This window comes from Acanthochromis polyacanthus, chromosome 19 (genome assembly GCF_021347895.1).
Source record: "Acanthochromis polyacanthus isolate Apoly-LR-REF ecotype Palm Island chromosome 19, KAUST_Apoly_ChrSc, whole genome shotgun sequence".
Taxonomy (NCBI): domain Eukaryota; kingdom Metazoa; phylum Chordata; class Actinopteri; family Pomacentridae; genus Acanthochromis; species Acanthochromis polyacanthus.
The window spans coordinates 11095147-11202380 of record NC_067131.1 but is presented as its reverse complement, the minus strand read 5'-3'; the positions used below and the strand labels follow the sequence as shown (position 1 = coordinate 11202380).

General features: G+C 39.6%; 1 protein-coding gene across 2 annotated transcripts; it reads right to left on the bottom strand.

Annotated features, from left to right (window-relative positions):
• Window positions 1-17045: 17045 nt before the first annotated feature.
• Window positions 17046-92847, bottom strand: atrnl1b (attractin-like 1b). 2 transcript variants are annotated; one of them, XM_022196031.2, is made up of 29 exons: window positions 91657-92847; window positions 88250-88333; window positions 87517-87630; window positions 86808-86936; window positions 86223-86431; window positions 85210-85384; window positions 84176-84263; window positions 83397-83658; window positions 82532-82715; window positions 82259-82413; window positions 81201-81285; window positions 80503-80717; window positions 80228-80346; window positions 79819-79951; window positions 78579-78772; window positions 77002-77215; window positions 76715-76906; window positions 70552-70785; window positions 69453-69590; window positions 67335-67428; window positions 59225-59277; window positions 56810-56904; window positions 56415-56493; window positions 54179-54336; window positions 50508-50569; window positions 46305-46383; window positions 34079-34186; window positions 21654-21768; window positions 17046-19193 (listed from the first exon to the last, which is right to left on the bottom strand). In XM_022196031.2, the coding sequence occupies exons 1-29, from the start codon at window positions 91905-91907 to the stop codon at window positions 19069-19071; spliced, it is 4143 nt and encodes a 1380-aa protein (XP_022051723.1). In that variant the 5' UTR covers window positions 91908-92847; the 3' UTR covers window positions 17046-19068. The 2 variants fall into 2 exon arrangements, with proteins under 2 accessions (XP_022051723.1, XP_022051724.1); XM_022196032.2 differs by having other exon boundaries at window positions 78585-78772.
• Between the last annotated feature and the right edge of the window lie 14387 nt (window positions 92848-107234).

Below are 107234 nucleotides of genomic sequence, written 5' to 3'. Positions count from 1 at the left end.
GAATGACATGCTGCAAATGGTCCCTTGCAGAAAATCAGAGTAGGAACTGGCTGCTCAGGGTGTTTGCATCAATAGAACATATGCTCTAACAATTCTGCTATCCAAGGATCACCAACTCAACTGACATCCTCTTCATTCACACATCAGTGGCATTAAATCAAAGTCCAGGCAACAACAACAGACAAAACAATAATATTTAACTGTATTCATACACCACTTTTCAAACCAAACTTGCAAAGTACTTTACATGGTTGAACCAGAATTTTATTTTTATTTTTTTAAATAATGATTGAGAGAAATAAAATCAAGCACAAGAAAACAAAAGAATTAAAAGTAAGTGAAAATAAGGCAGGTTAAATCTAATGCATCATGTCACAACTTTTTTAGCCACTTGAGATGAAGACTTCATGGATACAAATTAATTATTTTTTACTTTAAAAAAGAGAGCTTGTTGACATGTAGGCTTCACATGTGCACAGTAAAATAAACACTAAGCAAGACAAACACTGAAAAGAATAAAAAGAAATACAATATCAGTTATATGGAAAAAAAAATTTCAACTACAGAAAGGATAATGTGGACCAAAAAACAGGTACTCTTTCAGCAGTATCTTGCAATTGTTGCCACTACAAGAGACAACACATTTAATTTGTTTGAGCATTTAAATTGCCTCCACTAAGCTCTGTATGATGACTGCTGAACCATCTCTGAATGCCATCCACATCAACAAACTATTTTGGAATCCTTTGTCAGCAGGGAGAAATTACCGCTGGGATAACTTTGCAAAACACATGATACCAATTAACGCAGTTACCAAAGAAGGTTTTAAAAACATTATAATCTTGCTCGAAACCACTGTAGCATTACACACAATTTTTTTTGTCAAGTTTCCATCCCAGAGCTGTATGAAAAATGCAAGGCACAAGTTGGCACAAGCTGTCACAAGTGGAATGCTATACAGCTGCAACAGACTTGTGGTCCAGCCAGACAGTGGAGCCCCGCATAAGTCTTACTGTCCACTTTAATAATGAGGACCGACACTGAAAAGTCCCTCTTTGCAAACAGCATTTTTCACGGATGAGCATACGAGTGAGAACATCGCAACTGGGATGAGAGAAGCGTTTGCTGCTCGGGGCCTCGATGAGAGACGTCTCGTCTGCACAACATCAGAAAATGTGGTGAATATGATGAAGGTTTCTGGTCTGAACAAGTTATACCTCTGCTATATTTACTAAGCTGTTTATTCATGTGATAATATATATTATAGGAATGCAAAATGACAGTTATTTCCAATACTGTGCAGCCCAAAAAAAAATTTAAAATCAATACAGAAAAACAAATCCTAAAATCAAAAAAAGATGCATGCTAGACTAGATGCTATCACTTGAAATCTTTCCAGAGGTCAGTGGCCCCAAAGACTAAATGATGATTAGTTCTACTTCATCGTCGGCTTTCAATTTCTGGCTAGGAAAATGAGGTGCATTGTTGCCTTTCCACCAGTTAAAACCAGCAACATAATTGATCTTTGCAAACAAAGTATTTGTAAACACAGTAGCAAAGTGAGATCAACTAAAGAATGGGATTTTGCATTCTAATGCAAGGTGTTTTTGACGTACTTTAAGCTGTCAACTTGTGATCGTGAACAGGCCTGCAGGTAAACATTAGTTTATTATGAGTCAGTCCCACATACACCATCCTGCTGCTCTAAATACTCACTAGTGTACCAAATGTGTAATAAATGTCGGCTGAAAACGGTCTCTAAATGTTATATTTACACCTGTTTGAGTAACACCGAAACAAATCTATATTAATTTTTAAAATGAGGTTTGAGGTTCAGAGCCAAAGATTCGCAGAGTATTATCCTTTGAAGAAACTGTTTTGCAATGTGGAAAAAAAAAGAAGTACCAGAGATTTTCATCTTTAATTTTCAGTGTCCTTGTTCTGGTTCGTTTAAGCCGGTGTTTTTCCTTGTCTCAGTTTCTTAATAGTTGGAGATTCTTTAAGGAAATAACCTCTCCTCAAACACCACTTCTATGCTACATGTCCAAACTGTTGTGTCTCCTCATAGGATTTGACTATTGCATTCAGAGGTATGATTAACACTATAGTCTAACTGCTTTAGTTTAAAGAACACAACACACACAGCAAATGACTGAAGCCTCGAGACATATAGCTGTCATTAAACCTATGATAAATATTATTGCTCTCCAGGTTTACTGTTGTCTTGCCATAAAGCCCTGAGGACTCAGAGACAGTGTTTCGAGACCTCCTCCTCCCACAACTATAAAACCACTGCAGGTCTGTTCAATTCGAATGTGCGCCTTGGCATAGATTAAAGCGGATACTGATAAAACAGTTCAATCATAGCAGCACTGCCTGGTGGGATCACATCTAATTACTGCAACTTTGACCTCTCCAGCACTGTTGTTTCGGCACCTCAAAACTACTCTGTGGATTTCACCTTTTCCATTAACGAAGAGAGCAGCAGCAATTTCACTTTATTACTTTGTGTTTTTGTTGTGCCCAAATGTCAGGGTGTGCCTGACTTTTCACAGTAAACATGCCATGGCATCAGGTATTTGAGATGCTTCCCCTCACATCTTTTCAAGAGCAGCACAGAGGCAAAGACAAGAGATAATAATGCTCCTTCATGATTGCACACTTAAGCCAAAACATAAGCTCCACTTATGGTTTTGATGGAACTTTAAAACACCCAACACGCTTTAAATTCCTGGTTGGATAAAGAAAATAGACCAAGATAATATAGCAGAGATGGTGATGACCTTTACATGTACAGGCAGGGGACAAACTTATCACTGTGTCTTGACCTGGATTTCAAATGTACAACAGTGAAGACTAAACAGTGAAGTTATGACTCAAGTAAAACTTTCCATCCTTGATAGAACCTGTGGATATTTATTTTTCATACCCATCGCAGATGTCTAATGTCCAAAACGACACCTTCAAATGTCTTGTTTTGTCTGATGCCACCCAGAGACAATCATTGTAAAATGATGCACCGATCACCCAACATTAAAAGCATTGACGGGTGAAGGGAATGACATTGACAGCAATGTTCTGCTGAAAACCCTTGGGTGCTGGTATTTATGTGGATGTTACTTTGACATACACTAGCAATCCACAACGTCAGCGGGCTCCCTCAGGAGAATAGCGAGTCCTGCCACACCAGAAAAATGCTCAATAAAAGATTTGAGGAACACAATAAAGTGCCCAAGGCCTTGGCCTGTCCCTCAGACTTCTGATATCCAAATCCTGATCCACAGAGGCCCTTCCCACCATCAAACAGGACCCAAAGGATCCACCAAACACAGCAGGACATCCCTAAGGTCCTGTGTCTATAGGCAGGTGGTTTTATTGTTGTGGCTAATTGCTGTATTATACAAAGAAAAGCAGCAAATTTTCACACTTAAACAGCCAGAACCAGATAACTTATATTACTCCAAAATAATAAATTAATTAAGTGATTATCAAAATTTTTAATGATTAATAATTTCAACACTGCTTCATGGAAAATCTGTATCAGCAATAAGAATGACAAGTCTTCAAATTAAGAAATTAGTAATGGCATTATATAAGATTGATATAATTTATTCAGAATGCATGGTACAGTAAGCTGATGATAATATCATTTGACATTACAGCTACAGCTACATTAAAAATGTTATTACCTCCATTTGACACACTTGGTCTAAAAACAGTTGCTCAGCAATGAGAGCTCAAGGTAAGATCACTCATTTACTGTTACATTAATTTGCTAATTTACTACCTACATGAAGTTGAACATGTCTAGAGACAGCAATACGGCCAATGATTTCATGTGACTGTTATTGACACTGTTAGACAACAGTGTCAATAGTGAATAATTTTAGCTGATAAGGCATGACTGTGGTGTCACAGTGTACAAATACAGTGGATCTTCCCTTTAGCAAACTCTCTTTGGCTGAAATAAATCAATAGGCTGTATGATAACAGTTACCTGTCATTCTTCTGCATAACACAATTTCAAAAACATTTCAAAAATAAACTTCTTAATAAGGAACCTGGATCATTGTTTGAGCAGCACTAAGCACAAAACTGTGGAACATCATGCCACTTACCACAAGTTCAGCACCATGGAGAGCGCCATTTCCACAAAGGGCAGCTTGGGGTGAGACTGGAGAGTACGATACCAGCTGTTCTCAATCAAAGTAATGACTCTTCCACATGAGAATTTGCTCTTGTTCCTTCTAAACTGCTAATGTACATCCATTTTCCATGAAGGGCTCAGAAAATGTCGTCTTTTTGTGCATTTTATAATGTAAAGCCTTCTCAGAGCCTGCATCCGTTTCTTCAGCAAGGTACCAATCTGTCTGCTTTTTGCACTGTGGAATTATATTCATCCCCTGTTTCTGTATGTTCAGCTAAGAATATTTTGAAGGCAATGTTGCGTATACCTTGAGACCTTGACAAAGTGGCTACGTCCTTCATGACAAGGGGCGCACAGCCATCTGGTGACTGATTGCTACAGAAACATGATACACGAAAGGACTCTGATTCAGTAAAGTTTGCGTTTTCTGGCTTGTTCATACCCGCAGGTTACTGTAGTTCAGGCAGCCAGTTCCCATAGAACAGATTATTTACGAGCTGATCTGGTTACCTCCAGCCTAATATAAACAAAGCACAGCAGTCTTGGGAGAGAGGCAACAATTGGAATCCTCCTCAAAGCCAAGTTAGATACAGAACCAGATATAAGCTATTTTCCTCATCAGAAAAGAGGAATCTACCATAGCCTGGTGTTTAGTGAAATGAAACTGACAAATGGAAACCTAGAAATCCATCTATATCTAAATGTATATTATGATATCATTCTTTTTGAATGATACAAAACAAACTAGATCTGCAAGACATAGTATTTTCTTAAGTATATTCAACATGTCATATACCAGTGATGGGTAGCAGATGATCATGAATATACAAAAGAAGCTTAAGGTTGGTATTTCGTCCCATGTCAGTATGGTATCAACTAAATAACATAGATTTCACAAACTTGGATGTAATTCCAAAAAAGAGAGATTTATCTAAAGATTATTGTGACTCCTTTCAACGCATGTCCCCAAAATATCTTTCAATGTTTCAACTCAAACTACTGCAAAAATGATTAATTTTACCATGACTTTATAAGTTTTATTTCTGTTCAAGAAGAATAAACCTGTCCGACTATGAGGCAGCTGCTCTTTCTGAATGGCTCACTTTGAAAGCAACAGGAAGTGAGTTAGCAGGATTACACAGAGTTTGTGCTGGATGACTATTTGTTTCTTAGTTGGAATGTAACCGTTCAATAAACTTCTTCCTGGCTTGTAAAGCTGGCAGAATATTTAGTTGTGGTGGGACTTATGGAATGGCAGAAGTAAACGTTCTGAAATCTCAACAGCTTTTACTTTAAACGTTCAAGTCTATAACAACCACACAACTCAATAAAAATGGATTTTTCACCCTGAGACCTTTATGTTAACACAAGTATGAATAGCTATAGGGATGCAGCAGCTATTTGAAGTTTGCCATGAAGCCAAGACTGCACAGAAATAATAACAAACTGGCTTACATCTCTACTACAGATGCGAGTATCCCTCAAAACAAGATAAACAACCCAGAAGGAAAATATGCTGCACGTCAGCCCACAACACTCAAGATACTCAAATGTGAGCACTCATATTTCACTATTATGTCAGTTAAAATAGCAAAGAGAATTGAGCCCAGCCACATTCACAGGCTACAAAAACGAAACACACAGCATGTAGGCAGAGAACTGACAGCAGCAACCAGTCGATGCCAAACAAACCAGCCAACAGCACCCTCATGGCACAACCCAATATTCCCAGGCACACAAACACAAACAGAACATCAAGTCAGTGTACAAGCTGGCAGAAAAACAACAGTCTTACCTTGCTGAAGTGAAGCAAATCCTCAACAGCTCCAAAACTTTCCCACAGTCCCAGCAAAACATGTAGCTTTAAGCTTTAAAAAGCTGGCTTGTAGCGAAGGGAAAAACAGGTATTCGTCCACAAACCCGTCCTGGAGTACAATTAGCATATCGCTGGCAGGCAAACTTCCGTTTTAATGCTCTCCAGAGGACTTTATAAGCTAGCAGCAGCAGCTAATGGTGCGCAGCTTAATTAGCCCGCAGAGGTACAGGTGTGTGGGTCACGTGGTGTCGTACGTAAAGCAGAGAGGTAAACCAGCTGGATGAAAAAAACAAAAACATTCCACTGCAGTACATTAGACTTTCAGACAGCAAATGAATGCACGAGCTGATGAAAAACAATAAATAAAATAAGAAATAAATAAGAGTGTTTAAATTTGGTCTATTATACTGATGAAATTATGATTAATTAGAGGCTGTTTCCTAAATGTTTAGATTTTTTTTTCGCTTCATCACACCATTTAAAACTGTAGTCTCCTAGAAAAGAGATCACACATGCTCGACAGGATGAAGGGAAAAGTTCAGATACATTGTTGCGTTTATGAGTAAACAGTCCAGTAGTTTTTTTTTTTGTTGTTGTTCTGTTTTCAAAATAAAAGTTGTTTCCCCTGCATCTCACCTGAAACCTAGGCCTATTGTTAATTTTTAGTTTATTTTGTTTGACCTTTATTTTGCCAGGTAAAAATGTCTGAGAACCTGATGAGGTATTATTTACGACACAATACAAAGTTCATTTGGTGCTTTTTGTTTTGTTTTGTCTTTTTTGAGAGGCCCTTTACTGGCATACAGAGAGCAATACCAGCCTTTGTGATTGGATAACTTAACCTGAGTCAAGGGTCAAATAGTGCAACAAGAGCACTGACAGAAACTAGCAAGAGATCATATTTCTCCCATATTTGATTGTTTTCATTGGTAAAATCTACAATTTAAAATCCTTCTTCTAACATACAAAGCTCTTAATGATCAAGCTCTGTCTTACCTGAAAGTGTTCTGGTTCCATATCATCCCGATAGAGCAATTATCTCTCAGACTGGAGGTATACTTGTGGTTCCTAGAGTTTCTCAAAGCAGACTGTGAGGCAGTGCCTTCAGCTATCAGGGTCCCAGTTTGGGTTCGGGATACAGACATCATCTTTACTTGAAGGATTAGACTTAAAAAGCTTATAGTTTGGGCTCATTCAGGTGAACCACTGCTTAGCTATGCTTAGTACTGCTGGTGGATTCCCCATGATGCACTGAGCACCTTTCTTCTCTCATCTTGTTCTCAGTCAGCACATTTATTTACCACAATAGCATGTCAATAACTTTGTGTCTTCTCTCTTCTGCAGTTTGAGTTTTATCCTGCAAGTTTCTCTGAAAGCTAAAAGGTTCTGATGTGCATTTACTGGCTTCACCAACCTCTCCAGTGTTCATGCATTTTCTTCGTGACGTCTTTTTTTCTCTTCCCTTTACCCTCAACCCAACTGCTCGAGGCAGATGAGCCTGGTTCTGTCAGAGGTTTTTGTGTGTTTGTGAGTGTTTTTCTTCCCACTGTCACCAAAGAGCTGCTCAAAGACAAAGCTATGGATTTGATGGGGTTCTCCCGATAATGTAATATTATGAGGTCTTCACCTTACTAAGTGAAGTACTGTTGTGTTTTTAAGATTTTAAGATTGAACAAATGATAAATTAGATAAATAGGATGCGTGAAACAAATTTAGGAGCTAACAAAGATCAGATGAGAAGACCTAATGTGTCAACTAAAGTTATGAGTACACTGAATAATCCTGTGGAAAGCAGCAACCCAACTGAAGCCTGTGTAGCCCATATAAGGCATAAGACAGGAAGTTCATGCCCTCTCTACGACTGCTCTCGTGAGTTGAAATCTAGGGCACGCTGAGCCAAGCAGAAATTATGTCAACCTAGCAGAAATAAAAAGGAGGAGGCTGTCTAACTTTTGTTAAGATTACATCATATACATTTTGATTGGGTCTTAAGACGATGGGTTGTGGCTTTTCCAGAATGGAAGAGGAGCGTTTAGAAGGAATTTGCATAGGTATAAAAGATGATGGAACGCTTTGTGTAGTTAGTTAAAATCTCCAGATTTTACTCATGTTTGTTCTGACAGCCTCTGTATTGAATAAACATTATTCACATCAGACTCTGAGGACCGCTTGAAGACTCTTTCTTGAAAACTTTTTGAAGACTCCAACTTTCGATCCAGAGTTGATTTTTGACGATGTGTGTGACAGCTGCCTGACCATCACTGGCCCTTAGCAGGCAGACTGAGTCACAACAGTACCTTGAGATAACTTATATTGTCTGTTGGTGCTGCAAATAAACAAATTTAAACCTGGATTGAATTTAAACTTCTCTATTTATTTAAAATTTGGATTAAAACACAAGAATCATGACCTTTTAGTGAAATAATGTAATTAGTTTTAAAATGATTGAGGTATCATACACTTAAACGCAACTGATAAAAGCTTTGAAATGGCAGTACAACACGCTGAACCACATATCTAAGAATAAGGCCACAAGCTATTTGTTAGGCTTAATTATTTGAAGCCTTGGAAAAAAGTTTAGCCTTTACTGATTAATGTGAAAATGCAGTGCTGGGTCCCAAACTTTAAAATAATATCTCATTTGCCTTTCAAATCTTTGCCTAAGAACATGTGTAGATTTTACACAAAGTGAAGTGAAACAGTTATGATGAAGGCGTTCAAATGATAGATAAAGCCCCACAGATATTCAGTTGTTCATTTCTTTGACTTTCTCTATTATAAATGAAGCACACTGACATTAATATTTTCTGAAGTTTAAATCTGGGCAGTTTGATTTACGCTGTCGCCTCCGTCCAAGTTCTTCCATCAGTGGGGGAGAAAAAAACACAAACAACAGGATTATATTGGATGGTTTGGCAGATTCGTCTTCTGACACTCCTCCATGAATTATATCGCTGAGAGTGACAGACTAATCGCTATCTCCCGGTGAAACTGGAGATGAACCAACATGAATAAAAATCCATACTCTCCCATCAGAAGTGCATCGGGGAAGCCAGAAGCCTTTAATTTCTGCACTGACTCATATTTTTCCCCCCAGACGGCCTCAACGGTGACGTGTGGGAATTAATTCTTAAAGTGACAAGTGTCGTCTAAGCACCAGATTTATTACAGTTATGACAATAAGATAGTTAATTAGATTTTTAAATAATGCCTTCTGGTGGTTCAGAATCAGTGCTTTCTGCCAACTTAAGCAACATTTTCTTTATCCATTTAATTTCACTAACGCTTGTGATTAAACGCAATATTATCAGGGCAACAAGAAGGGAATTAGATGATATTTTTAAGAAGGGTAGAGCACATTTTGGTATTGATACAGCATGATTTGACTTCCTATCCATCCATCAGCTGAACCTGATTTATCCTTTAGATACTCAAGGGGTGCTGGAGCCTATTTAGAATTAGCATTAAATAGTTATTTATGTGAAGAAGGTGGCAGCACCTACAGAAATCTTGCCACAAAAATGCCCCAGTGTGTTTAAACCTGGACCCTTCTTGCTGTGAGGCAACAACAAAACTCAAAAGTCAAACTTTACCCTCCAGATCTGGAACCCAATGTTGAGTATTTATTCAACGCAAATACTTATACAGGGTGGGCCGTCAGTTTCCATACATAGGAAAAATAAACATCTTATGTTGGACAACCGTTTTTATTCATATAATGTGCTCTATATGACTACCATTGTTTTGAAAACACACATTAGTATGTGTTGTCCACTGCCGATGAACTTGCATTAGCACAGTTGAAGTTATGCTTGTAATGGCGTTGGTGATACGTTCCTTGAGATGATTCATGTCTCGTATCTTCACCTGATACACCATGGCCTTGTATCTGAAACATAAAAAATACACATTATAAATTTCTATATGAATGGAAATTCAGGGCACACCCTGTATTTCAAATATTTGAACTAGCACACCCTAAATAATGTCAATATTGACGACTATTCAAAAATATCGATGTGAATGCTTCATTTTGTTTGTTGCATTGATACTTGTTCTGAGTTTTGCAGTGTATTCTGAAAATAAAAAACTCATACCAACTGTGAAGCACGGAGGTGGAAGTGTCATGGGTTAGTGACGCTCTGCTGAAGCAGGACCTAGCCAGCTCACCGTCATATAATTCACCGTGAATTTTGCTGAAAGAAATTAAAGCTGAAGCGGAACTGGACCCTGTAACATGACAATGAGCCAAAACATACCAGTAAATCCACCGAAGACTGGCTGAAAATGAAGAAATGGAGAGTCAAAGCCCAAATCTTCATCCCGCTGAGATGCAGTGGGGTGACTTTAAACAGGCTGTACTCCCAAGAAACCCTCAAACATCTCTGAAAGAATTCTGTATTGAGAAGTGGGGCAAACTTTCCTCAGACTGAAGGCTACAGGAAGCGTCTCACTGAAGTTACTTCAGCCAAAGGGAGGAACACTAGTTATCAGGATGTCCTGACTTTTTCCTCTATTAGAATATGCGTATTTGTTCTAATCTTTTGTTTAATGAGTAAAACAAGAATCATTTTTGTTGTTTACCTGCAGTTAAATCATTTTCTTTTCCAGAGATTAAAAAGAGCAAGATTAGACGTCGATATGTGAACATTTCTCAATAAAGAACTTAATATTTAATGGAGTGTCCACTTCCAGTCCTATTTTTGCTGCAAATATTGACAAACATGACATTTTAAATGTGAAAAGCCAAAAGAATTTATTAGACACAACCTACTGAAACTAAAATATTCATGTCTGAGAAAATGGTAGCAGGAAATCTTTGGAATTTTTGCATGAAAGATTATTGTGTATTATAGTGCAAATTAATCAACTAATCCATTAATCAACTAATTATTTCAGTTCTAGAGCCATTGTTCGTTTCAGGGTGCACTGACATGGACAACAAACTTCTGACCGGAGATCTGGAGGTTAATTTAACAACGACAATGCACGATACGCTCAAGTAGAAATCTAATACAATGTGATGAAAGGACTTCACCAAGTAGCAGGATCAGAGGGATGAAAGTACAACTTAACATTTATAAAAGTCAGAAAATATGACCATCAGGGGTGGACATCAGTTTCCCAACTGTGACTCAGGTTGAGCACAGCAGTCACTCTGAATATTTTCAGCACATCCCTCTCCAGTACTTAGCAGTGACCTCTGTCCACGTAACTGTCAGTTTGAAAAATAACAGCCAGTCACACACGCAGCAGCCGACAGCCTGTTCGGTCAAAAGCTCCTCTGATTTTAGAGGCTTCCTGCATCTTTTTCAGACATTGAGCCAGTTAGCCGGCCCTGGTGATCACATGCGCATTAGCGGTTGACAAAATGTGGAAGCAGCATGTTTGCCACGTGAAAGTACATGCAGGAGCATTTAAAAGCTGGCAACCTGAAACCTTGTTAACATTGTAAGACCCAAATATAGACCAAAAAATAAAAAGTAAATCAAATAAAACCAAAAAATATTATATGTATATATAAGCACAAATGTAAAAAGTGAGAAATGAACAAGATAAAATAAATAAAACAAAAATAATTACATATACATATATAGGAACCCAAATATAGAAAAAATTAGTAAAATAGTGAAATACAACTAAAAACAAAAACTATCTGTGTGTGTGTGTGTGTGTGTGTGTGTGTGTGTGTGTGTGTGTGTGTGTGTGTGTGTGTGTGTGTGTGTGTGTGTGTGTGTGTGTGTGTATATATATATATAGAAAAAAATGAAGTAAAATTAAAAAAAAAAAACATTAGATATATATTCCATCCAGAAAAATTGACAAATGAGCACAAAAATAAAAAAAATCTGAAGAAATAAACAATTATATACACATATATACATATAAAAACCCAAATATAGAGAAAAACAGCAAAAACAATAAATAAACATAAATCTTATATAATATATATAAAATAGCAAAGACAATAAAGAAAATAGCGAAAACAATATATATATATATATATATATATATATATATATATATATATATGTATACATAAATAATAGAAAAAAATAAACAATAACAAAGAAATATAGATTGATGTTGTATTTTTGCAACAGTGAGTTTTACAGGGTTTAGACAGGTGCAGAGAACATGTTGCATGTCCTGTACATGGTTTGCTACTTTGGATATCGGTCAGCAGAACCTCCATCAGTGCACAACAGCTCAAAAGCACTGGGATGTTATTTGATTCCCACTTTGGGTTCACTGTCACACAATCTGAAATAGAACAAGCATGATTACTACCTACAGTAATTGACAAGGACCAAGAATAGCATGTTTCTCATGTGGAAACTTCTCAGCAACTCAGCCAGGTTTTGCTCTTCTTCACGAATCTTCATGAATCAATAAACAGTGTTCACACATTCCCTTTGGCACCTCCTCACTTCCTACTTTTTGAGCTTCAGGTTGTCTGCACTCTATCCTTTCCTCGCTAACATACTTTTAAAAAAAGAAAGCAAACATTTTGAACCATTTTTTAAAAAAACAAGGGTAACATTGTGAAAAACTTTAAAAATTGACCCACTTTTAATTAGAGGTGAAAGGAGTAAAAGAACAGTAAAAAAAAATCTGAATCTGTAAATTATCAAAACATTATCAATGTAACGTGCTTTTTTATTTCCTTTTTCAGTTGCAATACTTCATCACCATGTGTGATATATCACTTATTCCTTCAGCATCGTTGCAAATATTACTTTTAATTTTACAATTCCAGCCTTATTCTAGCTTATTTATTTGACTAGGACTCATGTATCGTGCTTATATCTCATGGCTTTTCTACTCGGGGCTGCATTTCTTCCGTTATGTCATTTAGTTGTTTTTTTTCTGAGCAATATCTGGCACAAGAATCTCCTTCAGGATGAGTAAAGTTTTAAATGATCTTACGGTACTGGGGGGATTTGCAGGGCAACAGCAGCAAAGGGGATCGTGCAAAAGTGTAGAGAACATCAATAGAGAAATAAAAACGTATTATTGTGCAGGTTCTTTCTTATGTGGAAATTCAGATATCGCCCTGATCCCTCTGGATGTGGAAAATAATGATATTGTACGTATTTATATAACAAAAACTAATGATATTGCACAGATGGTTCCATGAGTGGACATACTGATATCACAAAGAGTTATTTCGCACAGATTCTGGTAAATAGTGGATTCTTATATATACAATGTCAGAAATCTTCTATTTTTACGTATTCATCATGCTTAAATGTTACAGATCATCAAACTGATATGTATTGAATATCACATAGATATCATCCATAAATCACAAAATACCATTTTAAAATTACGGTTTCTTGGAGAATTATTGAAAACCTACATAAAAATAAAGGATTTCTGTAGAGGGGTGAATACATTTGCAAAGCACTGTATGTAGAGATATTGATATGGAGTTTTTAAATGTACAAAATATTCAGAACAGGTGCATTTGTCCCCCTCAAAAAACATTAAATAAACAAGCTGCTATAATTTTTTTGTCATGGCATCTGAATTGAATGTTTTCTTCTACATAAATAAAGACATTTCCACTACAAAGCCTAAAGGACACATACTGGCACATTTTTTCAAAAAACTTTTACTCAAGTCAAGTCGAGCCGACGGTTTCAAGTGTGATTCCTTTCAACACCTTTCTCAGCAGCAAATCATAATGTGACTCGGCTGCTGCTACAAAACAGCGCTAACGTACTCATTTTTTTTGAAGACCTTTCATCGCGTCTATTGTCGGCAGCGGAGGAAAACGAGCAGGAGGGCATGTATGGGGAGTCGTGCCAGCACTTCACATGTACAACTGGCAGCCACAAGTGGCAGAAAAATTGCAAAAGGACAATAGAGCCTTAAGACCACCTGTCACCTCCAGAGCTGTCAGCTCACTTTAACACGCTTGAAGTGCACACACACACACACTCACGACATGCAGATTCACTTCTAGAAAACGAATTGAGCCCATTTCTGATGAAAAACTCCTCGGCTCAGAGTAGATTTCTGGTGCTTGAGAAGGAGAAACAAGCAGGAAACACTGAAATAACCGGGCATTCTGTAAAATCTGAATAGAAAAATCTTTGTAATGCCACACATATGTGCTTTATATACACTATACACTTGCACTAAATGGGTTACTCTAGCTCCTGGCATCCATTTGAACATATCCACATGGCGAACACTCCTTTAGGGGACTGGTGGCTTTTCTCCAAGAGCGCCTGCAGCTAATAAGTACACTGTTGAGTAGAAGTGAGGATTATCCAGAGGAGCACTTTGGCAGGCTGCATCTCTTTCCTTTACATCCTTGTTCAAATCAAATGCACATCATTGACATTGAAGAGGGAAGCGCAAGCACTCCAAAAAGGCGTTTGCTCACTGAAGGACAAACCTCTTCATACCAGGCCGAACTTCAAAAGACGCCTAATGGGGTGTGTTCTTTGTCACAGGTTTCGCCTCAGATGCACCTTGCAGGGGGAAATAAAAATAAATGAAAAATGTCATTTACCAGACTCTGCTGTCTGGAGTGTCTCACACCTTTAGTTTGACATCTCGTCTATAGCTCCAACAGCTCCCGAAGCGCAATTTGCTTTTATAATGCGTCTAATTAAGCCACCTTCTTGACTGAATCACTTTGCATTTGTTTGATCTGAAAGCATGCAGGCTGAATATTTAAATGTAAAGCCAGCAGTGTCTTATCAGGGCTGCTACAATACAGATGAGATGTAAACCACTTAGAAGCAGGGTTCATTGAAATGTCTGGAATGTCATTTGTGAGAAAATGGTATATGCAAATTTATATATATATAAATTTAAAGTTCCAGTCCAAATATGAATGCGACGCCTTCGCCTTTTAACCATATAACTTTATTCCACAGCCATTTAGGAGCTGTTGTAATCTTTTAATAGGGTATATTGTAATTCATTGTTTGACTTGGGAGTCAATTGTGCATAATAAAGCTGTTTAGATTAAACCTTTTGAAGTTAAAAAAAAAAGTACAAAAAATTAGAGCACACGTTTAGAAAAGGCCAGTTTAACATAGATTAAATTACACTGTTCAACATACATTTAGTGCAACTTTCACTATCATTACGCCTGTTTATAATAATCATCTTGCACTGACACAAAATACAGCAAGGTTTAGGGGTTTTTTTCAATCGCTTTCAAAGGGAGCAATTATATTCAGCCGAGGCAATCAGCCAGTGTTAAATGGTGACCCCCAGAATGAAATTACAAATTGGAGGTTAAAGCTTCAGAAGCAGCGAGCTTCAGGTAGACAGACAGAAGAAGAGGCCCGTACTGTATCACTATGAGTAATGTAGAGAAGCTGCGGGAGGCAGTTTGTCGGTGCGATTTACCTCCACTTGTCCTCTTAGCGGGAAGAAAAGGAGCTTCTGAGTCTTTATCTCATGATGGAACATCCCCATTGGAGGGGTCTTCTCTGCGTGGTTTGACAAGTATGAAAATGATGTGAATTATATGTTAACGCCTTCACGGTCACCAGATCTCAACCGTATTGAATGGGTATGGGGGACATGTTAAGTAACGCTTTCTGCCACCATCAAAACATGAAACGAGGGCATATCTTTCAGAAGAATGGTGCTGTATCCCTCGAGTAGAGTTATAGATTCAAAAAAATCAATATCAAGGTGCATTTAAGCTGTTCTGGCAGCACGTAGCAGCCCAGCTAAGGTATTTAGGTTGGTTTCCCTTTTATTTGTCACCTGTCTGTACACTGCAAAAAATAGAGAAGAATACAATTATACATATACATATATATATATATATATATATATATATATATATATATATATATATATATATATATATATGTATGTATATGTATATGGGTCAATATGTAATTGTGGGATGTTTTGTAACATAGTTGACAGATTTCATAGTTGACATTTTTGCTGTTTTCAGGCCTATACTCAACATGGCCGCCTATAACCAAACACCACATGGCATTTTTACAGATTCTTCAAAATATTATATATACAATTGAGTAAAATTGAAAGTTATTTATAAAGATATTGTAGTAAACCTGTTGACATGTGATGAATCCACCCTTGACTCACACACTACTTTATATTAAATAACTCAGAAAGCCGTGGAATCTTTTCTTCAGGAGGAAATGACATCATGTGGAGCAGGTCATGTGATCTGGAATTAACACACTTCCTTTAGAGGTGTTTTTGTAATGAGTAACTTCGTTGAAAGTGATTCCTCGAGCACAGATACAATGTTATTTTCCATATAAAATTTGATATATCGCCAAAAAACAAACATCTGTCATGATTATCTCAACTTAATAAAAAGAACAATTTTTGAATAAGCTCATTTTGTTATCGTTTAGTTAAATTAGAAAGTGGTTGTTGTTAAATTCGGACAGCTATTTAGTTGACATTTTAGTGATATCTAATATTTTTTAATAAATGATTGTTTCCATAATAAATAATTATGAAATTTGTAAAGACATGATCATAATGAACATAAAAATTTTATTTTTTTTAATTTTAATAAAAATGATGTATGCAAGACATATCCCATGGACTTCAAAAGTCCCTCAATTAAATATTGACCCATATATATGCATCTATGTGTACTTATTTAATTGCAATTTTATGGAGATTTTATTACATATTTTTGAAATACAACACAAATCTGTCAACAAAAAAGATCGAATTTACATTAGAAAAACATTAGAAACCTGTGAATAATCAGAAAATTTACATTTTTTGAGAGAAATGTTTTCTTTTGCACACTCTTAAGATACATTCCCAAATGCATTAGACTATCACAAGTATTTACATTTTTAACAGGTAAAACTGTTAAGTTCAACTTTAATACTGTAAATATATTCATACAATCCAATGCATTTAGTGCCAAGCAACAGAAAAAAGTTTTGGTTCTGTAGTTTTACAGATTTTGCTTGTTGAGAGAGTCAGGTTTTTCACAACAAAATGCTGAATGAACATGTTATCTCTATAAATATTGCTAAAGAAAGATAGAACAAAAATAAAGTTAAGGCTACATAATGTATTTTAATTATGGAAACAGACTTGATTTTAACAAAATGCTTATTTATTATTTATTTACAGTGTGTGTGAAAAGACTTAATGGCACAAAAGCTTTCCAGGTCTGTTTTTTTTTTTTTATTTTCTGGCATGTTGTCCATCTTTAAAATACACTGAAGATTACTGATATGCAGTTTCTCATCTTTTTTTTCACGGTACAGTGAGACCCTGATTCCTGTGTAATGACACCGTTATAGGATTCCTCTATCGACACAAAGTGAAAACACATCAGCTGGCATACCATCCTCATGAAATGCATCAGAATGACCACTTTGCAATGAAAAGCAAGACAATGCCCAAACAGTCCCATAAAGATGCAGAATTCAAAAAGAATTGACATCAAAACAACCGATTGAAGTGAACGATAAAAATCAAGTTAGATGTGCTATTACACAGGAATCTGTTAAATATCAAAACAAATTATAAACAGAAATGCTCTTTTCACGAGTGTAGCAAAAGACAATTCATCATAGATATAATAGTATCAGGTGACAAGGCCGAAAATAAACGATAATCTTTCGCCATTCTGTCATAAAAACCTGACAAAACACATGAAATCTCAAGAGATAAGAGTGACAAAGACTCACATTTGTTCCAACAAGACACTGTACAGCTTTGAAAATTCTGCAGATCGACATGTCCCCTTCATGGAGCTCATGGAAAGCCAAGGCATCATAAAAAAGGTAACAAGACCTCTTGTACTCAGAGATCGAAATAAAGTCGTAGCTTCAGAGAACAGTTTTTAAAAAAAAAAAAAATCTTACAAAACAAACTACTGTAGTAAACAGCCAGAGGAGCTCGATGTCCCTGGTCTAATTTCATGAAGCAGACGTCTTTTCTCCTAAATGTCATCCACCCCACCGCATCAATCCAAGGGCCGGTTCAAAAGCCTAATGTCCAAGCTGCACGGCAAAATCATACACTTAGAAATAACAGCAAAGAGTCAACCAGAGCTTCAGTGTTTTTCTGCGTTTTGTTACTTTCCTCAACAGTGACCATATTGGAAAAAAAAAAGACACAAAGGAAACTTCCAGTTTGCTAATAAAACGTATCTAACTTTTCTTAAGGTTTTGGAGATGTCCATGCTTCAGTTTGATGATGGATGATGTGTTCGTGCCTCCTCCGGTTCCTCACCCACATGCTGCTGGTAGCGATTGCAGTCATGTCTCTGCGGCGTTCTGTACACGTATTCCACAGAAAATACAGACTTCAGCTGGGGTGGATGATGCATATGTACAGGAGATGCCGAACTAACAAAGTGGTTTGACAAAATACTCTATAGTTGTCAAAACGCTTGCATGTCGTTTGGGGGGGGGTCGCTGACGAAGAGTCCGGGTTTTAGCTTAGCTTAGCGTAGCTTTCTTCTTCACAAAAAAAAGGCATAATGAGTTCTGTCCATACAGCAAAGGCCGAGTCAGGCTTGTCGTAAAAACTAAATGCTTTAGCACCATAGAATACCACTTGTTGGCAAGCAAAAAGAAGGTCAAAAACCATACAGGCAGCACGTACTGGATATCTACCAGCCATTTTCAATCGTTGATTCTATTTCCTGTGAGAGAAAACTTTAATACGACCTAATATACAGACACCTTTGCTATTCCCTCATGCTGTGCAAATGGATGGTGTCACAAAGTACACACGACTAAGTTCAGATCCTCCTTAATAATCTGTCACTCATCCAGCCACTGATCTGGCAGGTGTCCATTGAATACAGACGTGTAGCTTAGCCATGACTGTCCAAGCTGAAGGGAAGAAGCCCAGCAGGCGGAAGTTTTTGCACAAGTTGGAGACTGAGGTTGACGTATGCAGAGAAGAGTCAAAAAGGGAGCAGGAAAGGTAACGCAGGTTGTGCTCTTGGAACGTGAAAACTCGAGTGGTAGCAGCCGGATGAAATCTTCTACGTGTAGTCATGTCCATGTCTCTGAAAAGGCTTTCAACGGCGACGTGTTGGAGCGATGTGACCTCAGACGGTGTTAAAAAGGGACCCGAAGGATCGAGTGGTTGGGATTCAGACGCAGGTCCCTTGGTGTGCTGGAGGGAGGGCTTTTCGGTTCTTTAAAGCCTGGGACTTGTCCTTAAAATCTGATGGTTTCTGCTGCGAAATGTCTATCAGCGCACTGGCAACAATGAGTCCTAAAAAGGGAGGAAAAAAACAGGGAGAAAAAAAACAGGGAGAAAAATATAAGGGTGGTCAGAAAACAGGAAGTTCAAAGAATCCCTCTGTTCAGGTTGACAAACAAATGGCAGGCATTTTTTAAAATTTAAACACACAGTCATTCGTTGTAATTGGTGAGATCATCAATAAGAGGACGAGCATGTACGATTTGATACAGCATGGGCAGCATACACAGTGGTCCGCCATCTATAGACGAAAATCTGCAAAGTAGCGACCATATTAATTTTATTCTTTATATATATTTTAAGGCTTTATAAACCCTCCCCACACACCGCACAACACCGCATCGTAACACCATGCGCAGCAATCATTATTTTTTCCATATATTTTTAATATAGTTTTAGGCTAGAAAATGCTTATTTTATCGCAAAAACAATTTTTAAAAAATGGCGTGATCACAGAACTGGTCGCTATGATTGAACTGTTGTGCTGCAATGCACCATGGGAGTTTGTGGTGTTACGGGTTTAAATGTCATTATTGTGATTTACAGTGTTATTAGTTTTTGTGTTTTATTGTGTTTTGTGGTTTAGTTAGTTTGGCTAAGTGTTAATTGTCAAGACTGTGAGTGTGAAGTGTGTTTGATGGCTTCCTGCTGGTCTGTGTGTGTGTCAAAATAAAAGCATCTGCTAGTCGCAGTGTATAAAATGCAGTTATCCCTCATCCAGCATTGTTCTTTAATGCAGCTTGTCAGACTAATAAATATATAAAAAATACTTATACTGTATACTGCAAAATCCTAGCCTAGCCGCGCTAGACCCATGCTCTGAAGACGCAAGGGTCTGGGCACGCTCGACAGGGAGGGAGGCGGGCTAAAAGGTTGTCTATCAAATCACTCTGCAGCAATTGGGTAGGTATACAACCAATCAGTGCAACGAATAGGCTCCTAGAGCGCCGGAAATCAGAGGATACGGTAGTTCGGTGAAGCCTTATTTATACAGTCAATGGGTGAAGCTCAAGTATATTACAGACATGTTAACAGAAAGATTATTCAGAGTCGGTGCTAATAGAGCTCAACGACTGTTGTCGTTTTTGTTGTCGACCCTGGCAGAGAATTAAATTCGTTGCCGTGGGTTGTCTAGCACGGCTAGGCTAGTTGTTTCCGGTTGTTTCTGTCAGAATCGTCGTGCCTCTGACGTCACTTCGTTACGCCCGCCTTCTGACTCTACACTTCATGGTGATTGGTCCGGCCAGTTTTAGCAGCATCCAACCTCGAGCCTTATGGAGGGTAACTAGACCCACCCAGGCAGAGAATTAAATTCGTTGCCGTGGGTTGTCTAGCGCGGCTAGGCTAGCAAAATCCCGCAATATACCGAAAAATCCGCGATACAGTGAGACCGCGAAAAGTGAACTGCTTATTGAGGGACCACTGTATTTGCACAGAATGCTGGCATGTTTTTTTTTTACATAGACATGCATTCTTTTTTTTCAGCTAATTAGAATAACACATAAACTAAAGATGTTTCTGGAAAAATACATGATATTGAGGTGGCGTTAAAAAGGTTTACAACCATCAGTGGTTCATTAAGATGTAAAGAGCTTTTATTAAAGCTATGCTTACTGCTGGTATGTAACGGAATGTCACCATCAAGTTAACAGGTACATAAACTGAAATAATTAATTCTGCTGATATCGTCAAGTGCACTCAAACATTTACCACTATAGAGCCAAATATAAAGTGTATCTGAAGTCACAAACTGCAGAAAATGTGCTGCTTTTATGTTGCAACACACTTTTCCGCGTCACGTAGGGACAACAGAAATTTACAAAAAATTAAAAAATCCTCAGTTTTATCTCAATTCCACACCCGTAAATCATTGTGATCGCATTTGCACGGTTGTGATGCTATTGTGTTGACAGGATCAGTCCGCAGACGAGTGATGTTACGCTTCTGTTTTTCATATACTCAATACTTAGTGTGCGTGGTTTAATTTAGCATGTTTTTTTAACAAATGCAATGACATTTGACCGAGCACAATTGAGTGCATTTGTGCACTGAATGGCAGTCAGGGTCCAAATAAGAGAAGTCAAACTCTGCCTTCGTTTTGGTGTCAGCAACATGTCTGTAAAGTTTCGTGACCTCATCTTGCCCTGCTGTGGCGCGATCGTGATGACAAGATCACACACAGACAGACATATAAAGACCTGCCAAAATCTTCAAAATTGCCTTTGTGGTAGTTCATGTGACAGCAGGTGTCTGCGGGACCACATTTTGTCGAGATGACACAGACAGACTCACAAAGTGGAGGCAACACCAGCTGTGATACCACGGCAATTACAGATGTCCTCTTTCACAAGGGAATCGTGAGCATCAAAAACCACAGCAAACACTCCAATGAATACCATATGACTGTTTTTTTCCGAATTTTGGTTGATTTTTTTAAAACTAAAACAAGCAAAATTGATTGTGTGTGCTTACCTGACTGTCCTGGTGGAGGTAAACCTGATGCCCCAGAGGGCAGACGCATGAGGACAGTCAACACCGCAGCTTTCCCTCCTGAACAAGGCTCCATTGCAACAGGTTTAGGGACACCCTGATCAACAAAAAGGAAAAGAAAACACTACTATTACGACAATTTTGGGACTACTATGACAGAAAGTCAGTTTTCCAAAAACAACAAAATACTGAACAATGAAAAGCTGCACACTGTCCCGCACAGACAACATCGACAATAGCGGTAAGTCACTACCCAGGAACCCAGGATCTGTTGGTTGGTTCACACCTGTTCTAACATCTGAGCTCAAATATGTCTTGTTTTTCTGCACTGGCATGTGTGATGTTGAATTTTCTTTTTTGGAACCGGCAGACCAAGAGCCACTGATATTAGCTGCTGGAGTCGCTGCATTTAAGACAAGACACCCTCCTCCTGTGACAAATGCTTTGATTGGTCACACAACAAAAACACTTGTGTCCCTGTCAGACAGTCCAAGTGTCGAAGCAATGACCTACCCTCGGACTTAATGGCCAAAACTGCTTGTCTCAGGCGTGAAAAACATGTCATCCTGATAATGAATGTCAAGGGTTTCACAGCATGTTTTGGATGAGAGGATAGAAATTGTGGAATAATAACATGTCTGAACAGAATTGACTGTTCCCCCTCCCCCCTCTGTGTAGCTGAATTTAAAATGGAGATGAGAGAGGCAGCAGAGGCAAAATGGTAGAAAAACCAGGTCTGCATAAGCACATTGCATGAAAACGTGAGAGAATCACAAGAGGCTAATTTGTTTTAGCGTGTTTCAGCGTGTTTCGCTGAAATTTGCCGTAGATTTCTGCCAGCAAAAACAAAACAATGGTGCAAATTTATGTTTTTTAAACAAGCCGAGACTCTAAAAACCTTGATACACTCAATATACTGTAAACAGCATGCTGAGTTAAAGACACAGGGAGCAGAATGCATACGGATAAGTTGGTACTGTTGAAGACTAAAAACGCCTGACATGAAAATTGATACGAAGAAGTACTATTTCACCCACTGTGAGTCCTATAATCACAAGTAAGTGCAATCGTGTTTCCTATGAAGCATGCGGTGTAATTTCCCATGCTACTGCCTTTAAAGTGTGCTGTCTGAAATGCCACAGTTCACAACGTACAGTATGTTTCCTGATTACTCAGTGACATTGAAGGCTTTGTCACATCCCTGAGGCTTTAGAGTCTAGACCCCAGCTAACACAATGGAAAATCCTGATATATCATGTATAAATATGTCATATATATATATATATATATATATATATATATATATATATATATATATCAAATCATATACATACAGTTAGGCATGGGCCGGTTACCGGTTTTAAGGTATACCACGGTATGAAAAAGTCAAGGTTTCAAAACCACTAAAATTTTCCGTCATACCATTCCTGCGGTATGAGCGTTTTTTTTAATGTGACGTCTCATCAGGGAGAAAGTAGAGGTCCCTCACGCTGTGTGAAGCTGCAGCCTAAAGCGCCCCTCCGCCCGCTCACCTGCGTTTGTTGTGAGTGACAAGCAGGCAGCTCTGCAGGCTGTGTGATGGCTGAAGGAGGCGAGCCCCCGGAACTTTTTCCGCCGTCCAAGCGGACTAAGTCGGCTGTTTGGGAATACTTCGGCTACTGTAAAAAGCCAGACGGCCACGGCTTGGAGGAAGAAGGTCGCCCGACATGCGAAACGTGCTTGAGGACAGTGGCAGCCCGAGGAGGCAATACATCGAATATGATAGCGCATCTACGGGAGCACCACCCATCGCTGTATGCTAAATTAAAGGTGCTGTCTTGAAATGAACGAGCGTATTAGCGTCTGACATTAGTGAAATGAGCTTGTTACCGAGGCAGATATGGTAACTACCATATCTTATCTTTTCTTCATCTCTATCTTTTAGTAACTTTTTTTTATATTTTAACTGAGGCAGATACGGTAACTAGCTTGCTAAGGATTTATCTTAGCATGCTAGTTACCATATCTGCCTTAGTAAAAAAAAAAAAAAGTTATCCACAACTTTTTTCTTTCATCAATCTTTATTGCTAAGATGGATAACAACAGCTAGTTTACTCTAACATTTTAGAGCTGCAATCATAATACCGTGAAACCGTGATATTTTTGCCTAAGGTTATCATACCGTCAGAATCTCATACCGGCCCATGCCTACATACAGTATGCTAGATTTATATCAAAGTGGGGAAATGGGAAATGATTGATTTAGTGTTCATCAGCTTTCAAGCAATGTACTCCACAAACTAGTTAGTACCTTTGAGTGAAGACACTGCTTGACTCCATACCACTGTCTGCTCTGCTACATGTGCTGCAGACAGTGCTAAATGTATTGTAAACAACAAAGTTGAAGCTGCTCTGCTCGATAAACTATGTGGCGACACCATTTCAACATTACCCTGTGCAATTTTTTCTGCATCGTGCTCTACAAAGAAATAAGCTTTGATATCAATGCATGTCGTACGACACAGATATGAAATATCTGTGATAAGTCAGTGTCATTTGATAACAGGTTGGGATCGAGCTGCAAACAAATAGCAGGCGATCATGCTTACAAAACAATTTAACAAGATGAACTTCACAGAACAAACAACAGTGGTGCACAATGGACAGCGAAAAGAAAAAAAGGATGAACATTCTTAACATTAAAGGGGAACTTTAGTTTTTTTAAACCTGGGGTCTGTTTCCATGTGTAATTTCATACATGTGAGTGATGGAGAAATGAATTTTCGACATAGCTCCAGTATTTAGCCAGGCAGGCAGCTTAGCAGCTCAGCTAGCAGCTCGGCTAGCGAAAAGTATGGGGCAGCCCCATACGCAAATCTCGTTCCGAAATCACGCGAGAGCTCACGCCAAAACACCGGTTTTGGCGCGAGCTCTTGCGCGATTTCGGAACGAGATTTGCTTTCTAGCGTCCTGAGATTTGGATACAGACCACAACAAAGCGCGATCGCCAGGTAATGTGGAGGTTTTCGTTCACTTCTCATCTCTAGTATGTTGTGGGACGCTCATTGAGACTATCTGAGCCGGTCAGTGTGGGGCAAAAAGCACGTTAGGGCGGACTTTGACGCGGGGGGGCCTCTTGCCCCATACTTTTCGCTAGCTGAGCTGCTAGCTGAGCTGTGAAGCTGCCTGCCTGGCTAAATACTGGAGCTATGTCGAAAATTAATTTCTCCATCACTCACATGTATGAAATGACATATGGAAACAGACCCCAGGTTGAAAAAAACCGAAGTTCCCCTTTAACAGCTGCTAATGGTATTGGACACATCAGCTGTTTTATTACCATGTTCATCACACAAGCGGAAACACTACATGTTGGGGATTTTAGCTTACTAAGATATTACTTTCCTTGATTCATTTTAGCTCGCTGACACCAACAAGAGAGGAAAATACACAAGATCTTTTGGGCCACACGGGAAAGTAAATTATTCATTGATTGAATTAGACTCTATTAAGAAGCCAATTGATGAAGTTTAATCTTCGTTAGCTTTCCATTGACCTGGCTCTGTAGTCAAAGGAGTGAAAGCTTTAACCGATGATGTGACATCATCTGATGTACAAATATGCCATACTTCAATAGACATGCTACAGAATGGTGAATCTAAGATGTAATAGGTGTGTCCTTCCTCAAAAGAGAGCCCTCTCTATAGAATTCTATTCATTTGCAGGTTATGAATGCTGTCAACATTGTCCCTAGATGTTGTCCATTTGCTTGTCCTACTAATCAGCTGGAACTAATACAGAGAGACAGAGAGAGGGGGAGAAGGGAGAATAGGACACAGGTGAAGGGAAAAAAACAAAAAAAAAGAAAATGGAAGGGCAGGCTAAAGACCAAAGTGCAAACAGAAGGTACATTAAAAGTGACAGGGGCAAATTTTAGTTGTTAATCAATTGCTAAACTGTTCGAGGAACATAATGTTTACACACATCACTACGCCTGATTTCAAACATCTTTCCTTTCATTACAGGTTTCATTAAAGGCTTTAAAACTAATTTATATGCAACGCTGGTACACTGTCAGAACAACCTGGGATCAGTCCAGGTAGCCTCAAGTATCTTCAAGACTGCACATTAAGTCTCACTGCCTCTAACCTACAATTAGAACAAGTCTGACGCCCTCAATGAGCTAAAAACCTTTGAAAGCACCATGTGAAAGGAAGCACAGGGAGGCTAACATCACATTTTAAAGTACACTATGCATGAGAGCTATGTTCTTATGTCTTGTATGTTGGACCTAGAGACTGTTTCTGTGCATTCTTACACAACCCAATTAGGGCACATGGCCAGAACACAGTATTCTCATGCGTCTTCACAGGCACATACACATTGGAAAGGGGCATGACATACAAGCACAATTAAACTGCAGCCATTTCATGACAACTCAAGCAGTTCTTCTAATGAATCACTACATTTACTGCATTTATACCAAGGAGCTCATTTAAACATTTTGTTGGTTGAGCACTTTGGTCCAGAGAGAATTATCTCAAGAACTATTAAACAGCTGAAGGTGAAATTTTGAAGATCTTTGTTGTAATTTGTCCAATTTTAATACTAGCGCCACTAGCTGGTCAGTTTCCCAGCGGCTATTTTTGACAGAGTCCGCACCAGTTGGGTCTAAAAACTTGACTTTCAATTTGTGATTTTATGTGGTGACAAAATGTGTTAGCATTTAGCTTAAAGAACGGTTGTCCCCAAGTTTTATGTCACATACAGGCAACCAAGGCCTGCATGTGAGGAGATTCTTACTCTTGTTAACCTTTGAACAGAAGTAATGTGTAAAAATTGTTTCATATTCATATAGAAAAGGTCAGAAATGAATAAAAATATGAAGACGAAGAAACAAGCAAAACCAGCTGTCCTAGCTAACTGAAAAAAATAGAGAGAGGTCTTCAGAAATTCTGCTCAGCTGACCAAGTTGTAATTATTCTTTCATGCCAGCGAGTACAGGACATATTTAATGCTGCCTGGATTCCCTTTGAAATGGAAACAGCTGATGAATAAAATGTTCACGAAGTCAGAACTTATTTAGAAAAGGTGTTTCCATCTTCCATGAAATGCATTAGCTGTTATGCAAAAAAAAAAGTCACATCTATCTCATGCGAGAATATAAACTTTTGTGCAAATTTTAGGAAGCTTCATCAAATTCTGCCGTTTCCATTAACACTTTCTAATGCAATATTTCAAAATGTGCATTTTAAGAAGTTACAGAAGCACGGCTGCTGCTACTTTTGCAACACGTCCCATCACACAAGCTCCAGACTCTGTTTGCCTTTCAGTGCTTCACTTGTCACCCGGCCATATATCCAGTTACTGGTACAATTTAGAACATGGGTATGGGCTGTGTCAGTCACTGGATAAACCCTTCAGCTCTGTTTACACTTCCTTTACTGCACCATTTTCCAAACCAAAGCTTCTAACATCAGCTCTTCAGGTCACTCTACATGTATAAGCTGCCAACTCTACATGTCGTTAGCAGTAGCTCTGTTTTCATTAAAGGACTATTTGCTTACATATTCTCTCTGCACTGTTTAACCAACCTCAACAATTGACCCTTTAACTGGACATATTAAATATACAGTATTAGAATAATGAGCTCAGGTTTGACTGTTGCAAATTGTGTACGCCGATATAATGCAATAAGGCGGTGGATATTTGGGTTCATTTGTGCGATATTCTATATAATATGTTGACTATGTTAGCATTATTAGCATCAACATAGACTACCAGTCAATTATTTGGACACACCTTCTCATTTAATGTTTTTTTTCTAGATTTTCATGACTATTTACATTGTAGATTCTCACTGAAGGAATCAAAACCATGAACGAACACATACGAAATTATGTAGTAAACAAAAAAGAACTGAAAGAAGTCAAAATGTTTTATATTTTCGATTCTTCAAAATAGCCACCCTTTGCTTTGATTACTGCTTTGCACACTCTTAGCATTTTCTCAATTTAAAAAAAAAAAAAAACCCTGATGGACTTTTTTTTTGACAATTCAGCCCTAAATATCACATTTTTGTTTGTTTGTGTGACACGCAGCACCCTCTCGGTTTCTCACCGTTTAGAATACTGGAAGCATACCTGCAACGAAGAGAAAACAATCAAAAACATTCAGAAATCACTTCATTCCAGCTGAGTCACAGGGGTTGCCTTTTCTATCAACACCTTTTAAAAATGGCGTGTCCAATTTTCAGATCCTCCGACGGCGGTTTACACAGCCTGCATTTTTACTACGCATTAATGAAGCGTGAGCACTGTACTGTGGTCATTCGTAAACCATCCGAGTGCATAAACACGCACACACCCACGCGAGAAAAACACACAAACATGCACGTAAAATGTGTCTCTGCTTTCCTTTCCCCGCTGACAGGTGTCATCCATCATACTGGCTGTTCGTTAGCGGTTCCATATGCTGAATGTCGGCCATAGTGAATAGAGAGGCTTAGGTCTGCAGTGTCTGGGCCCGAATGGCTCTCTGTCCAACAACTGCTGACATCTTGGTCACGAACAGCAATGCCCATCTTGGGGGTTTAACCCTTTAAGCTTCAGTGTACCGCCGGCGGTACACCTACTAATTTGCATAGGAATTTCAAGAATGTCCGACGGCCGCAAACACGCTTATACAAACACTATACACCGATGGAAAGCTTAGATTCTCATGAATCTGCCGGTATAAACCACTTTCAGATGCGATTACCACAGCGGGTGAGAAAAACACATTTGTCCGACAAAAACAAATATCCATCCATCCGTTCTCTATACACGGCTTCAACGTACACAGCGCGACTCACATTTCCGGGTTCATTATTATACACAAAAAAAAAGATTCCACAAAAAACGGCCATAATCCAACCTTTTACATCCAGATGACACAAGCCAGGAAACTATTTTGTCCAAAACATGTCCTGAAGTCGGTATAAAATCCCCGAATCGGTCCTTTTCAAGGAAATGCACCTCGCGATGCCCGTCCAATATTCCCTGTATTTTTCGTAATTTTTTTATTTAAAAATAGAATATTAGCGATTTTTTGTACTGAAAACGGCTGGAATTGACTGAAGCTTAAAGGGTTAAAGCAGCCAAATGGGAGAAATGGGCACAAAGTCTGTTGCAATTTTCTCTCTCCAGACCAGCTGGAGGGTCTGTAAAGTAGCGAACTAACTAATGCAGCGAGATCGGTGCCGACAATACAGTCCGAGAATAAGGTTCTAAATGTTGTTGGAAAGGGCGTGATGGGTCGCTCTAATAATGCAGCTCTTCTGTTTTCTTCTTATACACTTCTAAATTACTAAATGAGTGAATCGCAGTTAGTAGGACAGACAGAGCTGGTGAAACAAATACGCAACACGCCATCAGTGTCCTCTTTGACATCAACAAATATTTCCAATAGCTAAGTGGTGCCAGATGCTGATCAATTAACCTTTACAGAAGAGAATTAGGCTTGTTTCACATGGTTCACCTTCAGCTCGTGCCAATGCATGTGATGGAGCTGTATATGCTCCAACATATGCATTTGGAAATTTGAAACTATATAGATTACATTTTTCCAAATGCACACATGTCCGAAACACACAAACACGTTACAAAGGCTGTGAAAAGTCACTTCAACAGAATTATGAGGTCCATCTCACCAAGAAACTAAGAAATCCCTGTAAGAGTGCATCTGTTCTTCGCTTTTCTCAACAAAAAGAGGCCAAAAAGAAACATTAAGGGCAGTCGATGGCTATGGAAAGGTCAGGCTAAGTTAGCAGCATAATGATGCCATTGATTCCAACAATAGTGCATTGCAAAGATGGCTGCACCCAGTCAAAGGATGGATTTCCTTGGAGAATAAGCTCAAAAACCTCTACACAATTATCTAAAGTGTGGGAGTATTTTAGACAGAAAGCCAACAACCCAAATCCCAGAGCGTTTTGTTGAGAACGACCTAATGAGAGAGAATTAAAGAGACTGTCAGGATTATCAACGAACAGAATGTGTTCTGTTAGTAGTACAATGCATCATCTAACATTATTTTTCAGATCTTTTATATGTTCCGTTTACAGCAACAGCCATGTGTGAGTGAGAAAAGACCTTAAACTAACGTTACAGACTCTTGTTACAGTCTGTAAATCGTTTGAGTCATTATCCTTGCACGACAACGATACAAAAATATGCTTGCTCATCATAAACTTAACGGGCTGCACAGTGGTGTAGTGGTTAGCACTTTCACCTTGCAGCAAGAAGATCCCCGGTTCAAATCCCGGGGTGGGCCTGGGATCTTTCTGCATGGAGTTTGCATGTTCTCTCTGTGCATGCATGGGTTTTCTTCTGGTACTCCGGCTTCCTCCCACAGTCCAAAAATATGCTGAGGTTAACTGATTATTCTAAATTGCCCGTAGGTGTGAATGTGAGTGTGATTGTTTGTCTGTATATGTAGCCCAGTGACAGACTGACGACCTGTCCAGGGTGTCCCCTGCCTTCGCCCGAGTCAGCTGAGATAGGCTCCAGCACCCCCCGCGACCCCAGTGAGGATAAAGCGGTGTATAGAGAATGGATGGATGGATGGATGATAAACTTAACTGCATATTACACTAGTAAGTTAAAAAGAGTTTCAAGTCAAGGGCTTCGGTAAAAAATATTGACTCTCAAATTTGGGCAAAGTGTCAATATGACAGAGTGATTAAATTAATCTCTGTCCTTTTGAGTTTGAGGTCCAGTCTGACAAATAGGATGCATTGTTATTATTGATATCAGGCAACAGCCGTGATGTGGAAATTAAATGGGTCAATATGTAATTGCAGGACTTTTTGTCACATAGTTGACAGGTATCATAGTTGACATATTTGCTAATTTCAGAAATGTGTGCAAGATATTACCCATGGACTTTAAAAGACCCTCAATTATATATTGACCCAGATGATCTTTAGGAGACTGAACAAAATGTTGAAATATACATGAGTTTTTACATGTATGACAAAGTCATTCTATATAATTAAGTGCTGGAAAATATTCTTTACATTTATCAACTGATGAAAAACGAGGCTAACTGATGAAAAAATAACTGTTTGGTGCATTCTTTGTGATTTAGAGCCATGTAGATTAGTCCTGTCTGTTAACGGTGCCGGTTCCACCTAAGGAGGCATCAGGTACTTTGAGTTTTAGTGTTCAGATAATCCTGGGAGACCTGGCAGTCAGTGTCAGATGTGAAGTAGTTTGGATTAGTTGTTAGATGCTACTGAGAAAGCTGCAAGCAGCCATACGGGAGGCCAACAAAGCCTCTCATTCCAATCAGCTCTGTTTTTAACAGCCACTGCACTAGTTAGCACAAATATATCAGTTAGAACTCCTTTATGCAAATCATTTTAACTCATGGGTGCTAAAAACAAAATTAGGCACAAGAACTTTGAAAGTCTTTGCTTTTTTCCCCACATATTCAAAATGCATACAATTGTGTGTTCGTTATTATTAGCATAGTGGATGTCTTTTGTTTCCCTGGAAGGTAGGTTTTATGACCTTTCAGTAAGTATACCATATGTTAATGAAGGATTTGACTAATGCATATTGAGCATTAACATCTCCTCAGACAATAAGGCTATGCTCTCTTTACATATTGTTAAATGTGATTTGTGTACTACAGGAAAACCCAGAACTGAATTCATTAACTGAACAACACTTAACTAACTTCATTGCAATTCAAATTCTCCATCTACACTTGCATCTATTCTTGAAAAACATTTTAACATTGTATTTTTATACTGGAGAGGGAGCACATTGTGGAAAAAGAGTACAAACCCAAATTTCAGGCATGTAAATGACTTCCAAAAGACAACAAAGTTTTCAGGTGCTTTCTGCGTTTGTACTTTTATAATAACTTCTTTAAAAGCTGTCTGGACATCTAAGCAAAGTCTTCAAAGTCACGCATTTATAGGTCCAGCCTGCATCTTGAAAGGGTCGACAAACAGAAGACTGCAGATGCGCTTTTTTCACGGTTATCATTTCCAAAACAGCTTGGAACATTGTTTACAGCAATACCCTCCAGTGGGTACGAAGTTTCTACTTTAATGTGCCTCGAAACAAGAACACCGGCTTTGATTTTTTTGGTGCAGGAGAGGAAGGAACGCCGACGCAATAAATTATTAAACAGCAAATGGACACACATGCCTCTGACAAGTATGTATTAACATTTTACTTAAATCAAGGTAAAGCACTGGATTCAGAGACCATTCAGGTTTAGACTGTACTCGACTGCTTTAAAAGAGCGGCAATATGGTGCGCTGAAAGAGCTAAGAAGCATTGTTTTTTTCCCCTTTTGCTCTTTATGTTGCCCTTCACAATATCATAATGCATGGTGAGCACCACTCAGCGGTGCACTAATAGCTAATGTGGTGCCTCTTTGCTGGTTGCCACAGTGATTTTATTTCTCTCTGCAGCAGGTGACACAGAGCTTGATCCTCACTGGGGAATCACTATTGGTCTTCATTCTGAGGATGTAGTTCTCTGTATTGCTTTAAACTACACTTTTATTCCATGTGGCATCAAGCCCAACACTGTCCTTTGCGCCAGACTTCCCCTCTACTTTATATTTATACGGAGCAACTGGACATGACAGAAGCACACGGTGCAAAAGCAGATGAGCATCTAGGGTATAATTATAAATTAATCAATTACATGTGGAATGCAAAAAAGCAATGCAACATATTCCGAGTGAACAACCGAACAGGAGAAATTATCCAAAATGAAAACAGAATAAAAAAAAATACACTGTGAGAAATGGAAGAATAATGAAAACCGCAAATGTCTTTTCTTGCTAAAAGGTTAAAATAACCATAAAAATCATTTGAAAAAATCCATACAAATCTCAAAAAAATCTCGGCATCATGACATCATTTTACACGAAAGACCCTTTCAAAACAAAATCAATTGAAAACTGTCAGAAAGTCGGCAACTCTGATTGTAGAGGACAATTTGTGAAAAGAAGAGAGATGGAAGGAAAAAGCATCAGCGGCAGATTTCTTATTGACGTGATCAGTGGATAAAAGGCTGACATATTTGGAGTAGAAGGGCAGGCGCCAGATAGGTTTATCGCAGAAATCTCTAGCGCTACTTTACTTTGCCATATCCTCTATGTCAGTAGAAGCACGTGTAACCTTTGGAATGTCGCACTTTATAGCTAGTTTTGGAGCTCAATGTTGTCTTGAAAGAGGGTTCTGCTGTCAGCGATCAGTATAGAAGATCCCTGCAAAAAGTAACTCCCTTTTTCTTTAAGCGGAAGCTGTACTGGCTTTATTTTAATGATAGTGTCTACAGATACGGACCGTACCCGTAGCCTGTGGCCTACGGATACGGCACTTTACCTTACCATAAATATTAATGAGACGGACATGAATATTAATGAGCGGGCTGATGAACCCGCTTTGTGATTGGCTGGTAATCCGACGTACATAAATATTAATGAGCCGGCTTGGTAATCCAAGTGATGAAGGCGCTTCCGTGATTCGAGGTGAATCTGCGTGCCGAGCCTGTCATATCAGTCATCTGCTGTTCTCTTTTCTATCATGCATAATGTCTTATAAATATCATTATCTGACTTTTTCACGGACAGCGATTTGGGGGTTGAAATCAGCATTACTATTAAAAATAGCAAAACTTTTTATTCACGTGACCCTGTTCTAATAAAGCACAAACAGCAAACAAAACAAATGGCGGAACTAACAGCCAGCAAACTACAAGTATTTTTTTACCTTCAAAAGTAGCGACAGACTATTACATATTAACAACCTAAACAAAACCCTGACGTATTTTCTACGTCTGTCAACACAGACACTGCACGTCAGTCACTTTAATGTTAGCGGACTCTGTTGAATGGCTAAGTTACATAACCACAAACAAATCTCACAATATCACAGTAAATCGAGTTTGTGGGTTTTTTTTTAACTCATGCCGAATTAAAGAGCTGCTCCTCACCATTCACGAGTGTTTGTTTCATATTCGACATCCTTAATTTTATCTTGTAAATTAGCGTCCGAAATTAAATGGGAACATTTGCAATGGAGTTCGTCAGCGGCTTCCACCACTGAACGCGGTAAACTAATTAATAGGAACTGGACTTCAAACAATTTATACACGGCGTCTAAAAGCGTAAAAACTGCAATGTCTGAAGTGTGAGAGGAGACGGTGTATTTTTGGTTAAATTATACAATGTTCGCCGTCAAAGTCATTCATATAAACTGCCTGTAATGTGCAGCAAATAGTAGTTAACCGGCACCAGCTCTTCAGTGACCTTAACGGGTCCGTACCTCTAGTACAGATGCTACAGGTACAGGTCCGTACCTGTAGCATCAATCTATTTTAATAATGTGTGTGTGAGAGCGAGGAAATAAGACTCACATCAACCACAGGCTGCAAAACTTCCGTTAGCTCTCCTCTGGCATCCAGTGAAACAGCAACCGAGGCAAACGGACGACTGGCCATCTGCTGACGCTCTCTCATCAGTTGCTGCAATATCAAAACACAGATGACAGATGAGAAAAACATATGTCAAACTGTAATTCAACAAAAGATGCACGGACAGAGCCTTCGAGAAATACTCTCTACTGAAATGCTAACATATGAATGCACATAGATGCTGTGTACGTAAGACAAAAAAATCTTTATTAATAAGGAATTTAACCCAGGATCACTCAAAGCAATTAAAATAAATACATTAATGTATGAGGCTTTTTTGTAATTAAATATATACCATGTGTTTGAGGAATACGGAACTGTAATTTAAAAAAAATCAGGGCGAATAATAAAAAAGAAATCCACTTTATTATGAGTACAATTACAGAGTTGTTAGACTGATAGTGGTCATCGTTGTGATTAAGATATTGTATCTAAATTCCGATGTATATTGTAAAAATGATAGTAAATGACGTTACAGAACACCTGGAATGCTCTGTGTCATAGCAACACGCTTCATAGGGTTCATAATGAGGAAGGAATGAAGAATTTAAAATAAAAAAAAAAAGATTTCATGCACTGTGATTTACACCTTCGGGGCAATTACAGTAGGAGGCTAAAAAAATCAATAGCAGATATTGATGAGGAAACACTGAGAGACTATTCAGAAATATCCATGACCTAAGGACGTGGACTTCCACCAAGACCCGATTTTAAGATTTCATACAACTGAAAAAAAAACCCGCAAAAATAAATATTCATTATGAAGTCTGTTTCTGAGGTATGAAACTACTCCAGACATACATATTCTGAACATTTTTTAATTAAGATCACCACAGCAAATCCAGGAACCGACGTGAAGCCGGATGAGATTTATTCTAGAATAACATTCAAGGCTAAAACAAGTCAATCGCTGTATCTGTGCTACTGATTTGATCAACACAGTCTGCGATGTATTTACTGTAATGTTTTTTTTCTCCATCAAGACAAATTTATGTCAAAGCTTCTGCACAGAAACGCTGCGGTTACACTACGACCACAGCGTGACAAGTTTTGCCCCTTAGACCGAGCAGAAAATAGCTTCTCTTGTTCCCCTACTAATCAATATTGTAAAACAACTAGCGCCACACTTTCATCAGCAACGCACTGTCTGATCAATATCTAAACAGGCCGCCATTTTAGCGCCAAGGACATCGCTGATTGTTATTGGATTTGAGATGAGCTTAAGTGTGCTGCATTAAGATCTAATTGTACTTCAGATTACTAAGCACTTCGAGTGGCTGTGATGGTCGACCTCATAACCTGCCCTTCCTCTGTACCCCAAGGAATGTTGCTCCACGTGTGCACAAACATACAGTTCCATATCCAAGTAACTTTACATTTTATGGTAAAAGCATTTAACAGTAAGATCGAAAAATTTATTTGCTGCCATATTATTGGATGTTATGGGTTCTGAGCAGGCGTAAACTAACCGTGACGTCACCCGTTGGTTTCAACGCCGAGAAAATGAAGCCAGGATTTTGCTACTTCCTGGTCGCCGTTTTGGATTTTTTGGAGCCAGTGACGTAAAAAGTGTCATCAAACAGACTGGACCGGAGAGCAACTAGGGGCAGGATTGACTGAGGACTCTCTTATCCTGCCCACATTTTACCGCAGAGGCTTCTGTTGCTGTCTATCAAGTATAGCCACGCCCCCTGGCTCCGCCAACTTTAACGATTTATTTAAAATTCAGTATTGATTTATTTTAAGATCGGCCACCTGATCTCTCATTTTGACCATGAAAACTAACGGGAAAAAAATCCTGAGCTGTAGAACATCAGTCTATCAAATTTTATTTTTCCAAAAATGAATTGGGGTCTATGGAGAAAAAGCTTTTTGGAGCCAACCCTAGCGGACGGCGTGATATTGCAAGTTTTTAACACTTCCGGGTTGGCTTCAATTCTGGAGCCAGATGCTACATCCACTATATATACAGTCTATGGTTCTGAGATTTTCAACAGTTTGTGAGATCAGCCTTATAAGCAGGTCTAACCACTTGGCAGCCATCTTGGCAATGCCCCAATGCAGTAATTTCAGGCTAACAGGACCAGACCCCTATCTAAGTGAATGGGGAGAGAGCTATAAGTGCAATTTTATTAGTCAAAAGGACATAAAAACTGCATGTACAAAATTACAAACGTAATATATCTTTAAAAAAATGCTTCGAAAGTTTCATGGCTTTGCCTCAAAATCAAGTTAAAAAGCGTATTTCTCCATACATTATACTTGACAATGCAGCAATCCAATTGGCTGGATGTCCTTTTAAGGAGGACCAGTTGGGCACGCGCCATACAACGGCCATTTTTAATGCTACGGAAATCTCCCATAGAATTCTATTCAGGATGTTTTGAGCAGTGAGTCTTTTCCTCATAACATCTCTGGAGAAAATCTTCTCCAACTATCAAGTGTTCAAGCCCAGTGTAGAAACTAGACATGGCAAAAGTTTTTAGGTTTCTGCATATGTTGAAGCAGGGTGCATGCGGATGGAGCAAAAATGATATTTGGCATTTGAAGAGAATCACCAAAATTACACCACTTATCAAAGTAATAAAGCGTGAAACAGAAAAGAAACGTTGGATTTTCAACTTTCTGACAGTCCTTGAACAAATTAGTCTGACTTTTATAGTTATGCTGGGAAGAACAAGCAGCTCAAACCAAGCTCAAAATCGTGATATTTCATTAAAATCACATTATTCTCCACGTCTTGCTTAAAAATTTTCCACAAACAAAACTCTTTGGTGACACACAAACAATTCTGCACTCCATGGTGCAATTGTAAATCCATTAGTGACTCGGCTGTGACAAAGAGATATAAGAAAAAAATTCAGGGGCTTTTGGTTGAACTGCAGGCTGTGCCTATACAGAACCGATGTTAGACAAATATAGTTACAAAAAAATAGTAATGTATCCATAATATTTAGAGCTATGATTTTTAATGGGTTTAAATAATCAAATAATTTAAAAAAAAATCTATTTTTGCTTTACTAGGTTTTTTTTTAGGATTTATGGCATTGGAACTTTGGTAAAGTATAAATGAGAGATTTTTAAGCAGCTGTGGTTGTTTTATTTTCATAGAAATGCAGGACTTCATATTGCAGTGAAAAATGAGCCGACAGCGAGTAAAAATGTGATATGCCCATGACCCAATACCTCTTTGTGGTTCAAAAGGCTCAAATCTAAAAACAGACTTATATTAGAACAAAAGAGCAAAAAAAAAAAAAAAGAACAAAAGAGCATGTTTTTTCTGTGGTCTCAATTTATAAGCTGCTGAAAACCCTAAAATGTCGCATAGACAGCATTTTCAACTCGAGCTAACATTAGCTGAAGTTATTAAAATCTTCCAGCAACAGCTGTTATTTCAGCCAACAAAGCAACGTTCACCAACGAGAAATAGGAAACTTGTTTTTGTCTACTTCAGTCTAAAGATCAAACACCCGTTCTCTCTTAAATTAATAAGAATTCCACGTGTAATTTTGCCACCGTTATCATTAAATGCTGCATTAACAGGAAGGAAAACGTACTTGGGCGTTTCGCAGCCTAGCATTAAAACTCTTTAGCTCATCCTACAAAAGAACAAAGTCTATGATTAAAGCTAAAATATTCTGTTTCAGCACTTTCCACTTATCTCACATTATCCCTTTAATAAAACAGTGTGCGCCCGTTTGGGTCAGCTGTTTGAGAGTTTTCTGGTGGTCTCATTCCATCACAGGAATTTGTCCTTGGGGTCGTAATGAACCCTGAAAATCTTGTGTCCAGACCCCCTCCCTCGCTCACTCTGAATATAATTAAGTATTCATTAGTCTGGCTCATAATCGGCGAACTTCATATGAGGTGTGGAGAGGTTGACGGCATCGTAGAAACGTGAAAAAAAAATGGTTTGATTATGTATCTAGCAGTACATCAAGACCTCAATCTGTTTGATAAATTTACAATAAAAGAGACTTTGTCAGAGTATTGTGATCACTGCTATAGTTCTTTTGTGTACAGGAAGAAGGAAAAAAAAAAGAAGTCAAAACCCTGATAAGATATTCGGGAGAAAACAGTGACTCATTCCCTTCAACTAGAGCCTCTATCAACTGCAGCTTTTTATTAATTTATTATTTATTTTTTGGTAGAGATTCAATTAAATACAACCTTTCACAAGTTCACAAAACAATGGATCATGTTCTGAAATACTGCTGAAAAGTAATAAACTTTTTATATCATGCACTCTAACCTGTCTGAAAGACATGAAATGGAAAACAACAACGTATTGGAATTTATTTCCAGCTTAATGTGACTTGTATTTGCATAATTTACATTATAACACAATATTATACCCGCTGTTTACATAATTTTCTGAAAAATTCAGAAACTTATTGTAGATCATTGGAGCATTAGTCAGTATGCATGCAGCAGCATGAATGGTATTAAATCCCCAGTCTTTTTGCCTCCCTGTGCAATTTAATAAATTTTAAAAATGACAAATGCTGCAACACGTATGTTGAAGCAGTTTGTACACTCGGCCATTACTTTACTCTTGTTCTGACTCTCTGGTGGAGGGTGGACTAGAACATTCCCTAGGGGAGGTAAAGCTGAGAGAAGAAAAAAAAACAACAGCAGCCAGATGAAATTGAGATTGATCACCTGATTGATTTTTCTTTTTGCAGCCCTGATTTTTAAACTTTAGATCTGAAGTCCCATGTTGGATTGTTGTACATCTCTACTCTTAAACATCAAAGCGGCAATACAAAACCTATAGATTTGAGCTGCTGGGCCACCGCGGGTCAAAATGAGAAAGTTTGCCCTTTTGGAAAAGATAAACGCAGGATGGAGGGCCCGGCGAGGTTGCTGCAAAACAAGAAACAGCTCACGGCTTATTATGGCTTCCAAACACAAAAGCCTCAAATCCAGCAACATTCATCCTAAATGTCAGATAGCAGTAACGTTATTTATCATGTTGCGGAATTCGTTTAAAGCATGAGGAGAGAGCGGAGGCAAAGTCAGGGTACGCTTGCGCTTTGCTCTGTGTCCAGAACATGCATCAAAAAAAAAATGTGTCGGGAATACAATCATCAAACGGCCAATACAATACCGGAGAGATTCTAGGGATGAATACTAAGTCAACGACAAAAGGCAAGAGTGAACTCTGTAAAACCAATTAACGTTTGTGCAATGACAGACTGATTTTGTCAAGAATACAAGCTGGAGCCATTCACGGTTTCGATAAGGGTGGGCATGGAGTGCATTGCCGTGCAACTTGATTAATTTGGCAAGTGAGTGCATGAATTATCTGTCTAGTGAATACAGCATTTTGTTCCCTTCACTGGATTTTATAAAAGGGTAGGTGTCATCCCGCCTCTGAGCACATTCTACACCCAAGCAGGTCACTCTGTCCCTTTCAAAGATCACTGGCTGTAGCCACCGGTGCTGTCCTCAAGAATCAAATAAACTCAGTTAAAATAAAACGCAAGAAGAAAATATTGAGCTGCCACTTTATTTTTCCCTGCTAGCACATTATTATTGTGTATGTTGATGCATGTTTGACAATCTACACTCATGCTGTGATTAATGATCACCACATGAAGATACCAATCCCAGCGCACCGCCACTGTGCATCATGCTGATATGATGTGTTGCTGAGCTGTAGTGTGTGGGCTGTGGAACCTTAAAGACGGAAATATCATACAATATAAAGCGTAAAGCAGTAACACAGCTCCTACCTGGTGTCAACTACTAATCACAGTCACGCTGCATCTGCAACTTCGGAGGGAATTATTCGAGTGCAAACTTTAAACTGCACAAAGGACAATCAAGGTGACAAGGGGCTTAAGAGTAGGATAATCTTATTGCAGCAATCGATGAGCGCTGATTGAGCTCTTCAAGAGCAGAGCGCGAGACCACCAAGTCTGCAGAGGGACAACGTGCAAATTACATGCTTAGTAAAGTGTTCCTTTTATCATTGTCAGCGCCAGCATTAAAGATAAATTCGATGATCAAAACAGGTGTTATTACAGTCGGTGTTACGATATATTGGATTTTTAATAACAGATTTTTAACAATATAAATGAGCAAAATGATCAGTCTGACAATAAGGTGCATAATGGGAACATGGAAGATGAAGCAAACTGTTGGTGAGTATTTGGTTGACACACTAACATGGGAGCAACACATTGAACAGTTCTGGTTACAGATTCTTTCTCCACCTCCCTACACTTCAGGAAAATTCATTTGCCAAAAAAAAAAAAGGGCAAAACACAATAAACAAAGAAAAATAAAAGAAAAATTAGAGCTAAACTTGATGGATAACATTTTTTCCCGCATATTTTGTTTGTCTATCTTTAGGTCTTCTTTTTCTTTCTTTCCATATCCTTATCATCACATCTTTTGACCACAATCACTGTATAGTGATACTCTGTCATTGTGACTGCACTAGTATACAGTGACCAGTTTACCCCTTCTTAACTGTTCATAAATGGTGCCAAAATGACACCATTTATCGTGACACGAAAGTATAAAAACATTTAGAATTAGACCATCGACTTCCAGACGGTCCTTGAACTACTCCTGTAAATTTTGGTTTAGTTGGGGAAAAATAAGTCAGTGTAAGTTAAACATTTAATTAAGGATCAAAACACCTCATCAAAATCAATGTATAGACATGTCTCATTTTAAAAATTGCCCTAAATGAATAGTTTGTCGTACATACACTCTGCAAAAAAAAACAAAACAAACATAACATGTCCACAGTCCTTTGATTAGCCATTACTGACTGAGATGCGACCAACAGTCACGACAAAAATTCAGGGGACTTTTTTGGTGGCCATAGGAAAAACAGAACAAAGCAAACAGAAAAAAACCCCAACACAAACTGCTTGGGGTTCACAGGACTAATTGATACGACAACAAATATTAAAAATGCCAGCCTGGAAATGCATTAGGAGGTGCTATTGTGGAAAAAAATACAAAAAAAACCCCCACATATGAGCAGTCCAGGAAAACCTGCATTTAATGCCAGCACTGTATTTAAGTGTTTACCTTGTGACTGCTGCAAGAAAAGTTCAAATGACTGTCACATCCCAGAATTGTAATAAACAGATTTGGCGCCTGATAAGTCTTCAGACTTAAAGATGGACTGAGGTTAACACTAATGTATGCATCAAGTCATTTTGATTTGATGAATTAAAAATGCTCACATTCTGATGTTAAGTGAGTAAAATGTTTACAATGTCAACAAATTAACATGTTACACACTAAAAAATATAATCTGAGAACCATATATTTTATCTGAAACAGTCTAGTAGATTGAAAGTGGGTGAAAAAATAATGTGTTTATCTGTTAGTGTACTGGAGAAAAAGTTAGGGGACCTGTTACACTGTAATAATAATGTAATAATGAAATATTGGTGTTTTCTAAAGTAATTCAATAACAGTTTTGAGTTTTTAGAAAGCCAGTAACTATCAGCAACTATCATATGTTGCAAGTGTGTACAAGCGGTGCATTAGATAAATGCACATGTTGGTGTGTAGAACATCTTTGTGTTGCCGTCTCGTGAAATGTCAGCGCCCCCTCCCTTCTGTTCCCCCCATAGGTAGCTTCAAAGAGGTCAGCCCTTGTCCTCTTCTGTGGCATTTACAGCTGTTGTCTTTTCCTCCCTTTGTCCCCACTCAGGATCCAAGTCTTGTCACCTATCCCCGGCTAAAATTATTCAAATGGTACAGCTGCACCTTTGGTACCGCGTCCTTTCATGTGCCGAGCAAACAGAACGCCCGTATTCAAATGATTGCCTTAATGTGGCAAACATTCAGCTCTGCAAGATTAAGTAAATACCAGGAACAACATGTGCACCACTTCTGGGAAGTTCTTAGTGATTATTGTTCTGTCCTCCATTCCCAGTTAATTTTCTGAATCACATATTGATAATGACTGCATGGTTATATACAAACACTTGTGTCAAATATGTTTCCTTAATTGCACTGAAAATCTGGTTCACATCAACATATTGCTTTTTAGATAGAGCACAGCCCAGAAGCACCAGGACAGATTTTGCACCAGAAAACCAATAAAAAACAGTCAAAAGTTCAATCAGTATCAGACATCCATATGCCACTTGGCTGGATCAGAGCCTCATTATTGTCTGTGCCATTTCTAAAAGCCTCATTAAGACTCATTCATTCCATGGCCTTATGTCAGATGGAGGCTTAGATGGCCCCCAGCCCAAATCCTTCCATCCCTTATTTTGGACGAGTCTCCTAAGTGCAGGGGGCTGTTCGCACGCTCCTTCAAATTAACCGGACACAATGCTCAGTGACGAGCCAATCAGTTCACCAATGAGACCAGTTCGGCAGCACCCAATCACTTTTATGTGATACTAGAAGACCAAGTTCTGTCTCAACACAAACGATTAATCACAACATGGCTACAACTTCACTTCAGTTACCATGTGGCAGACTGCTCTATGCAACATAAAGTACTTACTATTACAAGCTGTGTAGCAAAAATATATTCTGAATTCCACTAGTCTACTCACCTGGTCCGAAATGATCTGTAGACTTTGCATTAAGAAAACAACGTTATGGACCTACAGAATTACTTTTACACATGATCAAATACATTGCTAGCCGAGTCAGAAACTGACTGAATTAACACTTCTATATTCCTGTAAAATGCACACTGCCCAAGAGCTTGTAAAAGTTGATGACACTGGTAATCAGAAACTAATAAAATGCCTTTTTATATCGTCTATATGAAGGGAAATACCAACAGAATAACAATGATGCTGACTGTAGTCTGCATTTGAAAGCAAAACTGTGGCAGTGTACGTCTGTATTCATGTCAAAAACGCGACAAAAATTGCATTTGCTGGATTTATTACCTTTGAACCGCCATCTACAGTTCTATTTTTCTTTTTGCCGGCTCTATCATGCACCTTAAGATAAATGAGTGTTCATTTTAAAATGGGGACCGGTATTTTTAATGCCCTGTTTGAAGTAAAACAAACAAAACGCCTACGTCAAAGCAAGCAAGTGATTTCTGTGTAATTGTCTTCGGAGCAGACAATGCTACAGACAGAAGACCTTGTTTTTTGGGTAGTGTTTTTTTTTTTTTTTAAAGAAGGATTGATTATGTCTGCACTCTGTCAGACACTGATAATAAGAGCGTATTAAACAAAAGTAAGAAGAGGATGTAAGTTGAAGGTTGTTCAAAAGACTTATTTTTCCAGCTGGATCATTTGTATTTTTTATGTGCAATAAGAAATTATACACCGATATGCTTATTCTAGTGTGATAACAAAAGGTATCGTTACAAATGGTGAGAAAACAGGCCAGGTGAGAAGTTTAAAACGGCAGTAGGATGAGATGTGCAGACTTTAAGTTGTTGTTTGACCTTATAGCTTTAAAAACGCTTTCAAACAGAAGTGCTTCAAGTACACAAGTGATGCATTGGATGCCCTATTTGATACACAAAACCTCTTTACTTAACTAGTCCTGTAATGATCTCTAAAAATGATTCTACTTATTCCGGTATTACGCAAGAGCGTCCAGGAGAACTGCCACATGAGAAGTAGTTAAAGACTACTTGCAAAGCTGAAGTACCAATAACAGCACTGAAGAACACCCTCTAGGCTGTTACTGCTTTCAGGAAAAGGTTACCAACACGCAGTCTTCTCTTTATAATGTTTCTTTAAAAGTAGGGCACCTGGAAATGCCACAACAGGAACCTTTGGGTATTATTTTTCACAGGTTTATGAAGCCCTGTACCACAAAACCATGTGACAGTAATACAACTTGAAATTAATCATGATTTTGTCTTTGTGTCCACAGGGTCCGACTGCATAAGAGAAAAGCATTTGATCAAAATTTCATATCCTCAGCTGGTCAGATCTGTGGTTCAAGCTACAGAATTCACTCTCATCAAAACTGTAGCCTGTAAGAGCTTCACTTTTTGAGCTTGAAAGAAATCCAAACAGCCTCCCAGCTTCAAGAAAAGAAAAATGAGTTCAGCACAGTATATACCTTGTTTTTAATGACTGGATCATGCTTTTAAAAGTAAAGCATATCATGTTCTGTTACAAAATGAGCCAAAAAGTACATGTATAAATGTTCAAATGCCATATCCTCCTATATTCTTTAACTAATTCATTGATAGGAACTGATGCTGTCGAAATCCTTCATACTTCGAAAAGTAAAAACATCTTGTAACAAAAGTTTTTGATCCACTGAAATTAAGCTATGTAAGTTGTTTTATTTAACTATGTATTTGTTTTTATCTGGCAGCTGAAGGACAGTGACAAAGAGATGGTATGAATGGCAAGAGCAGACAGAAAAAGTGAGCGGAATGTTAATAGCTCAAGCCCATCTGCTTGCATTAATTTTTATTGGCTTTAATTCTTTGGATAGGCATGATTTGGAGTCGCGGCAGCTATCATTCTTGTTTATTTTCATTTATCAATTAGAGGATATAAAATTCAGATCCTATGATTATCAATGTCATCCCCAAAGGGGGAATAAATTGGGAGAGCTTTATTAGTAGACTGCAGGTCATAAGGCTGGATGTGCACCAAATTAAACCTCCTGCAATCGAGTGCCAAACGGTATCTAGGAGAAGACAGGAGTCTCTGAGAAGTGATGGAAATGACAGTTGCTCTTACAGAAACCAGAAGCCACCAAATGCAGTTTGGGTCAAGGGCGGTGAATTTGCATACTTTCGCTCTCTTCCTCAATTTCCTGCACAGTATCTTCCTTACCCTCTTTTATAATTTCTTCTGCCAATCATCTTATCTTCTCACCCTTTTTCATCCCCATCTTTTTCAACCTCATCTTTCACACCAACACTGAATATTAATGATTGATATCTCCTTTTCCTTATGTTATTCATAGTATCTCTACTTGCTTCATTCATACATCTTTCCACTGGTCCACTACACTTAAATTCACTATTTATCTGAGTTATCATCTTTGCTCAGACCATATTTGACTTTGAAAAAAATCATAAATCAAATAGCAGGACGCTGACGAATTCGCTATTAACAGATACAAACGTTCTGTCAAAAAGCTTCTAGGGAACATAAGTTCTTAGCACCATGCTGAGAATCTTGCACTTTAAGTCAGAGACATTCCCAGCTTGATGGCGGCAGCCGAGCAATCAGATGGCAGAACTCATTGTGTTTGTTAGATGATGTTTTCCTACAGCTCTACATCAACCTGATTATGGTTTTAAATTTAAATCAAAAGACTAGAACAAAAAAAAACAAAACCCATACCTCTTTCCTATTCTGAAGAAGTTTCCGTTTATACGCACATTTCAGAATCATTGTTTTAGGATGTGTTTCTCAAAAGAAAAAAAACTGTGTGGCTTACGAAGATGGCAACTTACATTTGTGACGGAAATGTGGTAAAATCTGCCTAATCTAATGATAAGACACTAAGAACAGCCAGCAGCATAATCTTGGCATTGACAAATATTCAGAAACCATCAAATGTAAGATTCTTGAGATCGAGGTTAAATAAACGGAAATGCTGCCATGATGATCGGAATATCTTAGCCTTTCAATGGGCTAGCTGTGATACAGGAGAACACGAGTTAAACAATAATAATTAGATACTGTGGACAAGCTGAACAGATCAAATTAGAATCTAACAGGATGGAAATATTCCTTTAACGGCCTATTATGACTGAAGGCTGCTGAAAATTGTCAGTTTCGCAGCTTATGTCATTACCCCCTTTCCAATACACCTCACATGAGTGTAATGTAACTGCAGCTACAACCTACAGAGCAGAAGACATTTATCGCACTGGACTTTGTAAATGAATAACGTTGGAGAGGAGTGGGCGCCAACACAAACCAGCAAGGGAAGCCAAACAAAACAGAAATGTGCAGGACTGGTGGACAAACCTTGTTTACCGTTTTACTGGGTTTTGATTGATAATTCAACGTGATGCACGTCAAATAAATATAATGCAGTCCGACGCAGAAATAATAATATAGTGATGATAAACTTCTCCATCCTTGTCTACAAATGTTTCTGAAGAACCGAGACACCAGCAGAAGTTGCTGAGAACTTTTTCTATAGAGGTAATTGGAAGGTAATTACATATTGTCACACAGTCAGGTGTATTTTACATGTCAACAGAAGTGTTTTATGGACTCACCTCTCTCCGCCGTGAGGCCCAGCAGGTCTGTTTGATCTTCCACACCACTGCTGCCACCAGGAGTAGTGACAGAAAACAACTGTGATGAGAGACAGAGCGCAAAATGAGGCAAGATGACTTTAAGTAATAACAGCTGTCAGCGGAAATTATATTTTTCATACATAATGTTAGGGTAGGCCACCATCGGGTTTTTCTAAAAGGCTTTTTGTTTACTGAGCGGAGCAGTTACCGGGAGCAAAACCTGCGGCCGACCTGATTTTTGTCACCTTGATGCAGGACTCGCTCGGAGAAGTATAAAAACAGATTTAAATGCAGAAAATGATCAATGCGGGCTCGGTGGAGCACAGTGTCTCTGCAGCTGTTCAAGAGCATTTCTTGTATTTTGCTTGGAATCGGTCAAAGCAGAGAATTTCTTTAGTTCAAAGGCAATCTGTGGAGGGCCACATCTGCACCAAGATACAGTACACAAACATTTTGCTTTCGTCATTTGATGTTGTACAGATAAAACCAACACATCATTTGTTGATTGGTTAGCTTTAGCATTTTTGGACAGTACCTGGCTAGCTACTTTCCACTTGTTTCAAGTGTTTGTGCTAAGCTAACTTGTTCTCTACCTGTCTGTGATTAAGACGCATTTACCAAAAATGCTGAACTCTCGCTTAAACTTCATGAGCATTTCCTATACAGCATTGAAACCATGAACCAGTGGCTAAAACGGGGTGGATGGGAATCCGCAAAATTCCTTCCAACTCCAAGAAAACACAAAACAGGGGAGATAGGACATCAATTTCTCAGTAGACTGAACATTTTGGCCGATTACTTCAATTAATAACCCAACAGCTCAATCATTAGTCAAGGGAAATTCAGTCCAAGCACTACTGGGACAGAAAAATATGACTGATTGAGAGCTTCCACTTCATTATCCCTGTGACAGATGAGAATGTAAAGATTATTATGTGCTTAAGAGACATTCTGCACTTTATAGGAGCTTCACAGAGGGTGGACAGTGAGTTTTAAGCATTAAGCTCTCGAAAATGGTGGATGATGTCTTCTGTCTGTGCTTCGTTTGAATGCATTATGGTCAGGTCAAATTGTCGGGTGTCACCTCTTTTTAAATTCACCCAGTCTGAGAAAACAAATGATCTTTAAATAACCTCAAATTAGAACACTTTCTTTGTTCGCTAGAAATAAAAAGCGTTAAGTATTTTGTAATTTTCCTCTAATTATTCTCAAATCACTGAATTGGAAGGGAACATGAACTTGTTCCTGCCATCCAGGAACAAAGACAAGTCTATATGGATTCAAAAAAACATAAGGTAATCTGCACGGCAAGCCCTTGTCTTTAGGGACGTACCAAATTTCTATAACGAGCAGACTGATCCAATGAGCAAATTTCAGCAGAGACGCATAACCAGCTCGGATATCAGAGGCCAGTTTGTTTGATATGTAAACTTTAGACTGCCACACGTGCTAAATCCATTATAGGGGATGTTTGAAGAAGGTGATAATACAGGAAAGTGGGATTTAAGTATTGACTGGCACAAAACTCTGAGCTTCAAATATCACGGTCACACAATTTATTTTACAGGTGCACGAGCTCCGTTTGATTTTTTTTTTTTAGAAGTACTTGCAGCATCTTAGACATGTTTGAAGATAACAGTGAAAGGAGAGGAGGAGTTGGGGGGCTTAAATGAGATTTTTAGGTGACAGAAGTGACAAAAATTCCTAGACAGAAGTCTGGCTTTCATCGGTTGTATTTTAGACGCTAAAGAAGCTTAAATCCTCTTTGCTGTTGCTTCTGCTGCTATTAAAAGAAGCAATGCAGCTCCTACTGAAGGGAATGAAGGACAAAAAGTGAATATACAAAACTATTTTCTACAGATTGTAATAGATATAAAATAGGCTGATGTGTAGAGTGAGCAACAGCAGGTGTGATTTTTTGATAAAACAACCAACACATCATTTGTTGATTGGTTAGCTTTAGCATTTTTGGACAGTACCTGGCTAGCTAGTGTGTATTCAAATTCAGCGTAACAGAAAGCTAAATTTCCCACTGTTCTTCAAAGCAGTACTTAGATTATCGTTACTTGATTTAAACAGCAGAGTACATACTTCAATATCTTTGCAGTCAAGAAATTCCCAATAATGAACTGAACTCAGTTCTGCTGCTTTCTTTTAATCACATTCTCCTTTGTGTAAGCACATAGCTAGAGTTACCACAAGGGAAAACAATCAATGGCTATCTATATCTGCTTTCTATGGGCTTTTATGACTGCAAAAAAGCAGAAAATAAGAATGCTATATCAACAATAAGAAGACAATTATTCACAGTTTAGTTCAATATGATGCCAGATACCAGTGAAGTTAAGGAAATCTTTTTTATAAAGTCTAATAAAGCTATACAACCGCATCCTCTTTGAAATGTTTATCTAACCAGAGCCTTTAAAACAATCAGACTCAAACTAGATTACATCATAAAGAAAACTGTGAAAGTCAACATTGCTTATGAAGTCGCTAAGGTGACGAATACATGAGGATTACAGGAAAAACACTGGGTATCTAGAAGGCAGTAAAAAAGGGTGAAATGATAGTTGAAACAAAGGCGGAGGAAAAGTCACGCCGTCATTTCTTCACCCTCTATCTCTCATACAAGGAGGTTTAGAAACCCTGTGGGGTGATTTGACATTTTGTCATCAGGCTGATTATGTTTCCTGCAGGTTCATCCCTCCTCAACACACACACACACACACACACACACACACACACACACACACACACACACACACACACACACACACACACACACACACACACACACACACACACACACACACACACACACACACACACACACACACACACACACACACACACACACACACACACACACACACACACACAAATGCTTTATACTCCATCAAAGCCTTTCACTTTTTCAGAGTTTATGGGTCACTGAGAACCGGACAACACGAATGGAGACAAAGGCTCAACAGAATTAAAATAACCTGCCTGGCAATGTGGAAGGAAAAAGAAAAATTCAATGCATACTAATGGAAGTAGGTGCACAAAATTAGGCAGGCAAAAAAGGCAAAGCTGTGTACTGTGTTATGGAGAGCTTGGACTCATTTCCTTTGGCTGTAGAAAGCAAACCAGCATGAAAATTCAGAAAAAGGCAACCCGGTTAAAGCAAACAGTGTTTAGTAAGTGTGACTGAAACAACAATTTCCGAGAGAAAACACCAACACTGTATCTACTTTGTGCGCGTGTTGTGACCCTATTCATAAAGCCTTCCTGTGTGAATGACGTCAGCTGCTGTCGGACACATTTTAGATAAAATAAGCTTTGTCCTTCTCCCTTTTCCTTCCAAGGATTCCTGAATTTGGCTATTCAACTGTAATTTGATCAGTCGGAGGTAGAAGATAACTGCCTGTGTGACAGCTTTTCGGGAAAGTCATTGTGGACTGGGCAATGATGGGCAGGTGCCTTGGGCTAAGACTGTCTTCTATTCGCTCCATGACACCTACACAGATAATGTTAGTCCATCAGAAAGTGAGCACATACACAGAAACTGCAGCATGGTTGTAAGTCAGTGCTGTGTGTGAAAATTATTGCCCCCATCAATGACATCAACAGAAAACCCGACCTACTGCCTGCTCAGAACAGCACAGGCATGACTACAGTAAGCAAGGCTTTGTGAGTGAACTCCTTTTCAAGCTTTTCAAAGAGGCCAATACGTAAGTTAAAGCATAAATTTCGCAATTATACTCGCATCCTCTTAACTTATTCAGACTTTGATGTGCTTTTGAGACAGCCCAATTGACTCATTTTAAACATTTCAATGATGAAAGACTTCCATCGCAGCTCTCAGGATGAAAAATCATTAAGAGCCCTCATATCTTGATCGCCCACGCCTTCTCTTTCGATGGCACTCGCCGAGAAATATGCACCTATTTAAATTGCTACTGGCAGTTCATTTGCCACTTGAAAAAGGAAAATCACTGCCTTGAAGACACAAGCAGCATTTACAAGCACTCGGTTAACAGAACTGGCCAAACAGGCTCAAGTAACTCAATAAGCCCAGAGAGATGGGGTGGAGAATGACGAGGTGGAGGATAATGTTTCTTGACCGACGAACATTTAGAAGTGCTAAAACAAACGACTGAATGTGTGTATTTAGGCTGTATGAATATCTGAAACACTTACCTGAAAAATGTCACAAAGAACTGGACAAGGTCCATGATACTGTTGTGCTGAGAGAAGGCAATCTATTAGAGGAAAAGAAGACAATGAGTTACGATTAAGATATTGAATTGAAATCGTTATATTTTAGAGTTTCTTTTTGGGGCATTGTTTTGCCTTTATTAAGTGGCAATGGTGAGAGACAGCAAACATAGAGGGAAAGAAAGCAGGAGAATGACATGCAGCAGACTCAAAGACGCTTTTTGTGCAGTATAACACAGATATGTCATATATTTTACAAAAAATGCAAAAAAAATCTACATGTGCAATATTTTCCAAGTTCCTAAATTTGTTACCAAACTGGAAAACAATATGACTATACATACTATAGATATATTATGGCTTACATGTTTGTTTTGCCTCCATTCTTGTCTCTATTTGCTCTGTGTAAACACTGCCTGCAGTTCAGTCGAGTCAGATTTGTTTTTTGTCACCTGACTGTTGGTCGCAGTTGAATCACAAAAGGATTTACGGTTGCACGAGAGGCACTGATTTTTTTGTTGTTGCTGTTTTGACAGAATCTGATTCAAACAAAATGTTTTTTTTTTTGCAAATTTTGAAATCAGATACGTGGAATAAAGGGATTTTGATGAACTTCCACAATTTTAAGCTCAGATTTCATTGATTTTCCCAGCGAAACGATGTCACACAAGATTCCTTCAGATACTGTTGGAATGTTAAAAACCCAACAGTTCTGTCTGTTTTTACAGTTTCAGTCTCTAATAAATAATGTAATTGTCTCTGTTTTTTTTTTTATAAATAACACCTTTCAAACCTACTAGTTTTGAAGTTCAGAGGGTTAAAATATAACAAATGTAAATTTGATTGTGCGACCTCATTCTAACGTCACAATGATATAAATCTATATAAAAACATGGGTATAGTATAACTTTATTTCGAGGGTCAAAATACACAGCCTGGTCCTGGAGAATGTCAAGTGAATTCTGACTGATCTCCCCTTGTTGATATGGAACATTGTGAAGGGGTTAATATGATATGGTGTCGAGAGGTCAAGTCGCCATGAAGAACAAAGTGGGCCAGCTAAAAGGTCACTGACAAGGCTCTCTGAAAGGACCCACTGAAGTTGTCTGTGAAAATCTGTCTGCCAGAATGTATCAGACCCAGACACAAACAAGAAAGAGAAACGGAAAGTTTCTGCTGGCGACAGAATTAATCTGATCAACTGGCTACTCAAGCCCAAGAATATTGTTTAAAAATTGCAATTTAATCAGATATCATGCTAAATTCTCATACTTAGATACAAAGACAAATACTGTCACAAATCAGCATAATTGTATATGCAGATGAAACTAGACCATTGCTTTAATGGGAGGTTACACGAGAACCTACTGCAGCCACTGAGGTGAATAACACACATCCCTTATATCCTTTATACAGCCCATTTGTGTATTCATCTGGCATAATGGCCAGTGAATAATGGGTCAGAAACATGTTTCATCTTCATTAAAAGCCAGATTACACACAGCCCTGGCAGCTAAATCTTATATGATAGGTCACATCACAGTGACAGGTCATTATATACTGTTGATGCTCTGAAGGCATTCTGCCCTGAAAGCATTCAGACACACAAACGCAACGTCATCTGCAGCAGTATCGAGTCTGATCGGCAACACATAGGGTTAGGTAACAGGGTGCAAATTGTGCTTTTAGAGGAGGTACATTATTTCTAAACTGCTCTAATTATTTCTAATTATTCCTTTATTATCTATAATTGAAAAGCAACAAACAGCTGATTATTTGGCTTCATCAATTGACAGAAGAGAGGTATGTATATGTTTAAGATTATACAGGAGAGAAGGGTCTTCACTGGCTTAATGTTCTTTATTGACAACTTTATCCTAAACTTTTGCCACCTTTGACTTTTTCCAATCTTTTTAAGTCGAAACGAGAATCACTGATCTGAAATGTTATGCTCACTGACATGGCTAACGTGACTCAAAAGCACACTTTGCACAGATGTTTCTTTTGGCTTTTAAATAAAAGGGACAGTTCTATTTAGCGCTTGCAAACCTGCTCTTCACGTCATACCAGGTCAAAGCAATATGTGCAGGGTTAATTGAATTTCAACGCATCCATCTCAGCCAATCAATGCGTCATTTGAGAACATTCTTCTGTTACAAGAGGACTTTTTGGGTTTTTTTTTTAACACGGAGCAGAATACGAACACATGATGATGTGACACAAAAATCTCTTTACTATCTTAATCCGAATTGAAATGCTTATTTTTATGTGCTCATATCTTAAATACAAAAGCTCTTGAGTGCATGCTCAAAATCTACTTTATCTCATCCCAGTCTGCATCATAAAGGCAAGCAAGGAAAGACAGAGCTTATCCTGTTACAGAAGCTATTTGCTTTAACAGCTCCGGCCAGTCCATAATAAATAAGTGACTGTTGGCCAGGAAATCTAATAGAAAACTATTACTGGGCCACCTCCACAGATGGACTGACCCCAAAGATATTATTACACCAAGGTGGTCCAGTCATCTACAATGTGAAATGGTGGGACAGAATCTAAAAATCAATATTTTGGAGTGGGCTAATTAGCAAAATGGGTAGCATGTGCTATTATTAGGAATGATAATTGTTATCTCATTGTATCACATTTCATTTTAAAAGCTTTTGCTTCTTTCCTAAATGTAGAAATGTAGCAGGAAGATCGCTGCTGCAGAGCTGAGTGATCATTCTGTGGGTTTGTAAAAAGTGACACCTTTTACATTACAGTGCTAACATACACTATATCATGCTATGATTTTTAAATCGACCAGATTTTTAGATTGGATTGGCTCTCTTAGGCTTAATTAACAGTTCTTCAAGCTCAAAAACTACAGTTTGTGAGATATCTATAATACTTTATTGTACTTTACATGAATTGAAAAGAAACTTGTAGTTAGTTGAGGCCTGTTAGTCATCAGTGAACTTATCTATGTCTAAGCCGAGACCTTGTTTGTTGGTCAAAATCACAGCTCAGAAGGTACCGCCTAAGTATATTGGCTTGATGCTCCTCCTTAACTTCACTGTTTTCCCTACAATGAATCACCGCTCATCACTCTCAGTCTGTCATTTTGTAGCAGTCAGCCACATTACGGCGGCCTCAGCCTCATTTTCCTTTATTGACTTCAAGACTAACCCATGAGCATTTTGGACAACATTGTCATTGTTGTTTTCCTGCAAACCCCAAAATAACTAAAAGCAAATAGACTACTTTTCTGTGTTGTATTTTGGCCCGGTTCACCAATCAAAGCCTCTATCTCATTTACTCAGAGAGAGGGGTAAAAATATTAACTGTGCTTTGCTTTTGTCTGTGAAAAAACAGCTGTGCATCTATGCACGCCAACTACAGCTCATTAAATATGAAATTACAACGTAGTGCTTGAAATCAACCGGAGGAACAACGGAGAAGAGCATCTGCAAAGACGACTGTTCCTGCTCTCTTTACGTACGCTGACCTGAGAGCGCTTATTCGTAAATGGGATCTTTATAGATTATTCCACACAGAGTATATATCATATGAGCAATTTGAAAACAAGGACAGCACATCATATAAGAGAAGATCAGCTCAATGAGCTATCTGCTTCGTACGAGTCAGTTCAAGGTCGCAGGCTCGGTCCTTACCTGGATTTTGATGGGCCATGAGAAGTTACTGACGTAGACGTAAAAAGTAATGTTGGGGTTGCTCCTAAAGGTGAACTTCTCGCAGGAGAAGCTGTCTCTGTATTCCTTGATGTTGGTCTTGGACACAATGGGCACCTCCTCTCCAGAGATGGTTCCAGCTGTTGGGGTAAAGAGTTCACGTTCAGCACACTGCCATTTGGCATTCAGACAGTGCACCTACATACGGAGATGGAGCTGCAACATATTATTATGAACGCATTAATGGGTCTACCAAGCCATTTGGAGCAACAGGGAAAGCTCTCAGGAGCGATGATTATTATGTCTTAACTGCATTAAATTTCTTTTTGGTGGACCGATAATAGAGTGGTGCTTTATTGCATAATTACACACACTGGCTGTATTTCATCGTTAAATGAACATAGGCATGGGAGAAAAGCACAGCGTGAGACAGGACTTGCTGCTGACTATACGTTATGACTGAACCATGTAAACGTACTTTCATCACGTGAATCATTTTCACCACCATCGAATGCATGCAGTATATTTCAGAATTCTGCATTTAATATCCTTGGTGCGGGAGCAGGCGGCATGAGAGCAACAAAAGTCTGTTCAGATAATCTGTCGTTAACTATTAACACACGTTTGTGTCTGTTTATGTTCAGTATTTGTGAACGGGGTGTTATTATTTGCCCCAAACTGTCGGTTAGTTCAAAAGCGGCGTAATTGTTGCATCAGATGACAAGATTTCAAAACAGAATAATGGAATTTTCTTCTAATAAAACTCAAAATGGGCAAAAGTGAAGTGTATACATATGATTCCTAATAACTACCATGAAGTCAAAATTAACATATTCAGGATCGACATGCTGTTAAAAAGTCTATTTTCCATCCATCTAAATGTTCCAAGTTATTTCTCATTCTTTCTCGTGTCAGTGGCTCCTCAACATTGACATTCCAACCCACATCTCTGAAACAAAAGCAGTGAAAATGACAGCTTCAGTGTGGCTACGTGAGCACGTTTATCTTAATTGAAATCACCCCCCTACCCCCACCTAAAGGCGCTTCATGCTCTCGTCGATTGTGAAGAGGCTCCCGTTCCGTCTGAGACACGGTATCTTTGCAGGGGGAAAAGGGGGCCCAACTTCAAATATTAATGACGGTGCTCCGAAAAGGTTAAGGTGGCGGAGAGGAGCGCGGGAGGTTAACGTGTTTTAGTGGCTAGAAAATGTCAGTGTTGTGGGGACGGAGAAAGTGGCAGATGACTTGAGAGGAGAGGGAGGGCAGGAGATAAACAGTGGCACTGGACGACTGCAGTGTCCTTGGGTGTCTTTCCTCAGGGGACCTATAATATCCACTCAACAGTGACACAGTACACACTAACAAGAGAGGGCGCATTAGTGCTCCTATTATATCTCTTATACTGACTGACTGAAGGATTACCTTAATAATAATAAAAAACACAATAAAGAGAAAAGCCAAAGCAAATCTACATTGAAAACTCAATTTCTAAAGCCTCATTTGAAGTGACAGTTGCAAATGTGTTGGAAATGAAATTGTATATTAACACCATCACATTTTGTCATAACAAGCAATTTACAAAAACGAATGGAAATGACTAAACACAGGTTTGTGAAAATGCAATCTAGTTCCATTTGAACGGCATATTTCAATGAATATCGTGGACGCAAATGCATGAGGCATTCTTTTGTGGTGCTGACCTGAGAATATATAAAGAGAATGCATGTAATCAGCCTTAGTTTGTGAGGATTAAAAGGCTAGCGTGGTGAGCGTCCACTGCTTTGGTGACCTTCCAGTACTGCTAAAATATCATGGGTGTTTTACTGAAATGCTTACAACATCCAAATGTGAGGTCACTCTTGAGACAATGTCCCCAATAATGAAATTCCAACAATTTTTGGCCAAAATCCTGACAGCTTTTATGGCCGAAGCCACTTGTTAGGTGTAGAAAAAGATATTTTCAAACAGTAAGGCGAGGACATCGATTCACCGCCGACAGAAAAAACAGCTGTTTAGCATACAACCAGACCTGCTTTTAAATGGATTGATTACTCCTTTTACACTAATATGACTGGAATCAATATGTAAACAACATCAGCAGAAGCTCACAGTTTATGTCTCCTCAATGTGTGTCTACTGTCAAACAGAAAACCAAGAACAGACGAAGAAATTTCTGCTACAAAATCATACAAACGGAAAAACAGTTCATTGTCAGTACCTGTCGATCCCACCGACCACGTGATGTTGAGGTTGAAATTATTGGATGCATTAATGGACATGTCCAAGTTCTTGTTTGCCTTTAGAGGAAGAACATAAATGCACAACATCAACATAAGACAAGCACCAAATACCGCACATTACAGTAAAGTACATCACAAAAGAAGCAATAATGGAAAGATGTTTTTAAAATTAAATCATTTTTGGGGCCGTTTGCAAGTGTAACTTTCTAATGATCAAAATGAATCACCAGTCAGCGATCATCATCATTAAATGTAACAGTCCATGACTTGAGATTTGATAGAGTGCTGCGTTCATGTCACCTCCATAAATGTAAGTGATTTAAGGCGTCGCTGCCCCTGTCGCCTGAGTGAGAGCTGTTCTTGAAGAAGTTACCTGCTCAGGAGAGGCCATGAAGTTTATGGCAGTGTAGTGATTATCATCTTCTTGGATGAGACTGAAGGTGAACTGGTAGTCAATCAGGAGATTATCTGTTTAGAAAATCAGATTGGGGAAGAAAGAAAAGAAAGGATTGTCATACATTTTCCTGTATTCTGCACAGAAGGCAGCTTTCTGTAGAATATGCCCAGTCTGAGCTGACAGTTGTGACTCACAGAAACTACAATGAGAGCATAAGTGTCTGAAGAAACTCCAATTTGCAATCAGAGTGGACAACTTTGTAATCAAGCACAGGACAAGTAGAATTACCTGACCCTGATAGCAAATTCTCCTCCTGATTAATGAAGTACTACATTATTAATGAATTCTCACATGTGAATTTGACACCAAATTTTCCACACACACACACATATATATAGAGTACACACAAATCAAATCATCAATGAGTAAAAAGCATTAATATACACACAAAATATACATGAGTATCTATGACTGTATCATGGATGTGTATTTTTGTTTGTGAGGGCTGAAACAGCAGATAACTGAATATTCAGGAATAAAGACAGTCTAATTTATCAACCTCAGCCTGACTTGTATGAATACATAACCATGTGTGCATTAACCCTCTAAACCTCAAAACCCATCATCCGGTTTGATAGGCAGGATTTGTTTTGTTTTTGAAATTCACCAAATTACACCATTTATCATCGCAAGAAACTGCAAAAACAGGATAAACTGTCAGATTTTCAACCTAAACTAATACAGTGTGACTTTGCAGGTCTCATTCAAAAAAATGCCCCCAAAAAAATTCGGCGCTCTTTGGCCTCGTTCAGCTCCGTTTCAGATGAACTGGGTTGAACTGCAGGCTGTGTTTAGAGAGAGCCAAGCTTTGAATAAAAATATGCTTTCAAAAGACATTTTTGAGCTCCCTCAAGTTCTGGGCATGGTTATGTGTTTCCATAGAGGTACAGAACAATGATGTTGCACTGAAAAATGAGAAAAAAGTGAGTAGAATGTGACAGTGATAAATAAGCGACCGGAAACAACCTGGGCTCAGAGGGTTAAAATTATTTCTTCCCATTTAAATTACAGGTCTCTAATTTTACATGCAGATGTTGAATTACATAGAAGAACAGTGAATCCTTCTATCCTGTTTAAACTTCTCTGAAGAGCTGCTTTGTTGACCTTCATATACCAAAATCTGATGGATAATTGTGTGTGCAAGTGTTCATGAGCAAATGGTTAAAAATGCGTCAGCAATATGGGATTTTTCCGCCCGTAAAATCAAACTGCTTCAGCTGTGACAGATTTCCGTTTGATGTCATGAGTGGTTACGCTCGCATGTGACAGTCAAATGCTATTAGTTTCACAGCTTGGCAGATAATAGAAGTAAGATCATAATTACCAGTTACCATGAGAAATCACCTAATACACTCCAATGTCGCTGGATAATGTCACCATTAGTGCACCGTGTTAATCTATACTGAATGGCCTTTTAGATGGTGAGGAGTGTTATGTTTACTATACTGCGTAACAAAGCTCAAGAACAAGTCCCAGTGGTGTCCAGAGGTTAAAACAAGCTTCAGGCTTTTAGTTTTCCGTCTTCCCCTCATTGAGCCTGTTGTCAGGCTATGGCATTTCAAAAGGGACAAAACCTTGGCAAAGGCTCTGTTGTCAGTAGCAGAGTGCTGAAAGGCAGATAACAAATCACTAAGTACTGCAGCACCGTGAAGGACACCACATCATGCAAATAAACACACAAAGCACAAACACCAGCATGTACAGTATACACAGCAGCAGAGCCACAGATGTGCTGCCACTCGGCACTGGGTGTCAGCTTTATGTTATTCTTTCTGTTCACAGTGCAGCTTTTTTTTGCATTACACGCCTTGATAGATTTTCCTTTTACTTTATAAGTCAAACTATCATTTAGTCGACTTTTTAAATGAATAAATGAGTAGGTGCGTGATTGAGTGAGTAGACAAGTGGAGAATTTATACTCCTCCGTCTCCTTGATTAGCTCAATCACTCACTCCCTCTGATGCACTTGACATTTTCACGACAAGTCATTCTGTCACCGAACAAGCGCCCCTGGTGCCAAAGTGCTAAAATGCTCCATCTGCCCAGAGCGGAAGAGTGAAAGTAGAGAAGTGGAGGGGGAGAGAGAGAGAGAGAGAGAGAGAGAGAGAGAGAGAGAGAGAGAGAGAGAGAGAGAGAGAGAGAGAGAGAGAGAGAGAGAGAGAGAGAGAGAGAGAGAGAGAGAGAGAGAGAGAGAGAGAGAGAGAAAGGAAAGCAGAAAGAGAATAGCCAAGAATAATCAAGGAGGTGTGTGTGTGTGCATGTCTATGTGCGAGTGTGAGTGCATATGGGCTGTCTCTCCAGCAAGTAGCTGTCCAGTGGAGAATTACTCACAGTAACAGGTTCCTCTGAGTGGATTGCCAAGGTAACGGTTTTCTGAGTCACATCTGCAGTGAAGAAAACAGAGAGGAGTGAACAAGATGAAGAAGAGCGCTAACAGATTGAGAGCAAGAACGCCTCTTATCAGGAGCAGTGTATGCCAAGTGCCAGCGCATTAGCTCCTGCTGTTGGCGCCTCATCAAGTTTCGTACTTCTGACAAAGATGAAAAAATCTGATAGTTTGTAAAAGTTAATTGGATTTTTTTATATAAACTTTTGTTTATCAAAGCAACACAGTGACATGCAACAAAGTTTACGTTTCACCTGATCACAGCACACAGAGCGTGGCATCTAAAAGTAATGCACTAAGTTTAATCCCTTAAAATCCTTGGAGTAAACAACACAATTTATGTAAATGAATTCTTACTTGATTATTTGAGATATATAATCCTGAACTGAGAAGTGAAAGCCAAATCAAGACTATCCACTGATCAAGGTGAATGCTTTTTGATGAATCAATCAGATAAGATGGTAATCAAGTTTCAGAGATATACAGCCAGTGAGTGGGGAATGTAAAGTTCAAAACGTACTGGGAAAGCCAAGACAGGTCTGCTTAACACTCAGAATTGCTCCCCAAAATTCTAGGATTGCAGATCAGAGCTGTGTGTGTAAACATACTCACAACAGTTTACTAAATGATAGTCCCAGAATTTTTAATTTCCCCCTGAGTTCATAGCAGTCTTAAATCTGTGTTTTTGAATCAACTCAGTCAAGTATTTGAAACGTCTGACTGAAAGTCATACTTATTTGGAAAGCTGTAGGAAGCTTACATTGTCTCTCTTAAAGGGGAACTTCGTTTTTTTTCAACCTGGGGTCTGTTTTCATATGTCATTTCATACATGTGAGTGATGGAGAAATGAATTTTCGTCATAGCTCCAGTATTTAGCCAGGCGGGCAGCTCTGCAGCTCAGCTAGCGAAAAGTATGGGGCAACTTGCCCCCCCGCACCAAAGTCCACCCTAACGTGCTTTTTTTCCCCCACACTGACCGGCTCGGACAGTCTCAACGAGTGTCCCACAGCATACGAGAGATGAGAAGTGAACGAAAAACCTCCACATTACTTGGCGATCGCTCTTTGTTGTGGTCTGTATCCAAATCTCAGTACTGAGAATTCAGCTGATTCCCCAAAGTTTAAAAGCATTTTATTTAAGTTAATAAGTAGGGCTGTCCCGAGCTGATCTCAAAGATTGGGATTTGGGCCGATGATGACATTTTTAAACCCATTAACTACATGAAGACAATCTTTTGTTTACATCCGTTGTCACATTAGTGTGTCATGAGAATTTGTGGCAGGATTCCATCTGAATACTGTTCTCAATAAATACAGCATTATCAATTAATAATTTTAACACAATTGAGCACATTGGACATCTGTTATGTGCTAATGTTGATGTTTTGGTTAACAGACATATCACTGAAGGTTGCTCTTACATTTTCCACTGGGATATAGGAGCGTTGGTCTGTTCAATTCTGGCTCGTCTTAAACACAAGCACTCCCTGGAGGTCATTAAATGTCACAAAGACTTTGTCATGGTGACCCTTAAGTAGCTAAAGCCCTACGAAGTTGTCCAAATAACCACCTCCTGTGTTCACTATAGGATTAAACATTAAGAGGCTCCACCTGATGACAAAACCAGGTACTACCGCTAATCTAGAATAATGTACGTTACCTAGGAAAATGGTACTGGATCAGTGTGGAAGATACTAAGCAGATCGAGGTAAAAAAATAATTTGACCCAGACATCCCTATTATTAACCTAATTTCTGTGCCCAGCTCAGTGTGAGAGTCTCCTTCTTAGCTATGTCTGCAGCCCGGAGCGGAGCAAAGATGAGTGACAGGTCAAGTGAAGATAAACATTTTGCCAACAACTCAGTTCGGCAATTTAATGTATTATTTAATGCTTGTGTGTGCTTATGCTTTTGATCACATACGACTCTTGTGTACAAAACCATTCATTTGATTTGATTTTGAGATGTTGTTGAGCAACATCCATTTGCTCTAAATGTCACATACACAATCTAAGACTCTACATTGTTCTGCAGGGTTGTCTTAATATCTTTCTGAAGCAACAGCCTTTCATGAATTTGTCACGGGTATTTGTTAAACCAAATAATCTAAATAGATTTATTTGGTCTTGTGAGGTCATGCAGTTTGCTCAAACCTCTGCAGTTTTAAAAGTTCACACAGTTTTCAAAACAACAGCCGCGATATTGTGGCATCAGCCAAAATAGTCTGTCTTTTAAATGAAGTGCTGCCAAGCAAAATGATTTGTGAACATCCACAGAGTGCCATCAACTGCTCTGAGAGTATGTGTCTGCTTGAGTGTCTTTTATCAGGCTCATGGTTTTCCAAAGGCCTGTAATGAGGAGGAACATATGGCAGTGTTCATTGGACTGCACCGCTTTTTATCTCGCTTTTAATGCATCTCTCCACTCTGTCTCAGTTTTTTGTGCACTTAACTATGTACAACTCACTCTGAACCACACCGTCATTGCTCTTCAGGTATTTACCTGATAAACAAGGTGAGTAATACCACACGCACTTGAACAGCAAAAATTACAGGAAAAATGTCAAGGCAATTTAAACATTAGATAAGTATTATCACATTGTGTTGCATAGTTGTTTTGCCTTACAGACAACCAATTAAACTTGTTAGAATGTGAATATCAGAGGAGTCAGAGAGGCAGTGAATGAAGGAGGGAACAGAGGAGAGGAGCAAGCCGACTGAGAGACACGAATGCCACTGAGGAGGAGGCGGCTGTTAGTGATGTTACACTGAATGAGCATGACTCTGCCTCTAAAAATAGTTCAGCATTGGTTGTTTTGCAGCATTTTGGATTCGCAAGACAGACGGTCTCACCGTTGACGGCACTACGCGAAAAAATGTCAGTCAGATGATGGTGGAGGCAACACATCTGACGTCTTTCAACACCTTAAATATCACCAGGGAGGAATACCGTCACAATGCAAAATAACGTAAGAAAAAAATTGCTAAACTATGACCTAAGGGTATGTTTTATTAATTAAAGAACGTCTTTGATTTGACTAGAGCTTTAATGCTTATCGTCACGTCTCATGTCACCAACAGCTGTTTTGCTGTCGACTTCTTCCAGACACTCAGGAGTATATTCAAGCTGAAACGATATGCAATAGGAATATTAACTGATGTGATCAAGATGGATTTTAAGTTTTTATCAAACCGGCAAAGACTGAAGAACAAGGATCAGTGCTCTGAATGATCTAATGGGGGCAGGACACTTAGTCGGGGAGAGGAGCCAGCTCGGCTGCTCTTCACTGTTAATGTTAAACAGGCAAGGACAGGGTAGAGTGCTCTTTTACCACGGTACAAAGGACAGAGGACAAATGCCGCCAGAGGCTTTTGAACCTTACAGAACATCACTCCCGGGGCATTTCAGCTGCCATGGCATTTGCAGAAGGCAAAACACTACCGTACTCATCGGTATAATGCAGCTCCTCTACGCTGTATCTTAATTTAATCTACACCTGCATGCATCCGTGCACTCATCTGAACTTCAGGCAATCCCCCTGCACTGTATCTTAATTTGATCTACACTCAGCTTGAACCTTTGTCTGTGTTTGTGCACACTCTGTGATTTCGCAGACGAGTCACGCACGCACGCACACACCGGCAGAAGAAATGTGCTGTGAACCTATACGATGTCTGTCACACAGATGCAGACGCAGTAGCTGCCCCGCTACTCCCAGCATGAGATTCAGCTGCAATAATTCATGCTTCCAAATGAGAAACAGAAAAAAGAAATATTTCTCTCACTCCTCTTTTTTGACTCATCGCTGTAACCCAATGCAGACCTCATCAATTGTTTTCAAAAACAATTCTATTCTGCACCGATGCACCCTTCACTTCATTAGTGCAGCTATTATTTGGAGGTCCTAATGGCATCGGTGGCTGCGGTGCATGCATGTGTGAAAGAGTGCATGTGTGTACTTTTGTGCACATTGCAGGAAAGACTGAGTACCCTTGTGTAGAGGTCTTTGTTTAAGGGTTGCTGCTGGGGATAGTGCGAGTCGAGTGGCAAACAGTGCATGGGGAGACACTGATTACATGTAATGAGAACCAGAAATGACATTACAAAGCTGGAACAGCAAACACCACACCCAGAATTTTTTAGTAATTAGATTACAATGACTGATTACTTGATTACAATATCATGTTCAAATGGGAAAAATGGATTCTGATTTTGAGCTTAAGGACGACACACACTGAACACTAGTTTAATTACGTTGTGTAAATGGGACTGATTCTGGAGGTTGATGTTGCTGGCTAAATTTTAAGCTGATGACCACTAATGGGATTGCAGGAACTTTCCCAAAGCTGGTTCCAGAGCCGTACGAGCACATCCTCTCTCTAAATGGCCGATGACGGTTGGCCTGCCTGTGTCTGGCCTGATACCTCCGTCTGATTCTGTTGGGTAGAAAATGAGGCTGTTTGTATCAACTGTTAGCCAGCTGCCATCCCACTGTTGCTCGTCATTGTGCCGCGCTGCATTCCATCTGGTAGCAGAAAACCAATGTGACATTTAGTCAATGGTGCAAAGTGTCATTGTCAAAGTTGACAGAAAGCACTGAGGGTTTGCAGACGTCTCACTCTGCCACAGCCTGTCTGCCTTCACTTTGATTTCTATTCTTTCTCTCTATCTTTCCATCATCTTTCTCCTTTATTCTCTTTACATTCATGGGTTCTTTTGCTCCGTGTTTTTCTTGTACATTGTGAATACTTGCTTTGGCATTATATTTTTTATGTAGTTGTTGTGAAGTCTGTGTAGGTTCTCATTCATCCAGGTCATGGTTATCCAGTTCAGAACTGAAGAAGCCTCTTGGATGAGAGTTGAAATGTCTTCAAGGAACTTTCTTAAAGTCCATTGGATTGATTTAAACAACTTTGGATAATTGTTGTGAAGTTTTCCACCACCAGTGGTGGCCAGTGGTAGGGATGCCTCGAACCTGGCCCAAGACTGGGATTGGAATTGATGATGGGAATTTTGAAGTGACCGAAACAAACCTATGCCCAACGCTTTGTTTACATCTGTTGATGCAAGACTATTTTGATCAATATTAATATGATGATTATTTGGTGATTTTTAGAAAAAAACACACGCTTATTTCACCTTTCAAATTCAAATAGAGCTCTGATTTCATTTCCATGTTGTGCAACATTACTGCCATACTACAAATCTTTGCATCAAAATAAGACTTATTCACATCTCCTCAGGGCAGAACTTTTTTTTTTTGCCCCAAAATTAAATCAACAGTGCAGTTTTCACTTTTACAATATGTGATGCGCCGACCCACTGTGTCGCTTTAATTGATAGCTAAGTTGATGGTGGCCAAGAACCAGGATTCAGCGAGGTAACAACGTTGTTCTTGGCCTTCACGCATGAACTGTAGCTTGTGGTGTTTTTTCAGGTGGTTGAACAAGTTAGATTCCTCAGTCGCTTTGTGGAAGAGACACCAGCGGTTTTTGCATGCAATTTGCTTCGTCTTACCACTGCTTGGTCGAAATTCAAAAATAGTCTTATTTGACACTGACAGCCTAATTCAAAAGCTACCGCTTCACCTTCAGTTTTGCACAGTCTCCTCTATTCTGGACTGCAGCCACAATATCCATAAATTCCTTTGCAAGTGCGACACCTCAGTAGTGAACTCAAAAGTAGAATAGAACGTCCATCCTAAACGTCACTATCATCATCACGTTCATTTATCTGCAGGAAGCCAAGATTATCTTATGAGTAAGAAAATACATTTAACACATTTGTTAGAGCTAAAGGACACCAAGTGGTTTTGATGAGTACAAATGGATGTAAACAAAGCTCACGACTTCTGGATGCTGACCAAAGTCTTGTCACTGCATACAGCCAAAAGATGCGTCAGCTGAATCGGTCGTATGACGTGACTAAAATCTGACTAAGGTCAAAATGATATTTGTCATAAGGATTTAAATTAATTCCAATATGGTGTGAATGCGTGATGACGAAAAGTGTAACTGAAGGAGTGAAGAGATAAAAACCTGAATAGGGAAAGAGAACAGTTGATTTTAGAGATGAAAAGGGGAAAATGATGTTTGCCAGTGACCCCTCCATAAACTCTCAGTGCATTAGGGGTATTAAAACACGAGTGTCCATTCTGCTTACAACTACGAAAGCTGACAGCTAAGATGAGATGGTCCTCCTACACGGGTGAAATCTACCATGTCAGCAGAAATGATCCTGGAGGTGGAGTTTCTGTCCGATAAAGTCACCGGATGCTGCTCTGTTTGTACATCACAGAATCAGTAGCATATGAAGAGAAGCAGGGCTGCTCTCTGCGGTCAGAAATAAGTGCTCCTAAGCACAGCAGGAAATTTCTGAATCACTGTACTGCATTAATCATATGATGATGAATCCCATTATATAATAAAAAAAGTGAGTGCTTGGAGTGAGACTATGCCATCACTCAAAATCAGATCAACTTAATTTCCATTTAATGTGTATATACTTGCTTTTTAGCGTCTTTATGATTTATCTGTGACAGCACTCAAGGATTGCCTGAGTGAGCTCTTATTACATGACAGATAAATGAATGCACTGATCCACATGGGAGAAAAAAAATCTTAGTCCATTATGTCTAAAATATAAAAGTTTTTGTTGTCAAAGTTCCCTTTTGGAAAACAAGAGTTCTTCTGGTTTGACTGCCTCTTATACCCCTCTGAACCCCCAAATCCACCAGCGGTTTTAATGGACACATTTTAGTTTTTTTAGTCTTCAATCACTAAAACTACACCACTTGGCACACACATCATGGCAAGAAACAGTCTTTGTCCTTGATGCATTTCTGACATTCACTTTTATCAGGAAAAACAACCAAATACAAGATAAAAGTCTTGATAGTTCATCAAAATCACTGTATTCGACTGCTCATTTAAAAATTTGCCAAAAATAAAGCATTTTCAGAAATCATACAGTGAAAAACTAAAAAATTCTGCAATCCTTGGCACTAAAAAGTAGCCACCAATGACAAAAATCTGGAAACTATTCAACTGAGCTGAAATCTTAAATACGTATAGCTAACATTCCAATACTAAAACTTTTAATATAGTTGATTCCAGGTTCCTTCAATTTATTGAGAAATAAAGAATTAAATGTCCATTTTCTTCCAGCAATGGCTGTACTGTTTCTAGAGCTGCATGGCTTCTGATTTCAGTGAAAACTAGAATGCAATGAGCAAAAAATGTGACAGAGCAAGAAATGCCCACAAACTGCTTGCAGTTCAAAATAGTGAATCAGTTGCTTGAATCCACCTTTCTTTTCACTTAATTTATCCTCCTTAAATCTCCAGGGTGAGTTTTAAACTCAGTGTTTTAACAGAAGCTGATTTTGCGTCCATAAAGACGGGTCATAAAGATGATGGAATGACAGAACCGACAATCATTTTTTTAGGGCAAAACATCATAAACAGCACCTAACACCTTGCTACATGTAGCTGTCACACTTGTCAAAATGGGTCTCCCTTAAAGCAGCCCAGAGCATTTCATCAGGGCTGCATCCCAAGTGATTACTGACCTGGTGACAAGCTGCCCAGAGAATCACTTCTGTCTGATGTTACCATCAATCAGTGAAATTCGGTTGAAACTTTGTCTGTATATCTCTCATTTGTGACCTTTCGTTTGCAGATGTGAACTTTTCTGGGAAGCACAAACCTGATATTGACGTGACAATTAGCAAAAGAGAAAATGCTGTCTACATTTCGGTCGGCAGGATTCAGGAGTAAACAGCTTCAAATAAATTATTGGACTGAAAAGAGGCAACATTTCAACCCTGCCAGGTCTTGATCAGGCAAAAAGCCAACAGGGAGATGAGTGAGCAGACACTACTTTTATTCCCTTCACAGAAAGAAGCAAATATTTATTTTTTTCTTGACTTGATATGCCACAAAAGCGACATTTTAGTTCAGGATGTAGATTATAAACCCACTTTAAAAATTACAAGACTGCGCCATACTTCTGTTTTCATAGGGCTTGTGTGTGGGACCATGTGGTCGGTGTACTCACAGCTGGCACTGGTCTCCTTTGATCCCTTTGGTGGTGCAGAAGCACTTGCCAGTTAACACCTGGCACACACTTGCATGGCCATTACACTTACAGGCTGGAACAGGCAATAAACACAGATGGAAAAGAAAGTAGGGGAGGAAGGGAGTGTAAGCAAGAGAGAACACAGGGACAGAAACATTACTGATTAGTAATCCATACAATGAAGTTTTGACTTACTTGTGTCTGTGTGCTTGATACACATGATAAACATTTCAGTTAATACTCTCCTCAGGGCACATTCAAGTCTACGATTCTCACAGTCTGCACCATAGCAATTTCTTTTCCCGCTTTTAAGGACTTGACTAGCACTTGTCCATTGCTCGCAGCGTTTGTGCTAAGCTAGGCTACAAAGATCCCTTCTGCTATACTGAACGACTCAGAGCGGAAATTGATATTGATCTGTGAAAGATTGTAAACAACAGTATTTCACAAAAGATTGGGTGAACTGATACACGGAGGAGGACTGCACCCAAGCCCCAGACAGGAGGCGATGACATCCTTTCCAAGTGCTAAACCTCACTCTTAGCAAACCTTCTCCCAAAATGTACATATGAATATTTTAGAAATACTTCTCCCACACTTCTCGTTATTGACAGCTGGTGACAACAGGGATTTAATTTTAATATGTGCAAATCACACTAGATAGGAGGGTTTTGAAAAATGCCCACTGTGCGTAAAACACACACTGAATATGCAGTGGATCCCACTCACTTCAAATTAAGGCATAGATGTTTTCGCATGTAATGACACATAATGATTTTTGTCCCCCAGGCTCTAAAAGAAGAAGGAGAATATTCACAGACTGTCACCTGTGTAGTTTCACTTTACAGGTTGCAGCTAAAGTCTGTGCAGTAACAGATGTTATCTGAGACCGTACCGCTCCCATGTGTGTGTGTATGTATGACTCCTGTCTGGCAATTCAAACAAAAGCCTACATGTGATTTCTCAGGAATGCTACTCATGTTTCATAACGAACGACTGCAGGTAAATCTCCTCCTGACGATCCTCCTTCAATCAGTCCGCATTTCTTTTAACAGAAAAGACAGCTCCAGACACTTATCAGATACTAATAGTCATTATATATTTGATTTAGTGCCCATGCCCATGCTGTGTTCACACTCATTTCCGGCATTGAATTCAGCAGACATTAGGTGCTTTTGCTTTGAAAACAGGAGTCCGGTATAAATTATGGGTTGCAGTCGCTCAAGAAAATTTATTCCGCATCGAGCAGGAGAATGAGATAATAAATCTGCTTCATATGCTATTCAAAGACTCTATCAAAACAGCTTTATATCAGGGGAAAAACTGAATACCACACCTAGTACATTAGCAAAACAATCAAGCATTTGAGCTGCAGCTGCTAAAATTTGTATTAAGTTGCCTTTAAAACAATCCCTGGCTCTGTGTGTATACCTTAATACTAAAACCAAGGTACGTGTGGGTGGGTTTCCATTTATTTATTTATTTTAGAAAGCTAGAGGCTTGTGCTTACGGGTGAAAAACATTGGGAACACAAGATTGCTGACCTTCAGCTTCACCTGCAGTTCCCACAGTGTACCATATATGCTCTACACTCACTCCCAGTGTCGGACAAACACATACATACCTTGACATTTCACTGCCTGACCAGACGACTACTATGACTGCGGTTGTTCTTTCTGTTAACACTTTATGAAACCATCATATGTCTTCAATCGAACAGGGTGGACAATTTGTCACAAGTTCAAATCAACACACAATAGTGCCCTCTGTTGCTTAGATGCTGTATCACAATGTACTAATCATGCAGTAATTAGAAATCAATAAGCCGATCCCATTTTTCTAAAAGCTTAATTATCATTTACACACTGCAGGGCAGTCTAAATAAAACAAAAAAACAAATTTAATGTCCTATTCTCTAAATCTAATAGCACTGGTCTCTTGTCGTGAAGTGAAATTGTGGACAGATGATGAGCACAAGGCTATGGGGGTTGGGGTGAAACTACATCAGTTGACTGCTTCGCCAAAACAATAACAAGTAAACCCCATTAGGTGCTATGCGTGCAGAATAACTAATGTCTGTAGCGATGCGGCACTCACCCTGGCATTTGCCACCGTTGGTCGGGTCTCCATGGTAACCGGGCATGCAGGTCTCACAGTGAGCACCAGTGGTGAGGTTACGGCACTGCTCGCACACACTGCCGTTCACACACGTGCTGTGGCCGTTGCACTGGCACGCTGCGAAAAGGAACCGAAGGGTTGATGGCTTAATGCAACTTTCACTGCTCTAATCTTCTGTCGCAGAAATTTCAGATCGTGGTACACCGAGTAAGTCGGGGCTTAATATTTAGAGACAAGGTGGGTGATTCTATGCTAACACTCTCGCATTCACAAATCTCCATTTGCTTGCGAGTCACACAGGCACACGTGAGCGATTTTTACACCTACAGTTGTTTCTTGTGTCTGCCAGGTCATTTTAATTATTATTTAATCACATCTGCTTTTTAAAATATTATTTACCGCCTGTGCCTTTTAATTAACCTGCAATAAACCTCCAACTGGAAACACAAATATGCGAATTAACATTATTTGTATTGATTTTGCGGCTAAAGTAAGTGAATTGGAGTGTGCCGTTGAGGGTAGTTAATCACTCTCATCGTGGCCACTGACTTTTGCTTTTATGTGAAGCTCTTCATTAATATGACATCACAGATTCAAGGCCAGAAAATGTCCATTTGTAAAAGTAACTGTATATAACAGAGTTTTAAATGATGACTTCCGATCTAATAATTAGACAAAATATTACCAAAATTCTTAAAATGACTTGTAGAATTAAAAAAAAAATAGAAGAATCACACATAAATTAGACTGACACGTTTTTTTTTTTACACATAATCAGCTCCAATGAGCCACTGAGTACTCCTAAGGTTCTCCAATTACTACAAGCAGTGGGTATATTATCATTTTACATAATGTGGTTATATGGACTGGGGCTTGATGAAAAACTAAATGGCATACTAGCGTAAGGTTGCATGGAGTCAGTAGGGAGGGATTAGTTGCATAGAGAAGCTGTAACAGGAATCCGCGATAAGAACATCTTTTCAAACTTAAGGCGTTGACAGTCAATAGGTAATAACAACCTCTGACACGACACGTGAGCTGTAACTTCAGTAAGACGGACAGGAAGCCGATTACTCACCAGGGCAGTGAATGAATGCCCACTCGTAGCCTTTGTCTTTGGGGCAGCTGCCGGGCTCCAAGCTCATATCGTGGGACTGGCCCTGCTGGCCCTGCTTCGCCAGTCTCTTCATCGGCCCCCGATATGAACCCTCCATGCACAGGCCCTTCCCTGTGCTGCTGGGATCTCCACACCAGCCGCACTCAGGTTGCTCCAAGCACTGGGAACATGTCCGCAGGCCCGAACAGTTCTGGGCTGGAGAAGAGGGGAAAAAGTGTGAGAAATTTTCTTTTTTGTAATGCTGGAAAGTTTGGTGTATTAACCCAGTGCCACTACCCTCTTTGCTTCCCTTCGAAAAAGAGTCAAACTCCCGAGTTTCCTACTTTGTTTGTATTCTTTCATCAGCTATCACTTGTCCATTTCTTTTCAACTTATTTACCAGAGCTGTCACCTTGACCCCAGCAGAAGGAAATCAGAATTCCACAGCAACAGCAGCAAAGGCAGACAAAATCCTGAAGGAAGCTGCCGTCAGGATTTTCTCCTTTATCCTTTTAAACAAACAACTTAATTCATTTCTTTGGATTTTACAGGAGCTGCAGATTACGGAGCATTAATGTGTTCTACACTAAAACACAAGCTGGTTATCTGGTGAGGCGTCAGGCCGGCAGATCTGAAAGCAGATAAGAGGATAAGGAACAAGTGTCGAGCATTAAACAGCTGACGGAGATGGGGACGGGTGCAGGCCAGGGAATGAGAAGGCAAACGTGTCAGAAAAGCGGGACGAGCGAAAAGTTTGCGATCCGAGTTCAACAAAGGGCCTGAATGTATTTTGCGAAGTGACACCTCGTCCTAAACTCAGAAACCCACGGGAGCGAATTGTCAGTTGAGGGACGAACTTTCAGGCCACTAAATTGCCCGACAAGTTTCAGCGCCACCACTTGTCTGCCAGACAGACACTTTAGTGAAGAAAATGCCACTACTATTTTAAGGAGACAAACATCGAGTGCTTTTACCTCAGTTTATGTCAAACAAATCTCCAGCTATTCTGCTAATGGATGTGAAACCATGACAACACCAGAGCAATCACTACAGAGTAAGGCCATTTAAGTTTGTTTTGACGACAGGACGTAAGTGGCGCATTTCTAAGGAACATGCCCTTCTGAGAAAACAAGCAGCTGGAGGAGGACTTTTGTCTTGCCGCAACACAAAAGCAGGTCGGGATTCAAAATCCGCCACAAAAACAAAATGCACGTCTTTCGCTTGGATTTTGACAGACGAATCAATATGAGTGAACACGAACGACTAAATCTGATGCCCAGAGGTGTTACATAAATTGGATGAGCGTCTGTACAGGAAAAACAAGTCTTGCGTCATCCAGAGTTGCCAGTTTTTATCAGTTGAGCAAATATAACCTCTGTTCCTTGCCCAGGTTCTCTCAACAACATTGAATTCATTTATGCGAGCTTTCCAGCAAGTTTTAAAAATGGAAATGAGTTTAATTTTAAGTATATTCAATCACAAATTACATCAAAATGCGACTTTCGAGGTCGAAGTCGAGGAGATCAAATTTTACAGGATCAGTTTACTGAGCGTTCCAACTTCGCTGTTCAAAGTCTCCTGTGGCTGCATTTATTTAAATCTGTCTGCTGGCTTGTTTCGCAGCCTTCAAATTGTTCTTTCTGGATTTCCTGGAGACTACAAAGATTTACTGATCAAAATGACAACCTAACCACTTCAATATCTGGTTTTGCATATCTGAGAGGAGTCGTGTGAAAAGAACCAGATAGCTCCGTGTCTTAACAATACCCTTCTTTAATCGCTGTTTTTTTTTTCTCCACCACAGGTCTTCCAGTTTGTAACAGCATCACTTAACACTAATTGCTCCTGTACAACACAAGGTAAGTCATAAAACTGTGTTCTCTCTTTACAGCTCTTCCACGTCAATGAAGAAGACACACTGCCCGGCCCAAAAAAAGTCGGACACTAATATTTTGCTGGACTGCCTTTAGCTTTGAGTATGGCGCTCATTCGCTGTGGCATCGATTCGATAAGAAATTAATCCTCACGTGAAATCTCTGAGCCTGAGAAATGACTGAAATGAATAGTAAGTTTTTAGAATAGTTGTAAATCAAATTTTAATTGTCGAATAGTTAAAGCCCATCTCGCCTACTGTAAACCACCTGAAAAAATGTGGAGTGGGTGTAGGGAGCACACCTATTATTAAAGACCGAATCAAAGACCGAGGAAAATGCTGCGGGGTAAAAAGGAAAGTCAGCTCGACCTTGCGTGTTTAAAATTCTGTCTGAACCGAACACAGCTTGAGGGGGTTTGTTGTCCTGACCCCACCATGATGAAACAGGCAGACACTGTGTTCATGGCACAGATGACCATGTGTCTGGTTTGGCTGTTTGATCTGGGAGGATATGGCTACACAGACAGTTGAAGAGATATTTAGGATACTCAATTCGAAGTCCCCAGCTGCAAAGCAAGGAACTATTAACAACTATTAGCACATGCTCAAGCTCAAATTGCAAAATTGGCCTCTTCTCTACTGAAAGCAGCACAAACAACACAGATCTTTCACAGCACTCCAGCAAGCAAAGACACTACTATATATTTTCACAGTATTGTGGATTTAAATGCATTTTTTTTACGAATCTATATGCTCTAAAAATAAGGACAAGAAGATTTAACGCAGGTGAGAAAATTTGAGAATTAAACAGGGCATTGAAAGTTGAATTTGAAGAGGCAAAGTCTGACAAAGCAAACAGAAAGGGAAGAAACTACAAAGAGAATTTATAGGACAACCTTCTCTGTCCTTCATGCCAACAGGGACTAATTCCTCAAGACAAATATCCACAGCGAAGAGAAGCATCACTGTGTTACCCGACACCCGCAGACACAAATGAATTTGAGACAGCACTCTTGGGCTCTCTAAATTTGTTACTCGCTAAACTGATCAGAGATGTTTTTACAATCTGACACAACTGTGGCTATAATTCATACATCAGGCTGCACAACAGCATCAACCTGAACAACGGCACCGACCTTCAGGTGAAGAAGCTCTCCGATCGGCTTAAGGCTGTGGACGGGATCGTCAGGAGAATAGCAATGGAAGCATGTTTATCTATCCTATCACGACAGATGGGTAATGCCTGCATTTTTGCTGCTTTCTTCTTCATAGTTACTCCGCCAAGGAAAGGGGGAGTTATGTGATGATCGGCGTATGCTTGTCTGTATGTCTGTCTGTTAGCAATATTATTAAAAAATGGACAAACGGATTTGGATTAAATTTTCAGGGACGGTCAAAAATGACAAAAGGATCAACGGATTAGATGTTGGCAGTGATGTGGCTTATAGTTTGGATTCACGGATTTGTTAAAGATTTCTGTATCATTGCGAGATAGTGGTACGGCATCACTGTAACTATGACAACAAGAGCAATCCGAGATTTCTGACCTCCGTCAAGGGAAGATGTGGATGGTAAAGCAAGATCTGTTTTTGCAACAAGGGAAAATCTAAATCCGGATTCAGAATCCAGATTCAAAACCGGATCAACACACAATTTGAATGGAATCTTCCCTGGGCCAAGATCCACCTCTGGTGAAAATTTCATGAAGATCCGACAAGTAGTTTCCGAGAAATCCTGTCCACAGACACGCACACAGACAGACAAATAAATAAACGGACCCGATTGCATGACCTCCTTGGCGGAGGTAATAAGTGAACACCATGTCAGCCAAAAATCAACCGTTGCGGACTTCTCGAAATTTATCCATCGGAAATGATACAAGGAACAGTTGACTAAATTGCGGAGGTGTTTCCAAGTCCCATCAATACATATTTAGGTCACGCGATTCAGTATCTGTACATAACTTTCACATTCAAGGTCATTTTGTTTGTGGGTACATCTACACTCAATGGCTACATTCCATCACGCCGTGATTTCTGCCACGAATTCTTTCAAGATTTCAGCCGTCAGAAATGATACAATGACTGAGCAGCCCTGGTGGAGTAATGTGCTCTCTGAGTGCTTTTCTTGTTTGTCCTGCGAGTTCTTAGTCAAAGAGTGAAGAAAACAGCCTGCAATTTGTGTCGTATGCAGAACAAAATGCTCAATGAAAGGTATTCATATTCATTTGTTTTCCCCCAAAGAGTTGTATTATATGCAACAACAAGCTGTGGAGGGTGAAATGACTACAAATTTTATGAGAAAGAGCCAAACTTTGGGATCATATTATAATGGGAGTTGAGCTCTCTAAACCTTTTTGGTTTGCGATCCCTTAAAAACAAAGTAAAGGCAAGCTGTGTTAAATATTTTTATGAGCTGTGAGCATTTCTAACAAAAAAAGTACCATGACAAATGATTTTACTTGTATGCTTTTCTACTGCTTAGCTGGTGAAAAGCAAAGATAAGAAACCACAAATAGCAGAGTAGAAATTCATTTTTTTGCTTTACTATCTGGCTGATGTATTGACTGTGGTAGTTCTGGCCAGGTTCACTCAAAATTTAAAGTGCACCACATCTGAGCTGAACAAAATTATCTGGACAATCATTAGACCAAAGAATGTGTTCCCACCATTTATCAGGCATCTTTTCACATTGTTCACAAAGATTAATCCTGTATCTCTACAACTCAGATTTTTAGCTGGTCACTGATCTTCCTTTACCCTTTAATCGTTTGTGACATCTCACAATCAGATTTTTCAGTTCCTTTTGTAATTCTTTTTGTATGTGGAACCAAAATGCATTCATGCAAATAGACAGAGACCACAGGTTCAAAACTGAGAAAGTTCTAGTGTTCACAGGCCATTTTTACAACCACGTTTATACAAGTAGACTAATTAGAAATCACTGGTTTGCTCAGTTTTGTTTCAGTTGCCACAGGTTTTCTAACTTGCGTGTCGGTAATCACAGCTGTATTCACTTTTGTTGCATTCACTCTTTACTTTGGGGTCTGAATTTTCCACACAGTCTTTCTTAAGTATTTGTTTTTTGATTGCTCGTAAGAGCAAATACTGTACTTTTTGACTTACAAAAAAATGCAGATATTGAGAGATGATACCATTCTGAATCATCTGACATTTAACTGATATTGCACATGGGGGTACTCACTTCTGCTGTATGCTGTGTACTTGTTACAAAAGACAAAGACAGACTGACTCTGCTGCTCCTGCATGCTGTATGTAAGTATGACAATTTTTACACAGGAATTACTCTGACTAATGTATTTTGCTAATAGCCTATATTGAAATACTATGAAATACGGCTATAGTTGTCAGGTTGATGTGCTTTTTTGCATCGTTGTTATGACCATAGCGACACACAATGTTTCCTTCAACCACCTCCAGAGATAGTAGGGGTCTATGGAGCCCTTCTTTTCGGGGTCCAAAGCTAAAAGGTTTGGGAAGCCCTGCTCCAAAGCACATGCAAATGACACACATGCAGAATGCTGCATATTTCTTGGTCACACATTTATTGCAGCAAGCAGTTTTTTCACTGTAGTATATCACCAAATATTTCAATAAATGGGTAAGCATTTCTAACATTTTATAGAAGCATCTGTCTTTCTTATTTATCAGTAAATAAGGTTATAAATTTTATGTTACGAAGAATTTCAGAGTACAGTGAAACACAACTTTATTCCTGATGATCACTTATGGTAAATTAATATCTGTGTAACCATATGAGCACGGACAGTTTACCAGTGACTTTCATATTACAAAAACAACAACAACAAAAAAGCTCCCTTTTACATTACTTCATGTGTGAGCATTTCCAAAATGCCTGCTGCTCATTCCCAGAGATTTATCTACAGTCTTTGTTCCTTGGTGCGAGACTGCCTTTAAACTACTTAAAGCCAGCTAATGGTAAGGAGTCTGTCTATAGCTCGGTCAACAGGGAAATCTACCACTTGGACCTAGATCGTATGCAAAAGTAATTGGCCATTACAAAGCAAAAACAGCTTCCAAAGCCAATCACAGAAAACTAATACGATTTTCCCACTGACACAAACACCTTCCACTTTAAGCCGTTTCCCTGCCTTAACCTCTTTTCTCTCCATGATGAATATTGACTGCGTACAGAAGCCAATCCGGGAAAGCTTATTGTTCGCCACCCTAATGCCAGACTATAGACTTCCAAGAGGACTCATCTAGATTAAGTTCAGTAAAAGACACTTACCCACGCATTCTGCAGTCTGCCACTCCAGACACTGGCCGTAGGGAAAAGAGATGACATAGGCAGTAGAGTCGACACAGCGCTGCGCACTGCCACACCACATACACTCCATGGCCTGGCTGGTACAGTTGGCACAGTTGGCGTGCAGCGAGCACGGCTTCTTACAAGATGGACGGTTACTCTGATTGGGGTTTCCTGGATAAAGAAATGGCACAGCAGGAGAACATTAAGAAAAATCATTTAAACGACACTACATATTAAGGCAGTATATGCTTCCATGTGTCTCTTACCAGTAGCTTTTTCACAGATGAGGCCGTGGGCAGTAGCAGTGCATGGATTGGCTCTCAGGCCCGACACCTGAGGCTCCTCCAGGTACGCACAGAACCCAGAGTCGCTGGGTTCGCCGGGCAGCCAGCGCAGACTGCTGTTGGTGAACGGAGACATGTCCTCCCAACCCCAGTATGACACATTGATCTTCCTCAGGCCCACCCAGGGAGATAGCCGCTGTGGGAACACAGCAAAAGACTCAACGCAATGCCTGAAAAGCAACAAGGTCTTCAAATGCAAGATGCAGTTTAATAAATGTGGCTTCCTTGCTGTGCCATCATGCTATTTAAAACAAAAAGGAGAACGGCTGCAGCATTTACACCTGGGAAGCAAAGATGCCATTAAAAGTCTGCTGAAAATAATTTCACAGATATGATTACTTATTTGCCTTCAGGATTGGACTTTTAATGTGATGGTAAAATGATGTGGAATGGCATGTCAAGGTTTTGTTTGGAACAAACAGCCGGGTTTCAGCCTGGCAGACTGACAGCAAATGATATTCTCATGAATACAGCAGGCATGACCAAACTTAAATCACCAGCACACGCCACAATTTTCTGTCACAGCAAGAAGGATGTGTACCTGTGAGAGATGAGAAGGTGAGTGTTTGCCCAAAAGCGCATTTCGGCATTTCCATTAAAGATGAAGAGGCTTGAATTACGATGCTGTTACTACTGTTAGGTTTTTTTTTCTGTGAACAAATCATTATTTATGATTTACATTTTACAAATTGTTCTCAGTTGCACTGCTGAGCAGACCGGACATCTCCAATTTCAGCCTGTCACAGTATGACTCAAAAGTAACTGAAGCCTGGTCGACATGAAAATCGAAACTTGAAACTGGTCCAATGCCACAAACTGACATGTGCATGTCCAGTGTGCATGTGTTGATGTATTTATGATTAGAAATTATAGAATAAGCCCTGAATAAAAGCCAATACTCTGATGAAAGTAAAAAGAAAGCAGCCTCAGCAGTCAAGGTCTTAGATACTATAAGTGCTAATGCTTGTTCCGACAGACAGTGAATCATGTGGCCCTGGTTTGCTATATGCAGCAAAGCAAAGTGAGAGGCAATTATCACCGTCTAATTCATCAGGTGCACCATCTCAGATGCAAAACTATGTACAAACTGTACAGTTTGAGGCACAGCCTTGGGGAAAACAATTTATTGAGAAATGGTTGAAAGGCACAAATTACGCTAGCTAAAAGGATGGCTGCAATCACACAGAACACTAGTACAGAAGCACAAAACTGATCAAGAGAAAATCGTGTTAGAATTCAGAAGTGCTCAGCGTTACCGACAGGCCGCACTGGCAGATTACGATTCCCTGTTCAAGTCCGTCGGCTGAACACCGAGCTGAACGCTCCATGTCCAATACAAGAAAAGATTTCCGAATGAATTGAATATACTATGTTGTGAGTCATGTCTGCAGTACAGACATGACTCACAACAAAGCATCAAAACGACATCACTCTGCACCTCCTTTTGAACATTTAGTAAAACCAGCACATTGGTTCCATCTATTTACTTATTTATTTACCTTTACCTTGTCTTCTTGTTGGAGTTTTTTGAGCTCCTCGAGCACAAAGTCCACCTGTTTGGAGGTGGTGAGTGATGCAATGTTGCCATTAAGGTTCTTGCAGTAGTGTTGGGCATTGTCGTAGCTCTCGCGGCTGGAGTTGATCCTCAGGCAGGCCTCGCCCACCTGGCTCCAACCCTCATTGCACTGCTGGGCTAGAAGACAGAAAGAGAAGATGCTGACACTGAGCAAAAGCATGGAAGACGCGACTGAAAAGCTGCCTCTCCTTTAACCTTTACAGCCTCGCCTACCTAAAATCACTCGTATTTTCTTTCATTTGTAAGAAAAACACTGACTCATTAACTAAGAGCGTTGGTTAAATACTGCTCAACAGGGAGTGCTATGGTTCAGTAAAATCAGGCAGCAAACATTGAACACAGCGAGCAAAACAAACCACAGGGGACTAAAGATTTAGGGCTTAGTGTGTGCGTGGATGTCACTGATTTTACATAGTGTGTGTACGATCAGCAACTCCCTTTCAGGCATCAGAAATCCCCACCACCACCACCACCACACACACACACACCGATATTATTTGCAGCTCCCACTGCACTCCCCTCAGGCGACAAGGCTTCATGAACTGAAAATTATGGATAAAGTGACAGCACTATTTCTTCAGATTCAGCCAGCGTCAACATCAACAGCAGGGCGGGTGGGAGAGAGGGGGTAGCCGGTGAGAGGTAAACTAAATACACTGTCAGCGCTGATAAACAACATCAGGGTGACATCTTGAAAATGCATCTCTGCAAACACCAGATGCAGTGTTTAAGCCATACGAAGAGGAGCAGAAGAAATAAAGAAGCAAGTCATCATTAGCATCTGCTCGAATGACTGGAAGGTTTTAATCACGTACAGACATTAAAACTGATCAAATAAGCCAAACGCTGGCAGTAAAAATGACTGAATATAGGTTTAAATACGCCTTTCAGGTAGAGCTAATCATTACAGAGAGCACAACAACCCATGTGACTGTTTTGGGCTAACACTTATCAGCGTCTATCATGAAATCAAGGATAAAACAACCAGAAGTATCTCACCGATGGTTCCACTTTTATCTTTGCATTCCCACCACCTCCACATTCTTGACTGAAAACCTGACAGTGTTGTCACGCACGTGTGGGGACCAAAACTCCAAAGCCTTCAACAAGATGGTGTGTTCATGTGCACGGAAATGCGCTTGCTGCTCCAATGACTTGCTTACCGGGCAAAGCGTGGCACTGCGAGTGATTCTGGTCCCACTGACAGTTGAGATTCAGCGAGCAGCTCTTGCAGTTGGCAAGCTTGCTGCACACCTGCTCATTCCGCACCGGACACTCGGTGAAGTTCTTCACATTCTACAGCCGCAGGGGAAGTAATTATTTGGATAGGAATTAATTTGAAATCCAGACAGTAATAAAAAAAACAAAAAAAAAAAGCCCTGTTTGTGCTAAAACGCAATGAATTTTGCTACCTTAAGCAACATTTCACAAGGAAACTACGCACTCCTAACCACATAATGATACATTATAGCAAAATCATCACTCCAGTGTTCTCTGCTCATAAAATCTTGAGGATAAAGTGTCTTTGTGTGTGAGCTGAAGCGCTCTGCTGCCCCCTGTTGGAACACTCACAGAGGTGCAGTTGCTGGAGGCGGCGATGCACTTCTTGTCATCACACCACTGGCATCCATTGGTGTTTGCTGTACAGCTGGCACAGTCCGAGAACCTGTAGCACCACTCGTCTACTGTGACTAGAAAGAGGCAGAAACAAAGGTGCAAAATGATACGTGTGCATACAGTCAAAACACATTACATTACAACAGCTAGTTTGGGAATCAACCACAAATTACAGCCCCGACAAGCACGCAAAAAAAAAAAAAAAAAAAAGATTTCGATGTCTTCCTCACCAGCTTTAGGGGGGCAAAATGAGGCAGGAGTCAGGCTGCCGTGAGCCATGCTGGGCTCCCAGGGGAGACATCGGCCTCTGCTCCAGATGCAGCGGACCCCTGGCCCAGCTTTTACGCAGCCCTCCTCTGCCAAGAAGGCCTGGCAGCTGGGAGGTCGGTAAACAAGTACATCGTTGAGCAGCACACTGGAGAAGCCCCCAAACACATACATGGACCTGAGGAGGAAAACAGGGGCGTCAACAATCACAGACAAAACAAAAGCAAACATGGCCGTTCTACTGTGGATTCTTTGAAAGTTTTCATTGTGCTAAAATGGAGAGAGAAATGCAACAGTTATAATACACAAGATAAATGTATTAAAATTAGACAAGCTTTTTCTGTCAAGGCAGTAGATAGTTATGAGAATTTATTCATTGCTGTTATTTGTAAATAGTCAAATACTGTCTTCACAAGGAAAGAATCTTTTTAAATTCTGATTGAATGACTGTTAAAAGTTCTGCCAAACTACAGATCCAGCACTGCCAATTGCTGTTTTTTTCGGTTTAAAATATCCAACTAAACTACTGGAGAAAAATGGCTTGTGGTCACACAATGGTTCTGAGCACGAGCGGGGCAGAGTGTAATTACTAGATCAAACAAATGATCAAACAGCTGATTTCACCATCACCAGCGTCTCTATTTCCAGTAGAGAGACTCACCCATTGCTAACCACAGCAGAGTGACCGAAACGGTTGGCATCGCGGTGCAGGTCGGGCTTTGGCAGGAGCTTCCACTCATCACAGGCTGAGGAAAACACAAGGCCATAAGTGCAAGACTATTTTCTTTGTTTGTCTCCTCTAATGTGACACAGCTAACTATGGAGACTAGCATAACCCTCTGAATCCCAAGTAGTTTTTCCTGCGTTTCTGTGCTCCGGTTAGATTTTTTACTCATTGTGAGCTTATTGTTCACTGCAATTAAAGTCCTGCTCCTCTATGGAAACAACACAACCATGGTTTAAAGTAGACAAAAGTAAAGAATGCATTCCGTGCAGTAGGACACATTTATTGAAAAAAAAAAAGACTAAATGAAAGTTAAAATTTCTGTGATTATTCATTCCACAATAATTGAACAAACCTTCAATCACCACAGCTGTTACGAATAATGGAAAAGGTATAGGTACTGCATTACTACTATTTGTAAATCCCATTTTTCCAGAATCTGATTCTAGTGAACTAATCTTTGAGTAAAATATTTTGAATAAAATGATGTTGATGAAATCTCAAAGATTCCAAATCTCAATGAAGCTGCAGGTGAAACATGATTTGCTTGAGGACTCTTGAACGTTGCAAATGTGGTGATTCTTTGTGTTGTTAAAATTTCTGACCACAATAAACTGTTTGAATTTGTTGAAAAATTATATGCCTTTCAATTGGCCAGAGGGTTTTGGGGTTCAGAAGGTTAAATGTACTTTCTGTTGATTTCCTTATTCTGTTGATAATAAAGTAAATAATTTCAAAGATGCTATGATACACAAGACCACAAAACTCATGAAAAACCAAGTATTGTATGCTATTACAGTTTTCGCACATGATTCTGTTCACTGAATCTACAGCCCACAAAATCTCAGTAGGTGCTCTTTAAGATCCGAGACATTTTTAAAATTCAACACAGACTCAAGCTTAAAAGCATTTTGATTTTTAAAAAAAATTGCGTTTAACTCACTAATTACTAAAACTAACAAGTGAAAATGATTCCACAGCAGCATGAATCCTACCAATGTCGTAGGCGAGGAAGTCGGCAGAGAAACACTTGGCCCCGTTGCTGAGTGATGTGTCATTATGCGTGTTGCCACCAAAGAAGAGCAGAGTGCCGCTGAGCAGCACAGCTGAATGCAGGTACCGTGGAAAGCCGCTTTCTCTCAGAATGAACCTGGAAAATATGCATGACAAAGGTGTCAAGGACAGCGGTAACAAGAAAGCATGTAACACGAAGTGACATAATGAATAATAATGAATAATGAAGGCGGCATATGAATGTGTTGACTTACCATGTCCGTGTGTTAACGTCATATCGGTAGAGGTCATCAACAAGGCCGTATTTGTTGGCAGGCAGAGCTTTATAGCCACCGTGAACGTAGACGCTGCCGCTGGCGCCGTCATGCGTGCTGGTGTGGCCGTAACCTCCTTGGGGAATGGCACCTTTAGTTTCAGGCACCAGCCAGGCGTTGGACCCTAACAGCAAAGCATGGAAAGCATTAACACCCAAGAAAAATCTATTTTTTCTCTACCGATTTCTTTCTAATCATTTAGAGACAGCTTTGCTTTTTAACCATGAATATCTCAATATTTCAAAGTCAGATTGTCAGGGGCGGTTGACACTGTAGTATTGTCTGCACTTATGTGATTTCTAGGTTTTGATTTTCAATGTTTTAGAACCCAAAACATGTCACTGGCAACAGAAAAAGAGGCCACAATGCTTCCAAGCTTCTGTTATCCAAAAATTGTGTTGTAAAATATGGTGCTCTTGGATTCATAAATTGTCTTTTGGCAGCTTTTCAACAGAAAAAAAGGATTCCCAAGAACTCCAAACTCACCATTAGTTTTGAACCTACTGCCTTTTGAAACCAAAACCCTCTTCACTTTATCTGCTGTGCCTTTGAAACTGAGTTCCGAGTAAAATGAAAGCACAATCCAAAGATCGATTTTAGCGGATATTAGATAAATGAATACATACTGTCATGTGTTAGATTAATTCATACTTTTGTTACAGACAAAAGTCAACAAACTGTGACTAAGCAAACTCAAGTTCCCAGTAGACACATTTCCTAACAAAATGACAGAAGGGAAAGCTATAAATAGCTCCTAGGAGACATACAAAATGTCAGAGTGTCTTCATTAAAATCTGTGACTCACTCAGGTTGTACTCCTGAACGTTGCTGATGTAGCTGTAGATGGGGGAGTAGCCAAAGATGACCAGCATGATCGTTTCGCCACTGTCCAGCTGGACGCAGTGTGCCGAGTGTCCCTCCACAGCATAAATTTGGGCTTGGGCCGGTGGGCCAACCACAGGGTTTCTCCGCTGCCACGTCCGACTGGGCACATTGAACACCCACAGCTCGTCTGTCACATTCCCCCAGCCGGCCTCCAGTTTCCCACCAAACATATAGATGTCATCCTGAACAGGAAAGAAATGATTTGCTTTAGTGCTTCACATTCATATTCAAACAAGCACGCAGAAACGCTGATGCACACAGGAAGAAAAGCGGCAGAATCTGCCACGGTGCAGAGAAGCATAATAGTAGAAAATGTGCCTTTGAAAAGAGCCTGTGCTCAGTGCTTCATTTACTTACTGTTCAGTTTACAGAGCCCCAAACCGCACAGCAGCTCATCTTAAAAAGGCCAATGTGTCAGACATCCAATAAAAGTAAAAACTGCCCTTTTGCTAGTAATTATGGAGGTATGGTCATGACTCTGTGTCTCAAATATATTACAATTAGGTAATAGATGGCATGTGGAAATAGTGGAAATGTGCAATTTCCCCTTCGAAAGTGGCAGTTTCCTCTTTTTTGTGCCCAAATTCTATTGCTTTTCGCTCAATCCAATTCTCCCTTTTTCCCCAGTAACAGCTGCGGTTTATTGAAATTCCTTCTGTACCAAGATGGGTTGAGGCATATCTGTGTGTGTGTGTTTACCTGGTAAGCAGCAATGGAGTGGCCGTATCTTGGCACAGGGCCACTATTGATGGGAACTGTGTTCCAAATGCCACTCTCCAGGTTGTAGCTGCAGAGCAAAGCATCAGGACATTACCCTTTAACTACAGCCCCGACTCACAACACCAAAGAGCGTACAGACCATATTTATTATCTTCATACTAGAAACACTGCACAGACTGACTTTGTTCCTCTGTGGCTGTACATAAATAGATGTTTGTCTCATTTAATAAAAGCACACAGAAGTAGTAGTTTCATTCATGCGATAAGCATCACTTTAGTCCTACACCTACATAAAGCGCTGTTGTTACGTTACAGGGTTTGCACACTGACAACATAAATATCAAGTCCTGTTTGCAGTCGTTCACAATGACACAAAACGCCTGGTCACATCATCACACGTTAGTAATCCACACAAGATGCTTTCAGAGCATCAGGAATCATAGCACCTGGAGAAGAACAAACACTGAGCAGATGCACAGAGCTTGTCCGAGCAACAGAGATAAAAACGGTTAATAACCCGAAAACGGATATGAATCAGCACTGAAACCAGTTCTGCATTTCATCTGCAGATCCACCCAAGCATATAAAATACTAAATTCTCAGTTGAACTTAGCGAATGCAGCACCTCCACATTCGAGAAGCCCACCACTGCAACCTTAACTCCCACACTTGGCAGTTTCGAAAAGGACGAACTGGCAGTTTTCTAAAAGGACAGACAGTATGCAGAGAAGTGTCCAGCATTTTTAACATTTAGTCATTTTTGCTTAGATGTATACATACTGATTCAAAGTAAAATCAACACAATCCATATGTAAATGGCTACAAAGGTAAGAGTTTGGTTGGGGGAGGGGGGGTATGACTTGGAATTTGTAAGTGGATCTCGATTGAACACCCTTTTTGTGAGGCTAAATGAACAACTGCAGCTTTCCATTCCAACACATATAAACGGCACATTTAACTGTCAGGTGAGAGGGGGAAAAAAAAAATTAGTACTTTGAGAAAAAGCCACTTACTTGAGAATCATCTGGAAAGAGCTGTAGTTGAAGGTGTATCCGCCCACCACCCACATGACCTTTTCCTGCACCACGGCCTTGTGGGAGGCTCTGGCGAGTGAAGTGCCAAAGGGCTTGACACTGGGCAGCACCCAGAAGGACTCAGTGGAAGGTACAGTTAAAGAGCAGTCTGGGCCTGCAGGGACACACAAGAGAAGAAATGAAAGGGATTAGAGCAGAGGATTAAAGTTTTAAAATACAACAATGTTTGTATTAACATCTCCAAAACAAACGTTGTTAAAATTCTGTTTATTTTAAGGCGAAGATGCATATTCATCCAATGCTTTTATGATGCAATTCTTCCCCCTCAGCATCTGACGAATATTTTCATAAATGCTCGCTGAAACTTTGAAGAGCAAACACGCAGCCCGCGAACCATCAAACCAAAACACGGGCATGGGCACTCCTTAAGCGAACACGACAGGCAGGGAGGTGTGAACATGTCAGACTGTGTGAATGGAGGCCATGCTGGAAAAGCGCATGCCTCTGCTAATGATTCTGTCAAGTTTCATCACGCAAAAGCATTCGGTTCCCTCCAGCTGGAGGCGCATAATAACGCACTGTCACCGGGCTTATCGACATGTTACCGATCAGCGTTGCAGTGCGACATAACACAACACAGCTGCTCATGCTTGTCTGCTAGCACATTGTTCATTACATCTTACTGCATAATCGCCACCGCAGACACGGGAGGAGCGGTTGAGGAGCACGCTGTGGAAATGTATTTGGGTTTCCATGTGAGGAAACGCGGAGAAGTGATGAACTGTAAGCTGAGAGATACTATTCTGAGGATCACATGTGCCAGAGACGCTTTTATTAAAAGGATTTCTGTGTAAATGTCACCACATACTGCTTGAAAAACATCCCCCAATTGGAAGTGTATTCCTCCTTGGGTTGGATCAAGATACTCTAGCAGTTTAAATGACCTAAAGGCATTTTAGCATCTGCAGGATCCGGAGAGAGCTCGCCCTTACCTTGCCAGCTGTCATTGCAGACACACAGCTTCTCCCCGGTGAGGTCGCAGTAGCCGTGGTCGGGGCTGCCGCAGTTGTTCCTGCAGTAAGGGATGTCACAGGCCTCGCCTTTCCAGTACTTGTCACATTCACAGTACACTCTGCTGGCAGCCGAGTTCCCAGGGGTGCACTTCCCATGGCCGGAGCAGTTATTCGGACAAGAGTTGATCCTGGACAGCAATGGAGTATGTTTCCATTTAGGACTTCAACACATTATACTCTACTGGGGCATGCAGATGGAGGATTTGTGTTATTTAGCTTTAAGCAACAGTGACTGGGATAAAAAGATGGGTAATGCATGAAGAACTATTGAGCACGTCAGTGGTCATTAACAGCGATTGTTGGTGTAGACAGAAAGCATTTATAATAGTCTTTCTGCTGCAAGAAGCAAATAAACATGAGAATAGCTAATGTAGTTCATAATAAGTTACTGTAGACAAATCTTTTCACTCTTAACACAAACAAGTACATGCGCATACTTTAAGAGTGAGGAACTGGGTTCCTGCTGAGACAACCAGGACAAAAAATACAAATCACAGCACTTACGAGTAAAATATTTCAAATCCTGTCAGGTTATAGGCAGCATCGCTGAAAAAATGTAGTAGTGCGTAGCCTGAAGTTGTCTCGACCTCAGGAACCGTCTCATTACCTCGTATCTCTGGCACAATGAGACCGCTTTAGAGAAAAGCACAAAAAGCATTAGCATAATGTTACTGAGACCCACAGCAGTCCCAAGATACAATAACATGCCCTGAACTTTCTGCTACATCAGAACGTCTACACACAAACTACAGTAAATGATAAGAATATTAAAAAGGCAAATCAATAAAAATGCATAAAAATTCATTTTAAAACACTCTGAAAACCAACATGTTTTTGCAGTTTTGTAATAAATGCATAGAAATTCACATTAAAGTGTCGATGCACACTAGTGTCTCGATTCAGAAAAATATCTTCTGTGCTCTGAAAGCCACTGATTTCAATTATTACATACATTTTTTGGAGTAATGGATACTGACCACAGATTTGTCACCATTTTACTAGTAGTAATGTCATAGGGTCTTAACCTTGACCTTAATATTGAAATAAGCCTTATAGGTCAGCTGGAAAGCCTCTGTTGTTTCAAATGAGCTATAAAACAGCTGTGAGTTCACAAGTACACATTTATGATCTGCAGTGAAGCATCAGTGTTGTATGTCATTCCACGACATCATCAATTTTGCTCGGATTAAAACCTAATTTGGGGGTTTCTCACCTGAAAACAGCAACCAGAGGAGCATATATCGAGTCTCCATCATAGACGTACATGTGGTCCCAACTGCACTCTGTGGCAAAGTGGTTGAATCTTAACCGAAGAACTGCATTTGGACTGGAGGGAGAAGATGCAACAAAAGAACTGATGAAGGTTTCATGGATAAACAGTCGAACAGCGTGTAAAACCTATTCACATTTTTTTAGATCCCTGCATGATGCCGGCGAGCGGGCCAAATTGAAATTGCAGTTTTAACAGATAGCACTCCTGACAAATTGATTTTGCTTCAGTCTAATTGCACTCTTGGTGCACTGAAATATTCATTTCCAAAATGTATCGGGGTCTAAGAATAACAGCCTGCCTCTCTATTTATTACCATCCTGGTAATAAAGTTTCCCAGCAGCTCTGTCTTCACAGTGGCTGTGGTTGCCATGACAATTAAAAGCATCAACAGGTAAAGGCACTCTCTCTTTCTCTGAATAATGATGCTGATTAAAACGCTGCAGTAAAACACAGCTCAACACACACACACACACACACACACACACACACAGTGAACTTTCAAAATGCAAGACCCAGCTTTGCCTTACACTGTGTAAGCACCAAAAGTAAACTTCCCTCAACAGAGATGCTGATCACCTTGATTTAATTGCATTCATCAGTTTACACTCCTTAATTGAATTTGGCTGTGTGTGCTAAGCTTCAGTAGAACGTACTAATTTACACAAGTACTTACTAGCCCTCAATGAGCCAGGTGCACTTTGTTTTGTACTTGTAGTTGATTGGACCATCGGTGAGGTATCCTGAGGGTTCTGTCAACCTGCAAATTCAAACAAAACGATCATTCAAACGGCTGGTATGCAAGCACCGTGTGTAACATTAACAATTAGTGGCAACAATCATCAGTTTTTATCTAATACAGAGCATATTTGGTCAGACCGCTGCCCACACAAGGTTAAAGTCAATATTCCTTAATAAAACATTTGTAGGAGTAATCATCTGCTCTGTTGTGGTTCTCCACAGAAAATGGATCTTTAGTACGGAGGAAGATGCTGCATAAAAAGCAGATGATTGCACTGTCTCTTGTTATCTAAATACGTTTTGTTCAGAGATAATATCTAATCAGAAAGAAGAGAGCATTAAAAGTAAGCTAATTTCAGAAAGGCAGGAGGGGGAAAAGTGCTACAACTTAACTGAAACTGAGTTTTCAAAGCTGCACTGATATTCAAAATCTGTTAACGATAAGGAGGCCTGCAATATTATTTATTTCAGCATACTGTAAATACATAACTCTCAAACAATCCTCATTGCAGGTCAGTTTTCTTTTTTTTTTTCTTTTCAAATCATGACTAAACTACAACGGAAATTTCTTTGCAGCTGAGCAGACTACGTAACGGGGACACCATTTTTTGAATACCCTCAAACCAAGTTTGGCATTTCTCTACAGCAGTTTCTTGGTATTTATGAGTTGGCATACACGTCAGGACCAATTTATCTGCGGAAAGTTAAAATCAGCCTGGCAGTAAGTCTCCTCTTTTTATGTCCCCGAAACAGCCCTGGAGAAATATGACACCCAACTAGTTGTCAGACTGTTCATCTGGTGATCAAAAACGGCCAACAATTTCGATGATTTTCTTGGCTGAAAGGACAGTTTGTAGTTCAGAACCAGCAACACTGTCTTTAGGAACAGACATCAAATTGTAACAACACAAACATTTTCCGTGTCCTCAACTGCATTTAGAAAAGTGTTCAGGGGAACTACTGTGTGGGGGTGTTTTACTTTAATAAGCAGATCTCTTATCGTGGTTCAAAAACTCCTATAAATGTGACTCAGGTGTCTGTAGCTTCGCACAGCGCATTGAATTTAAAAGATTCAAGATAAGAAGCAAAAAAAAAAAAAACTAGCAGTCAGCTCAAGGTCAGTCCCAAACAACTGAAAGCTTCAATCAGATGTGTTCTGAAAAGGTTCTTCTACCCCCACACAACGTATTTGTACCAAGGAAAACCACAATGACTGATTACTTCTGAATGGAAATTCACCACAAGGAATATTAGACGAGTATTTCCCCCTGAGCTCCAGAAAGATTAGACACAGTGATGCATTTTTAGTCGTTGCACAAATCGTGCTTTGTTATGAATCAACAAAATTAGCAGTAGCTGTCAGCAGTGGCAGGCTATCTTGCATGACCACAGAGGCAGACAGCAGCAATGGCTCTTTTATTTCTGATTTTGGAGGCATCATAAATTCACAGCAGGCTCTCGTAGGTGCTTTGAGTAAACACGCATGAGCTGAATTGTGTTGTCTTTGCGTCTCTGGCAATTGTTGTAGATACATAGCATGACAGAAAATTACGTTCAGCTCAGATGTGTTGACAGGATAATGCAGTAAAGATGGATCGTAATCTCGTAAAGATGCAACGGGATCCATGTAAGATTTTCTCTTGACATACAGCTAAAAACACAGCATTGTGAGCTATTCTTCATTAAACGTCTAGTTACACCTACTACTTATGACTTGAGGTGAACACTTAAGATATAAACACCCAGCAGCAAGCAGGAGGCACTGAGTCAGGACTGTGCAGACATCCATGAACGATGAATTGTTCACGCTGCACTTTGGATTTCCCAGAGAAACGCTATCCCCTTCAAAACTCTAACCCCTGAATGTATCACGATTCTGCACGCCTCTCCCTTTACGATAACACAACATGACCAGAAATTCATCTGTGATGCTGATTTACATGTTCATGATAGAAATCCCACACTTGTTGGAGCACGGCAGCAATATGCAATTGATCTTGTGCGAACCAAGGTGCGTGTTTCTATTCCGGCGAGTTGTAAAGTCTCATTTCTCAGCACAATCAGTAGTTCCTTTCTTAGTGATGAGAGGTTATTCCCTGACAACATGCCTGATGACAAGCCACGCTAAACCTCAGACACATCAGGAGCGACGGTAATTACTGTGATCGAGGCACCTCTGTACCACAGAGTGCTCCTCAGGTGTACTGAAAGGCCATTAATGCGCTCCTGTCAGGATGAGCATCACTATTGCCATATAGTTTGAGTGTTTATTCTTAGTCATTGCATCCCTGTCTTTTCCTTCAGCACTTTACACACAATCTTTAACTCACTGCGCCTATTAGTCTGCCGTCATCTGGCCGTGCTGTCAACAGACATATTCTTACTGGAGCTGTATCACCACATAGTGCGAAGGGGATATTTGAAAATCAAGTTGATTGCAGATGCTTCCTTGAAGTCACCGCAGACTCCTTCCTCTCACAAAAGCAAACAGAGCTGATGTTTTTAACGAGTTTATCCACGCGAAGACGCGAGGCCACAGGTCAATATGACAGGAGAGGCTTGGTTGTCCAGTCTTTGCTTTCATGTGCAGGTTGGACTGAGCAAAGCAATGGCAGCCATTCATTTAATTCTCACTTTCTCTTCTTGTGTGGGAGAGAACATCACACTAAATAAAACACCTAACCAGATGAAGAAAATAAACATCTGGCATGCGATAGCACTCGCATACATCTCCAGTAAACACATATGAATTAATAACAACTGGCTGAGGGATAAAAAGTGCTTTATATTTCATTTTTCAAGCAAAATTGCCCAATGCTAGCTTCTTGTGGCGTATTAACTGCATCACTTGCATGCTTTTGCTTGGCATTTGTGATACTGAACTGTTGAGCATCATCTTCAATTTTGGCAAAAAGTGCAGAAGTTTGTCACAATTTTCTGACATTTTAAAGACAAGGGAATTATTACTACTTTACTTACTTATGAAAGCAGCAATTATACCAAAAATGATTAGTTTTGAGTAGGACCAAAAGCCTTGTATCCTGAGAACAGAGCTCAACAGGTCTGCTAACTTGTTCACAAATACTGCTTAGTGAATCAGAATGCAACCTATTACTAGAGCAAATTTCCTAAAAAAAAAAAACTGGCTGTACACAGGTTTTCTGGCCAAAGTGCCACTGACACCGCTGCTGGGAGGCAAACAGCAGCTACTGGGTCAAACTGGATCCTAACCTACTTTGACTGGCTCATATCATTTCATAACAACCCGGCAACAGTGACACTGCAAGTAATCTGATGTTGGCCACAGATAAAAGAGTGCAGACTTAACGCATGGCCACTTACTTGAAGCGCCCTTGGCAGTGTTGGCACTGATCTCCAACCCATCCTCGATCGCAGACGCAGGATCCATTGATGCATTTTCCAGAGAGGCAGTTCTTGTCACACGGTTTGGCCGGAGAGGCGTGAGTGAGGAGCACAAAGTAAAACAAAACATACACCACCAAGTATCTGTTGATGCCCCGCAGGTCGCTGTGGGTGGCGAATTTGGGCCCAAAAAGAAAGAGTTTGGCTCTACATTTCCCCCCAGGATCCATGTTTTTTCCTTCCTCTCCAGGTCGACCAATCCGAGTAAAACACCGGGGCCTTGAGGTCTACTTTGGGTGAAAGCCTGGGCTACTCAGGATGTTTCCGTTATAACAAAGAAGTCCTGCATATTCGCTGAAGGTTGTGCATACTCAAACTGAGGTTCAGCTAAGCCTGCTTTACAAAGCTTTGGAGAGGGGGGAAATGGCTAAGAAACTGCAATGTTAGCTAAGTGTTTATAAAAGCTGCTCGGTTAACCGCATGCATAGATTTGGAGTGGGAGGAATTCCCTTCACCCCTACTTCTTGTTGGCAGAACCTACCTAAAAACATCGACTAAATCTACTGAAGCAGCTAACTCGTTTAACATTAGCTAATACATCATTTGTTAGCTTATTTGTTAGCTTATTTGCAGTTTGGCCTCTGCTTGGTAATGTACCGTCCCTGCATTGATTCAAGACCATTCTCTCCCAAATGCCATTTTAGCAGCCATTTTAATGGGTAAACAATCCTTCAAACTGAACCGGGGATGTGCACTTGAACGTACGACGGTCGTTCCACAAGCCGCTACACTTCAGCCGGATCTTGTCCACGGACGAACAAAGGGGTTGTGGCGTTTGTAGCCGCGGACTCCGAGAGAAGGCTGCCGCAGTCAACATGGATGTGGTGGGATGTGGGAACTGGAGGGCTATTCTTGCCGACTAGGGGGGCATTGAGCAAACACTTTGAACTGTTGTTGGTCCCGCTGGTCTACCTCCACGTCGATGTAAGCATCCTCAGGCGTAGGTTTCGCTGTCGGTAACGTGTGGTGTTGTGTCCTTACACTCCAGTTGCGGGGTTAAAAATACTACCCGTTGCTCTGAAAACATGACAGGAACAGGCTGCGATGGATTTGCTAGCGCAGCGACACTAGACAGTTCCTCAGGTTGGAGAAAACCAAACACAGGATGCGCATGCGTACTGAGAGTGGGCTCCATTTAAAGGGACAGTGACCCAAATCCGAACAGCTGTGCTATGCGGCATTTAAAAGTTGGATATATGTATTAATACATGTTGATATAATGTATTAATATACTGTAGGTCAAAGATCAAGGACTTCCTTTTTAGGATAACACTTCTTATTCTTTTATCAGCCGTAAGTCACAGGCCCAGCAAGCAAGAAATGTTCCCATAACACTGTCAACCTATGATAAAATGTTTGCAAAGAATGTTTTATGAACATTTATCATTTAAATAATGTTCATATGAAGTTCTTACATTTCAACATTCAGAGAATGTTTGGAGGACGCTTAGGATATCCGATTGTGTTACATGAAAACAAAAGATTCTCAAAAAAAATTTCAAGATGTTGTCAAGGCCTAAGAGGACAGAATGTGTTTTTAGAAAATGTTTCTGCCATTTAATATATCAACAAAATTGCAACATTTTCCCTTCAATATTCCGAGGATATTGCTGTTAAGAACGTTGTTCTGTAAAATGGCTCCACAATGTTACATGACAAAGGATGGACAATATCAGTGCAACATTTGGAAATTGTTCTGAGAACTTCTTTAGAGTGCCTTTAGAGAACATCCTGCCTTAAAGAGAAACATTCTGGAAACTAAGAGCATATAAAAGCTGGTTGTGACGTCATATATATTAATATATGTTATAAGTTCAAGGTCTCTAATATTCATGAGAACATTTCTTTTTTTTTATCATCTCACAAGCAGGAGCTTTAGGACACAGGCCCAACAAGCAGTTCCCATAGCACTGGCAACATTACCTATAATGAGATGTCTGAAAAAACTTGTTAATCTAACGTTCAAAGAATGGTTTAAGGATATTTATAATTTTAAATAATGTTCAATTGAGGTTTATACATTTTAACATCCACAGGATGCTTGCAGGATGTTGTCAGATTGTGTTACATGATAACAGAAGATTCTCAAGAAATGTTTTTAAGGTGTTCTCAAGGTCAAAGAGGGCAGAATGTGTTCTCAGAAAATGTTTCTGTCATGCAATATATCGGCAAAAGTGCAATATTTGCCTTTTTGGGGATGTTGCTGTTGAGAACGTTCTTCTATAAAAGGTTGCCACAATGTTGCATAATTACAAATGATAGATATTATCAGTGTAATATTTGGAAAATGTTATAAGAACAGTTTTAGAACATTTTCAGTGAATTTTCTGCCTTAAAGGCATTATGGAGGATGTTTTTTTGTTTGTTTGTTTAATTTGTCTGATTCACATAAAATGAATATACTGACCTTTAGTGGACTTGTATGTATGGTCTCTAAAAGAATAAAAAAAATTAAAAAAAATAACTGTGGACATGGCAGGACCTGAAAAACATCAGCCAATCATTGCGCTCGGACCGAGGCGTTTGGTTTGCTCCCTTTCCTGTCAATCAAAATCTTCCGGCTCAGGCCGAGTTACGTAGATTACGTACGCCTTGGACTTACGTGTTTTCTGTATGTGTTGCTTTGGTATAGCTTCGTAGTTAGCTGGCGACTTGTTTTGCTCATCTTTTTTTTTACATAATGGCAGATAAAGATCCAGGGGGACCCAGCCGTAAAAGACAACTTCAGGAGTGCTACGCAAGTTTCTGGAGGGGGGCGTTTCTTCGTAAATGTTAAGAGGGGGGAGGTTAGAGGGGGTGAGGGAGAGGTTGTATGTGCGCATACGCATGCTACGTTCAAAGTTCAAAGAAATTAAATCTCCTCTAATGCCTTTAAAGAAGACCATTCTGGGAACTAAGTACATTTAAAAGCTGGATTTGATGTTTTACTAATTATATTTATATATGAAATAAGTTCAAGGATTCTAATGTTCATAAGAACATTTGTATTTGTTAATGTTCTCACAAACAGAAGCCATAACACAGAGAAAATAAAAAAGAAAAGAATATGTTTTAATCTAACATTCAAAGAACACTGAAGGGATATTTATCACTTCACATAATATTCATATAAGATTAATATTAACTAAGACAGAACATTTTAGCTTTCACTGGAATTTTGGAGGATGTGGTCAGATTATGTTGCATGATTTTAAAAAAATGATTCGCAAACCAACAATCAAAAAAATGTTTTCTTTATGTTTTGTATTACGTTCTAAACAGTTGCTATCATTTCATAAATTAACATGGCAATAATTTGCCAGCAATATTCTGAGGATGTTTGGGGAATGTTGCTGTTGAGAACGTTCTTCTATAAACTGTTCCCACAATGTCACATGATGAGAAAGGATAGACACTATCAGAGTAACATTTGGAAAATGTTTTAAGAGGTGTCTTTAAGAAACTTCCTGTACCAAGGATGAAGGATTCCATATTCATAAGGACATTTCTATTCCTCAATCTTGTCACAATCAGGTGCCATAAGACACAGGACCCAGCAAGCAGGGAACTTCCCATAACATTGGCAAGAAAATGTTATTGCTAATGTTCAAAGGAACGTTTTTAAGCAGATTTATTATTTCAAATAATATTCCATGAGGTTAAAAGTTAAATAAGATAGGGATGTTTGGAGGATATGTCAGATTATGTCACAGGATCACAAAACATTGTCAAACCATTCAACCATCCATTCCCTATACACCACTTAATCTTCATTAAGGTTGCAGGGGGCTGGAGTCTATCAAAAGCTGACGTGTGAAGGGTGAAGGCAGGGGACACCTCTGGACAGGTCATCAGTCTATCATAAGGCGACATACATAGACCAAGATCACACTTGCAATCTCACATGAGGACAACCTAGAGTCACCAGTTAACCTGATCTGTCTTTGACTGTGGGAGGAAGCCAGAGTACCCATAAAAAACCCACACATACACAGGAGAGCAAGCCGGATGTGAACCGAGGATTCTTCTAGCTGCAAAGCGAAAGTGCAAGCCATCAAGTCATTGTACAGACTATTCTCAAACCAACATTCCAAAAACATTTCCAAGATGTTATCCAGCCTTGGAGAACAAATTGTGTTTTTTAAACCTTCCTGCAATTTGCTATATCAACAAAGGTGCAACATATTGCTTGCAATATTCTGAGGATGTTTTGGGATACTGCAGTTGAGAACATTCTCTGGAAAAACATCCCAGTGTTACATGATGACAAAAAAAGAACACTCTCAATGCAACACTTGGAAAATGTTTCAGAACATTTTTAAGAGTGTCTTCAGTGAATTTCTTGTTATAAAATCAACTTTCTGGGAACTAAGAATATAATCTGACAACGTAACCCTTCAAACACACATTATATCTCAGATGACTTTTAATACTAAATTAATATTAGAAATAAGAAATATTCTTTGAACATTACATATAATTTCATTAAATCTTTTCGTTAACACAATATTAGAATTTGGAGGTAATGTTCGCTAATGATGTAGGAACATTCACTGCTTGCTGGTTAAGACCTTTCCAACTTTGTCTCTCCTCGTCTATTAATTCCCATTCTGTTTGAGTTCAACGTGTGCAAATAAACACAATTCAAATGTCAGAGAATTGATTCGTTATATTTTTCTATGATGGTGCACTGTATATTTAGGGCAATGTTTGGTAAAAGTAACAGCTGGTGGGATATTGCAAATAATCAGCAAATCAAACAGTATATTGTCGATATACTATATGAACAGATGGGGTGACAGATCCATGGAAAAACAAACGTAAAGTGTCTTTGTTAGGTGTTGGGCCAGAACAGCTTTAGTGCATCTCAGCAATGATCTCTACTGGTGCCAGAAACACCATTCTTCAACAAGATATTAGCTTATTTGTGTTTTGATGATGGTTTTGGAGAAAACTTTCTAACACATCGATCCAAAATGTCCCACATGTGTAGCCTAGCCGCGCTAGACCCATGTTCTGAAGGCACAAGGGTCTAGGGCCGCTCGACAGGGAGGAAGGCGGGCTAAAAGGTTGTCTTTCAAATCACTCTGCAGGCAATTGGGTAGGTATACAACCAATCAGTGCAACGAATAGGCTGACGTAGTTCCTAGAGCGCCGGCGGATTGTGGCTAAGTCCCATTAGCTTCCCAACCAGTGGAGCCAACTGGTATATTAAGGATTTGCCATATTCCGTCGGCATAAGTCCAAATACGTCTTCTTCTCAATGAAACACTTCAGTGCCGTCCTTTGTTTATCTTTCAAGTTGAATTTTAGCTTCAAATCTTTAAGGGCTGTGGCCAAAGCCGAGTCGAAAGATAACTGTTTATTGTACGCCGGTTGTTTCTGTCAGAATCGTCGCGCCTCTGTCGTCACTTAGTTACGCCCGCCTTCTGACTCTACACTTCATGGTGATTGGTCCGGCCAGTTTTAGGAGAATCCAGCCTCGAGCCTTATGGAGGGTAACTAGACCCACCCTGGCAGAGAATTAAATTCGTTGCCGTGGGTTGTCTAGCGCGGCTAGGCTACCACATGTGTTCAGTTAGGGTGAGATTTGCATATAATTCACGTCATTTTCATTTTTCATCAAAGCATTAAGTGACCCATCACGCCCTTTGGATGGATGCTTAGTCAACCTGAAATAGGCAGCTCCTGTTAGGATAAAATGCTTTAATATAAGATAAAGATGTTCACTCAGAACAACCTTGTATTGATTTACAGTGACCCTTTGCTGTGAACTCGAAATATAGCAGCAAACGTTCCTACAACATAGCAGAGCAACCAAATCCTTTCACTGTGGGGGTCAAAGGTTATGTTTTTTCTTCAATTCATCACCTACTGTATAAGAAAATATCAAATGTTAAAGACACAATCCTCCATTTGCAGTTGATGTCTTCAATCCAGCTAAATCAGTTAAAAAATATCCTTTTGTGCTGTTCAGTTAACTACATTAGTTTCATATGTTTGTGAAAATAAAAATCTGTATCAAGCTCGTATTCATACATTCTGTGTTGGCTCATTATAGCACATAACTGAACTTTAGAACCAGGGAGATGACAGTGAAAAGGACTTCACCAAAATTATCACAAAATATTCAGAGATACTCCATATGGGGGGCTTGTGGTTGAGATCCTAAGAGGTAATTTTCACAGCTTCACTCGCTTTGTTGAACTGAAACAGCACAGAGAGAATTAGCTACCGCATGTGCATTTGAAGTGCATGTACTGCTGAGTCAATTTGTCTGTGAACGCTCTGTCACTGGCAGGAAATTTCTATATCTGACACTAATGGTTGGGGAAATAAATCAGTGACAAGGTCAAGGAGCGACAGGCGCTTTTTGAGAAAGTCATTTTTCCGTTCACTTGTTTGATGAGGCTCTTTTATGACGGTGCCCTGCATCGGCTGCAGCGTGTCTAACTGTGAGAGAGCACTTATCGCCGTTTGAGATGAGGCTTGACAGGGTGGTGCCAGCTGTCAGGCTGAAGAGTCTGTCACATCGCGGAGGATGCATTTGTTTGATGTAGCAGGGCAGAGAGAAAAAGTGAGATCTGTGTTTCCTTTTTGTGTCTGTCATACAGATGGTGATTCAACGGCAGATGGACCCTGACATCCTCAATTAGTTTGTCTCAAAGTTCTGAAACAAATTTTCAGCTCATTGTGTTAAACACTTAGCTGCAGTCAGCCCCAGTAAGCGACAGCGTGATGCACTAGTTGCTATGACAAGTGTAGTGAGAGTAGACACTGCTGTCTGTAGCCTTTTGGATTGTGCTGACAGTCTGAAATAAGGCAGAGATGACAAAGGCTTTTCCTCTTTTTCTGCATTCTAATATCCACCCATCCGTCCATTCATTCATCAGTTACACTCGTTCTGTTCTACAGAGGGTCACAGGGTGCTGGAGTCCACCCCAGCTAACACAACAACAGCTCACACCCACACGTATGACCAGTTTAGAATCAATAATTGACCCACTGTACTTGTCTTTGGACTGTGGGAGGAAACACCTGGAGAAAACCCACACAGGCCCTGGGAAGACATGCAGAAGAAAGGTCAGTCCAACTTGCAGGTTCAAACCCAGAACCCTCTCTCTGTGAGTCAGCAGTGCTAACCTCTGGTAACATTTTACACACTGTGACACAAAAGCACTTTCGACCTTTCACCTTTGTGGGAACTAAATTTGAATATTCTTTCTTTATCTTTTCTGCTCGGTCTTCATCTGGAGCTGTCCACACTTCTACAGCTACACCTGCAGATGGCAATGTTGCACAGTGACCATCTCATTTAGGCAAAACTTATGCCAAATGAATATTTCACTGAGTCACTACATGTTTTCAATACTTAAAACTAAAACAGATTTTAGTTTATGTTCTGTAATTTTATTTTATTTGTTTTACACAAGTTGGCCTCTTAAGAGACTCGAGGAGGAAATGAGGAGGAGTGCACAATCCCACACAGAAAAATTCCTTTCAGTCATGTTGTTCTCTCTTTGTCAACATCATATCAATGGAATTAGAATAGAGTAGAATACAAAAAATAGGATGTACATGTAGAAAAATATACTAGGATACAAAATGCACAAAAAAATGTAAGATATACTATGAATAAAAATGTACTAAACTGAAAAATGCACCATAATGCAATAAAAAAAAATCATATAACATTCAGTTATTCAGTTATCTACCATTCATTTAAGCAACACCTTTAACAAGGCTATACACATACTACACCTGTGTGATTTAAGTGTATTACATGTGTTGTATTTAAATATATTCAGCTGCCTTTTATCAGTACCGTAGGCTCAAATTACAGTGGAGGCTGATTTAGCTGTTGCACATATTGTTCATTATTTTTGAATACATAGCAACATCAGACAAAGGAAATATAAATGAAAATGGGCCCTTTTAGCAACATTCACATTTGTTTAGTGTTTATTAACGTACCTACTCATATAAAAAAGTGGGATAAAAAAAGTGCAAAAACAAAAACGTAGTAAAAGTAATTTATGCAAGTGTAAGCTAAGAAAACAGTGACTTTGCTTGTTGATAAAATAGCTTATTTGGTGTGTTAAGATTACTGTATAAGCAGTAGTGTCACTAATAATGCACTTGTGGATGTGGCACAATGCTACATTTGAGATGCAGTCGTTTATAGCAGTGGAAAATGTCACATAAGGTGCAGTTGGAACGTAGCATACTGCTGATTTTCACTCAAATACATATATTACTCAGTTTCATATATATTTTTTGTATATTACTACTTAAATGGTTAAATCCTTCATGCTTCTGTCCACATGTTCCATCACACCTTCGTCTACCTTGTAAATTGTCTAAATTGCTGTCTTCTGCTCGGCTATCAAAATTCAGGCAGGCCAAATTTAAGCTGTCACAAGACAACATTTTCTCAGCCTTCACATGAGTCATCCACACACGCTTTGAAATCCTAAAGAACCGCCTGTTTATTTCCCACAGAGGTTACCGTCAGCCTGATCACACATGAACTAAAAAAACAATATTATTGCGCGATGACTCAACGCTGCTCCACTTAAGCCACTGGAGAGCCTGCCGACGTTTAGTCAGGTGCACACACACCTTTGTGCGGCAGGGAAACGGACACCGTCTTTACAAGGTGTAGTAAGAACGAAAGCCGGTGCCCTCTGCGTTCCTGGGCCTCGAAACATTCTTGAAAAAACAGGGGAGGGACAGCAGAGTCAGTGGGTTCGACTTTCCTTGGAAATTCCCAGACGTAACAGTAAGAGAAGGCACTGATTAAGTGAAAATACCTAAACGGTTGGGAGGTCTCTTTGCAGGGGATTAAGGAGGTGCATCACGTCTCTGTGTATATGTGTGCAAACATGGGAGAGACCCTGGAATCAAAGAGGGTCCAGTGTTAATTTTGAGCCAAGTCGGTGACCTTTTGTCCTCTGATTCACAGCTGAGGAATGCTTTTTGTGTTACAACCAGCAGCAGAACTGAGGAGAGCAGTCGCACCTTTGACTCGAAAATACAATCTAGTAAAGCTCAAGTGTCTGTTTGACACATTCTGAAACTTGCAGCACATTCGTCCCACACCTACGTATAAAAATACGTCAAACACAACCATAATGACTCAAAATCCAAATCTGAATGTTTAAGGATTTAAATCTCCCATACAGCAAGGGGCTCCGAAAGGTCTGCTGCACAATAGGAATTCCCCTGCTGGATTAACTAGACAGTTCTTTTGCTGTGGACACACAGACAAAGAATGAGCGGAGGCGAGAAACGCCAGACCACCCTTGTTCTCGATTCATGCTGAGCCATCATGCTTGACTCACATTCACACTTTCACCGTTCACTCGAGGCCGTACGATGAGGTGAAGAAAATAACTGACATCATCTGCTGACTTTTAACTGACCTGTTTGAAGCGAGGTGAAGTCTGTTCAGTGACAAGTTCAAGGCTGAATAGAGCAGACAGCAGCTTCCCCGGAAGGCTGAAAAGATTTGTTCATGTGCAAATTTTCTTTTTTTCAAAAAGAGAAAAAAAAAAGGAAAAATAGTGGGAAAGGATGTTGATTCTTGGTTTTGGGAAACAACAGTTTGAAAAGAAATCTAAAGGTCACATGATGACAATCGGAGCTGTCTTTAGGAAGACTCCATCTGCTGAAGAAGACAAGGAAACATGACTGTAAGGTCTGGGAAAATGGAAGAAACTGGACCACAACTAAAAAAAAATACATTTTTTTGTATTTCAAATTCACTTTTTGATCTTCTTTTGCAATTTGATACAGTATACCGGGCTTTGCAAAAGTTCTGTTACACTCGGTTTCATGATCTTTAGAGACGTTTACATGTCGGAGTGAAAAATTCCATTGAATAAACTGAAAGTTCTACCTTATAGGCAGGTGTCCTTAATACAATTTTTTTTCTCCGGTGAAGTTGTATCAAGATGGAAGTCAAAAGAGTTGAGATATCTGCTCTCCTTTGTGCTGAACATCAGCCGGATGACCGTCCACAGAGTTGCGGAGAGGCTAAAGAATGGTGAAGATCTTTCAGGTCTTCACCATTCTTGAAAGATCACTGAAAGATCTTCACCATTCTTCAGCCTCTCCGCGACTCTGTGGACGGTCATCCGGCTGATGTTCAGCTGCTTGGCTCTGTCAGACTTGTTGTGGCCAGCATGAAGGAGAGCAGATATCTCAACTCTTTTGACTTCCATCTTGACACAACTTCACCGGAGAAAAAAATTGTATTAAGGACACCTGCCTATAAGGTAGAACTTTCAGTTTATTTAATGGAATTTTTCACTCTGACATGTAAACATCTCTAAAGATCATGAAACCGTGTAACAGAACTTTTGCAAAGCCCGGTATGCATGCAGACAGGTGAAAAATTAAAGAAAAAAAAAGCAGCATATTGCTTCTTACTAAGATGGTGAGGCACTAAATGCAATGAGAACAGTTTAAGCGCATTCTCCAAGTCTCAAGAACTCTACTGGAGGGATAAACCCTATTTGTCCGTAAGATACTCCCTCATTCACAGCACTGCCAGACACGTCAGTCAAAAAATGTCCTTATGGCCTGTAGATGTGGACATGACCATCCTGGAAAACAGCATTTTCATCAGAGTAGAAATATTTCGTCACATCAATGTTTACTTATTTGGAGTGATTCTTCTCTGTCAGGGAACAAGTGGACCAAAACCGAGCCAGCGGACCCACTCGCTGTCGGAATCATAGGTTTTTCCTTTAATGCGTCACCAGTCTGTGGATATTTGAGTATCTTAAATTCTTATCCATCACTCAGTGCCATCAGAGGGGCATCCAATCTATCCATTATTGATGCCGCAGCATAGCAATGACCCTTACTCACAGGCAGATTGAAGGAGTGCTGCAGTAGAAGGTAGATCCCTCTTAGAGCCCTGATCTCAACATCTCATTCTGAGGTCACATGAAGGGGAAAAAGCAACCGAGAACGCCTAACTGCACAGAAGAACTGCGCGATATATCTGCCAAGTACGGTGACACTATGTGTAGAACTGGTGTGAAAAATGATGTAGTTTTTCCTGTTTACTGCACTGTTTTACAAAGTGAGCTCATAAATGACAAGAATTCATGGCACAATTGCACCTATAACGGCAAAAATTTTGCACAGGACTTTACATTTCAAGGTTTTGCAAATCTTATATACACATTTTCAAAACAATTTTAAAATGGCATCATAACTTCCATGTAGAAGCGTCTTTTCTTTTCTTTGTTGGACTTGATTGGGGAATATGAACCACTATTGTGAGCAGCCGAGGAAAAAAACAACATAGTACACAGTCCATTTCAATTTTCCAATGGATTTATCAACCCACTTCTCTCACACACACCAAATCAGACACATTTTTTACTACATTAAACAAAATTCAAATGTGTTTATCAACTCATATCTTACGGTGTTTTGACTGTAAATTAATCCCAAGTGACAAATGTAGTCGGTTAGATTTTGTGACGTGAAATCTTCAGCTATGTCAGTCTATTAAAAGTCAGTAGAGCTACTACATAAGAATGAAAGCATTGTCCAAAATGCAACCTTTCAGACCTCTCATACAGACCCAATAAAAGCTTATTATCCTCAGGGGCCACCAAGTAAGTCAAGTTTTCATAAATTGGTGAACTGTAAAGCATGAGAGTTTAGATGAAGGGTTTGGTCTGTGGTTCAAATTTATCAAATGTTTGCTGTGCTTACTACCACAATTCGGAATAGCCTTAAACTGAGAAGTACAACCTCAGCTTATTCTTGTCAATAGCATTCCAACAAAGCTCCATTCATGTGTGTCAACCTTCCACAGACTCATCCATTCTTTATATTTCTTTTGTTGCAGTTGTATTAACCGGCAGTCTTGTCTAGTGAAGCACTTATCATTATTAAAGGCATTGTGGAGGATGGCGTTTTTTTGTTTAATTTGTCTGATTCACATAAAATGAATATACTGACCTTTAGTGGATTTGTATGTATGGTCTCTAAAAGAATAAAAATTTTTAAAAAATAACTGTGGACATGGCAGGACCTGAAAAACATCAGCCAATCAATGCGCTCGGACCGAGGCGTTTGGTTTGCTCCCTTTCCTGTCAATCAAAGATCTTCCGGCTCAGGCCTAGTTACGTAGATTACGTACGCCTTGGACTTACGTGTTTTCTGTATGTGTTGCTTTGGTATAGCTTCGTAGTTAGCTGGCGACTTGTTTTGCTCATCTTTTCTTTACATAATGGCAGATAAAGATCCAGGGGGACCCAGCCGTAAAAGACAACTTCACGAGTGCTACGCAAGTTTCTGGAGGGGGGCGTTTCTTCGTAAATGTTAAGAGGGGGGAGGTTAGAGGGGGGTGAGGGAGAGGTTGTATGTGCGCATGCGCATGCTACGTTCAAAGTCGTAGGAAATTAAATCTCCTCTAATGCCTTTAAGACTATATTTACTTCGTATATCAAATGCATTCAGTGCTATATTGCATTGCAGAGATGAATACAGGTCTGACCTTTAAGGTTCACTTTAATAAAACTTTCTGTTATAAACACTTTGCTCTGGGACTGGTCATGGAGCTTAAACCGAGTTTTGGCAAAGGACATGCACTTTCACATGAGAAAATGTCTAGTGGAATTTGACTTTTTATAGCTCACATGCATGTCTGAAAATAGCACAATAACACAGAGCAAAGATGCAACATCACTGTTCATAAATAGTGTTAAAGGGGGGCAGTTAGAGATGGATGTAAAGCTGTACTATTTCAGTGTCTATTGAAAAGTGATCACTGTTATTTAATCACAGTTGGGAATATACAGAACAAATGCAGTGCGAAAGGACAAACTTTCTCACCCGTCCAGTCATGGATCAGACCAGCAATGTGGAGCAGCTCACAGGTCAGAACATTTATGTGCACTACATAAAAATTCTGGTTCTGATCTCCACGTGGTTACTTTTAATGCAATTTTCTTGTTCCTCCAGGAGCTTCATTTATCTTAACAGGGTGAAGAGATGCAAGAAGGCTGGACACTTTGTTTGAAATTGCTGAAACCCTGCAAGTTTTTAGGTTGAGCAGGTTTTTCCACGTTGCATTCAACTTCTAAACCTGTCCAGTCCTTACATTTCTCAAGCTACAGCCTCAACAGTGAGAGGCACATTTACACTACAAGGAACTTCTGTGTCACCCCCACCAGTTCCTGCCTGCTGCAGTGAGCCTGTAATAAGTAAATCATTAACCAGCATCAGATGACGTCACAGGATCACCACCTGCCTTAGCTGTGGTTCGTCAGGGGAGGGACTGCTGCAGTTAAAACTAACCACAATACAAGTGGCTCTCAGGACCTGTTTATTTGACTGCATGCAGAACACAGTTAAGGTGGTGTTGGAATGCATGCATGCGCCGTCAACCTTTTAATATGTAAAATCAGCCCTATATAAAGCCCCGAGATGCATGTCATGCCGTTTAATCATCTTCTGGAATACGTTGTGTTACTCTGCTTGACATTCCTCTCATACCTCCACCCGGTCACGGTTCTCCCACGGGGGTGCTCGGTTGTTTAGGCAGAGAACTTCACTTTTCTGCTGCAAGAGACAAAGCAGTGGCTGGAAAACTACAGCGCAGGGCTCAGTCTTTTTGAAGAAAAGCATTTTCTGTGTACATGTAGCAAGAGCCGACTATGTCAGCTTTCTTGTCCTTAGACATCCTACAATTCCTGTGTTTCTGCGGTATCTGAAGGAGTGCTCATACTGACCTGTGGATTAACTTAAGTGTTTTGAAAAGAATTTATATATACATATGTCTGACAGGATTCACAGATTATTTTTTTAATTCTGTTTGCCAAATAATAGGAAATTATCCCCCTTTTTTTTTTCAAACCAAGATCGCAAAACAATTTGAGTTAAGTGGAGCACAACATGATTTCCTTTAGTTTTGTGCTTAATGCACAGTTTAATGCTGATATTATATATGAATGTGTATCTAGATTAGCCTCATCCCAGCTGTTTGAAGCAGATGATTGCCCTCCCTGAACCTGGTTCTGCTGGAAGTTTCTTCCAGTTAAAAAGAATCATTCCTCTTCACATGGTTGTGTTTTATGCACATAATTTTTTTTGGGTCTCTACTTTAATTTTTAAATTAGTCAGACAATTTGTTAGAATATATAATATTGTAGGTTCTTAACTTTAACATTTAAGCTAGCTGGGTTAACTTGAATATTATAGTACTTGTAATACTGTAGGATGTTGACTTTAATATGCAGCCAGAATTACTGATGAAGATTAGCCATATAGAAATTTTGCGTTCCTTTAACTTTCTTAGTGTATTATTGTGAAATGTTCTGGTAATGTTTTCAGAGGGAAATATTTTAGTTTCTTAGTTCCCAGACTGATGTTTCATAAGGTACAATCACATTCTGTAAAACGATGTTTGGTGTTAACATTGTGAGAACAATATGCTTTACCATTATTGAAGCACTTTTAGTAGGAAGCTGTTTTTGTGTTTCTTACAAGAATGTTACAATTATAGAGTACTGTTCTTTGAAAACCCTCTAAGGATCGTTTGTGGGAACATTGTTGAAATGTTTTTGACAACATTGTACATTATACTGTTCAGTGTCTCCACCGCAAAGGTTTTTCTTTGTTGCCTTTTAAAAAGTAGGACAACATTGCCTTAAAACATTCTAAAAATAGTTGGTAGTATTTGTTAGTAATAATATTGTTCGAACATTATGCCCTAACATTTCCCAAATGCTTGGTTGAGAATGTTCTTCATCTGTTGTTGTGTAACAATGTGCAAACATTTCTTTCAAGAACATTATATAATCCTAAGAATGTCACAGGTAAAATGTTCTACCTCTGTTAACATTGTAAAACATTGCAAGGTAATTTTTAAAGAAACATTCTGTCATTTCAGGTCTAAGCAACTTCCTGTAAATCATAGTTAATATTGAAGCATATATGAACATTATTTGAAGCTATAAACATTTTTAAAATATTCTTTTAAGACTAGATTAAATATTTTTCTTTAAAACATTATTATAATGCTAGCCAATGCTGTGGAAATATCCCTGCTTCTTGAGCAGTCACCTTTTCTATATAATTTTGCTGAGTTTTAACTGTAAAATCTAAATTATGCAGGTCAATGAACAACACCAGTGAAGGTTTGTTACTTAACAAAATATTTTATTTCAGATTAGAAGTCAGTTAAACATTTTTTATAAAGCATACTATAAAATTGGGGGGGAAATGGCTGCAAAATATAATCAGTCTTCTCTCAAGTTAGCTTAGCTTAGCATAAAAGCTTGAAGTAAAGGGAAACTGCTAGCTTGAATCACATCAGGACAAAATAAAAACTGATAAATGTCACTGAAAGCCAATATTTAACAAAGCCATAATTTTTGATTGTTTATTTTGTTTGCTTGGTTTTAGGTGGCATTTTTTACTCACTTTAGGCTTTTATGAAACTTTTTTTTTTACTACAGTATGAAGTTGTGCACAACTATGGAAAC

Excerpts from the sequence above, each read along its gene's own strand:
- atrnl1b (XM_022196031.2), bottom strand. The coding sequence starts at position 91,907 with ATGGATCCTGGGGGGAAATGTAGAGCCAAACTCTTTCTTTTTGGGCCC. Across the intron at positions 86,432-86,807 it reads GGATTTGAAATATTTTACTC|GATCAACTCTTGTCCGAATA; the intron begins GTAAGTGCTGTG and ends ATTGCTGTCCAG. Across the intron at positions 19,194-21,653 it reads ACCTCCACCAGGACAGTCAG|GACTCATTGTTGCCAGTGCG; the intron begins GTAAGCACACAC and ends CTCCCTTTTTAG.